At 43.0% G+C, this 144,179-nt stretch overlaps 1 protein-coding gene and 1 long non-coding RNA gene across 5 annotated transcripts in view; one reads left to right on the top strand and one right to left on the bottom strand.

Moving 5' to 3' along the window:
* LOC121143438 overlaps positions 1-10,640 on the bottom strand; it is a 26,181-nt gene extending 15,541 nt beyond the window's left edge. Inside the window, exon 1 of the long non-coding RNA XR_005880623.1 lies at positions 10,285-10,640. This is a non-coding gene — a long non-coding RNA (uncharacterized LOC121143438). The remainder of the gene's footprint in view (positions 1-10,284) is intronic.
* Positions 10,641-25,870: 15,230 nt separating this feature from the next.
* Positions 25,871-105,147, top strand: E2f3 (E2F transcription factor 3). 4 transcript variants are annotated; one of them, XM_021225038.2, is made up of 7 exons: positions 25,871-26,602; positions 91,010-91,121; positions 92,671-92,872; positions 94,299-94,457; positions 98,569-98,683; positions 100,549-100,684; positions 101,612-105,147. In XM_021225038.2, exons 1-7 carry the CDS (start codon positions 26,231-26,233, stop codon positions 101,872-101,874), a joined length of 1,359 nt encoding a protein of 452 aa, XP_021080697.1. In that variant the 5' UTR covers positions 25,871-26,230; the 3' UTR covers positions 101,875-105,147. The 4 variants fall into 4 exon arrangements, with proteins under 4 accessions (XP_021080697.1, XP_021080696.1, XP_040611700.1 ...); XM_021225037.2 differs by having other exon boundaries at positions 25,872-26,602; positions 92,653-92,872; XM_040755766.1 differs by lacking the exon at positions 25,871-26,602 and adding an exon at positions 27,490-27,767 and having other exon boundaries at positions 92,653-92,872.
* The last annotated feature ends 39,032 nt before the right edge of the window (positions 105,148-144,179 follow it).

Here is a 144,179-nt window from a genome sequence, read left to right as displayed (position 1 = left end):
CTTCAAAAATATTTTACAAGTTGTAGAAATGTGTAGAAAGACAGAAAACTATCATGAAAAAATTATCTATAATCTCACCACCTGGAGATGGTCCTTGTCGATATTTGATAATTTCTCCTTATCTTTTTATACAGTTCTTAATTATTTAGATTTTTAAATATATTTTAGATCATGGTGCGTACATTTATTATTTTAAAATGTGAACATTTTCCTACATATGAAAAAGAGTTTACAATATTATCTTAATGGATTTATACCATCCTTGTGGTTTTCTAGTATTTATTCACTTTGCTATTGATAATCATTAACTTTATTTCTAATGTTTTATTATTACAAATTATCCTGTAATATATACATAAACCGTTGTTTATGTACATAAACCTTTGTCCATTTCCTGTGCTTATGTATGTGCTCAGGCTTGAACTCAGGGTCCCATATACAACAGGCAAGCACTCTACTACTGACCTACAGCCCCATCTATAATCCACATTTTGAATGGTTTCATTAAAATAAATGCTTAGACATGTAAAGATTGGGTCAAAGGTCACAAATATTTCCAGGATTTATGAAACTAGCCCCCCAAGTTCTAGACCATTCATCTTATGAAAGTCTGAGATCTAAGTTTCCCTCCCTTTGAGTTTGGGCTGATGTAAGGTAACTTCAACCAATAAAGTAGATAAATCGCTGAACTTCAGTGTCTGAGACCATCACCTTGGAACTCTGAGCTGCCAATAAACAATATTATTAGCCTAGAGCCACTATACTTTAGAAAATTCAGGATGCATGGAGATCCTTTGAGGTACTCTAGGGCACATAACTAAATTTTGCATCAGATCAGCCTAGACCCCATACCTGTGAGTGAATACACCTTCCTTCTGAAGGCCAGCAGCCTAGGTGCTGCAGGTTGTGAAAAGCATCCCTCATATGCCCTGTCCAATTCCCGTCCACAGAGTCTGTACGCATATAAATTGCATGTTTTAAGCCAAGATTCCGAGTAAAGTTTTTCATGCAGCAATAAAATAGTAAGTGGAACGAACATCCGGGGGTTCTTGATACTTCCTGTCAAACTGTTGTCTAAGCAGATTGCAGCCATTTGGCCTCCCACCTAGCATGTATGGGCTCTCCCAACACTGCATTTGATCCACACTGGCACACTTCAGAGTTCAGCCTTTTCTGCCTTCCTATTTTATCATAGGAAATGAATATTCACAGAGATGAGAGGCTAGTGTAATGGATATGCCCATCCCTTGGCTTCCACCATTCCTCTTTATATGATCTGTTTCATTTCCTGCCCTCAACTTTCTATCAGCGGAGTTCTTATATTAGGTATTAAACAAACAGCAACAGGAGAAATGAAGAAGATGGCCATTGATATATATCAAGTAGGCACACTAGACTAGGCATGTTCCTAAACATACCACTCTAAGTACATAGGAGCCCTAAGAGACAGATAAGTAGACTTTCAGCATTCAGTTTTAGAGAGGAGGGAGCAGGGATGCAGCAAGTTAAGCAAGTTGTTCAAGTTTGCACAGCTAGCTAGGAAATGTGGATGACAGAACTTGAACAGAAGCTGTCTGCCTCTAAAACCCATGCCCATGACTCTGCTATATCCCTGTTCTCAAAGGAAGACCTGTTTCTACGGTTAGTTACAGCAAACCAGTTTGTGTGACACATTGAAATAATTCTCTGACCTACATGATACTGGTTATTAGGGAGGTGTTTGAAAGTTGGAGATAAAACACAGTGCTTTCTGAAGTGGTGACTCAAGGAAAACCAGTATTAATCTTCATACCCACAGCTTTTTAAAGAAAAAGTCAACCTAGAAGAAGAACTATAACCAATAAGTCCAAGGTTCTGTGCATACAGAACAGGATCTCATTTATATTCAAAAGAAAAATAATACAACTTCTAGATTCATATGGAAGAACAAATCTGCCTCATAGCAATTCCTTTCCAAAAATCAGGAAAAATTAGGCAGTAAAAGCCGGTTCTCCAAGCATCCCCCAGCAGCAATCAAATGAAGAAAAGGATAAAGCAACACTGTAAACCTCAACAGAGTGGTCCAGGAAGGAAGCAAGATTGTGGAGCTAAGCTGAGTGAGGTATTGGCAGGACCTTGGACTCCACTTCCTTCTCTCTTGAGCTATGCAAATGTAAGCTTTCTCATCAATATTCAAAATCTGAAACGCCATTCTGTGTGGTTGTTCTTATTGTTTCTGTTCTCTGACTGTGGTGATGACAGTGACTCCTGAGGAGAAACTGGAGAAGCTCAGAATAGCAGGAACCAGGGGATGCACTCTTAATTGGAAAGGGGAGTCAAAGCTTATGGAAATGGGGTACCCAGAGGGAATGAACTCAGAGGGCTGGGGTTGTTAACAGTCTATGAGGTTCCTCCTAGTCCCCCTACTAGACTGGTTAGGGTACAGAAAAGTGAGGACCACACAGTAAAAAACGCACAGCATTTGGGAAGGATCAAGCTGGTCCTGGGTAAGGTGGGAAAGTAGTCACGAAGTCACCCACACTCTCTCAGAGCCAACAGGGGCTTTGACAGCTGTCTGAACTTGAGCAAGAAGAAAAGAATCAGCCTTGGCAATGAGGCCATGGTGCCTGCGGGGCTGGGGGTGTAGTGTGGGTGGAAGGAACACAGCCGAACAAAAGACAAACACACACCACAGCCTGCATGAACACTGAGCTCCAGGAGGAGGAGGAGAAATTGCCCTCTCCACCCTCTAAGGACAAAGGAGAGCACTGGTTAATCGGGCTTTTAAGAAAGACAACGTGGACAGGACTTTCTGATCCCCCCTCCCCTGCCCGACTGATTCAAAGCAGTGCGTCAGCACCGATTTTAGGGTCTTTGCATGAAGGCTTCAGATGACAGCCATTTGAGAACCACAGTGTGTGGGGCACTGGGCCCCTTCACGTAGTGACTCATTTAATCCTACAGCTACGGCATGAAACAGACTCTTGTATCATCCCATTTATAGATAAGGAAGCTTGCTCTGCAACACACAGCTCTTGATCCAGAGTTGATCCTCTTATCCTTTGTACACTCCTTTACCTAAAAGGTGATGTCACCTCTCTGCTAAGATGGAGGACCCCTTCTCGTTTACCTGGTTGGTACATAGAACCGACCACAGACTGGCCAGGCTGGGAGAAGCTAAGAACTCTTTCAACACCCCCTCCCATGTCAGAAATACCTGGGAAGACAGGAGGTTAGCTCCTCCTCAGGAGCTCTGCTACCTCATTTCACATCTGAATATCTCATGGAGATTAACCCGACCCTTACTAAATGCTAACATCTCTCTTCTAGGTAAATGAAAGTGCTACACCAACAGGTTTAGCTTCCCAGACTGTAGACAACACCCATACATAAAACACCCACACAGGCACACACAGCTCGCTGCCGTGTTTTAACACAGACATAATTATGACTCACAAATAAGCATGGCTGGAGCATAAAGCACTCAACCAGAAGTTACATAAGCATGGATGACATCCATCTTCTACCCAGGCAGCGTTAACATGATGTGCTATGGACTGCAGACCAAATTAACAGGAGACAGAGTAGGCCATTTGTTGTAATGAATTCCTGTAGGTAGGGATCTGCCTTCTAATCGCTAGCCCACGGTGGGGAGTGCAGTAATCCACCCATCAGCAATAAATCCAACAACAAGTCCAAATGTTGCTTCCAGAGAGACTCTTGGCCCATAAGCCAGTGTCTCTAGAAACTGCCTGTCTGGATTTCACATCTGATATTTTGGAGTAGATTATCTGTCAGTCACACCATTCCCACCAGTGAGTGATGATCCATTATTTATAACTTCAAGAATATAACTAAACTCCACCAAACCTTCAAATCAAGCATAGAAAAGATGTGCAAAACCAAGAGCCTCTGACTCAGATGCACGGGGTGGGGTGGGGAGCATGATGTGCCCCCAGCCGGGGGGATGTAAGCATGGTTAAGTGAACATTTTCTCCTCCCCACTAAGTACTTCATACTGTGTTTGCTCCTTGGTCTTTCTCCTTGGTCTCTTCATCTAAATGTTTGATGCACTGATATAAAGGGAAAAAAATGAGAACAGAAGAGCTAGAAGAAATTCACACTGCTCTGCCTCAAAAGTTCTATGATTGGCAGCTATTATTTTACATTATTATTATTAATGCTTTATTTATGGCACACCCACCTGCCCACATATCTAAAGATTTTAATTGTGAAGTGAGTAAGATAAAGAATACCAAAGACCCCAAACGAGGACAGTGACTGAAGGCCAAATAAGTGTGGGTAAAAGTGTGTGTACCTGTCTAAGGAATGTCACTTGTGTTGGAAAGTGGTTTCATTCCTTGAAAGACCCTGGGGCTGTCCCTGAGAGTGAGTTCAGAGCAAGTCGGTCGGCACTACTGTGATTTGGGGGCATCACTGTATAAGGGTTTGGGAGTGTGCACATGTTTAGGGGACAGAAAGAAAGAAATACATTGGTGGAGAAATTAGGAAAAGTGTCATGAGAAGAAGGAACATGGAAAACCTCACATAAGCCAGGAAATCAGAGTCCCAAGCCTAGTTAAATGCATCCAAACAGTAGGAATCTTGAATTCTTTAACTTCTTTTGAAAAATCCTTTTTAGATCCTACACATCCCCTTTCATTCACCAATTTCTGCCTAACTACATTCTTTCTTAGGGGTACTTTTCTTTCTCTCTTAGAACAGTCGCTGGGTGATTCAGTCTACAGCCATTGCCCTATAATGCACTGGCTATGTTTCACTTAGTGACAGGAACTATACAGTGTGGTCCCATAGGATTAGATTTATGAGCTGGGGAGATGGCTCAGAGGACAAGTGCTTTGCTTTGCAAATGTAAGGACCTGAGTTCAGATTCCCAGAACACACATAAGACTGGATGCAATAGCCCATGTTTGTAATCCCAGCACTCCTATAGCAAGATTGAAGGTAGAGATAGGAGAATCCTCAGAACCTTGTGGGCCAGCTGGGCTGATGGTTACAGCAGAACAACAAGGCTGTTTAAAAACAAGGAAGAAGGTGAGTACCTAAACATGAGGTTGTCCTCTGACTTCCACAAGCACCCTACGGCATACATAAGCCCACATTTACACATATGAACACACACACAAACAAACACATACATTCACACTCATACACACAGAAAGAAAATGTTACATTTGTCTAGTGATATAAACATCTTAGCTTATGTAAGTATATTGTACAATGTTCAAACAATGACAAAATTGTCTAATGATGCATTCCTCATGTGTGACCCTGTGAATAACCATGTATTTACATATTTCAACTACATCCTAGCTATATGGCTTTATTTCCTTTTCTTTTTCTTTTTTTTTGTTTTGTTTTTTTGTTTTTTACGAGACAGGGTTTCTCTGTATTGTTTTGGAGGCTATCGGTCCAGCCCGGCCTCGAACTCACAGAGATCCGCCTGCCTCTGCCTCCCGAGTGCTGGGATTAAAGGCGTGCGCCACCACCGCCCGGCTGGTTTTATTTTCTTTTATCTTGGCAATGGGGCTTCACACATGGTCTACAAGCATTCTACCGTGGAGCTACAATTTCAACCCTTAATATTTTTTAATTTATACTTATTTCATGTATGTGTGAGGTATGTGTATATATGTGCCCACATGTCGTGGTATCTGAGTGGACATCAGAGGAATGTCCACTCAGGAATCAGATGTGTCCTTCTATCATATGGGTCTCACAAGTCAAATTCAGGTTTTCAGGCTTGGTGGAGAGCACCTTTGCCAACTGAGCCATTTTGCCAGGCTCCCAGTCCTTTCTTTGCTTTGCTCTTTCTTTTTTAGTTTTGTGTGTATGTACACAAATATGCAGGTGCACATATGTAGAGGCCAGAGGTATCCGATCACCTGAAGCTGGGGTTACAGGTGACTATGAGTGGCCTGATGTGGGTGCTGAGAACTGGGGTCTCTGCAATAGAAGCAAGTGTTTTTAGTTTGAGACAAGTGACCCAGGATGATCTCTGCTGCCCTGGCTGATCTCCCTTCTTTAGCCTTCCAAATAGCTGGAATTATAACCTTAACTTCCAGTCTTGTTTCTATCAACATGTTAGGAAGTGTCAGATCCATCCTTCTTGCCTAGGCCTCTTTCCCTACATCTTAAGGTGGTTTTTCTTAAGACTACCTGCTATATCATCCAGGTAGCTCCAGTCCCAAATGTTCCGTCTTCTCTTCAGTCTGCTACTCTCAGCTAAATGTGCCATCTTCTAACAATTACATTGGCTAGAAACCTGTGAGTCATCGTCCAGCATCTTCCCTCAATCCTTACATGCAATCTCTAGGACTTAACATTTCCAAGTTCATCTTGAACATTTCTAGATTTATCACCATTTCCAGCCCAAATACCAGCCTTATGAGCTCTCTCCTTCACCCCTGTACCCATCTCTTGATGATCACTCCCCACTTTGAGATCACTCTTTCCTGGTCCCTGGAGTTTCCTGGGGATGCAGCTCACCATGTCACTATCCTGCCCACATTTAGTCCTGTCAGTTACTGAACAGCTTTCCAACTGCCGATCCAGTCTGCATAGCTCTCTCCAGCTAGGCTCCAAGAGGCTGACCAATGGGCTTCCTCTCCCACTTGTCACCACAGGTCTGGGAGGAGTACCAGCCAGGTAAGGAGAGTAAAGCTAGAGTGTTTCTTCCGGGGCCCTGCCTTGCTCAGTTGCCATGGGATGACTGTAACACTAACTTTAAACCATGCCCCGTCAGGAAGCATCTCCACACAGCTTACTGGCACCTCTCTTTAACTTTCTATCAGCTGAGCTCCTACAACTCATTTCACACCTGGTGATGGTGATGGGTTCTGATTCTTACTAGGTTTATGAGAATACACTATCTCATGTGTTTTCCCTAAACTATCTATATGGTCCTCGACTTATCCCTGTTGGAAGTGCCACCCATTTTCCTCTAAGAGCCTCACTATTCGGGCACAGAAATGGAGTCCTAATTGTCAATGTCACCTTGCATCAAGAATGGTGCTTGGCATTTAATAAACATTCAGTAGTAACTGAATAAACAAATGTTTAATCCAATTGCAATTACCAACTCTAGCCCATTTATGTCTCAGATTCCAGAAAGTAGTGGTAGCTCATGGACTAAATGGCTTTGATTCAAGAGAAAATGCAAGATGTTTTGAAAACTAGAAGTGGGGGTTTAGTTCTCAAGAAGGGGGTTCACCATCAGTTAAGATTAAAGGAAAGAGACAGTGAACTGAATGTTCTTAGTAAATTAAGGAGGAAGGAGGTTATTCCTCAGAATGTGAAGAAAAGTTGCAATGGATCTGAAAAATAAAGGTATAGGAAAAAAATAACTGGTCAAGTAGCAGAGGGAGGTAAGTCAACTCAGTATTTGTGTTTGCACATACTTCTTATAATGCCAGGACAGCAATTCTATGTTAGAGATGCAGGAACAGAATATGAATAAGCATTAAGCGCTGTAGTGATGAATGAATTACAATTTCTATCCTCAAAAAGTTCATAGCAGAGTGGAGAAGATAAGCACAGATGCAAATACAAATTTCACCACTGTTAAGTACCATGGTAATGGTATGTGGAGAGTCCCAGCAGGCATGGGAAACATCATACAGCTCAGTCTTGAAGGAAGGATGCAGAAGAAGTCCAGAAAGGAAATCAGTTCATCTGTCTGGAAAGAGTCAGAGAGACATAAAAGTGCAACCATGGTTGGCATCAATATAATGAACAATGAAGATCAAGGGTAAAATGTTCAGGATTTGAGAGCAGTTATGAGTGTTTATTGTGCCTGCATGGGTTCCCAAGTCTGGATCTCAGCACTCCCATAAAAGCTAGGTATGGTCCCACTGAGAAGAACAGAGACAGGAAGATCATTGAAGCTTGCTATATGCTAGCCTAGATCAAAATCATGAGATCTAGGTTTAGTGAGAGACTCTGCCTCAAAGCAGCATATCAGAGAGTGATAAAGGAGGGCTTCTAAAACCTTTCTCTGGCTTCTGCATGTACACACATAGACACATGCACACACACACACACACACACACACAAACACCATCGTCATAACACCATCGTCATGTAATACACTTCACACATATACTTCACATCCACTCACACACATCATCATCATGTACATACACTATACACATATACTTCACACATACACACACACACACACACACAAAAGGTTAGCATTCACACATATACAAATACTATGCCAAGAATTAAAGAACAATGCCAAAAATTAAACCACAATGCCTGTTGAAAACTGTTATTGTTTTTTATAATCAGTGGTTTTCCTACAGAAGTTAATGTTCAAACATATTTATAAATAATTACAGACACAAAAAGAAATTTACAGAATGAAAATAGAAATCTGCTTTCACACTATTACCAACCCTCCTCCATTCCTCATAATAATCACACCCAGGCAAAATTCCCAAATTTTCCTTTAGTGTGGGATACTATTTTAATGTATCAATCTCTGTAATTTTGTCTTTCCTTTTTGGCAACAACAACAACAAAATCCTTGCCGTGTTTTAACTCTCATAGTCATGTTCCTGCCATATACATACCCTGTTAGAGAGAGCAGGGTTATGAAGCACTGGGTCAGGGACATTGGCCACTCATAGCCAATACTTTGGGTTTCAAAGACCTGAGCTTCAGTCAGTCACCAAGTCATGGTGTTGTGAATCAAGATCAAAGCCTTGGAATGCTTGGAGCTAAAAGTCTATGTCATAGACAGTAGTTTAGAAGTACAACAGACGAAAAACCCGATTTCTGTGTCTCAGAGATGAGACAAGAGGTGGAGTGATGGGTGAGATGGTGTGGAAGATGGCATAGAAGGTGCCTGTGTCACTTATGATAAGGGATCAGACTGGAAGTGACCACAGTGGGAGGAGAGAGTGTCGCCTTTCTTCTTTGAAGCACTGGCAGGTTACCAACTACAAAAGCAATATTCATAGGGATTTCAGCAGCCATTGGAACAAGTAGAAGCATGGGACACCTCAGGAGTTCTTCAGGGGCTCTGGTGAGGGCTTCCTATGAAAACAGTGAGTTGAAAGGCATCGGTTTTCTAAGAGGCAAAATGCCTATAGGCCTCCAAGATGGAAATCAGAGCCAGGGCAAGTAAGCAAGTGGTGGTACAAGCAGGCAAGCCCTAGCATCCATATTAAACATACACTGGCTTTGGTAGACCACAGCCCAGGTCATAGTTGCACATGTGTGTAGAGTGTTGTGTAACACTTGTTGGCTCACGCTGCATCAACTGTTATTTAACTATGTGCAGATTGGAGCTAAGACATCTAATCACACGTTCACAAGTGATGGGGGGTTATGCACGTTTGTCTGCCTCTTATGAGTCAATGTAGGTGAGCATGTTATATGAGCTCTAATGTGGATATCAAGGATAAAAGGATTGGAAAACATTGCATGGAATACTTCTCCATTTGATGGCAGTTATCCCTATTTCTGTGTTCTGTGTTCTTCAAGGCATAGCATCGCTTAGGGATATGCCCTGCAGACAGCAGAATCATTGCACAATAGTGTCAACAGAAATGGATTTATCATTACTACCTGAGCTTACAGAATTTCTAAAAGAGCCAGAAACAAGTTTGATGTCCACACAGAAACAATGTCACCAGGGAAACATTTAACTACACAGGAACCTATCTAAAGCAGGGAAACCTCTTAGTACCCCTTGAGCATTGACTACCAGATAGCAGTGTCACTGTGATAGTGACTCCAGAGAATGATAAATTCCATCCCAGGCCCCTGGTAACCCCCTGGATGGCAGCATCCATAGTTCATGCCACCTTCCAGGTTTCTGGGGGAAAACTTGCAAGGTAATCTACAAAGTTCAGCTTTAGCTACCTAACTTCTGAGATACACTACAGAAGGGTCTGGAGTGAGCTTATACAACTGATAGATTCTGCTACAAGCAAACATTCTTTCTATTCAATAAAGTGCTGTCCTCTAACTGATTGGGGGAAAGTGATCCATAAACAACCTTATTTTTCCTGAATCGGCCTTTGTGTAATTTGTCCTAAGATTTATGCAGGGCTTAGCCTATGAGTGCAAATTGAGTGGAATTGAGTGGCTCCAGCTGTGAGGAAAACAAAATGTAGAACTGGAAGGAAGCTGGTAAAGATTTTAACACTACCAAACCACAGGAGTCCACCATCTGTTGATGCAAAGTAACAATGGAAGATGCCCATGTTAGCGCCCCTCCCCCATCACTGCTTCTCGGAGTTCAGTTCTCCCCACCGCACTTAAACTCACATGACCACTAGGACCAGTCTGATTCAGCTCCGCTCCATATAATTCTTACAGGATGATATGTGCCCAGTCAAATATGATGGCATTGCTCTAGCAGTGGGAACTTCACCCAAACCAAGACACTGGGTAACTTCACTGGGAGTTTTGGTGTGACTCGGCGCTGGAATTCATAAGGTAGCTGTGATGGTTTGAATGTAAAGTGTAACCTCGTAAGTTCATGTGTTTCAGTGCTTGACCTCACATAGCGGTGCTATTATAAAAGATGGTGGAACCTTTAGGAGGTGGAGCCTCACTGGAGGGAGTGAATCACTGAGGGTGGGCCTGAGGTTTTACAGCCCAGCCCCGCTTCCTGACCAACTGCCTCATACTGCTGTTGTCATGGTTTCCATGCTATAATGGACCGCATTCCTTCTTAAGAACACTGAGCCCCAAAATAGCTTTCTTCCCTTAAGTTCCTTTTTGTCAGGTCACAATAATGAGAACCCTAACTAATGCGGTGGCTCTGTTATTTGCTGTATAGAAGGAACCAGTAATCAATGCATAAGAAATAAAGCCAACCAAATGAAGGAAGTCCTGGTCCTAGACAAGTTCTGCAATAGTTAAGCTTCTAATTCCATAATTCTTGAGACTCAGCCATGTTATGGTCTTGTCTCAACTCACTCTATATGATTGGGTTTAAGATACTATCAGTTAAAGGAGGTACCATCATGATAACTCTGTAAAAATACTTGTGATTAATGTGATGTGATACAAATTGCTACCCCACATTCCCTTGATATTGAAAGAGAGCTGATAAGATAGCTCATGGGGTAAAAGTGCTCGACCCACAAGCCTGACGACCAGAATTCAAACGCATATAAAAAGCTGGACATGATGGTGCATGTCTGTAATTATAGCACTTCTATGGAGATATAAGGCATAGACAGGAGAATCACCCAGAAACCCATGGACCAGCTGGCCTGGAGTGTATACCATGGCAGAAACGGCAGACACCCTGCCTTAACCTTAAAAGTGGAAAGAGAGAACGGAGCCCAAGTGTTTGTCCTCTGACACACACACATGTACCCTGGCATGTATGTGCCCACACTCAGACACACACCAGACACAAGTACATACAGTAATGATAAATAAGCAAATTAAATTGAAAAATTTTAAAGAAGAAACATAACACAAATTTTAAAGCCAGCAACATAGATTGTTATTCTAAGCATATTCAAGCTGGCTTGCTTTGACTTACAATAACTAATATACTATGGGTTTACATATGTAGATATGATGCATAGAAAATTTCCAACCTGGGAATGGCATAGTGTGAAAAAAAACATGGCAGTAAGTACTTCTGAAAGAAAAAAATCCACAGAAGAATTATTAAGTGCATAAATTACCCTGAATGTAATTGTGATGCTAGGGTTCTCATTTACTCTGCTATTACATGAAGCACTTTAGTGAACCATCTCATCCTGAGATGAGGAGCTAATGACAGAAGCAGAAGCTCCAAGCCGGTCAACGAAGATATTTTCCTATAATTATCAAAGCAAATTTTGAATCTGAGTTCATATGCATGAGCATCTCCTCCCAAATAAGAAATCCCTCAACATCCTGATATAATTAAAAATGTTGGTAACAAGTAATGATGTATGAATGATTCAAATGAAAGAAAACTTAAATGCTATAAGCAAGAAAAGTTTTCATTAGTAACAAAGAAATTTGAAAACTAAATTTTACTTTCATTAATGCAGGTAAGGGAAGGACATTGCCTTGAAAGCTACAGACATTTCCTGATGGCTAAAGCTAGAACTCCCCATAGAAGGAAATGGATGGAGCTCTAGGGGGATTCACTATGGACAGCCCCCCCCAACCTGCTTTCATTTAAAGCAGGCTTGTGGTCTGGCTTCTGCTGGAATGTGTGCTGTGGACTCATGCAGCTTGCCAGATGGCAGTGGGAAGTCCATTAGTTATGCATCACGCATCCTGACATCCTGATCAAAACTGAAAGAAATTATGCTGAGATTGAGGAGAGATGTTCCAGAGGGAAGCGGAGATTAAAATCCTCTGTATTTCCACAGAAATTTGCACATAATCATTGTCTGTAAATAAACTCTCTCCTAAGATATATAACCCAAGTCTGGAGACAGAACCCAAGGAATTCTAGTGGTTTAGATCATAGCACACACCTTTCCATGGTATTCATTAAAGAATGCCAAGATGACCCTTTCAAGGTCATCTAGAAAAGTCCAAGGAGCTGAGACTAAGATGACACATTTCAACTGTTTGCCTTTCAGAGGAGGCCCATCCATCCTTTCATAGGTTCTAGAGGGTACTAGGAAATTAGTCACAAGAGAAGTTCATTAGAAGCTTTTCCAGGGAGCCGGCTTGAGGAAAAGAAGTGGGAAATGAATTCTATACACATTTCTGATGACAAAGATACTAGGTAGCACTTTGAAAAGGGCCCAGGGTTCAAATTCTAAGAACTATCATTAACTGATAAAAAGCTTCCAGTCTTCACAATGCATTATAGAGCTATTCACTGCTCAACAAAATTACGAAGTTGTATAGTGATCATATATGATCAGTTTTCTGCTAAATAGAAAACACATTAAATAAGGCCTTATTGTAATACATTCTCCTGGAAAAATAAAACCAACTCTCTTCTTGAAGGAACAGCAACCTCTGAAAGCTTGTGTTTGGAAACCAAGCCTCCAGACCTTTCTTAAACTGTCACTTGACCAGGAGCAAACGAGGGAAGCAGGCATCATAATAATGTGTGGATGTAGAAGTCAGAGGGTATGACATTCATGACCAGGCTTGGTTACACAGTAAGTTCGAGGCTAGCCTGGGCTACATGAGACACAGACTCAACAAATAAAAGCAAATTTAAAAAACTAAACAGGGAGTTGGGTGTGGTGACATACCTGTAATGTCAGCATTTGGGAGGTGGAGACAGGAAGATATGTGCGTACAGAATAAGTTCAGGGTCACCCTGGCCCACACCAGACCTTGTCTTAAAAATGCAGAAAAATCTCACCAAAAGCCAAAATCAGTGCTGAGGGAAAGCTTGAGAAAACCACAAACAGGCAGTTGTGGTAAAAGGAAGAGCGTGCAGAGATCTAAGGTGAACACTGACTTCAAGGTGTGAAAGGGCTACAACCACCCCCCAACATCCCCACCACTCTTGCCACCCATGAGACGTCCACTCTTATGCTCAGTGGATCCTGGGAACAGTGTCCTAAGCCTGCCTCTGAATGTTTCCTGAGGACATCAGGCCTTGAGTGCCTCTCCCCAGACCTATGAATTGAAATTTCTGTACCAGGAAGGGGTATATGGCTGGCAACAGATTTTCTGTGAGAGCTCACCGCAACTGTTTATCTGTGTTCACCAAGATTATATTAGAACAGAGAATCCAAAGATAAAACAAAACAGAACCACTGATTTTTTTTTAACGATTATAGCGTGAGTGAATTTCCTCATACACAAAGAAGTTTTCCATAGTTTCATTCATTCATTCACTCAACAGATACAGTGTACCTGCTTCAGCATATTGAGAAACAAAGCTACCACCAACATTGCAACATCAGCTACAAAATCCCCTGGCTTTTTTAAATTTAAATTAGAAAAAAATCTTATTTTACATATCAATCCTAGTTCCCTCTCCCTCCCATTCTTCCATGCTCCCCACCCATCCCACCCCACTCCCCATAAACTCCCCAGGGAGAGTGAGGCCTTCCATGGGAGCTCATCAAAGTCTGTCACATCAATTGGGACATGGCCTCGGCCCTTCGCGTGTATTTAGGCTGAGAGAATATCCCTCCATGGGAGAATGGGCTCCCAAAGTCCATTCACACACTAGGAATAAATACTGGTTCCACCGCAAGAAGCCCCAAAGACTGCCCTGACCTCCTAACTTTCACCCAAGCTCAGGGGCCCTGGTTCGGTCCAACGCTGGCTTCCCAGCTGTCTGACTGGGTGGGGTCCATGAGCTCCCACTTGCTCAGGTCAGCTGTTTCTGTGGGTTTCTCCAGAATGGTCTTGACCCCTTTGCTCATCACTCCTCCCTCTCTACACTGGATTCAGCTCAGTGCTTAGCTGTTGATCTCTGCTTCTGCTTCCATCAGCTACTAGATGAAGGCTCTAGGATGACATTTAAGGTAGTCATCAGTCTCATTATAGGGGAAAGTCATTTAAGGTTGCCCCTCCCCTATTGCTTAGATTCTTAGTTGGGGTAATCCTTGTGGATTTTTGGACATTTTCCTAGTGTCAGATTTCTCTTTAAAAGCTACAATGGCTCCCTCTATTATGGTATCTCTTTTCTTGCTCTCCTCTATTCATCCCCCAACTCGACCTTCCTGATCCCTCATGTTCTCCTCTCCCCTCCTCTTCTCCTTTCCTTTTTCTCCTCCCTCTCTGCCCCTCCCCCATGTTCCCAATTTATTCAGGAGCTCTTGTCCATTTCCCCTTCTCCAGGAAACTCTGTATGTCTGTCTCTCTTAGGGTCCTCCTTGTTTCTTAGCTTCTCTGAAGGCTGGTTGTGGTGGCCTTTTTCTTTTTTTTAAAAGGGTTTTATTCTTTAATTGAACCAGATGTTCTTCCAGTAATTCCATGCATTCCTTTGTACCCCACCCCCTTCCTCCCAGCCTGTGTGCATTGAGGAAAGCCTATTTGTTCTCAAACACAGATTCTAACCATGTTCATCTGAAGCACATTAGCCCCTGCATGTTTCTGCCCTTGGTTCTCCACAGGGCACACTTGGAGCACGTCTGCCAAGCACGTGTTGGCCTCATTCCCTTCTGTTTTCTCTTTGGTATGATGTGTAGGAAGTCTGTCTTTGGTCAGGAAGTTTACATACCTAGGGAAGATGTGATTGGGTTGGGCAAGGTTGGCATAATCAATCACCTGACAAATTTTTATGTAGGAAAATAGGAACCTGCTCTCTTCCTCAAGAAGTGAACCAAAAGCCTTCCTGTGAAGGACATCTGGGAAGGGAGAAGGAGTTTCAAAGGTGGTAGAAAAATTAACTCTTGAAGTAGTCATGGCTACCTCGGAGTGAAGACTTTTCCTGGAAGGCTCCCTTCCTCCCTTCCTCTTTTTCCTGGAAGGCTCTCTTCCTCTTTCTCCTCTTTCCCTCCTCCTCTCCCTCTTCACCCATCCCCAAACAGGACTGTTGGGAACCTACATAAGTAAGCTTTTTTCTGTTCCTCATGATTGCCTCATGACTTTGGGCACAGCAAAGACAAGGGCCACTCTACATAAAAGCAATCAGTAGGAAGACGGCTCATGAGCATCCTCTCCACACCATTCCTTCTCTTTCTCCCTCACTCTTGGTACTCATCAACACATATCCCCCCTTTTCCTGTTCCTGGCATCCTGTGTGCCCCGTTCATTTAATATAGGGTATGAGAATGCCAAACTCAAGTCCCCCCAGCCCACCTCTGTTCAACAACAGGGCACAAACAGCTATTCCCCTGCTGGTGGCCTTCTTCCTCCCTGTTCCTGAAGCTGCCTGGTTAGAAACAGACGGTGACCTTTCCAGGTGAAGAAAGACCACCATTCAATAAGTCTAGCAGTCTCTCCCACTGGTTTGGGTCATGATCTCAAAAGATGCAAGCCCAAATGTCAAATTATGAATGCTGAAAGCCTGACTGTGGAAAAGCTGAACATCCCCCCTCCCTTTGGTGAAAAAAAAAAAGTCTAGAAAGATAAATTCTGGAGAGGGATTAGTGCATTTCCTGCTGTGAAAACACAAAAGTGTTTCTTTGTAACAGCTGATTAATAACCAGAATTTAAAATAGGCAGCATATACTTAAAACAGTTTTGGAGTACAGCTTTCCTCAAATACTGGCAAATGTAGCTGTTTGAAGATCTTAAAAGTGAGAAACACAAGACATCTCTGCGGCCAAATTATTCACTTGTGTATCACTTCTGTGCCTTCTCACAAAGCGCATGTTTGTGTAAAACACAGCACACACCAACAACAGAGCCCTCAGTGGCCTTCTGAGCCAAAGACACTTGAGAATATATGGGTTCCCCAGGGAATATAAAAAGTACACTGGATGCTGCAAGAGTTAGCGATTTAACTATTGAAGAGGTTTCAATTCTATTCTTCTTAGGGCGTGGATGTAAAATGTTTCCTATAGTCTCATGTGTTCAAACTCTTGGTCTCTTGGGGGGCACTGTTCTGGAAGATTGTGGAACCTTTAGAAAGTGGAGGTTTGCTAGAGGAGTGAGTCATTTGGGGTTTGAAATTTTATTGCATTTATTAATTTACTTCACTGTCTTAGTTACCATACGGTTAGAACTTTTATAAAAGAAAGACTTTTGTACAGTTTTAGAGGGTTTGTCCATGGTTTTCATGGTGGCATGCAGACAGGCATAGTGCTGGAGCAGTAGCTGAGAGTGTTACATCCTGATTCACAGGCACAGGCAGCAGAGGGTCAGAGAAACAGAGAGACAGAGAGACAGACAGACTCGGCCTGGAGTGAGCTTTTGAAATCAACAAAGCCCGCCACTGTGACACACCTCCTCCAAAGAGGCCACACCTACTTCAATAAGGCCACACCTCTGAATCCTTCCCAAACAGTTCTGCTAACCAGAGACCACGTATTCAAACACATAAGCCTATGTGGCCCATTCTGACTAAAAAGCCATGTGTATATATGTGTGTGTATTTGTGCATGTAGAAGTCAGAGGACAGTCTTTGGGAGTTGGTTCTCTCCTTTCCCCATGTGGGGCCGAGGGATTGAACTCAGTTTGGTAGGCTGGGCAGCCATAACCAGCAGAGTCATCTTGCCCAGCTCACTTCCTACTCACTCTCTACTTCTTTTTTTTTTTTTTTTTTTTTTTTTTGGTTTTACGAGACAGGGTTTCTCTGTATTGTTTTGGAGACTGTCGGTCCAGCCTGGCCTCGAACTCACAGAGATCCGCCTGCCTCTGCCTCCCGAGTGCTGGGATTAAAGGCGTGTGCCACCACCGCCTGGCTCACTCTCTACTTCTTGACTGCAGACCCATTGTGACCAGCTGCCTCATGTGCCAGCAGTCATAATTTCTCCACTACAAAGGACTGTATCTCTTCTCAAACTGTGAGTTACAGTAGACTCTTCCCCTCGAGTTGCTTCTCAGCAGGTGTTTGGTCACAGCAAAATAGAAAAGTAACTCATGTACCACTAGTGAAAGACTAAGTACTGTGTTCTTCACAAGTTAAAATGGTGATACTTACAAAACTGTCCCTCCTGATTCTTTTTTTTTTAAAGTACTTTCATATATATGTATATATCAGTATAATTATATATATTTTAAGTATATAAACTATATATTTATACTCTTGTTAAATAAAAAATTCTAGAACTTGACTGCTTGTATTTTAACGACTGAGATAGGAGATACCTTGCAAATATGAATTTGATGATTTGATGGACTTTGCAAAATGAAATAGATTTCAATTGTGTCCCCACACTGGAATGGTAGATTTAGAAGTAGGTACAAACAAGGTTTCCTATTTTTAGAAGGCAAAGTCATGTTGCTATGTAGCTCAGACTGGCCTCAAATTGACAATCCTCTGCTTTAGCCTTCTGGTGGAATTACTGGTGTGTACCACCATGCCCAGCCATAATATGTTATTTCCAATGTGTTATCAATAAAGTTTATTTTCCCCTCTTATCCTAATGCATCAGGAGAAAATTCAGAAGGACGGATTGGTCACTTTATTTGGCACTGAGGCTGTAAACTAGAGTGTAAAAACACATCATACATGCCTGCTTTGCATTCTCTCTAGCAGAAGAAATACCAGGAGTTTCCAAGAAATTAAGTCTGAATTTGCCTTAGTAAGTCAGTGAAGTCACTGACAGATTCAAAATCAATGTGGGGCAGGATGACCTGTGTATAAGTAAGATGTAGTGAATGTCTAAATCCAAAAGAATGCAGAAATGTGGCCCAGAAGACAGGTTGCTTTAAGAAGCAATGCTTGTATAGTGTCTATTGAACCACTGGAATTTCCAAAAGGACATTGTAGTGAACAGCCATTCCCCAATCTAGCTGCAACCCCAGCCCAACTCTACGATGTCTTCCTTCTTCCTTCTTTCCTTCTTTCCTTCCTTCCCCTCTCCCCTCCTCCTCCTCCTCCTCCTCCTCCTCCTCCTCCTCCTCCTCCTCCTTCTTCTTCAAGACAGTGTTTCTCTGTGTAGCCCTGGCTGTTCTGGTTCTTACTCTGCAGACCAGGCTGGCCTTCAACTTAGAGATACTCCTGCTTCTGTCTATTTTCTAAGTGCTGTAATTAATGTGCTACCACCACCTGGCCCCTATAATGCTTTTTTTCCATTGGCCAAATTTTCCTTTAATTTTCTATTTTCCCCTTCTCCTCACCACACTATGTCAAATTGCCAGCATCAGCTTTTAAAATTTGCTACGCTGTGTGTGTTATCGTTGCATCACTGCCTATAATGGAAGTGTAAATTGTATAAAAACTTCTACAGACTTCTAATCCATTCCATGCATTTTTCATGAATTAGAGTCTATGAAAAAACATTATACAACTTTGACTTTGCATATAAGTACAATGTGTGCGCAGAAAAATGTTTGAGCTTTCTCCATGACTGTAGAACTGTCGTTTTGTACATCTGCATTTGTGAAAGACACAGTTTCTTGATAGTACCTCATTGGGCTATCATTCTTGAACTCATTGGGTATGAGTTCAAGAAGTTCAAGGTTATTCGTTCCTACATGAGACCCTGTTTTAAAAAGAAAGAAAAAGAATCATCTCCACTCAACCCCACAAATAAAGAAAAAATAAATGATAATACACAGCTAGATTGTGGATAATTAATTACATGGAGATTCTCCATCAGAGCTGGCTGGCTTTCAATTCTGGAGCCTTGTTTGGAGGTGAATATCTTCGTCTTTTGGGGTATGGCTGTCCACTATAATGTAGATACATGGAGTTTTATTCTTCCTTATGAATGGCCAGTCTTAGTTTGGCTTATTTCTAGTCAGCCTTTCTTAAATTATCTCGTCTACCTTTTGCCTCTGGGCTTTTACCTTCCTCCAATTCTGTATATTTTTGCTTTCCTTCTTCTTCCATGCCTGACTGTGTGGTTGTAGGGCTGTGTGGCTGGCTCCCGGAATCCTCCCTATTGCACCTTTTCTCGTTCTTCCTCTTCTCTTCTGTTTATTTTCTCTGCCTGGTAGCCCCACCTAGTTCTCTCTCCTGCCTAGATATTGACCATTTGGCTCTTTATTAGACCAATTAAGTGTTTCAGACAGGTAAAGTAACACAGCTTCATAGAGCTGAACAAATGCAACATTAAACAAATATTCTATAGCATGAGCAAATGTAATACATCTTCAACTATATTCCATAACACTGGTCCCTTCTTAACAGCATCCTGACTGACATGAAGTAATCAACTTCCCTTCAGTATAGCCTTCTACCTAAGACCAGGCCTATGCCAATGGAGCTGGCTAACCACGTACATACACTGCCATAAACCAAAATACATCTTTCCTCTGTTTAGTTGTTTTTCTCTGGCATTTCAGTGAAAGCAGACTAAACAACGTGGAAGTATACATCAGGTTCATGGTTACTTCTGGCGAGAGGGAGAGTTGTACTCACGATGGAACACAAGAATCAGATCTCGGGGGCTTAGGCAAAGCTCTTCTTGTACACCTGGGTGAAAATGACCAAGGTGTCCTTTTATTATGACCCACTGAGGTATACATTTATTTTGATGTTTTTCTTCAAGTATCTTATATATCATGATGAAATCATGTTCTAGAAAGTCGAGGAAGCACACCCCTTTGGGATGGTCCCTTTCCTCCCCACCTCAGCACATTTTGTCTGAATCACACGATTTGTTAGCTGAGCAAGAACTTAGGTAAATGGTGACTTCCTTTCACACTGCAATATGAGTAGAATCATGCTTGCAGTGGAGGCAGCTGAATCACAGATGCTATACATAAGGGGGTTTTCTATGTTATACTAACCCCCTCACCCCCAAAAAATCAATTTATAATACAAAGATTGCTGCTAGGTCACTAATGTCTGTATTTAGTGTTTATCAAAGTGTGTTCTGTGGGCTGCTTGTATCAAAATTAATCTGCTTACAATGAAGATTCTTGGATCCTAACCCAGGCACTAGAGTCATAAGATGTGACTGAGGACAGCACAGTATGCCAGAAGCTCATCCTGGATATATTTAAAGAAGCCCTGCCCAGCTCTTCTTACCCAAAGAGCTGAAAGGTTGGTGAATCTATACCTATCTACAATGATGCAATGGACAGTTTTCTAGGCTATGCACTTAGACATTTTGTTATCAGTGTCTAATGTGGTAATGCCTTAAGTACATATACTCTTCTTTTTCTTCCAAACCAGGAAGCTGAAACAGAATGTTAGTTGTGGGCAACTAATTGAACTGCCGAATAAAAAGCCCTTAAACTATAAAACTAGTCTTTTGCAGATGCTAAAATTTAATACTGTATATACTAAATCTGATGTGGCAATTAAATTGTGTGAGGCATAATTTAAACTTTTGCTGTGCTAATGAGTGGTTTCCTTAATCACCTAAAACTATGATTTTTCCATCCGAGGAGTCAATATTTAAATTTCATACAACTGTTGAATTCATAATGGTTTTTTTGTGAGTGGTTTACAGGTGCTGACAAAACTGTATTTCTAAATTGACAATGGACACTTTTGGAGAATATTGTGTTCATTTTATATGGCTGTAGATAACATGTTTACATTGTATTCAGAGGTATGCATATATATACATATATACAAACAAATGTTTAAGTGTGTACAGGAAGGGGAATCCAGAGCTCCTATTCACTGGCAGGTAGGAGAAGCATGAGGGAGATTACAAACACTAAAGCATTTAGGTACTGGAGCAAGAATAAGAAGAGATAGCTCAGTGGTTAAGAGTGTTTGCTGCTCTTGCAGACACCTGTAGTTAGACTCACAGCACCCATGTCAGGTGGCTCACAACTGCCCGCAACTCCAGATCCAAGGGATCCAATACCTCTCCCTACTTCCCAGGTACCTGAACTTGAGGCCATGTATGTTTGAAATCTCTTTCGTTAAGCAGAGTATACCTGAAGATTCCTCACCAGAGTCTATAGCCCAGACCACAGTTAAGATCTCTGATGTTCAACAGGGAACGAAGTGAAGAATTGAGAGGTTTGAAATGCTAGGCAGGCAGGACAGCAGGCTGGATTTGTTTCCTAGGCTGTCACACAAATCACCACAAAGTGGACAGCTCAACAGAAATGTATTCTAGCACAGGGCTGGAGGTCAAAAGTCCAAACTCAAGGTGTTGGTAGGGCCCTGCTCTGTCCAGGGTTAGAGATTCTCCCCCTTGCCTCTCAGCTTCTAGTGGCTGTCACATGTGTCTTGACTGCAGTTGCTTGCTGCAACCTGTCCCCATTTTCACAGGGCTTTGTCCTCCTCCTTTCTGGGTGTGTGTTCCAAGGATACTTGCTGCTGGATTTGGGGGCACCCCAGGATAACCCCGAATGACCATATCTTGAGATATCTTTCATCTTTCCCCTGTGTTAGTTCTGGGAATGAAACTTAGATGGTAGGTCTTAGCAGCAAGCACACTAGACCCACTGAAGCATCTCTTCGGCCATAATCTTTTCAAGATAAAAGAAAAGTTGAAAACTATGTAGCTAGGAGGTAGCAAACACCACCCTAGTTACATCTGCAAAGACTGCCTTTCTAGAGACAGTGTCACAGTCATAGTCCCAATGATTAAAAGGCAGGCCTATCTTTTGAGGGTCCACTCAATCAATCATGTAGGCCAATCCCAAGACAACTAGCAGGTTGTCAGAGTAAAAGGAAGGGAATGGTGGATGGCAAAGCAGTCTGGCTCTAGCACCGCAACAAACCATGCTCAAGAGGAGGTGTAGAGGTGCCGAAGCTGCCACTGACAGATGAGCGGGTGGAAGTGGGGTGAACGGCAGAGCTGACTTTATACATTACCCCCAGTTTCTGAGTCAGGACCCTATACTCCATACTCACCAGGCCATGACTGTGCTTTCAGTGGGGGCGGGGGGAGAAACCAAACCAAACCAAACCATAAGTTGTACCAGCAGGAGGACATTAGGAGCTCTCAGGAGATTGGAAGCTGGGAGTCAGGTTGGCTACAAAGAATAACAGAGCATGCTCATATGAATTGGTAGACTCCTAAGTGGCTGTCACTTACTGGACAGCTGCTGTGCCCCCAGCACTCTGCACATGTGTCACTGCCTCTTTTCAGCACCGCCTCGTAGCATGAGTTCCAGAATATGAGCTTCCGTTTACCGAATGAGGAAGCAGGCCAGCCATGATGGAAGTTAGGACAGGTGAAACGGCTCACCAGGAAAACAGTTCTTGGCATAGAAGCCTGGTGAGCTGAGTGTGATCCCCATAAAGTTGGAGAGTGAGAATTAAGTCCACACAGTTGTCTGTGGCATGCACACACCCCAAGGACAGCCATATACACCATTGACTCCCAACACAATAATAAAAATAAAAATGTGTTGTATGTAGCAGGGGGAGATCAGAGAACAACTTTTGTGAGCCAAATTTTTCTTCCAGACATGGGTTCTGAAGTTGTAGCTTTTGGCAACAAATGTACTTTGAACAGCCGAGTCATCTTTTGACCCTTATTTTCTTTTTAAACAAGGAGGGTGGGGTGACTAACTGGAGGTGACAGAGCTAGAATTCAAACCCAGACTATACTGTTTCCTAAGTGCAAATCTACTAAAATATGATAACTCTCCACCAAAGACTTGTGGATTCTAGGGTCTGAACTCAGGTCCTGATGATTTGCCAACCAAGTTCTTTCCACAGTTCCCAAGGCTATGTCCTACTATCTTAATGTTGCCACTTACAGGGAGCTCAAGTTCCCAAAGTCTGGGATATGGTATCGTCTCTAATGCCAGATGCAGCTCTTTAATGATTATATGTTACAACACTCTTCCCCCATAGCATCCCTACCTCCACCAAAGGCAAGTACCAGTAGTATTATTCAGCTGGCAGTATCCTGGCTTACAGTATTAACTTTCTCCATAGTGACCCACAATGCAAAGCAACAGTGATGAAATAAGATTTAAGAAGCTGTATCATTCCTCCAGCTCAATCAGGCATTTATACCTTTTGAATTCCACTTTATCAAGTCTACAAATACAGCCAGTTCTAGCAGTGTCCACAAATCTTCAAACATAGAGTTAGGGTTGGGGTTGAACACCAAACCAAAGTATTTCCATACCTAGAATAGAGTTTAGCTGCACTTTTAATTTCAGAGAAAGTAATAGGATGAAAGTATTAGAAAATCCTAATATGAACTGACCCAAATTGTTAAGTTTCTTATAGGGTTTGAATGTCAGCTTGGGTGTCAGCCAGACTTGTCTGGTCCATGCTTGGAAAGAGGAGTGTGGATTGAGGAAAGGAATGGCAAGAGACAAGAGATAGAGACAGGAGAGCATCTGGTGAATGAATACCAGGATCAGCCCCAAGTTTATTATTCAAAGTTCTTATACATCCCAATACAAAGGGGGGGGGGAGGCAAATGACTTCCTTACCAAGACACAAAAAAACAAGCAAGTAGAATTGCCTACTCAGTACCCCAAACATCAAGTAATCACACCCTAAACCAAATATCCTGTTGTTAAGGTAAGAAATCCATTAGTTACACCTTAGGTCAAATATTCTGTTGTCAATGCAAGACATACAATAGCCAAACCTTAGGTCAAACATTCTGTTGTTTAACCTTGAAAGAGCAATAGTGGGTTTGAACTCTCTTACCTTAAGATGAAGCAGAGCTGCTTTTATGGGCCCTGACACTTGGGTAAATTAAAAATAACAAGACAATAGTCAGGTGTAATGCAATTGTCATCACCTAGTGAATACACTACCAAATACCCTATATTTTAAAAATGTGGCTGAGGTAGAACAATGTATCTCAGTATATCTCAACAGCTGTTTTGTGCAGTTCTCAGCTGCTAAATAAAGACCTGGTCTTTCTATCTACATTCTCCCTCATCTTCCTCCTCAGGCTTAAGCACTCTTCATTGTGTGTGTGTGTGTGAGAGAGAGAGAGAGAGAGAGAGAGAGAGAGAGAGAGAGAGAGAGAGAGAGAGAGAGAGAGAGAGAGCACACCTGTGTATGCATGTGCATATGAAGGCCAGAGGTCAACCTCAAATGTCTTCCTCAATAGCTCTCTGCCTTACTTTTCAGGATAGGGAAGCACACTGGATCTGGAATTTACCAATTGGCTTCCCTGGCTGACCAGCAAGCCCCAAAGAGCTTCTGGTCTCCATCTGCCAGCTCTGGGATTAGTGATACACGCTGTCATGCTTAGCTTTTTAATGTGAGTCTTAGGGATCAAACTCAGGTCCTCTTGCTTATGTGCAGGTGAGCATTTTACTAACTGAGCCACCTCTTCAGCCCCACAATCTTCATTTTAAAGATCCATGAGCATTTGCTTCAATACAGAAGCCAGATCGACAGCCATTTCATTTTTCCTGATGACATTTTCTGATTTACATATATATGCATACATTTCCCCTCTCTTTTAAAATACGTTGGGTTAGGTTTGGGTTATAGTGTTTGCTGTTAGCTGGAGGACTTCCTGGAATCTGAAGATATAAAGAGCTGAATGCCTTGGCAGGCAGCTTTCTCTGGCAGTCCCACGTCACCATAAAAGCCTGTTCTTCGGATTACTGCATGCGGATTAGAAACCCAGGGATCAGTTCTAAGTTAGCCCTGATTAATTCCCCTGGGTGTTTCTGGGCCAGAGAGGGTGTCTGTTAGACTCAAACCTGTGAGTTTGTACGCATTCACTGTACAAAAAGTTAATTTTTACTTAAACCCAATTCGGGCTAATCACGAAGCTACCAGGAATGATCTGGAATATGAACTAAAGTGTTCCTGCAGTCGCGTCAGCTGAACCTTCTACCCCCACGATTCTGTCTGCCCACATGCTTCTGTCTATCATCCTTGGCCTCCGGATCCGCTCTCGCGCCATTGGTTGGATTTCAGGAAGGAAGAAACCCAGGATTTAAAGGGCTCAGTTTTCCACCTGCCAGGCCGGGTCCAACTTGCTTTTGACACGTTATTTGGGAGAACCTATAGCAGTTCTTCATTTACTACACTCACTGGTTAAAGGAAAAGGAGTTTCCGAGGGTGTCACCTTGACAATCTCCAAAAACGAAACTTGCGCTCAAGATTAGATCGACACTGAGTCTGCGAGGCAGAGTCCCTGCCCAGGTCATCAGAGCCAACCCTTCGGGAGGGAACAAGGGAGGGGCCTGGAGTAGGTGTGGCTTTCCGTGGGAGAGTAGGATTTTGCCCCACCTCCTAGGAAGCCTGCTCTGCTTCCAGCCAATCAGGCTGGGATATGCAAATAGAGCCCGGGTCACCCCGGTAACCATGATGTATGTCAGCCAATGGAAACCAGCCAGTGGCGACCTCGCTCCTGGATTGGTATTGAAGTATGGCGACAGGGATCCAATGGACTGTGGGAACAGTCCTCGGCGGGTTGAGGGGCGGAGATATGCAAATGTGGTTTGAAAAGCCGGCGGGAAATCTGAGTTTCGCGGGAGGACCTTGGCGCGTAAACCGTATCCCTTCATTCATTGTCAGCAGCAGCTTCCTGGAGCCATTTTTCAGCTGCCGGCCGCAGCACCCGGGCTGCCGCCGCCGCCTCGCAATCCGTTGCATCGGCTGCCCCCGACGCCTCCATCTCCCCTCGGGGCCTGATATCCGTGCGGCCGGGACCCTCCTCTCTCCAGACCCCCGATTATTTTTGGCCCCGGGACCTGTGCGGTGCGGAAAAATAAAAAGAAAAGAGAGAGAGAGGGTTCGGAAGCGCCGGGAGGGGAGGCGAGAAGGAGAGACTTGGAAACTCCGACTGCAAATAATAAAGAAATTGAAAGCAATACGTTAATATATCGTAACACTAAAAAAGAGCAGGAGCGAGAGATGAGAAAGGGGATCCAGCCCGCCCTGGAGCAGTACCTGGTGACCGCCGGGGGTGGGGAGGGGGCGGCTGTCGTCGCCGCCGCCGCTGCAGCCTCCATGGACAAAAGGGCACTGCTAGCCAGCCCCGGCTTCGCCGCCGCCGCCGCCCCGGGAACGTACATCCAGATCCTCACTACGAACCCTTCCACCACGTCCTGTGCCACCTCCCTCCAAAGCAGCACCCTGGCCGCCGGCCCCCTTCTCCCCAGTGTCCCCGGCGCGGAGCCGGCCGCCGGCAGCCTCATCTACACCACGCCACAAGGACCCTCCAGCAGAGCCGGGCTGCTGCAGCAGCCACCAGCACCAGGACGAGGCGGCGGCGGCGGCCCTCCGGTAATACCCTCCCTCCGCAACGTCCCTGGCCCAGGTGGGAGGCGGGCTCCCGGGAGCGGTGGCTGCGAGAGCGCGAGGCTGAGCATCGTGGGCCTCGTAGCTGTCCCTCCAGCGTGTGCTTATTGTTAGACTTGGGGTGCTTCCCTGCGGGCGTTGGGAGGACCTGGGGACCTGGGCAGGCGCGCGGGACAGTGGGGAGTCCCTCTTTGCGAACCACATCTAACACTCCAAAACTTTTCGCGCCCCCCCTTCTTTTCCTGCACTTTTCCCTACCCCCACTCTCCCCTCCCCTGCAACTCGAAGCTTCCTCTTTCTCGGGCGTAGGAAGGGGTCACGCCCCGGATGGAGAAGGGGGTGGGGGAGGGTGTAGTGCACTGGAGAGTGGGGGACCCCAGGGGATGTACACCGGGGACCCGAGGCGTGCCTGCCTCCCCTTCGGCCTCTGCTGCCCCTGGGCGGCCGGGGGTCCTACAGGCGTGCTCCGAGCGTAGGGGCTCCAGTGCCTAGCACCTTTGGGGACCTAGCTCCCGGCAACAAAGGGGATCTGGGAGGTGGAGGGGTATCTCGGTGGGGGAGGTGGAGCTGAGAGCCCCGGGTGGGCCAGGGCTCGCGCTGTCTGCGACAAGGGGCCGGCAGGCGGGTGCTCCGGCCTGGGCGCATCTCCGCGGTGGCAGCGGCGGCGCCCGCGTGGCCGGAGCGCCGGGGCCTTGCTCACCGGGCCCCGGGCCTGCCCTTGACCCGCCTCTCCCCTTGCCCCTTCCTTCCCCGCCCTGTCCCCCTCCCCGCCCCCCGGCGACGGAGGGCGGGGGCAGCCAGGTTCCCGTCCCGCCGCCAGGATCTGTCCCTTCTCTCCGGGACCCGCCGGTGACGTTTCGCACACGTGCGCGGAGGACGCGCCTGTGACTGGGGAGGAGGTGGCGGCGGGAGGGGGCGCTGGAGGGGGAGAGGGGGCACCCACTTCCTCCTGCTCGCCGGCTCCCAGGCCTGGGACCGTCCCGGCGCCCTCGCACCCAGCACCGCCACCCTCCCTCTCCCGTCCCCACCCCCCCACGGCGCCCGCCCTCGCCCGGCGCCGCCGCTCCGCTCGGCCTCGGGCCCCCTCTCCAGCCGGCCCCCCACCTCCCCCGGAGCCAGGCTGCTTTCGGAAATGCCCTTACAGCAGCAGGTTAGTGACCCGGTCGGCGCGGGGTCCGAGCCACCCCCGCGGGGACCCGGGATCCCCGGGGGCCCCGAGCCGGAGGATAAGCGACCGAGCGGGGTTTTGGAGTGGGAACGGGGGGTTGGGTGCTTGAGGGAAATGAGTAAGCAAGAAAAATCTAACTAAGTAAATCCCCGGCCTCGCTTCTAGGAGCCCCGGGGCGGGAGTGGCCGCCCCCGGGGTGGGTATACTGTTTACGTGTGTTTCTTTTGGGGGGTGGATGGATGGGCAATTGAAACCCAGATGAGGGCTTCATGCCCGTGGCCGAGTTGAGCTGCCTTCTGTCTTGCTTCCCTTGTGCTGAAGGGGGAGGGGGCGGGTCAGAGGGTAGGGTGTCTGTGGGGTTCCCAGGCCACCCGCCACCCCCTCCCTTTGTCCCTGTAATTTATAAAGCGCCTTTGAGAGATGATTTAGGTCAGTATGCGGCTTCCCTTTTTGTTGCTATTAGAAAGAAGTGTGGCCCCGAGGTCTCCCCTTCTTCCTTTCTCTCCTGCATGCCTTCCTCCATGCCTCCTGTCTTCACCCTCGTGTTGAGGCTTGGCACAGATCAGGCTAGAACCCACCCGGACTTAGCTATCTGTGGTTGCATGATAATACCAGTCGAGGACCTCACCTAGATGTAGGTCTAGATGTGTTTTGTTTTGCACAATCAGTATTTCTCTGGGGTCTTTTAAGAAGAAAGTCTGTGCACATATATAGGACTTTGAGAGATGGGGTGGGTAGATAAATAATTAATTTTTAAAAATTCCTTTTCTGTTCATAATTTTGCCCTGGGTTGGATCTTTAGTGCTTTCCAGCCTAGAGATACTTATTGGGGATGTGTGATACAGTCCCAGTCAAAGAGGCTCATCCTTTAGTGACTAGGGTCTGCCAGCAGGGGGGAAGCCAAGTACAGTACCTGCTTACACATACAGTATCCAGTGTGCTAGATTCTTGGGCACAGAATATTTCATGCTCTCATTAGCAGTAAATAATTTTGCCGACTTGATTACACATGCTTGACCATACAATAAGCCTATTTCCCCCTACACAATCGGTTCCTATATCATAAATAACCTGGAACAACTGGCTATTGACATGCTTCTTGGATTAGATTCAGGGTTGCAGGGAACGTTATTTTTGATAATAGGAAATTGTGAGACTACTAGATTGCTCTTTAAAAAAAACTTAGACTATTTGTTGGACCAGGTCACCAAGACTGTCTAACCAGATTTATGTGTAGTTCACTGTAGTTAAGTATTTAAAATACAAAAATATTGCCTTCATCGTCTTCCAAGTTATTTCTAAACTATTAGCTTTCTTGCCATAAAGTTATTCCAGGAGTATAGATTGTTTTGAATTTGGGTACTCAAATAATGTTTCATTATAGGGATATAAATGCTTCTTATACATATTCAGAAGTCATTTTATGTAAGATTGTAATGTATGCTGAATCACTGGTTAATCTACGATTTCAGTGCTGTATCTTCTGGGAGGGGTATGAAGTTTATCTCCCAAGTGTATACAAAGTCCTCGGTATTGCAAGCAATGTTTGATTTTTTTTTTCTTATCAGTATTTCAGTAGGCTTTCAGTTCAGTTTTGAAATTTATTTTATTTTATTTTTGAGGCAGGGTCTCTTGTAACCTTGAACTCCTGATCTTGACTCGAGTGCCTACGTTCTGAGATTAAAGACATGTACCACCCTGTGTTTTGGAATTGTATTGATGTTTTCCCCTAAGCATGAAGGTTGGGAAGGTATGTCAAATGAACCAAAATAGTATCATTCAAACATTTTATATTCAAGAAGAGATGGGGGTTTCTTCAGGTATCACAGTTCTAAGACCCACCTGGGTCTACTTTCAAGTTCCAAATCCAGAACATTTGAGAACTTGACAGAGCAAGTGTCTTGCCTTCTCATTAGCTGTAGCTTCCTGTCTTCATTTACAAGCTGTCTGCTGTTTGGACAAATAACTTAATCTGTCAGAATTGTTCATTATTCTATAAAATAGGATGGTAGTAATTCTAACTGAGGATTTTAAAAAGCAATATGAAAATGCATGAACAATACTTAAGCACAAGGCCTGGCAAATAGTAGCTATTGCATAAAATTAGTCTTCATAAATCAAGTATTTTTATAACTCAGGAACCGCATACATAGCTGTCCCTTTGTTTACCTATATGAGCAGAATGATCATAAGTTTTCTAAAGTGGTATGTAATTTCAAGAAAATTGACAATCTGTCAATGCAAGAGGCAGTAGCCTATCACTTCAGATTGACTTTAATTCAGTCATAGCAACCTGCTGGTTGTACATTGCAAAGGAGCCCTCCATGCCTAATAAATCTCATCTGAGAATGGAGGACTATAGATGCTGTTTCAGCAGGGTTTTTTTCCTGAACAAGTTTGAAAGAAGAAAAATGTGGGTTCCTGTGGTTCTGCATACAATAATCTTGCTTCTACTGAGATGTATGGTGGATGCCAACTTGAAGCTGGGAGAGAATTTTTAGTCACTACATACCCCAAAATGGAAGTTTTAATATAATGCAATGCCCAGACGTGGGCAGGACAAATAGCTCCACTATAATCAGTACAGAGGGCGCCACCCTAATCATCCCTGGGAACAAAGCACCCTTAACTGAGCTAAAGCATCCAAGCATGAGAACAGGAAAGGATTTTTTTAATGTGGATTTTTCTAAAAATCACCACCTTGTATAATACTTGGAGGGAGGACAGAGTGTGTGGAGTTTAACGGCGTGGGGTGTAAAGTTAACTTGGGAAAAGAATATCTGTCTACCCAGGACTTAGGAATAAATACTAACACCTGGAGAGTGAAAAGACTGGCAGGGGGAGAGGGGTATTTTGTGTCTTAGAAATAAAAAGCAGTTTCCCCTTAACTTTTCTCTACTGTCATCTCCAGTGAGACCAGACACACACACACACACACACACACACACACACACACCGCTTTAGTCCCTTTCCAATTGGCAATTTTCTCCAACTTACCCTGATTCATATAAATAGTCCATATGACTGGGTATAAACATTGCCCCAAATCAGCCAACTCCAATTCTTTTCACCCATCTATTTTTTAGTAGTATTTTAATCAGGATGGGTGAAGACCATTTACTTAATATATGAGTACCCCAAGATCTGTGAAGGTAACTGAAATAGTGCAAGAAGGAAAGATTCCTGTTTCCACCCCACCTTGCTGAAAGGAACATTCCTGAATTCTTTGAGGTACATTTTCTTGGTTGTTATAGTGTTTCATGGACTGTTTACAGTTGCTAAAGAGCCCCTGCCCAGTGATAGTTCACAGGACTATGAAGACTAGATAAATGGGAAACCACAGATGTGTAGGGCCTTCCCCCTCTCCATCCTGTCTGCCTTCTAAGAATGCCTGGGAAAACACTCTCACACAGAGAAGGGGTATACTACAGAAGGTGCCAGAAAGCAACCACTCAGGAGACTGGCAAGGTGGGGGTAGGGTTAATACAGTGGGATTATTTAGGTGGTTTTCCAGTAGGGGGATGTTTAGTTTATTTCTTCTCATACTTTTCCCTTAGATGTTCACCTCAAATATTTAAGTTGTGAGAATGTGTTTCTACCCTGTAATGTAAGACAGGAGCTGTGTTAGCTTGAGGATGAAGCCAGTGAGAAGATAGCTGATTGAATCCAGAAGATAAAACAAGAATGAGTGGCTTCCGTTTGCTTTCTCTGCGGCAGCCCAACTGTTAGGAGCCATTTATAATGTCCACGCAGCATTCTTATAACTTGATGCCAGTATTTCAGGTCAGCATATTCACTACTTGATAAGTGTGATGGTTTGGGAGTCATAGTGTGGGAGCTTATAAAAACGGAGCTCTTATTATCCAACCTGGTTTCCTTTGTAGGTGATACAATTAAAGGCCCACTACAGTTACATTACTCAGTCAAGGTCACAAGGCAGCAGGGGGCAGGCCAGAACGGAAACTGAAGATTCTTGCCTTAACAGCTCTTTTTGTGAGGAGAGGGTTAACTGTCTTAGATGCCCTACATGGGAGACTTAGGTGTGTGGACAGCTTTTAAGTTACCATCAGAAGTGTTACTCTGGGGTTTCATGAAGAAGTGCACTTTGAACCACCAGTTCTGAAGTCACAACTTATTCCCAGAGACGCTAAGAAATCAAGGCTGCTGTAGACACTCAGTGAAACGGACTTTTAAATGGAGAGGAATGACAGGTTTTCCTAAATAGTGGTAGCAGTATTTTTTTAAAGCTTGATCTGTTGTTTGAAATTCAAATTATTATTCTTTAGGCATGACATTTCTAGTACCCGGAGGGAGATGATTTTACTTAATTAACAACATCCTAAAGGGATCTTTGAAACTTTCTTGGGAGAGGGACATCACAGCAAGTGTCCTGAACCATCCACATCCTAAGTGACAGACATGGTTTCGCAAGGTTCCCTGGGCCTTTGCATTGTACCATTGACCAAGAGGCTCTTCCTCTGTGGTTAGCTCCAGGAAGATTTCTGATGTGTCAAAGCGGCCGATCAGTTAACTCTTTCAGAGGAAGTTGTCTAAAGCAAAAGCTCATTTTCTTAAAATGACCTTATTTTACTTGTGGAATCGAGAAAGCTTAAAAATAGAATTGCTTCAAGCTCTGAAGCCGGAAAGTGAAACATAATCCAACATGGTTGCAGCTCACAGCCTGCCCTGGGACAGGGGTATCTGTTTATCTGTAATCCGCAAGCCAGGAAGGTCCCCTGTGTGCGTAAGGGCTGACTTCCTGTGAGCCATGAGTAGCAATTGATGAGAGCCCCGTTATCAGTGAAGCTGAGTTCCTCTGGAAGCACATTTGATGGCTGGAGGAGGTGAATGCCCTTGGCCTTCCCTGCCAGCTCTTGCCAGTCTGCCCTGGAGAACCCTGTAGTTCTTCTAGAATGCTTTTGAGTGATTGCTGAGAACAGCTCCATCCTGCTCTAGTCTCAGGATCTGTTGTGTGTGGCTCTGAACTCCTGGCTGTAGGCAGTGAACACAGACAGGGTCTGTATGTTTCACTCCTTCCTATGGTGGGACTTTGGGGAAACATAACCAGAGCAGCATCCTCAAGTCTTAACCATCACCTTTGCCATGCCACATTCGGCCTTTCTTTGCAAAGATGGTGGCTTGAGTACAAAAGCCATGCTCTCCTACTAAAAGGTAGTGTGTGAGAGACAGGTATAAAGTTAAATGGAGGCTGGAGTGCCTGGGTTCCTTTTCTGTCTCCACCTGCTAGCTGTATGGTACCTTCCTCGATTTGCTCATCTTTCTGGAGTGGGGGAGTCCTCACAAGGGGGGAGAAGAAACGAGTTGATGTCTGGGAGGTGCTTGAGCCAGTGCCCCACAGAGGTGTGATAGGCTTGCCAGGCCCTTTGTGGCCATCTCTTGCACTGTATTGTGTGTCTTGGTTTTTTCATTACCCATTAGTGTTCATTCCAAACCATTTGCCCCTCTAAGAATGATGGTTCCTGGGAGGGGGAGGAGTGTATCCTACAGTGGATGTTGCCTAGTGCTGTCACTGGGCCCCTGGTCTTTGTTAACCTCTTTCTAAGCTGCCCATTGACTTGGGAGGAGAAAGAGAAGAATAAGTTTCTTATTGTCATAGTACAATCAGCAGTACTAAATGTTATGAATAAAACCTTTATTTCTCTGATGGAACATGTTGGTGAAATGGCACGAGGAATGCTAATTGCGCTGTTAATATAATTTCATGTCTGTGCAGAAAGCCATGATCTAAGACTAGTTCAGAAACTGGAGTATCGTGGATACTGAGCTTGAACTAGCTTAAGATTTCCTTGGGTCTGTAAGTGAGGATGGGAATGTGTCTTGCTCACCAGAGAGGCCTCTTACCTTCCCACTAAGCCATTTCTTCTCATTGCTCTGTGTTTGGTTTTGGTTTTGAGATGGTCTTATGTAGCCCAAACTGGCCTCCAGTTCTTTATCTAGCTGTGACTGGTCTCGATTCTTGATCCTCACCAGCGCTGAGATCACAGATATGTGCTGCCACACTCTGCGTTGTTCATTTCACATTCTTCCTGTTCCCTCGGCTCCCTTTGCCTCTTTCATAGCGGGTTAGACTTGCAGCCTTGAAAAGTGACTTCTAACCAAGTGACTTGCAGCTGTTTCCCTGACTTTTCCTACCTTATTTTCCCTGGCTTGCTACGTGGAGACCCCCTGTGGGTGTTTTGGGTGGACACAGGTTGCTCTCTGAAGCACTGGTTACCCTGATCTTTTCTCCTTTTGTTGCCCTGCTCCTTTCTCATCGGTCCTTCCAGCCCACCTGAAGAAAATTTATGCAGAATCCCCCGCCTTCCCAAGCCTTGAACCACTTCCCCAGGTGATTTCTGCTTTCTCCTGGAACATCACAGTCTCCCTTATATCTGACTTGTTCTTGGTTTCAGCTTTCACAAACAAGCCTTCCTGCCCAGAGATCAGGGTAGCTGGTTCTGCATGCACTCAGCGTTTTGGGTGTGGAATGAACTGTTTGAGAAGAGGCATTTTCATTAGATGCCTCCAATGGGCTTGGCACCCCGTTAGCTCTGTTGGGGATACGAGAGAAGGATATGGCAGGGGATCTGCCCACTCTTGAATGTACAGTCTGTTTGGGGAGACAAGCTTTAAGTACAAGTCGATCTGCAAGCACGACTAAACAAGAGTAACTCATCTAGTCCTTTGTACAATGCAGACGAGAAGTATCCGTGGAACGAATGAGAGTCGCTATACTTCACTGGACTTTCAGATCCAGAGGCCATGGTTTCTGCACTGCTGGTCTCAGAGCACATCCATGTATACCTTAAAATGTTCTTGGGTGAATTCTGGCATGGTGGCATACACCTTGAAAACCAGCATTTGGGAAGTAGAAGCAGGACGGTAAATGCCTGGGCAATATATTAAGTTCAAGGCCACCCAGTCTACATGAGACCTCATCTTTAAATTAAAGAAAGGTACCTGGACCCTATCCTGACTGACAGTGTCTGAGGACAAGATACAGATGTGGCTTTGCTTTAATGCCCCAGACAATGTGAAAACATGCTGGACCCTCGGGCCAGGTGGAGAGAAGAAGCTTAGCTTCTTTAATGCCCCAGACAGCTTTCATATGTGCTGCCTGTTGAACATTCTTGACTAGACTGAGGAGACTTGAACCCATGGTAGGGAAGCAGGAAGTTGGTTAGCATGAGGGCCACCAGATAGGACTGCTCAGTATGGGGGATAATGACAGTTGGATATGTAAAGTAGAATGGCTGAGTTTCAGGTCAGTCTGGGCTAAGGTGACTCTGTCTCAAAAAAAAGAAAAGAATTGGTCTAGAATATGGGTTGTTGCTTTCATGAACAATTGAGGTAAGGGACACATTGGAGGTAGGGGTAAGTCAGACAGAGCTGTGCTTACAGAGAGAAGAGTGACTAGGGCCGTCACCTTCGGTTGTGGATGGCAGAGGCCAAGGTTCTCATGTGTGCTGCCAGATAGCCGACTAGTCTAAAATCTACCCGTTTTTAAATGTTGGTTTGATTGCAAAGGAAAATGTGCGGGCCAAGCAAAATAGGTCTCTAGGCCAGATTTGACTCTGTAGTCGATGGTCTGTGGGATAATAATAGCCAGTGTTTATGGAGTGCCAGTGGGCATCGAGGGCAGTAGACCAAGTGCCTTCCTCGTCTTAGCATAGTGTCTGTATGGCAACCTATGAAGTGGGCGTTATTCCCATCCTTGTTCCATGCAGGAGGAAGCAGGCTGCCAGGGGTTAAGGGGCTGGCCTAGGGCCCTGATAATAAGTGGAACAACCAAAATTAAACCCATGGAGCCTGGCCCCAGACTCTCAGCTTATTTCCTCTTTATCCCCTGGCCTGGCATTGGGTTAAGTACATAGCAGGAAACCAAAATACCTGTCCAAAGGAAATAAGTTAGTGTTTTACCTACGCAGCTTGACTAATCTTTATCAAGTGCTTGGGACAGGAGGTGTTTTATTTAAGACAGTCATTTATTGCTTAAGCTAACCTTCACCTAACTGTGGTAGAGGGTGACTCTGACCCTTGCCCCCACCTCCCAAATGCTGAGATTGCAGGAGAACACCCTACCTGGCAAGTGGGGGGGGGTGTTCTTTTTTAATACAGTGACATTAGCACATAAATAATGAGATGGTTTTAGGAATGACACTCAGGTCTGAACACAATCTGTGCTGTTGCCATAGTTTTAAGGAAATGTTATACTTTGCTTTTAATAATTTTGTGTAGGAAACCATTTTATGATGTGGAATTTTCCACTTGTGGAGACACGTTGGCACTCAAAGTTTCAGGGGTCTCAAAGTCTTTCATAGTCTCAGATTAGGGATGTTCAACGTGTAGTGAGTTTTGCCTGAAGCATTGGATTCAGGGAAAGATTTCCAGGTTCCATCCCTATCCTTAGTTGGAAGCATGATGCCTGATCTTGTGAAATATTTAGGCAGTCAAGAATACAAGGTAAGGTTCTCCAGCAGGCTAGGGTCTTTTATAGAATATACGATGCTTTAGTCCATCATCCATCGCAGATAAGAGTAAACCTGAAGACCTTTGTTTGTGCCTACTGTGTCAGTACCTGCTTCTGGATTTCTAGGTCATCGCAAAGCAAACCATCCAAAGATATGTTCCAAGAAACCCACAGGGTGTCGGGCGTGGCAGCACATGTCTGAATCCCAGCTCTGAAGAGGCAGAAATCCCTGGAGTTGATCCTTGGAGCTCATTGTCCTGGTGAGCGTCAGGCTCTGAGAGATCTTGTTTCAATTACAGCGGACATGGGTATGGTGCCCCTGTCTTGATCCTAGCACTCAAAAGGGAGAGCATATCTCTGAATTCCAGGCCAGCCAGAGCTACTCAGTGAGACCCTGTCTGAAAGGAGAGGGAGAGGAGAAGAAGAAATAAAATGGAGAGTGGTCGAGGAAGACACCCGATCGCCAGACTTTGGCTTCTACATGCATCCAGTCACACAAATACACCCCCATAAATACGCAGGTCACACATAAAACCCCAAGGTGTTACAAGGACTTTGCCAAATGACTGAGGATCTAAGTTTAGGAGAGCAAACTGGGAGAGTTTGCTGTGTCCAGGCACCAACTCCAGCTGCCTTGAGTGGTTTAGCCATTTATAAGGTCATGTAATTACGTCTGAAACCAGTGTGGCCCCTTCATAATTTGCTATGTTCTTTTGATTTTACTAATAAGGAAAACAAATAATCTCAAAACTTTTATGCTGTGTCAAATTGCAATTTTTAAATGATGAGAGTGTTTTGGATGATAGATCCAAGTAGATTCTAAATGTATAATTAATTTTTTTAAATATATAACCATGTTGAAGCCTGTTTGCAGCACTACTTAATTTGTTTTTGCTCTATTGGGTAGCAGAGTGTGTAACAATCACCCTGATGATGCCATAAGGTTTCCAGCAGTTCTGCCCTGCATGTTAGCATCTCAGACACCCTGATTCTGAGAATAGTCTTTAACGTGAGTTTTCAGCCCTGGAGACCCATGACACAGCAGTGGGGTATGGTAGGAGCGTGGGACTTGGCGATGTGACTCTAGAAACATGTCTTCCCACCCACCAGCATGTGACCTTTCACCAGTTACATCGGTGAGACACATTTACCAAAAATAGTGATCTGGTCTCATTGGCTGGTCAGCAGGATTAAATGAGATAGTGTTGATAGGAAACAGGAATTGTACTCCAGGGCACTTCCCACTTCCCAAGGTAGGAAGTGTTCAGTTTTGGCCTAACCTTCCAGGAAAACTGCCTTTTGGTGTGTGTGTGTGTGTGTGTGTGTGTCCTGGTACTCTGGGGGGTAGGAGTCAAGAGGTGATTAATTTGTCTTTTTGGCCCTCTAGGCCTTAGTAGACAGGAATGGCGGTCTCTAATGATGAGCATAATGTACAAGGTAGTGAGGAAAAGAGCAGTGTGTTTCTCAAGTCACCTGAACTTAGGGGCCAGGGAGGACCCCAAAGCAGTCTTGGAGAGGTTTGAAATAAAGTGGGCTCTTATTCCTGTTAACATCTTGGCGAGGTACTTTTTTTGTTGACGAAGATAGTTCTGTGCATTTTGGATACTTAGTTTGTCTGGCCTCCTTGCTCTTAAATGCCTATAGCATCCTGGCAGATGTCACAGTCACCATTGGCTCCAGACATTGCTAAACGTCTTAGGAGCAAAACCACAACTGATTGAGAATCACTGGACTAGACCTTGAAGAACAGGAAGATACAGTGATCATATGTGGATCTCTTCTATATATGCTATAAAACTTTTTGTAGACGAACTCAGGTGTTGTTCCTCTGGTGTCATCTCCCCTTTTAGAAGTTTAAGACATGGTCACTTGTTGGCCTGAAACTTGCTAAGTAGGCTACCTTGGCTGTCTGTTAATCCTCAGGGATCCACTTGTCTGCCTTCCTAGAGCTAGGGTAACAAGCATTCACTACCACACTTAGCTTTCTTAATTTGGGTTCTGGGACTTGAACTCTATTCCTCAGCCTTGTATGGCGAGACTTTACCAACTGAATTACCTCCTGGCCTCACGTGTGTGTGTTGTGTGTGTGTGTGTGTGTGTACATGTAATTTTAATATTTTTAAGTGTGTGTGTATATATACATATGTGTATATATATATATACATACAATGTAGCTTTAATATTTTTAAATGGCATAGATTTGCAAGTAAGTTCTTCCTCATCCTGAATTTTCACTTTGAAATGCCCAGCCGCCCTGTGGTACGCGGCTATAGCCTACTGCTCCCATTCCTGGTAGATGATGTTTGTGTGGCTGACTGAAGGTCTATCTTGTCTCTTTTGTGACCAGCATAATATTAATTTGCTGGAACTCGGAAAAGAAAGGCTCAAAGTCTGCAGTTTGGAGAAATAACTTACATTTATCGTTGGCATAAGTGGACAATTAAGAGAGGCCTGCTTAGGTCAACTGCTCCACTTGGTGTTTAAGCCCAGCTCTGCCACTCACAGTTTGATAGTTTGGGCATATACCTTCCCTCTACAGCCTATTTCCTCCCCTGTTCCATGTGAAAAATCCTAGTTCCTGCGTCCCTTTGCCCTATGAGGATGCAAGCAGTTATTGTTACGTTCAGGCTGCGGCTTTGCCTGTAGCTGGACACTCTGAAATCCTTGTCTTCATCCTCTATATTGTAGTTGTTATTCAGTGGGCTTCCCCTTCAGGCCAGCTGAGCAGTTAGCAGCTATCCCCTTTACAGCTCTAATTTCTGTAGCAACTCTTTGTGCTTACCTTCCCAGGTGGCAGTGTCAGCCATTGGGTGCAGGAGTTATTTAACTTTATTGGCAGGTATGGCAGCGTGACCAGTGTGTCATCTTCCTTGTCCTCATGTGGCCTTGTAACTAATGAACAATTTGCCCTGCGATAAATACCCATTTCTGTTATTGTTTCTGATGCGTCTCATAAGTTGTGGCTGATGATGAGGGGTCATGAACAAGCACTTTGGAACTTGTTGAGAATGTTTTCATGCAGGACCCCAGGACCCAATGAGTCAAAAACTTGGGTGTTGGGGGCCAGCAGACTATTTCATTTACTGGTGTGTGAGTCAGTGCTTTGAGAGGGGCTGGCCTGGGGAGAACACAAGGCTTTGACTGGTATCAAGCACGCTTGTGTGGAGATTGAAGCATCAGAGTTTACAAATGTGGGTATGTCAAGGTAATTCAATATGGCGACACGTGATCCAACTGTGCTTGGGTTTTTTGTTTGTTTGTTTGTTTGTTTTTGTTTTTTTTGTTGTTTTTGTTTTTTTGAGACAGGGTTTCTCTGTATTGTTTTGGAGGCTGTCCTGGAACTCACTTTGTAGACCAGGCTGGCCTCGAACTCACAGAGATCCGACTGCCTCTGCCTCCTGAGTGCTGGGATTAAAGGCGTGCACCACCAACGCCCGGCTCCAACCATGCTTTAAGTGGGATGACTGGAATGGTTTCCCATAACAGACATTCTTGGTCTTTCATTGGCTTTTCATCAGTAAACATAAAAGTACTTCCTTTGTCTGGAGACTTCCCCCCTCTCCCATCTGGAAGTAGTTTAATGTAGCCTAGGCTATTCTTCAGCGCAATACATAGTCAGTGATGACCTTGAACCGATGCTTTCGTCTCCTAAATGACCATTACAGGCCTATGCCCGGCCATCGGATCACTTGTAGGATGTTTGTTTGACTGTTGTTTTTCTTACTTTAATTTCTGAACTGTCCTTTTATCTGGCCCCATTGAAATCTTTATATGTGTAATCAAATTGCCAGCCAAGCTAACAAAGCTTATTTGGAAATGGAATGGTGGCTCTCCTTACATGTTGGGTAGTTTGGGTATTTAAAAATATTGTGAGGAGTAATGAAACGGTAGACCATGGGAAAGCGTCCAGCAGGGAACTGGGCTCACAGTAGCCTCAGGATAAATGTCCATGCAATTTCTGTCCCATCCCAGTTCATTAGAAAAACCAAGGTATTAAATAAACACCACACTAACCTTGTATGAAAACTTTGGGAATCAGCTTACATATTTCATTACCATTGTATAAGTTAAAATGAGAATCATAGAACCTAAATTTTTTGATTTAAGACATTTGCTTTATAAATAAGAAAAAAGGGTTGGAAATATAGCCTAGCTTGTACAGGCCCTCGTGCCCAACCCCAGTACCATAAAAGGGGGAAAGGGTTTTTTTTGTTTGTTTGTTTTTGATTTTTTTAAAGCAATGTTCCTTGTTTTTATTTTAAATGATGATGGGTTTTTTCTTTTTTAAAGAAAAGGTCAAATCTGATTGACAAAAATACTTTACTTTGTTCTAGCCTCAAACAGGACTAAACCTGTCCATTCAGTAGCCACCATTTAATTTACAAGCACGTATTACCTCCATATTAGGAGGGGTATTTGGTACAGTCTTGACCTTGCAGAGGAAAGATGATAAGTGTCTTTCATGATCCAGGTGTGTCTCGTTTCTCTAAAAATGGTCTCTCTGCCAGTGGCATTTCCTCTTTTTCTGCCCACCTTGCGCTCAGATAACTTCTGGTCACAGCAGTAGTTTGAAGTTTGCCATTTGTGGTTGGCTTTCCTACGGGGGCCACGAAAGAAAGGCAGGGCAGGTGGTATTCATTTCTCGCTTCCTGTCTGGTTGCAGCATGTGGGGATCTGCTTTTCTCCTTGGCTTTTCAGTTTGCCTTTCAGTGTAGAAAAGGTGACCTGCCATTCACGACAGGCTAGTTCGATTCAGCACTGTCACTGTTCCTGAAGCCAGCCCTGTGGGCTGAACTTGAACTCTCTTCTCTTGACCTGCAGAGTAAAGATATAAAGATAGAGCAATATTGTCTTAGTATCATTGAGTTTCATAAATACTTGTCAGAACTTAGTGTGAGCTCTTGAGTATTCATTTTTATTTTTAATTACATTCATTTAGTTATTGTGTGTTGTGTGTGGAGGGGTTTTTGGAGAAAAACTTGGAGGACATGGTTCTCTTATGGTGGATTTGAGGGATGAAACTCAGGCTGCCATGCTTGGTGGTAGTCACTTTACCAGCTGAACCATCTGACTGGCTGGAGTCTCTATTTCATTTCTTCTGTTATGTGAGTCATGGTATGAAAATGCCATCACTTGACTGTCCTTTTAAGAAAGGCGGTCTCCTGTGGTCTTTGTGCCTGAGAATGATTCCCCTTTGGAAGAGGTGCTGATCCCACCTTACAGACTTAGACATGTTTATTGTTCTGGAAGGTTGCTTTGTGTTAATTGGGGTTCCAAAATCTGATAAACGTAGCATACATACTTAACTAATTTACCTGGGGTAGTAATACTACCACGTGGATGGTTTCATGCTTATCAGAGGAAGAATAAAAGTTGAATGGTGCCATTAGTATTGTCCTGTTGTGATAGCCCCTTTCTGGAGTAGGCCTTGGAGTTGGAAGTATTGCCAGTTGTCCAAGGAACCTACGGATACTACTTAGTTTTAGAACATTTATTTATTTTTAATAAGAAAGTAGAAAGTGGAGTGGAAATTTAAAATACCCCTAGTTCTGCTTCTTTCCCATAGGGAAACATAATAAAAGGTTGGCCTATCCATCTCATGTCCATTTGCAAATATATATATTTTATATAAAAGTACAACTGTTTTTAAAATACAAAAGGAATGTAGACTGGCTTGCAAATTTTACTCTACATGACTAGACATTTTCTCTTATCAGTGTATACTGATGTCTGTTATTCTTTATGATGACCACTCATGGGAAATACCAGAAGGTATTTAGTTATTGCCACTTGATTTCTGTTATTTTTGATTCTAGCTGTTACATTTTAAATAGTGCTACACTGGATAGCCACAAAAGCCCTTCGTCAACTGCTACTAAGGACACTATCATTCATTGCATCCAGCACAAACTAGCCCTGTGACACACTCCCACTGCTGTCACTGCTATTGTGTCCTGTGAAATGTGTCATCAGATGATACTGCCATTGCTCAGCATTACTGATTATACTTAGAGGGCAGAACACTAAGTGTGGTCTTTTTATGCAGTCAAAAGACTTGGTCACTATGTAAGTAGGACTGTACTTAAATTATTGATAAAACATAATTATAGGGCAGACAGTAACTCAGTAAAGTGCATATGCACAATGTGAGGAACTTAATTGGATCCCCAGCACCCACAAAAAAAACCTCAAGTGTGAGATCATAAAGTTGAGATGGGAAATTCCTTGGGCACACTGGCCTGCCAACCTGGCATACCCAGGGAGCCCCTGGTCCCAGTGAAAGACCCTGTCTAAAAAACAAGGTAGAGAAATCCTGAAGTTGGTCTCTGGCTTTCATATGTACCTCACACGTGAAGATGTTCACACACACACACACACACACACACACACACACACACACACTAGGGTAAATGTGTAAGTCAGTAAGCATCAATTTTCATTATCAAATATTGAGTGTGTCCACAGGTGTGCAGCTGTCTCTGCTGTTGTGTGACTGGCAACATAGGTTTGTTTATATCGGTGTCACAACTGTCACAGGAGTAGTGCATTGCGCTGACATGTTAGGACAGCCACCATGTCAGTAGATTGGAACTTTCAGCTCTGTTACAGGCTTAGGCTATCAGTGTTTGTAAGTGGTATGCACATATGTATTTTTTTTGTGTGTACTAATGTGTGTTTCTGTATGTCTTGGGATCACAGGGCACATGCATTATCATTATCCTCTCCCGTATGGCCTTCATGTTGTTTTGTTGAGATACCTGGTGTTTTTCACGCTGCTCTAACACCTCCCTCCCCTACTCCCCAGCTCTTAGAGTAGTGAGTCTGTGGTGTGGAAGACAGGCTCCCATATTCCTGACTTCCCGGTCTAGAAATTCAAACAAGGATACTTTTAAATGCATCTTCACTCATCACATGCAGTTTCTTCTTGTCTGTACCCTCGAAACATTACGGTAGAGCACTGGTTTCCAACCTAGGGGTCAAATGACCTTTCCACAGGGGTCGCCTGAGACCATTGGAAAACAAAGATATTTATATTACGGTTCATAACAGTAGCAAAATTATAGTTATGAAGGAGCAACAAAAATAATGTTATGGTTGGGGGTCACCACTACATGAGGGGCTGTATTAAAGGGTAGCAGCATTAGGAAGGTTGAGAACCGCTGTATTAAAGTAACAACTGCCTTAACATTGCATGAAGTAACAGGAGAGTGACCAAAGTGCATAGGGAGGTTATGTGGAAGAGAGAAGCCAGTACAGGGCTGTAAAGGACTTAGCATCTCTGGATGTGGGACCACAGCAAGGTGGTGGTTTTTGAACTAATCCCCATGGAAACCAAAGAATACCCACACAACAAAGGTAATAACATCCTACACATTCTGGGGCCAGAGGAGATGTCTACACAACCCTGGGAGTTGTCTTCCTTTTCAAAAACAGTGCAGTGTTGTTAGCTGCCAGAGAAGTGACAGATCTGTGGGAGATCCAAAAGTACCGAAAGTACTGCCTTCCTGAAGAGGAGCCTTTAAACCAGGGTGACGTGTGTGTCTGTGTGTGTGTGTGTGTCTGTGTCTGTGTGTGTGTGTCTGTGTGTGTGTGTGTGTGTGAGAGAGAGAGAGAGAGAGACCTTGTCTGCATAGTTCACATTCAAGAACTATGAATTCGGTTTATTTTAGAAGTACCCTCATAATGGTCTAAGTAAGTTTAAGATCATGTTAGGCCACATTCATAGCTGTCTGGCTTCAGTTTGGGCATGAGGGAAACCTCCCCTCTCACCAGATAGGGTGGCCCCTGGAGTCCTCTTCTCTCTGGTGTTTTCCTCTAGCTCTTCTTGGGTGAAGATCAGGAAAGTAATTTTTCTTTGGGGACTTTTGAAGTCGACTCCCTAACAAGGCCCAGTGAGCTCCCATCAGGCTTAGAAGTGATCCTATTTATTAGTGGTGCTGTATTGATTATATATAAAATGGACCCAGAGGCCCATTGTAGTAGCACTTTCTCCTCAGGATCACCAGCCAGCAAATAATGACATGGAGGCTTCTTATTAATTATAAAAGCTTGACCTTAGCTTAGGCTTGTTCCTAAACAGTTCTTATGACTTGACCCATGTTTTTTAGTCTGTGTTCTTCCATGAAGCTTGTTATCTCCATACTGCCCATCGTACTTCCTCTACGTTTGACTGGTGACCCTGCCTTTCTTCCTAGGGTTCTGTCTCTGTCCAGAATTCCTGTCTATCCTCTCCTGCTTAGCTTATTGGTCATTCAGGTTTTTATTACACCAATCACAACAGTACATCTTCACACAGTGTACAAATGTCACACATCAGCCTGTGACCATGTATCTGTTTGAATTATAATTTAAGGTATCTTGTAGAATAGCTGCTGAAGCTGTGCCCTAGAATGGAAATGGTGGCACGTTTAGTGGGCTTTTCTAATTTAGTTGGTGTGGTGGGGAGGTGTTTAGTAAGTTTGTCTTTTTTTTTTCTTCCAGAAATTGTGTGTGTGTGTGTGTGTGTGTGTGTGTGTGTGTGTGTGCACGCGTGCGTGCACGTGCGCGCAGGTGCTCTTGTGCAATGGTATGTGTGTGGAAGCCAGAGGACAGTCTTGGGTGTTGATCTTCACTTGTGTAGTGTTTGAGATGAGTCTCTTCCAAGAGCTCCTGGTTATTCTCTTGCTTTGCCTCCTATAGCAAGCTTTCTTGTCACACTGTCTTTGGATCACTAGCCTCCAAATAACAACATGGAGACTGATTAATTATGAAAGCTGGGCCTTTAGCTTAAGCTTCTTTCTAACTAGCTCTTATAACTTAACTAACCCATATTTTTTAAAATCTACGTTCTGCCACGTGGTTCAGTTACCTCTTAGAACAGCATGCTCAACCTGTTCTGAATCTGTTGGCAACATCCACACTTAGTTTCCCCTTCTCTTCCTCTCAATCCCCAGAAATCCCACCTATCCTTTCCTGCCTAACTATTGGCCATTCAGCTTATTGCACCAATCACAGCAATGTATCTTCACACAGTGTACAACACCCTCCATCTCACCATAGGGCTTTGGGATTATAGAGACATGCTTCCAGGTGCAGGTTCAGGTTTACATGGGGATTTGAAACTCAGTTCCTAGCAGTGGCAGAGCTAGCACTTTTGCCCACTGAGCCCTCTCTATAGCCAAAGTCCTTTAATGTGTATTTTACCAACATTTAAATGTAGGCATTTAAATCAGTCTCGTAAGCATTTATAAAAACATGGTTTTGCTTTGTTGCTTATTAATCCATATTATATGGTTTTGTCTTACACCATAGAAGGCACTAGGAGCTAGGGATGCAGTTCATGGTAGAGCGCCTAGGGGCCTGGCATGTTCAGAACCTTAGATCCCATCCCAGCACTAACAAGAGTGGCTCTAGTCAAAACCTTCTTGTGTTTACTGTATGACTATGATACTAATTTTTTGAAAGCCTACATGGTTTCCTAGTCTGAGGACGTGAGTGTTGTTAGCATGTCTATTATGTCTGTAGTCAAGGCTGGGATGTCTATGCCATTCTCAACCTCCCCTTGCGCAGTGTCTGTCAGATCGCCATCTAGATTCATACTGGCATTATGGCCCTGGGTCAGCCTTCCAGGGCTGCACCCATAGTGACCACTGGGGCCTATGCTTCTAGAGTCCTGACCTGAGCTCAGCCAGGTAGTTCTTGTATCTTCCCAGGGGCTTTACTAATACTTATATGTCTTCTTTCCCATCCCCCTGCCCCCAGCACAACTGCCCTGGCATCCTGGCTTTTTCCATTCTTGACAAATGATCTGTCCACTGTAACTGTAGCTAAGCTGTGCTGATATCCATTGAAATTAGACCTAGAATCTAAATGTGGCTTCATGGAATGATGGGCAAGACATTTTTCTCTTCAGAGAGTCTGGGTTATTGGCATTCAAACCACCTACCAGTAGCTTCTGAACTGAGATGTTGAAGGAAGAAATGGAGAAATATGTCTGGAGCTTTTTTGGAATTACAGTTCCATGCGAGGCACAGTGTTGGGTTTTGTTGTTGCAATGTGATGAAGTAGAGAACAGTGTTCCCTGCCTGCATTCCCTAAACGCAGGAGTGACTTCAGCTTGGTGACATCTCTTAATGTAATAGGAATCCCAAATCTTCTGGTGTCTCCTTCTTAAAGCCTCTCCAACCCCCCAGTGAGGCTAAGATTTAATGTCTTACCAATACTTTACCGACTTAGCCAGACTCTTTGTGGTCATTTCTCCTAACAGTTTCAGACAGTAATATGGTTCTTGAAGACTTTTCTGTGCAGCACAGGTCCACATATGTGACTCTATTTGTCCTACAAGACTGTGGATGATGAACTGAGATACTGGGAGGCCACTTGGGGAAGAAGGGTCTACTGGGTTGTAGGCAGTGGTGAGGTTTGCTGTGTAGACAGGTAGGATACAGGACCCAGATGTAGACCTGTGGATTCAGAGATTTAATGCCACCTTCCACTTGGTCTGTCCCCAAAGCAACAGGAAGTTTTCATGTTCACGGTGGTCACTTTATTCTACTACTGAGCTCTAGAACCTGCCTTCAAGGGCTCATGAATTCCTCTGTTCTTAGTGATGGTGTGAAGCACTTGGAAATCTTAATTTGAAGTTGAGGTGAGAAAAGGCATGAAGGCTAAAAATAGACTCTCACCCAATCTCCAAAGAGAAGGCGGGCTTCAGAGTCGCTTTGGTCTCATGTGCCATGGGAGCTGGGGCAAGTCACTTCACTTTTCTAGCTGTGTACTGTCTGTATTATGGGACAGTTAATGACCTACCTCTTAAGGTGAAGAGATGTTGGACTGAAGAAGATGTGAGTAGATCCACAATAGGCTGAGGGATGGCTCAGCCAGTAAAGCACTTGCCTTACAAGGGCAAGCATGTGGAGTTGAGCCCCAGAACCTACACAGAAAAGTCAAGCATGCTGGGGCTTACAGGGTCTAATGTATTTAGTAAGCTCTGGGCCAAAGGGAGACCCTGTCTCAAAGAAAGTGGTAACAATGGTACCTCAGGTGGTCCTTTAACCTCCACAAGCATGCACACACATGCACAAGAGCATACAAGCACGTGATGAACACATACAGTTTTGTGTTGGTTTGGTTTGGCTTTTTTTTTTTTTAAAGAAAGGATCTATAAATTTGGCTCTTGCTGTGGGTAAGCAAGCAAATGACTGAGGTCAAAGAAGTCTCCCTTATCCCTTTACTAGAACACAGCTTTGATGTAAAGGGTAGGTGCCTCTTTATTTAAATATTCTATGAATATACTTAGAATAATTTTAGCCAAACAGGTTTGATACAAAGTTTGTTATTATCTCGCAATGATAGTTTAATTATTTTGAGAATTCTCATTTTTATTCGTATGATGTTTTGCCTGCCTCTGTGTATGTGTGTACCACATGTGCCTGGCACAGAGGCCAGAAGAAGCTGTCAAATTTCCTGGAACTGGCATTGAGGGTGATTGTGAGCTGCCATGTCAGTGCTGGGAACTGAACCCAGGTCCTTTGGAAGAGCAGCCAATGCTCTTAACCATTAAGTTATGTCTTGAACCCTCTACAGTGATTTTTGTTTGTTTGTTTGTTTATTTATTTATTTGTTTGTTTTTTAAACTCTAGGACTTTGGCAACATTTGATTGCTAAAGCAGATACAAGGTATCAGTGGTCAACTGGGAATGGTTTTACCCTTTCGGATGAATTGATGTTGTCTGTAGACATTTTTGATTGCCATAACTGGGTGTGGGAGATGCTGCTGGTGGGTTCAGGAATATATTTAGACAATCGAACATAGACAGGACAATTCCTCCTTACAATAGAGTTACCTAGCCTCAAATGTCAATACAGTAGTTGTAGCCACAGTTTGACATTCTGAATTTTTAACAGCTCTTGGTCAACCAAATTAAAGAAATTAAAGAAATACAAGAGAAATAACCTCTCTTCATAAGTTAAATTCCATACTGTTAATGAGAAGCATGATAAAGTGCTGCTTCTGTCTGTAGCCCATCCAGCTCATCCAGGTATAAACACTGTATGAGCTACCCACCCATTAGTTACTGAGTCATCCTATTTAGCAGATTGATTGCTTTCATAGCATTTGTGTTCAAGAAACCTAAATTTGATAAGGGCCTCAAGCACAAAACTAGTAATTGTGGCAACTCTGATTTGCCAAAAGAGAAAGCTGTGAAGTGTTTCCTTCTGGAGAAAAGGTGGGGTCTCGGCTTACAAAGAACTAGTGTGCTGAGATTGCTGCGACTGACAGTAAGAACCAATCTGCCTGTAAAATGGTGAGCGAGGGAAAGGGGAGGCTGGCTTTGCTGTCACGCATCAGACTGCTGCAGTTACAGTCACAGTGCTTGATGGTGCTCAGATTAGATGGAGAGGACATTAGGTTTATGGGTAGGAGACACAAGCAGAAAGTGTGTTCTGGGTGACGTCGTGTCATGCCAGAAAGCACTGTGCTTGTATGATAACCTCTGGAAGGGATCCAATGAAACGAGTAAAGGATGGAGGTGGGTACTTGTATTTTGCTGTAGTATTTGTGCTTGTACTTGCGTTGTGATGCTAGTGGTTGATGTCTGGTGTCTCCTTAATCGCACCATATTATTACTTCTATTTTATTTATTTATTATTTTTGAGACAAGACCTCCCCAAACCTGAAACTCAACAATTCAGGTAGGCTTACTGGCCAGCAAGTCCTAAGACCCCCCCTGTTTCTGTCTCCTCAATGCTGGGGTCACAGGTGCATGCCACCACACCCCACTTACCACCCCCACTTAACATCTCCAGGCATAACTTTATCTTGGATATTGTACTTTATATAGTGTTAAATAATACATCTCAAGTAATTACTTGCCATAAGGAAGGAAATAATTTCTGAAAGCAATTTACAAAATGTGTTTTATGCTTCCATTCATTTGCCTCACAATCTAGCTCAAATAAACTGATGTGGGTGACTTCCTGGGGAGACATGCACAAATGTCTATGTCCTCCAGACAAGCAAAGACATCAAACCAAAGAAGCAGTGCCACCAAAATCTAGTTTGGCCAACCAGTTTGAGTTGATGGAAAGGAGTGAAAGGTTACTTCCAGGAACCCAGGTCACTTGGGCAGCTGCATCACTGCCAAGCCCACCCCAGCCTGGGTGATGACTCACAGTAGCTGCATCCATGAACTCCCTGTACAGCTTGCAGGCAAGAACTCCCTCTTCTCTCAGGTCATAGCCTACATGACCTCAGAGAGGGACCCTCCTGAGCCTTACAAGTTTCTAATATTTCATGAACCCTCCCACCTTCTTCATAATGGAATGTTTCATTCAGGAGGGAATAGCTACCCAATAACCTGGAGCTAGTGATGTCCTTGGTGACACCCAGGAAAGCCGTGTTTCATCTGCGCCCCCATTCCAGAGGCAAAGCTGGGCAGGAAAGAGAGGATCCTTTTCATTTCATCGTTGACTTCCGGAGATCGCCTAAAGATCCAGTGAGGCAATGAGAGGATTTAAACTCATATGTTGCTCATGGGTAGATTTTATTTTAGTGTTGAGGACCAGTAGAAAAGGTAGAGGGAGGCATAGAGGTTTTCTTTGGAAAATATACTCCCCTCCAAAAAAGAGAAACCCACAAAGACAATTCGCAGAAATCTGCTGAAATGAGTATAGAGACACAATGTTCTTCAAGTCTCATCAGTGTAAAGACACCCCTACCCACCTTGTGGGAGGAAAGCAGCTGTCACAGACTGCCACCAACATCTTTACGTGTGATTTCCAACAAGTCCATTGGTGGGGGAGATGGCTCAGTGGGTAAATGCTTGAGTTTGGATCTCCAAACCCCACATGTCTACCCACATGTCTATAATCCCATTAGAGACCTGTGAGTCTCAACAGCTTAGTGGCTGTCAGTCTCCCCAGGCTCATTGAGAGACCCCGTTTCAAAATGTAAAGAAGCACCGAAGAGATGGCTTTGTGATTAAGAGCACTGGCTGCTATTCCAGAGGACCTGGGTTTGACTCCTAGTGCGGATGTGGCTGTTTACAGCCATCTGTAACTCCAGTACCAGAGCATCTGATGCCTTTTTCTGGCCTCTTCAGGCATCAGGTATACGCATGGTCCTCATGCATACAGGCAGGCAAAATAACCGTGTATATTAAAAATTTAAAAGACAGTAATAAGGTGGACAGCTTGCTTCTTCCAAGCCTGACAGCCCAAGTTTGGTTCTTGGGATCCACATGATGGAAGAAAACAAATCTTGGGAGTTCACACACACACAGTACACAGAGAGAATAGGTAAATGTTAATATGTATGTAAAAAGTTGAAGAGCAATTGAAGAAGACACCTGACATTGACATGTGGCCTCCGCATGCACCCATATGCGTACACTAGACACGAAATGAGTCCACTGAAGAAGCTTGCTGGCTTCTGTGACCTTGAAGATGTTCCTGACCCTGTGCTGTGTGGTCTGCTGACCTAACACTCCCTCTGCTTCCACATCATGCCTCCACGGCTCGCTTCTTTTTCCAGCCAGCTCTGTGTAAGCTGAGATTGCAAGCTGACATCAGGTGCACGTGGTATCCACTGCCTGGTGGTCTCCCCAGTAGCTTCCTAATGTCCCTGGCCACCACAGCACCCTATAAGTCAGGACAGTTGATGCCTCAGGAACAGCTTCTCACCCTGGGGGAATGGAAGATGTTGGGTAAATGAGCGGTACTTGGGGGTGCATTTTGGAGTGTTTCCTGGAGAGCCTTAGCAGAAGTAAGCCATTGTTCCTTCTCTCTACAGCCTTGTCCATTTACCCCTAGGTGTTCGCCTGCTTTCTGGAGCCTGAATGTCCAAGGACATGGTGTCACCGGGTTGATGTCCTCTTGGCGGTCGGACTGCCCTCTCCCCAGAGCATCTGTGTGTTGTGTATGCACAGGTGCCTTTACTAAACCCTTTCTTTTCCATAAAGAGCAATCTCATAGCCTTATGACCTGTCCTGTAGACCTTACGTTGTAACTTCATCTCTTTAAAGGGACTGTCTCCAAATGCAGTACCATTTTGAGGTACAGGACTTTGAACTTCAGCATATGGATTCTGGGAGAGGGTTTAATGTAATTAATTTGGCTTTGAGATTGGAGTTGGCGTCACCAAACTTTTTCGACTTTTATTTGAAATTGACCTGTGGTAGAGGTTTTCAGATGAGTTTGAACTAGGAGGAAAGATGATCCCACTCAGTAGTCATCTTCTCTTACATTTTTTGAGTGTCCTGAACAAGTTCCCTTTTACTCTGAATGCTCTGGTCTGGGGAGGCCTGGAAGGAGGGCTATTGGAGAGGTGTATCACCTTCAGAAGAAGACAGTGACACGAGCACGCATCTCCAGAACACAGTCATTGGAAACAGGCCATGTGACGCCGTGAACTTAGAATTGTAGAGGGAGCTTTGCCTCCATGGGGTTATGCTTATAAAGGAACGGTTAGGGTATGTGGTGGTGTTTGAATTTGATTTCTGGAACAACTGGCCCAGAAATCGTCAGCTACGCCAGTGAAGTGTGAAGGGTGAGTGATGGAGAGAACAGGAAGTGGCAGGAGAAAAACTGAGCAGACTCTGTCCTCCCCTCTTACCATTCACCCGCCTCTGCCCCCCCCATGCTCCCAATTTACTCAGGAGATCTTGTCCCCCATTCCTAGGTGGATCCTTGATTGTCTCTTAGAGTTGCCTTTGTTGCTTGGGTTCTCTGGGGTTGTGGACTATATGCTGGATGTCCTTTGTTTTATGTCTAATATCCACTTATGAGTGAGTATATACATCTATCAATCACTAATTAAGAAAATGCCTTACAGCTGGATCTTATGGGGGCATTTTCATATGCCTTTAGCTTGTGTCAAGTTGGCATAAAAGTAGCCAGGACCTATGTAGAGAGTCAAGAGGATCAAAAACGTGAGATGTCTTATTTGCTGGGTATTGACACGACATTTTAACTATTTCCTGTTATGTTTTAACATGAAAACCTTAAATAAAATGGAATCAGATCTTAGGGTCTCAAGGGATTCCAAAGGCTAGGTTTTAATCAGGTCATCATTGGGCAGAATGCTCCCTAGGTCTGTCCATGTAGCCCAGCATGGCATTAGGCTTGCAATAATACTGCAATCTCAGCTTCCGGTCTGTTGGAATTGTAGGTGTGCCCCACTGTGCTGGATATGTAGATACTTTGATGTTTACTCTTCCTTTCATTATGAATATAAGTAATAAACCACACAGAATTAAGGAGACTAGTGACTTTACCTGTGCAAGTCCTGGCTGCCTTCTCAGGTCACATTTCACAGACTGTGGATGTCTGGGAAATGTATGTGTGCATTCGTCATGGTTTTGTGATTTTAAAACTATAGGAGTTCTTTGGACCTCCTGCTGGCCCTTTACATTTAACAGGCATGTTACTGTGTCTCATGTATCTTTTCGTTGCTTTGAATAGCCGTGTTTCCATACAGAGCATTTCCTTAGTGTGTTTTATTTTTCAGTGTGTGAAAACATTAGGCCTACTGTTTGCTAGATGGCCAGAAGGGAGAAGACTGGACCATAACTCAGCTGGCACAGGGAGTGCCTAACCTGCAGGAAGCTCTGGGTTCAATCCTCAGCACCATATAAACCAGACTTGGTGGGGCATATCTTGGGCTCAAGTAGGATCAGAAGTTTGAGGCCAGCTTGGGGTAAATGAGACACAAATCTGGGGTAGATCTGTGTAGAAAAGTAACCCTGGCTCCTCACTGCTGTGGGCTCATCCTTCCCCTTTGAAGCCTCTCTCGTATCTGTCGGTTGCCGAGTGGATCTGAATGAATCTGAATGAGTTGGGTGGAGAGGGCCGCTCAGCTTATCTGGACTGTCGGAGGATATCCAGGCTTTGATGAAGGAGCAGAAGGATCTAGGACAGCTGGTCAAAACAAGCTTGTCCTGCCTTGTGGGAGGGACAGAGCTTTCCCGATGATCTTTTGGTTAAGACCTTAATTAAAAACAGCCTCGGTCCACTTGTGGCAAGAATTTATTAAAGGAAAATAACCACAATCGAGTCAATGTTGTCTTCTCAAACAGAGCGCCCACGTGGGAGTCAAGGCTTAAACTCTGGTGAACTAACTCAAGCAGCCAAGACACCGTGAACTGGTTACTTAACAATTCGTGGTGCATGTAATTAGGGGGAGGATTGATCTCTGAGATCTAAGAGTCTCTGAGCTTGAAGACACTATGATTTGTGGCTTAATTAGAAACTGTGCTATCATGGTGCCAGAAGGAAGATGTATAGTACTTAATTTCCCCTGTGCCACCTCAATCTTAGGCTCACTAAGTGCCTCGATGTACCTGAGGAACCTTTGTCATTCCTGGAAGTCTCTTGCCTGTTCCTTGTAAACTATAGAGAAAAACACAGATTTCTTCTCCAGTGCCTTAAGGTGTGTTTGGGACCAGAAGGGTTGCAGGTATCTGAGGCTCCCCCACTCTGGGATCAGAAGGGTTGCAGGTATCTGAGGCTTCCCCGCTCTGGCAGCCCATTCGCTGCTGCATGCTTCCACGATGCTTGCTTGTAGAACCCTTGGTGCGCATGAGCACAGGGATTGCACTGTGGGCGACAGTGAACCTCATGCACATCTGTAGAAAGGAAGCTTGACAGATGCAAGGGTGGGAAGCCTGGAGAGTGATCTGCTGCGGGCTCTGGCGTCGGAGAAGAAGGGACAGTAACGCAGTGCCAGAGCCGGAACCCCTGGCACCGGTTGTAGATGGGTGTGGCTTTGAACTGAACAAGGTCCCTCTGGATTTATTTGTTCCACCCTGCAGCTGTTCTTTGAAGTCTTAAAGTGGTGTGCCCATTTTACAGAGGAGGAGCTCGAGACCTAGGGTAGTTAGAACATGCCCAGAAATGTGGAAAACAAATGGCAGCCAACCTGGACTCCTTGTTTTGGGGCTTTAGTGTTGCTACTTGGTGTTTTGTTGATAGTGAGGTCAGGACACTTAAGAATTACAAAAGGCAGCACTAGGGAACCAGAGAAACCCTATGTGTGTTTGTTTTTCAAGTCAGGGTCTTCGTTTTGTTTGTTGTTATTCGAGACTTGGTTTCTGTCTATAACTCTGGCTGTCCTGCAGCTCGCTCTGTAGACCAGGCTGGCCTTAAACTCAGAGATTCACCTGCCTCTACCTACCGAGTGTTGTGTTTCAGGGTGTCCATCATGCCTGTCATGAGACCCCCATCTTCAAACAAGCAAAGAAACAAACAAAACCTATAACAACAACACAAGATAATAAAAGGGCAAGAACATTACTAGCCAGCTTGTTCTTTTAAAAAGGGGTAGGGGTGTGTGTGTGGGGGGGTGATCATTATGAAAATTAATTCAGTGACATGGGAAATGAGAATGAGCTCTGTTGAGTATATACTGTAGTCTTTCCCGGTCCCTTCCAACGTCCTCAAAGAAAAAGGGAACTTTTCCAACTAAGAGGAATGCTTGAGTTTTAGCATACTTGAGATAGCAACTCCAGGCTCTATCTCTTTATTAGCTGACTTCCCACAGTAGGAGCTCTCTTTCCCTCCCATAAAAGTCCCTGTCCAGGCAGCAGTAATGCATGTTAATCCCAGCAGAGGCAGATGGGTCTCTATAAGAGGCCAGTCAGAGCTGCATTGTGAGTTTCAGGCAAGAATAGGATCATAAAGACGAAGGAAATAGCGACACTGCTCATGGTTTAAGTTGTTCAGTTCCAGTGGTGTTCTGAAAAGGAGAGTCATAGGAGAGCATAGGGTGTACTTACACAGTGGGAAAACCTGTCAGACCCTTCACAACTAAAGGTTGGTCTGTGGGACTAGAGAGATGGGTCAGTGGGTAAGAGTGCTTGCTGTGCCAGCCTGAGGATCTGAGCTTGAACCCAGAGCACCCACATAAAATGCCAAGCATGTCCAAATGTGCCTGTAAACTCAGCTTGGTTCTACTGGCCTCCGTGGAGAACCATGTACGCATGTGCGCATCACCAAGTGGTTGCTCTGTGTGCCCTGCTGCGAAGTGCCGAGAAGGCTCAGTTGAACCAAGCCTCCGTGGTTTGTTATAAAGCATCAGGCAATAGCAGCTCCTTCAGTTGCTGTCACTTTGACACGGTTTAATAGCTTGTGACAAGATACCAGCCTCAGAAGTGGTGTTTGCTTTTTGACGCAGAAGGAAGCCACTCTTACTTTTGATCCTCTGCAGGGCATGGAAACTGGCCTAAGTCAAGGTTGGAAATACAATGAAAGGACACAGTCATCGAAAGAAAACATTAGAATTGGGGTTCTTAAAGAAAGGTAGTTTGTTCTATGATATTGATAGATTGTTCTGCTCAAGTTGAGTAAATGCTTTTTTTTTTTCTGTTTTGTTTTTTGTTTTTCAAGACAGGGTTTCTCTGTATTGTTTAGGAGCCTGTCCTGGAACTTGCACGGTAGACCAGGCTTGGTCTCGAACTCACAGAGATCCGCCTGCCTCTGCCTCCCAAGTGCTGGGATTAAAGGCGTGTGCCACCACCGCCCGGCAGTAAATGCTATTTTCATTCAGCAGAGAGGAATGGGAAAGTTTGGAGCAAAAGCCTCTGATGTCCTGTTCCAGTCTGAGCACAGTTGGGGAAGAAAAACTAAAGCTACTCTTTCCATAGCCTGGCGGAGAAGTGGCCGGGGAGTTTCCTGTCCTTTCCCCCCCTGTACTGATTGGGTAACAGGTCCAGCAGAAAAGCCTCGCTCAGGGCCAGCCAGAGCTTTCTGTCATCCCACCCTTCCCTCCATGTGCACCCAAGTGTACTTGGTTGTAAGATTTATTTAATGACATGTGTGACTCTGAGACTATTCATGATAGTGAATACCACTGATGTGTTTGGCTAGGTAACATGATCGTTTTTATTCACTTTCAGTTAACTTTAGCTTCCAGTGTGGTGTGATGGGAAAGGGCACCACTCTTGGATCCAAAGGCTGGAGTTCAAGTTTCAGCCTTGACATTAGCTGTTGCCTGAGTAGATCTGTGGGCTCTGTGTTCTTTATCCATGAAATGGGAATGCTAATGCTCACAGTTCCTCTTATGCAGTGATGAAGGGCTTTGTAAACTTGAAATCGACAAGCAAGCCAGGGAGGAAAGTATCAATCCTGGTTTTTGTAGTCCATCAAAAACACTACACACGTTTCTGCTTGTTGTTTGTGATGGGTTCTCACATTGTTCAGATTACCTCTCAACTCCCCTAGACTTTGGAGACAGGCCCTGAACTCCTGTCCTACTGTCTCTAGCTTCCAAGCACCTAGATTACGGCATGCCTCATCAGGCACTCTCCTTTTTATATTTTACCCAGTTTTTTTTTTTCTTTGTGGGATTCTGTATGTTGGAAGTTAGGGTATTTCTCTAACTAGTGAATAAACTTCAATTGCCCCTTCCATATAATTCATCATTCCCTTGGCAAATGCAGTTTTGTTTTACTTTGCTTTGTTAGGTTTGAAATGGGGTCTCTCTGCAGCCCTGGCTGTCCTGGAACTTTGTATGTAGACCCTGAAACTCATTCTGTAGATCAGGCTGGCTTCAAACTCAGATCTACTTGCCTCTACCTCCCAGCTGCTGGGATTAAAGACGTGCACCTGGCATGTAGGAAGTTTGCCATGTAGGAACTGTACTTGGTAGACGAAAAGGTTGGCCTCAGTTATGCTGTGAAGATCCCAGCACAGTCCTTAACAGAGCTGATGGGTTGGTAATGGTTTGTGATGGTCACCACCTTAAAACAAGTCTCCTTGTGGCGTTGGCTGCAGAGTAGAAGCTGGTAATTACACTCCAGTTTTCTATGGATGTCACCAGTTTGGGTAACATGGACACCAGAGGGAGTTTCTAGTGAATCAATAGCAGTGGATACTTTCCAGCTGTCTCTTTTTCTCTGTTTTGGAGGCCCCAGTCTGAGTGGCTGACTGTTACTCACATAGGCAAGTTACTTGTTTACAAGCAAAAACTAACTTCATATCAGACTGTCATTTTAATTGAGCTAGTGTTTGTCATTAGGAGATTCCCCTACACAACACACGAATTGACTTGATTTGGGGGTTTCCCTCATTAATGTTGGGAATAAGAGGGATTCAGAAGTTGATAGTATGAGTTTTTATGAAGCATTCAAAATATGAGGTTTTGTGAAATATTCAAAACCTATCTAAAATTCTGACCAAACATTTTTCCTTCTAATTTTTCTAACAAAAATGAAACTCCAGCTGTATAAATAATGATTTTGTTTGAAACTATTTCTTCCCTTGCTTTTAGAGCCATCGAGGGAATTAAATTATAAATAAGTCTTAGCAAAGAACAACTGTCACTGGACAGAGTACAAAGTTGTCCGTACTTGGCCCTTGTCTCGGGGCACAGAGGCAGTGATGAGCTGGTGGATAAAGCCAGCTCTTTGAGGAGGCAGAGAGGGTTTATGCAGATGTTTTTTATTGTGCCTTCATTTTGTTAACTTGCTGCTCAGTTCTTTTAGATGATGTAAGCATAATATTTGTATGTATATGGTGGGTGTTCTGCCTGCCTGTATGTCTGCACCATGTGCGCAGTGCCCATGGAAGCCAGAAGAGGTCAGTACAGTATTTTAGGTTTTTTGTTTGTTTGTTTTTTTTGTTGTTGTTGTTTTTTGTTTTTGTGAGAGGGCATGTCAGGGCTGGGAATCGAACCAAGATCCTCTGGAGGAGCCTCCAGTACTCTTATCCACTGAGCTTGCTTTCCTTCCCTTTTTCTTTCTTTTTTTGTGATTCACATATTTTAACTGTCTAAAAAATGATATTTTCCATGTATTCATTTGCTACTATGTGTGTACAGCATATGAGTTGGTTTGGTGAAGGTTTTAGCATGCCCTGCATGTCCATCTGGAGGCCAGAGGTTGACCTCAGCTGTTTCTCTGTGTCTCCCTGATTTTGAGACATGGTCACTCAACCTGGAGCTCAGCACCCGGCATCTATCTCTGTCTCCTGATGCCGGGGTTACAGGCACACATGGCCATGCCCTGCGCTTCACACTCCGGACCTCCTGCTTACATAGCAAGCACTTACCCTCACTAAGCTCTAAAATGATGTTTTTCTGCAAGAGTTTATTAGATCACTTTTTAATACAATGGTTCTTTTGAACCCATGGTCTCCATCCCCATGTGTTTTTTTTTTTTTTGAGGGGGGGAGATAATCTATGTTTTAGACATAAAGTGCAGTTGGTAGAGCACTTGTTTGGCATGCGTGAGGTTCTGGGTTTCATCTTAGCAATATAAACCAAGTGTGCTGATGCTTGGTACCCCCACTAAGGCAGGGATGGATGCAGGAGGAACCAGAAGTTCAAGGCCAGCCTGGCCTGAGTGAGACCCTATCTCAAAACAAAAAGAGATAGCTCACATGCATTTATCTCCCCGACTTCATCCTATTTAGTACTTGTGGTAGGAATGCCTGTGTACAGCCATCATTATTAACCTTTTTCTTGCTGTAGGTCTGTATTTTAGTTATGAGCAAGGGCATGTTAGGCTAGCCAGGATAGAACAGGAAACCTTGTCAAAGTACCATGTGCTTTCTGGGTCTCTGGGTTGCTCAGAACTTGTTAGATCAGGCTGGTCTTAAACTCACTCCACCTGCCTCTTCTCTTGAGTGCTGGGACTAAAGTTGTGTGCCACCATGCCTTCAGTCCCAGCACATTATCGACCCTTGTCACATTTTGAAATCAGCTTTTCTTCTAGGGAGATTATGCTCTTATCTGTTATCTTGTCTATATACTATCTATTACGCTCTTCATTCCACAAATACCTAACCAGTGCATATCTTTGACAGGTGTGTTACTTCCAAGAAATTGTTTCAATTATTTAACACAATTACTCAGAAAAAAATAGAGTATCTTAGATTAGAGGTGTCAACATCATTATACCCTGAACATATTTTCTAGAGTTCCAAAGGAAACACCGATGTTAAATTTTTCATGAGAGAAACGTAGTCATCAGTCTAGAGAAACAGGAAGGAATGTGGCCTGAACAAGGAGAGTAATTGGAGGGCTCACAGTCAGCACCCAGAGCTTGGTCCCTTTCTTACCTTTCTAGCTTGTTGAGGAAGTCGGTGACACCTGTAGAAAAAAAGGCCCTTCTCTCTCCTCTCTGTTTTCTTTCCATGCTGGTCTTCAGGGCTGGTAGTCCTAAGAGCGACTTGTTCTTGTTAGAAGTGAAGGCCGCACGCTGAAACATAAGGCTGCTCAAACTCTGCGTTCCAGACTGACTTGTGCCCACTTCTGCCAGGAATAAACTCAGTGGGCATTTTGAAGGGGAAACGTGCGTGCGGATGGTTATGTGAAGGGCAGTGATCTGCCCTGGAGGACAGGAAGGTCCCGCCACGCAGATGGACAGGACCTGCCTTGGTGAGAGTGAGTGTCTTGGAGGACCTGCGCTGTGTTTGTTTTTATTTTACTGTGGCAGTGTCTATGGAGCATGCAGGTTGAACTTTTGTTTTTTATTTGTGTATGTATGTATTTGTTTGTGTATGCGTATACAGGCATGTGGAGGTCAGGTCCACATTGGGTATCCTCCCCAGTCTTTCTCCATCTATCTTTTGAGACAGGGTCTGTCACTGAACATGTAAGTGACCATTGGGCTCAAGGGACTCCTCTGCCTCTGCCCCCACCCCCAAACACTGAATTTCAGGTAAATGACCCTGCTCCTGGCTTTTACATGAGGTCTTGGGACCAAACTCAGGTTCTCTCTTTTTTTTTTTTTTAATTTTTGTTTGTTTGTTTTTTTACGAGACAGGAGACAGGGTTTCTCTGTATTGCTTTGGAGGCTGTCGGACCAGCCCAGCCTCGAACTCACAGAGATCCGCCTGTCTCTGCCTCCCGCGTGCTGGGATTAAAGGCGTGCGCCACCACCGCCCGGCAAACTCAGGTTCTATTGTCGGCACACTCAGTGTTTTACCGATGGAACCATCTCACCGGTCCCAACCATTTGACATTTTAACTGTTTTAGGTATAAGATCCAGTATCACTGGGTACCTCTATCATCCCTGTCCATTCCCAAAGTGTTTTCACCCTGCCTTCCGCAGACTCCCTGTTCTCTCCAGCCACTCATGACGTCCATTCTATTTTCTACTCTCTGAAGTTGACTGCTCTAGATATCTTGTACAGGTAGAATCAAACATTTGTGTGAGCAGTTTGTTTCATTTAGCACAGTGTTTTCAAGTTTCATCCATGCTTGGCATGGGTCAGAGCCTCATGCTTTTGATAACAATAATGTTCCTTTGTATGTGTGAGCCCGTTTTGCTTACCATTCATGGATTACTGGGCTGTTGGATGGTTCTACTATTTGGATCCCACCGAGAATTGCCTGGGTGTTAGTATGCATGCACCTCTGCTTTCAACTTCTTTGGGTATAGATAGGGTTGAAGAGATGCCTTAGCTGTTAAGAACACTTGCTGCTCTTGCAGAGGATTCAGGTTCGGTTCCCAGTACCTGTATCAATTTATTTGGGTGTATCTTGAAAGTAACTCCTGTCATATAGTAACACGGTGTGTTGTTTTATGAAGAACTGTGATAATTTCTGCAGTAACCGTGCCATTTTACCTGGTTCATACAGGTGAAGGCCATGGCAGGAGGTTTATTGAGCCCTTTATCTAATCTGCCTCGTCTTCATTGGTCACTGCATCTCCCAGGATTGTTCCTGCCCCCAGTGAGCCCTCCTCCCCTGACCTGCTGGCTTCCTTGGGTTGTGTTATTGTTGATCCGGTTGGTTGATCGGTCTGTGAGGTGCTGGAAGGCTCTGGCTCCGCTGCAGTGCACCTGTGCTCCTCTGTTGGGGAGCAGCATGGTTTGTGCTAACCCTAACCCTCCACAGTCTGCCATGCACCCTCTCATTCTCTTGGAAACCATCGACAATGAAAAATTCATCCCCTTCTGCCAACCCAAGGGAGCGGCTCCTCGCATGTCAGATATTGTTTTACCAATTATCTTGGTGACTCAGACAGATGCTTTTTCATTTCTCAAAGCAAAGTTTAGAATAGTGTGAGATTCATATTTTGTGATACTTTCTGTCATCCCAGCAAGAGGAAGTGTTCTGAGGAAGCTTAGGATTATTTGAAATGCTTTTGCCCTTTCCATTAGATGGCAGTTGTATGTGTCCTACACCTGGACATGATTCCTCACATGGAGCCCTGCACACAAAGCCTTGCCTGAGCTGGGGATGTCTCCAATCTTTGTTTCTGGACATGATTCCTCACATGGAGCCCTGCACACAAAGCCTTGCCTGAGCTGGGGATGTCTCCAATCTTTGTTTCTGGACATGATTCCTCACATGGAGCCCTGCACACAAAGCCTTGCCTGAGCTGGGGATGTCTCCAATCTTTGTTTCTGGACATGATTCCTCACATGGAGCCCTGCACACAAAGCCTTGCCTGAGCACGGGATGTCTCCAATCTTGGTTTCTTTGTTTTTTTCTTGGAAGACTTTAGGGGCAGCAGGTGGTTTGTGGGTGCCATTATCTTCTTGGTAGATAAAGAGACTGTCAACACAGAAATTCAGATCTACCCAAAAGTCTTGTGGAGTGCCACTTGGGGGTACCATGTGGGAGCCGAGCATCTATCTGCCTTCCTTTCTGTGACCAACCTCCACAGACATTTCCCCAGGTCTAGGGCTACACTCTTGACACTTTGTTTTGTTGTTTTTCTACTGAATCATGGTGTTGGGTCCCAGGAACCCACAGTGTCAAATGTCCTGAATTCTTTTCCATACCTTACTCTTTACAAAACACATAATCTGAAGTCTTCAGTTAGGGACCATTTCTAATAATAATATGTTTAACAAAATTAATTGTAGTACATGATACTATGTGAATTCTGGTAGGGCTGTCCTTTACAAGTTATGTAACGTGTCTGCTGCTTGCATGGCTTCCGCATACTACTAGTGCTTTCATTTATTTGGTGTGACTCTCCTGTCACTCTCTCTGCCATTTGTTGACTTTAGAATGGCAGGGTGCTCTCTCAGCTCAGTCACAAGCCTTGGAGGTAAAACTTACATGTCAGTGTCCCCCAGTGCCTTAGACTTTTTTTTTTTTCCAAAGCAGGGTTTCTCTGTGTAGCTTTGGAGTCAGTCCTGGAACTCACTCTGTAGACCAGGCAAGCCTTGAACTCACAAAGATCAACGTGCTTCTGCCTCTCAAGTGCTGGGATCAAAGGAGTGCACTACCACTGCTCCGCTGCCTTAGACGCATTTAAGACATCACAACACGACAAACATACTGTTTTAAGTAGATGTTAGCAAGTTCATTTTGGTTGAAACATTTTCTCTGTGACACGGGCTCATCTGCACTCATTCACTTGGGCAGTCCTCCTGTCCCCACTATACCTGGGCTAATATCGGAGTCACTGTACTCAGCTAACTAGTTAATAAAGTAAGGTTGATTCGGGTCCTTGAGAATAACATTTCTGTGTAGCTACAGATGAATGGTGTGTTTGCTACTGAGCTAATTCCTCCTGGAAAGAGTACCTAGTGCCCAATATGATCCCGCAAATGCCTTAGCTGTCACCTTAGTTGTGTTGCTGGTGTTTTGCTGTTCCACCTGTGTGCATTCTTCGTTATACAGCTGTTCTCAGAAAATGGTGCAGAAAGCCAGCCCCGGCCTTGCAGTTTTGCCCAGCTCGTTGGTAAGCTCAGTTAGAAGTAAGCAGGGTCCCTGGAAATTAAATACTATGTCAACCACAGCAGAAAACATATTTTCTTGACTGTTTGATGCAAGACTTTGTTATAAGTCCTGGGAAGTCCCCTTGAGTCATGGACGGGTGTGGTGGCATTGAGATGCAGGCCTCTAGAGCCACATAGCTCCAACTCCTTGGTCTGTTTATCCCCAGGCCCAGCACAGCTCTCTAACACAGTAGGTTTTAGAACTGAACTGCCTTGACCTCGATATTCCTAGTCATCTGGGTCTTAAGTGCTTCTCCTTTAGGGTGGAGAGTGGGGGTCAGAGCTCAGTGACTTAACTGCTTTCAGATAAGACTTCTTGGTGAACCAGCATGTCCTCCTTGGAAAGAATGGTGTTTGTCTTTCTTCCTTCTCAGGACAAGACTTTGGGGACCCTAACTATCCATCCTTACCTATAGTTAATTGGTTCTAGGAAACTCCCTGGAATACTAAAATAAACAGTGATGCTATGTGTGCACTTTGCCATACTTAAGACCATATCTAGTGCAGTAGTGCAGTGTAATGCTGTACTATAGTTAATGCTGTGTTGTTTATGGGATGCATAGATTTTTTCCCCTGGATATCTTCAGCCCTTGGTTGGTTGTATGTACAAATACCTACTTTCTCCTTTTTTAAAAAATAAAAATTGTGTGTGTGTGTGTGTGTGTGTGTGTGTGTGTGTGTGTGTGTACACGTGTGCGCAGACTAGAAGAGGATTTTGTGTCTTCGGGCTGGAGTTACAGGTGTGTTAGCTGCCTGATGTGGGTCCTTTGGTGCAAACATTCTTATCCACTGAGCCACCTCTCCAGCCCCATTTGCTCCATTTCTAAGACATGCGTGCATTCTTTTCATTTGTGCATTTGAATTCCATCCTTGCTCTTCCTCTGCATTTGCTGATAAAACCTAGTACATCTTGTTATCTTGGTTTCATACAACCAGAGAGTTTGTTTTCATTCTTGGAGGGAGTATAGCATGATCATTAAAAATTGTTATTAGAAAGACTTGGGTATAATGGTCATTACAGATTCAGTGTTCTAAGGTTCAAGTCTCCACTTTGCAATATTCGGTGTCCAGAGCCCCCACGGTTACACATAGCCCTTTTTGCAGTTTCCTAAACAGCAGGAAGTTTACCACATATGACTTGGAGAGGATGAAGTTGTTGAGTTTCCTTAACAGTCTGACTTAAAACAGAAGGACTATGTGTATTAACCACACTTGTTTTCATGGAGTCATTTTACCAAAGGTTTAGGGATTTACCCTTTAAGACACTGAAATATCAACTTGATATGTATGGGAGGTGTGTGAAACACCACAGATTATGCTCAATGTTGGGATCATCGCTGAACATGATGTAAAATACCTGTTTGTGGACTGGGAATTAGAGTGAGCTTTGTAAACATTGCCGTATTATTTTCGATTATGTATAAGGCAGACAGCTCAACATCGAAAGAGAACCTAAGAAATTCAAAGCAAAAACTACATGTTAACCAACAGCAGGTTTGTGAAGTGCCGTGTTTTGTAATGGGACACAGCCACCCGAGACCCAGAGGTGGTCCTTCTGTGAATTGTCTTTCTGGTTAATATCAGGATGTGATAAGTTAGATTGGCATATCAGCTTGTGTCTTGTCAGGGAACATAGGTAGGTCTTCAGAGCCTGAGGACTGAAGAATTTCCATTGTCCTATTTAATGCCAGAGTGGAGGGAGAGTCCCCAGCCAGGGCCTGGTGCTCTACAGCTAGTGATAGATGTGGGGGAAGGGTACAATTTATCTTACAAAGTTTCTTGCCCAAAGGACAAAAGGGTTAAGCAATACGGTGTTATTAGAGATGTGTTTGCACACAGTTGGACGCATGCATGCACAAACATGAGGGAGAAAAAACAGGTAAGTCTTGCTATTTTTGCCTTTTGTCAGACAGCTCACCCTTGGTACAGGAATGTAGTCATAACCTCCAAGCAACTGTGTTCCCTGCTTCGGACTCTGGAACTCTAAACTTGAGCAGCACTTGGCAGTTTACCACTGTGCATGCTGACTCCGAGGCAGCCTTCTGGGGTTTCCCTCCTCTGCAGTGACAGTGACTCCCCCCACCTCACCCCCAAGGAAAGGTACATGGTGAATTAGAAAATAGATTTTCATTATGCCATCTTGTGCAGGCTTTGCTGTACAAGTAATAATTCGGCATCTAAGGGAATTGTCTGTCCGTCTGTCTGTCTCTGTGTGTGTGTGTGTGTGTGTGTGTGTGTGTGTGTGTGTGTGTGTGTGTGTGTGTAGGGGTGTGATTACAAGCACATTCCTCCTTTGTAAGCTGTCACCCACAGTCACCGTAGTACTTTGATAAGATTTATTTTAGTCTGTGTGTCTGTCTGTCTATCTGTCTCTATGTACTCATGTGCATGTGCTCATGCATGTGGTTGCCCTTGGAGGTCAAAGTACAGTGTCAGACCTGGATCTGGGGTTACAGGTGGTTGTGAGTCACCTATATGAGGCCAGAAGAGGACATCTCATCCACTGGAAGTGGAGTTAGAGCAGTTGTGAGCAACCCTGTGTGTCCTGGAAACTGAGCCTGGGTCTTCTGGAAGAGCAACCAGTGCCCCTAACAACTGAGCCATCTTTCTGTCCCTGTATTTTATTCTTGGTAGTAGATGCGGTTTTCAAGTGATGAGAGTAAGTCATAAGAATTAAGAAGCCTGAAATCCAAATTTTAGGTGTCAACACTGCCTTTGGTGTTGAGTAAATGAGGACCAGAAAGGAAGAGGCCGTGTACTAAAGCAACAGCAAGGCCCAGGCTCGCTCTGTCCTTAGGGTCTTCCTGATTCCACGTGGAAAGGATTTCTACTCAGCTGGCCCCATTCTTTCTGCAGCTGGCTTATAGGAGCAGTGGATAGTGAAAGCTGGTTCTTAATGGGCTCCTTATCGCTTTGAGTATCTGGAGTGCTCACAGCGCACAGCCTAGGAGCCTCTCCAAAGAAGCAAGAATCCACTCTTGAAGGTGTGCGAGCTTGTGCAAGCAGCCATGCTGCCTTGAGTACTGACGTAAACCCTCCTGCTGGGTTCAGTGCTGAGAGTCAGTGGAGGCTTGCACACATCCTCACCCCTCTTGCAGGACCAACACCTCTGGCGATGCAAGCCTGGTGCTTCACCAAATCTGAGGCAAAGTCAAATACTTGTCTGTATTTTATACACCTATGTAGCAGCAGCTGACCAGATAGTTTTTCTGTTATACTTTATAGGCGAGCTTAAAATAAGATATGTAGCAGGGCATAGTGGTTCATACGGAAATTTCAGTAATTGGGAGACTGCAGAAAAAGAGATCACAAGGAAGGAAGGAATACATTTATTTATAGGTCTAGGAATGTAGCTCAGTGGTGGGGGGCTGGGTCCAGCAAGCACTCGGCTCTGGGTTTCATCCCCAGCATGGCAGCAACACAAATTTAGAGAAAATGTGAAAACCAACCTGTCTCCAGACAGACATAGAGACCCTGAACAACTCTGGGTACTGTAAATAGGGTATCTGAAAGTATCACCCTCAGCTGAATTAGTCAAATGGCAAGTTTGAGAAGCGGGGGAAGGGCAGATCAGATTCCTTGTCTGATCCAGGGAAGTTTATATTTGAAGTCTTTAATTAGGTGGTCCTGTTGTTTTTTATTTAAAAAAAAAAAACCTGGGAGTGTCTCAGTAAGAAACCCATGCAGACATTAGAGCTCACTTAAAAGCATGGACTGCAAAGAAATATAAATTCATTTTCTTAATTGGAAGATAATATTTATAGAAATTGAATGATCCCATAAAGCTAAAAGCCTGGCTGCTTTCATCTTCAGAGTTCTGCGGTAGTGGTACATCTCTGAAAAGCCCATATCCTCGGTGGACTTTGCCACGGGAGTCCTGCCATCTCTGAGGGCAGAACCTTTGGCTTAGCCTAGTCGCCTCGTTCCTATTTACCAAGTTCATTTTTGTTTTTAAACCTTAGGCTTTACTGAACATATACCTGTAAGAAAAGATGTTCTTGTGTGCTGAAATTTTTCCTTGTATGTATGAGTATGTGTGTAGACCAGAAGTTAGCTTCTGGTGTCCTTCCTCGGGAGACGTTCACCTTGTGTTTTTAGACAGGGTCTCAACATTGTCCAGGAGGTCACCCATTAAGCTAGGTTGGCTGGCCATTGAGCCCCAGAGATCCACCTGTCCATCTCCTTGGGCTGGGATTATGGTGGAAAGTCATCATGTTCTCTTCTCTCCCGCTCCTCCTCCTCCTCGTTCCCCTCTGCCTCCCCAGCTCCTCAGTCCTGCCCTGCATTTCTGCAATTTTTAGTGTAGGTTCTCGGATCAAACTCCACACCTAATACTAGCACAGAAAGCACTTTGTCAATTGCTCAATATCCCCAGCTGTTCTCGGTTTAATATAATCGGGGCTTTACAGTAATTGTTAGAAAGAAACCGCCATGGGAAGTTACACTTTGACAATCTTGCTGTCCAATCTGTTTCTATTGCAGCTGTTCTCTAGTGCCTTGTACAGGCCAACAGTGCTATCATAAATTCTTCCAAGGTTTATGAGAGTCAAAGATTGTGGGTTTGTTTCTTGAGGCAGAGTCTCATGTATCCTTGACTGATCTAGAGCTTGATTTGTAGATCAGGCTGGCTTTGAACTCAGAGATCTGCTTGCCTCTGCCTATGCCTTGAGTGCTGGGATTAAAGGTGAGCCATCAAGCCTAGCCCAAAGATTTATACCTTTTGATCTGTTTTTAGTTCTTGCTCGTGTGTGTGTGTGTGTGTGTGTGTGTGTGTGTGTGTGTGTGTGTGTGTGTGTGTGTGCAGGTAGGTCACGGTGTGCATTGTGGAGGTCAGAGGACAACTCGCAGAAGTCAGTTCTTCCTTTGTACCATGGGAGATCAGAGGACTGACCTCAGGTGCCTTTTCCCACTGGACTGTCCACCATCTCTCTGGCCCTCTGATATGTTTGTTTCTCTGTCATCTTAGAACAGATGGCAAGTAGATGGTCTACATTGAACAACACTGAGTTTTCCAGGTCCATTGTCAACATCGCTTCCTATGTGTACAGATTTGTGTGTGTGTATCTTGGGGCAGGTGTGTATGTTCATAGGTATGTCTAATGGTGTTGATATCCCTGGCTACTTATTTATTGTTTATTTATTTTGATGGTGTTGGAATAGTGGAGTACAGCCTTGTCCATATTGGGCAAGTACTCTGGCACTCAGCTACCTGCCCGGCCCTGGTTTTTACTTCTTTGAGACTAAGTTGCCAGTGCTGGCCTTGAACTCAGTAGCCCAAGCTATCCTTGAATTTGCAATCCTCCTGCCTCAGCCTCTCTGGTATCTAGGGTTACAGACTTTCTATGTGAGCCCAGCTTGATCTCCTTTCTAAAAACTGCTTTAGTTTGCACTGATGGTAGCCCAGGACAGTGGCACCAGTGGAGTAGCTTACCGTACATTCTGGATTCTTGCCATTCTCATAAAAAATGTACAGTATCCATATGGCTTAAATTTGCATAGCTAAAAATTTCAAGAGGTTGAACATCATTTCATTTAAAGGCCATTTGTGTTTCTCTTCTCACTCTCCCTCAGATTTCTTTTCTTTACTTGGTCTTTTTCTCTTTGATATTCAAGTTATCTTCTTTTTTCCTTTTTTTTTTTTTTTAATGGTTTTTCAAGACAGGATTTCTCTGTGTAACAGTCCTGGCTGTCCTGGAACTCACTTTGTAGACCTAACTGGTCTTGAGCTCACTGAAATCTGACTGCCTCTGCCTCTCAAGTGCAGGAATTAAAGGCATGTGCCACTACTTCCCTGGTTTGAGGGTTTTTATAGACAAGAAAGATTGGTTTTTAATTCTTATACAACCTCCAAGAATTGCCACAGTTAGTTACTCCCCTTATCTTTGAGGGTTTGTTGTTGTTTGCTTGTTTGTTTTGGGTTGTTGTTGCCTGATAGAGAAGTAGTGTCTATTTGTGTAATGCATGCATGCACACATTCCTCTCTCCTCCCTGGTGCTGATTTGCAGATGCTCACTGCCACGAGTTTTACATGGGTATTGGGGATTTGAACTCAGATCTTGTTGCCTGAACAGCAAGCACTTTACCAGCTGAGCCATCTCACTGGACCCAGTGAGCGAATTTCCTCTTTCCCTTTTGACTTCTAAATTCCAGTGTCTCCCAATTTCTGTGCTATTATTCATTCTGTGTTTAAACATATGACATATGACAACACTCTAAAAATAATGCCCCTGTAGTGGCATCTTGCTTTGCCAGTGAACTTGGAGTGAGGGGCCACATCCTAGGGGCTTGACTGCAATTTCACTGGCAAAGCAAGATGCCACTACATGCCACTGCCCATGGCTCATGTCACCATGATAAAAGTTTTTAAAATGAAAAGTCCTCAGTATCCCCATGTAAAACCAGAAACTGTGGGGGGTGGGGGTAGGTCGTTTTGTAGCTAAAGGCAATTCTTCCCTGCTCTCCTTCAAGGGCAATAATGCTTACTCATGAGCATAATGAATGAACGAAGTGAGTCCACTTTGTGTTCCAGCCTAGGGGGATGATGAAATATTGCCTTGGATCAAATCCCAAGATAGACCTGAAGACAAGCTCATTTCTTTCTAAGTGTTTCAGTCTTTATCGCCAAGCCTGAAGCTAAGCAGAAATCTCTCTTGTTGCCTAAGAACCATGCCCTTTTTGAGTCTTTAATGTGTCCCAAAGCAATATCTGCATTCTTTGGAAGTTGCCACAAAAGCACCCATCTTTGACCTGTTACCACCATTTTTTAGGGCAAATGTCAGAGTTCCGGGGATGGCGCTCAGTTGGTTGAGTGCTTGCTTAGAGTGCATGAAGCTTCCGAGTGTTTGCTACCACACCTGGAATCCCAGCCCTTGAGGGAGGAGCAGAAGTTTAAAGTCATCCTTGCTACCCAGCAAGTTCAGAGTCAGCTTGAGCTAAGTAAGATCACTGTCTAAAAAGAAAAAAGGGGGAAAAACCCCTGCCCAGCTAGGCTTGGCCAGTTAAAGGGATGTACAATGATGAAAGTACAGGATAGAAACTTATTCCATGTGGTACACTGGAAGGGGAACGCTGACTTTATTACTCACCTCCTCCACCCCTAAATTCATCTTGAAGGTCCTGACATTAAAATTTGTCTTTAATAGAGGACATGAAGTATACACAAGGAGTGGTCCATCGTCTCAGCTCCAGGCCTGCAGGTGGTCTGATGCTTAGTTCTTGATTTGTTCCTTGCTGTCATCCCCATAGTGGATTCCTACCAAATAATTGATTCTGGTGCAGCCCTGTTCCTGTGGCTTACTGCCCTGGTCTGGATGGGAGGCTCTTCACTGTTCTTTGAGGATTAGCTCTTCTGGAATTCAAGATGACTGAAGAGAAAAGGTTAAAGCCCAAGGCTAATCTCCAGGCTCTTCCGGCAGAAGTGAAGGAAGACAGCAGCAGAATGGAAGCAGAGATGCCCGGCTTTGATCCTGCTCAGAGGTTGGACATCTTGTTGCCTTGTAGACCCAAGTGTGGAGCCAGACATGTGCAGAACTGCAGAGTCTTGGGGCCTCCTTAGAAGAAGTTCTACTTAATTTTGTAGCAACAGATGCCAGTCTTCGGTGCTGCCTTCTGGGTGGGTGGGATTGGCCTTTCTTGGCAGGTAGCAGTGTGGGGACTTAGGAAATGATACCTGTATTTGACCCTGCTGTGCTTAGAATGGGAAATTTCTTCAGGAATTTTCCAGAGCTCTCACAGAGTCACTATTGCTTTGGACTTCATTGCATCCAAAATCCTGCTGACCAGGCCAGTGCTTCCCAGTGTCATGTAATTAAAAACCAGAAGAACAGGTTTCCAGAATATGCTAGGAAGTTTTGTGGCACTGAAAACAACATACCCCCAACAAAAGCAGCATTGTTCCTCCTCATCCCTCTGCTCCTTTGCCTTTAAAAATAATTTGACACCAGAACGGAATACATATTTACCTGTGGTGGCTGTGATCCAAGAACATGGACCTCTCCTCCACAGCAGTAATTTCTGAACCTTGCCATGTACACTGTTCAACCTAGGGCAGCTTTGCAAGACAGAATTCCCTAAATACCTTTGAGAAACCTTACTGCTACCCCAACCACATCTGTGTGAATAAATTCCTGTCTCAAGGGTTAGACCTGAGAATCGATTTTCAAAAATTCCCCTAGTGTGCATATTTGAGAACTGAGTCTTCACTAAAGTCATGTAGTTTCTTATAACAGGCACCAAAGATCATGATCACATGCAAGAAAGAGATCTTAAGATGGCTCAGTGAGGAAAGGCACTTGCCACCAAGGCTGGGGAACTGAGTTCGATCGACACTCGGGACCCACATGATGAAAAGGTTGTCCTCTTTGGACACCATGGTATATGCACGCAAGCATGCACACTCACAACAAATAGAGAAACAAATAAATAAACGTAATACGGTTTTTTAAAAGGGAGTCCTGAGTATAGTCAAAACAAGGAATTGGTCATTTATGTAGCAGTTTGCACGGAACTTAATTCCTGGGGTGTTTGCCCATCCTGAAAACTCAAGCTGTAATGTTGTCTGCCTCCTTCTGTATTTCTTTGTAATGGTCTTGCTCATTTGTTTTGTTGGCTGAAAGCATAGTAATAAAATGCCAGAGGCCACCTGTGCCAAGGAGGTCAGGTTTGGACTTTCCTATTTGGCTCTGTTTTGATGTTGTTAGCAGATTGATTCGAACCACTTTCTGGAGACTTTGACCTATGCAGGGTTGTGCTGCCTTTGAGAGCAGTGGGATTTTCTAGATTCTCTCCTGATGTTTACCCTGTTAACTGCTCCCTTATCCATAGCAACAGTTGAGAATCCCTCTTAGGAAATCCATGACTTGCTCTATTTGCTCTCCTGTGTACTTTCCCTGTAGAGAGTCTTTCATAGCTTGCCAGAAGGAAGGGAAGACTGGGATTAAGAACATAACTGCTCATCATAAAGGGAGTTCTGAAGCTGGCCCTGGGGCAAGGGTGCCCCAGTGACTGACAGGAATGCTATATTGTCAAAAAGGGTTGTGATGGGGTGGAAATGGAAATTCTCTCATCCCTTTTACACAGGCACTTCTAGAACCAAACCCTTAAGGACTAGGAGGGAGCACTCTATGTAGCAAGGGCCAGTGCTAGCACGCAAGTCACAAAGGGCTCAGTGGGCTTCCGTTTTCATTTAGGATTCTAGAATAGCTTCTCATACATTTTCCTTTATGTTCTGGACCCTTATTGAAGGATGCTTCAACAAAGGAGGGGTGCTCCTGAGGCTAGGGAGCTGACTTAGTGAGTAAAGCATTTATCACATATCACAAGGCTCTCTCTGCGTCCAACATCACCCATCCCCAACATCCTGTAACCCTTGCACTGGGAGACGGAGGCAGGGGTAGCCTAGCAAGTCTCCACTCAGCCAAGCCAGTCTGGTGGATGTGCCAACACCAAGTACAGTGAGGAACCCTTTCTCACACGGTAAGATGGAAAGCATTTGAGAAGACACTGATGTGCACACACCTGTTCAAAAGGCGCCAAGCTTGGGAACCTCACTAGTGTGAGGCTTCAGATGTTTCTACAAATGAAACTCAGATTCACTGAATCTATAGCTTGTCTAAGGTTTCTTTTATTCAGGCTCTCAGGGTAAATCATAAGAAGTTATATTTGGCTGACTTGCAAAAAAGTTGTATCCTGATGCAATGGAAGTTGTATCTTTTTAACACATGTATTTTTTTAATTCACCTTTATAAATGGCTGAGAATACACCTCTAGGTTGGGCGTTGGTGGCACACGCCTTTAATCCCAGCACTAGGGAGGTCTCTGCAAGCGGATCTCTGTGAGTTCAAGGCCAGCCTGGTCTACAGCGTGAGTGCCAGGATAGGCTCCAAAGCTATACAGAGAAACCCTGTCTCGAAAAAACAAACAAAAAACCACACCTCCTAAACTGTGATGTGACTCAAGAAGTCCTTTCTCTTTCTCTTGTTCTATACTAACAACAGCCCCCATGCATGTATTTTAGTGAGCAATGAAAGGTGTGAATACATGTAGATTGGAGGAAGGGAGAGGTTAGTGTTGGTCCACTAGAGGAAAAACCAGACCATAGTCATTTCAGGATCAAACCATGTGTTCAAAAACTATCAGACTGGGGAATTGTATGGTTTGGGTGTGCAAGTAACCTTCTCAGACCCATAAGCCTTGACTCAATAGTAGAAATCCTGGGTTTTTGGTTTTTGTTTTTTTTATCCTACATGTACGTGCTGCTTTGCAGCTGGGTGGTTATTTTGTTCCTGGGGTTCTATGGAGTTCACTTGGGGTCACTTATCAGGAGGAGCAATGTGTTTGAGATCTGTGAGTTAAGTTGCCTACAGGTGAGCTTTCCCAGTGGAGGAGGAGAGGCAGTAGAGGGTGTGACACAAATGGCCTTCCAAGATGAATGGGTCCCCCCACGCTCCATCCCCTTGAGTTAATATGGAAATAGTCTACAAAGAGACTCTGTTCCCAGACTTGTCATGTTCACCCAGAAAGGGATTTGCTAACCTTTTCCACTCATGACCCCACTGTTCGGGTATGTGATATGGCAGGTACACAAATCAAACATTAGTAAAGATGAAAGCAAACTTGCACACTAATGAGATGGATATGCTTGTCTTCTACAGTCCAGTCCAGAGATATCTGAAGTTCTTGTTTACATCAATGCACAGGTGATACTTAAGAGGGACGATGGTGGGGAAATATTAAAAAGTCCTTGGTTTCTGTAAAAAGTCCATGTTTCTGTAGGCACAGACAGCTTTGTGTAGACAGTAAAAAATACATTTCCTAACCCTATTAGTCTCACATCTAAGTCAAGGTGTACAGGCAGGGTCCACTTGTGTTTTATGGCGTGATAGCACTTTGTACTGTGTGTTCAAAACCAAGGCTGGGACCTGCAAGGGCCTTAGCTGGTAAAGGTGCCCACCCTCATGCCTGATGACCTAATTCAGTCTCCAGAACCCACACAGCAGAAAAAGAATGGACACCTATCAGTTGTTCTCTGACCTCCACTAACACGCATGCAATAAAACGTGAAAAAATAAAAGCCAACCAAGGCTTTTGAGCAGTGTCAAAAACATACCCATTCTCCCTTAAGTTTTGTAAATGGAAGTTTCTATCACCCACAGTTCTGCAACTGTTTAGTACCAAATAAACACACAGAGGCTTATATTAGTATAAACTGTTTGGTTGATGGCTCAAGCTTCTTATTAGCTAGCTCTCTCTTAATTATTAACCCATTTCTATTAGTCTGTATATTTCCACATAGTCTTGGCTTAACGGTAATGCCTAGACCTTTTGCCTCCGTGGCAGCTACATGGTGTCTCTGGCTGGCAACTCACTCTCTGCGTCTCTCTTCCCAGCATTCTCCTACTCTGGTAGCCCCACCTATACTTCCTGCCTGGCTACAACCTGCCTGGCCATTGGCTGAAACAGCTTTATTCTTCAACCAATAAGAAAAACATAGTCACAGCATTCGGAAGGGCATCCCCCCACCCCCCACCCCCGTCAGATTTTAATTCGGTTTTGCTCACTGTATCTTTAGAAACTCTTGCTAGTGCCCAGTTTTCACTACCCCTTCATTTAGATATGTGACCCCATTGGGGGGTCATGAATGGGCAAAGACGCTTGCTGCCAAGACTGACACCTGGCTTTGATCCCCTAGGTCACACAAGATAGAAGGAAAGAACTGACCACTACAAGTTGTTGTCTGATCTCCACAGGCATGCTATGGTGTATATGCACACACACAAACATAAATATATAAATATAAAAATAGAAGCTTTTAACTAGTATTTTCTTAGTTCTTTGTTTGGCCTCCTAACTAATAGATGCCTAGGAAATAGCATCTAATGCTTAGAATTATTATAAAATACATAAATAAGCCAGAAGTAGTTATAAGGTAAATGGATTGGAAAATAAACTCAAAGGAGATAGAATCTCAGAGTGGACACCTAGCTCTATGTGCCACTGTGGCACATGGGTGAGTTTATGTCCTTTGTCAGCTAAATTCCTACTTGAATAAATGGTTGGTTTCCCTGTGATAATGGAGCTACTGAGTAAAGCAAGAATCCTTGATATCTGTGGTTTTTTATTGATTTTATCATTAATAAAAGTTATTCATGTGTTATCCTTTTCCCATGCAACACACTTTCTCTGAGCTCATTTTAATAAAGAGCGTTTTGTTTTGTTTTGTTTCTTCGTGTTCAGTGACTTCAGAATCACTGGGCTTGAATATTTTCAGAGCTACAGCTCTCCTCTCCTCTTCCAGCCCACATTCCTTACTACTTTTTTTCTTAGTGTGTTTTCAAGATCCTTTTATGTGCATCTGAAAAATGAGCCTGATTTCATATGTATTCATTAGGAGTCCCTGCCAGAGGCCTTTCTGTTTGATTTTGCTTCAAAACCTAAAAGTGGTAGCTCCTTATAGAGTAGAAAAATGCTAACAGGGGCCTTGTTGTGCACCTATTGTGGGTAAGTGAGAGACTTCTCAATATGGTCTCTCAAAACATTTGCCCACATTAGTGTAATAGGGAGTAAAAGTCTTGCTCAGACAGCAGCTTCATAAAACTAACTGCTGAATGAGAATGGAGGAGCTGCATTAGGGATCCATACATATATTCTACCCTGCTTGCCCACCCCCACCCACAGTGGAGGTGCCTAAGCACAGATGGGTGACCCTGACACTCATCCAGCTAGGCCTCTGCCTCCTACTTAGGCTATTGTAGTTCCCGTCAGTGTGGGAATCTGCGGGTGGGGCTCCCTGAAGTGCCTGGAGATCTCTTGTCTTTGATGTTGCTTACAGGAAGGGCCCATTCTGATCTTAGAGATAGGCAATGCATGTAGTGTGACTTAACTTGTTTCCCATGGGTTCTGTTCTGCCCTTTACACAGTGACATTGCTCAGAAGTGTGTAGACCTGTTGGTGAAACTGGTGTGACAGGGGAGCTAAACTATTAGTTCTTGTATGTGGATAAGATGTTTTTGATGTTCTGTATTCCAGAAATGTTTCCCTGGGAATAGCTGGGGGACTCCATGCGCTGTTGTGAAGGATATTCCATCATAGGCCCCTCTTTGGTGACTTGAAGATGATTTAATCACTTCAAAAGACCTTCAGCACAATGTGATGCACACTTTTAATCCCAGCACTTGAGAGGCTGAGGCAGGTGAACCTCTGAATTTCAAAGACCAGGCTATATAGGGTACATAGTTGAGACCCTGTCTCAAAAAAAAAATTACCTAATCCTATGTTTATCTTATGAAGTTGGGTCTCAGCAAAACTTTCCACGGGTACTTGTTCTTTAGTGATATAGCCAGAAGGCACATCAAGAGGAAGGAAGTCGCAAGGCTTATCTGGACTTTATTATTATTATTATTGCTATTATTTCATGTATATGAATGTTCTACATGTGTTCCTGGTGCCTGAGGAGGTCAGATGAGGGTGTTGGATTCCCTGGAACTAGAATTATAGATGGTTGTGAGTCACCATGTGGTTGCTTGGAATTGAACCTGGGTTCTCTACCAAAGCAATAAATGTGATAAACCACTGAGCTATTTCTCCAATCTGCAGAATGTATCTGAAGAGATTTAATTGATCTAGAAATTCAGTGTGGAAAAATGCTTCTGTCACTGAGTGAAGGGATTGCTTCAAAGTTGTCCTGTTCCTGTAAACAAGGTAGATAACTCCTGAGGATTGACACATACATACAAGTGTATATCTGTATGTGAGTTTGTACAAATGAATGCAGTTGCCAGAGTAAGCCAGAGGTATCCGACCACCTGAAGCAGTTAGAAACTGTTGTGAGTTCTGATGTGGGTTCTGAAAACTCATGGAAGAGCAGTAAGTGTTCTTAACTCTTGAGCCATCTCTATAGCCCTGATGGTTGTCTTTTTGTTTTGTTTTGGTTTTTGGTTTTTTGAGACAGGGTTTCTCTGTATTGCTTTGGAAACTGTCCTGGAACTCACTCTGTAGATCAGGCTGGCCTCAAACTCACAGAGATCTGCCTCCCGAGTGCTGGGATTAAAGGCACGCACCACCAACGCCCGGCCTGATGATTGTCTTTTAAGGAGATTTACAATCAAGGGGGGAGACACTGCATGTGTACCCATCTGGTCACTGCTAATGCTTTTCCCTCTTGTGTAGGTTTCCACTTGGCATCATGTCCTTGAAGGGCTTTAATATTTCTTCTTTGAAGAATCTTTTCTGCAGGCACTGTTGGGGATCAAAACCAGGCCTTTGTTCGTTATGGGCCAGCTCTCTACAATTGGGCTATATCCCCAACCTTCTTTTTACCTCCAAGAAAGTCCTTTCTCTTTGAACTGTGAAGGATATTTTTGCTAGGTATGAAAATTGAGTTTGCTAGTGTCTTTTCTTTCAATACTTAAAAAGCTGTCGTTCTACTTTCTGGATGTATTGTTGCAAATGAAAACTGTTCTGTCATTTTTGTTCTTTTCCTGTTTTAAAAAAATGTATTTTCTCTATCACCAGTTTTAAGCAGTATGATTATACTGTCTTTAATTTTTTAATATTTATTTATTGTGTATGTGTATACATGCAGCACAGCATGCACATGGAGAGTAGTGGGCAACTTATACAACAGTCGGTTATCTCTTCCCACTACTGTGTAAGTTCTGCGATCAACTCAGGTCATCAGACTTGGTAGTAGCCCCTATTCTGTGTGATAGGATTTTGGGTCGGTGGGTACATGATTAATTGGTTGATTTAGAGGACCAGTCTCAGGCTGACCTTGAACTCAGTTTTGACCGGATTTTCCTGCCTCTGGTCCCAAGCACTGGCACTATAGGAGTCCAGCTAGGCCTTTTTAAGAACCTAGTAATTTTTCAGCTGGATACTAGTCATTGTTGGGTCCTGGACATTTTTGTAGTTCTGTAAATATTCTTAAGCCTTGTTCCAAGATGCAGCCACTGGTTTCATGTTTGAGGTTGTACTTTGTTAGGTGTGAGCTGAGCAACATTTACTGGAGGGCTACTTTTCCTCCTGAATGAGGTGGCAAATCCCCATCTCAGTTCCCTACTGTGTATCCATGACTTCTGAGGCATGTTCTGACTGCCTTGTAGAAACAGACACAGTTTATGACACTACAGGAATTCCAACCACCATGTATGTTCTTTATTTCTGTAGGTCTTGGGTTTTTGTTTTGTTTTTGTTTTTTGCATCCTTGCGTTTTCTTATATGTTCTCTGGAGCTAACTCTGCTCCATTGAATCGATAGGAGGATGTTTCCCTGGATCTCCAAGAGGGTTGTGTGGTCTTGCTCACTGTCTCCCTAGTCCCTTCCTCCTGGTTCGCTGTCCAGATTCTGGCTGTTTTGATGCCCTTACCCCTCCTTCAGCTCCATCATCTCAGCTCAAGAACTTGCCTGGATCCAGCTGTGCTGCTTGCCCCTTCCTCTACAGTAACCTGGAAATCTCTAACCTCCAAATACAGAAATTGGAGGCCTGAGTTTATATGGAATGAAGGTAGAGTGAGCAGAGCCAGACAAGCAGAGGTTCCCATCCTTTGCCTGCCTTCCTTACTGTTGAAGCAGATGCACTGTATATCCCAATTGTCCTCAGACCCATGCTCTTTAGATCACCCTCTAGCCTCAGCTGCTCCCTAAATAGCTTTGTCAACCCCCAAATAAGAAACTGTATATGGTTTTCCATATGCCTATAAACTTGTTTGCAGCCGTGAATGGCTAAAGACATCCAAGGGCATTTTCTCATTGTTAACTAGCTGCAGTTATGTCCCATGGTTCAGGTAGGTAGCTTAGCATCGCTTTTCTTTTCAGTACACACAGTTTTAGCCCTCAGCTGAGATACTAAAGCCATTGCCCAGTCATCCTATTACCCAAAAAGATGACTGGGTGAGCGATAGATACAGAATTCATTACTAAAAATACAAATCACTGCTGGATGTGGTAGTGCATACCTTTAATCTCAGTACTCCAGGGGCAAAGGCAGGCAAGGCAGGTCTCTGGATTCAAAGACAGGCTAGTCTATATAGTGATTTACTGACTAGCCAGGCCTATAGAGTAAGGCCCCATATCAAAAACAAAACAAGATACACACTGGGATATAGCTCAGTGGGCAAAGCACTTGTTCCACAAATGTGGACACCTGAGTTCAAATTCCCAGAACCCATGTAAAGCCAGAGATAGTCATGCATCTGTAATGCCAGCATTTCTAAGGCAAAATGGGAAGAAGAGACAGAATCTCTAGGGGATCATGGGCCAACTAGCCTGGTATATGCAGTAACAAACAACAAGAGACCCCGTCTCAAACAAAGCAGAAGGCAAGGACTAACCCAAGGTTGCCTGTGACTGCCATACACACAGCATGGCACTCGTGGTGGCCACACAACATGAAGACATACATTGTACACACACAAAAAGATTTAAAAAGAAAATAGTAAGTTACAAAAAGGAGTTTATCCCTGTAGTCCTGAAAATGGCTGTATTCCAAATGTGGCCCCTTGCCTAGTTTATAAATAAATTTTTATGGGGATACAGCCCAGCCCATTCTTTGATACCCTCTCTGTGGCTACGCCAGAGCCTAGCATACTCATTTGCCCTTTACAGAAAATGCTTTTGAACTCCTGTTTTATTTCACTGGTGTTGAATCAAGATACACAAATCACAGGGCCAAAAGTTAGGACTCAGAAAGAAAAGAAGAATAAACTAAACTATACTGAGTAGAAGATTCCAGAACACTTGCTGTGAGACCTCTGCACAGCAGGATCAGCCTAAACTTCATCACCACTCACCACCGAACATATTTGACATGTTTTTGCTGAAACTTTAAAGTAGAAAGTTGGGTGTCCATAGAGGATGTGTTCCCTTGTATGGGTGGTATTTACATATTTAAGGTTAGCAGTCATTTTAAAGACACAACACATCGCAAATCAGATGAGGGCATTGAAAACCCTTTCTCCCCCGTGCCTGGAAAAGACTTGTTATGTTTAGACTTGGAACAGAACACAATGTTGTTTGTATGCAGTATTTCCATCCAGACCACTCTGCTGGGGAGACCCCTGGACTCAGACATAGAGGCTATTTATGGCAGCAAATTATCTACAAATTATTATAAATAGTGCCTGTTTGCCATTATGTAAGTTACCTTAGGTTTAGTTGGTTTACTAGTAAGGTCCTTCTTATATTCCAGCTTGTATGGATATGGAATTAATCTAGTTTTGCCTTGGTTTTGTTGTGCAAGTGTTTGTTTATGACCATGTGTATGTGCCTGAGTGTCTATATGTGCCAAGCACATGTTCGAGAGGTCAGAAGATAGTGTCAGATCCCTGGAACTGGAGTTACAGGCAGTTGTGAACTGCCATGCTGGTGCTGGGAACTGAACCCTGGTTCTCTGCAAGAGCAGTAAGCACTGTTAACTTCCAGGACATCTCTCTGGACCCTGGTGTTTGTTTTTAAGAGTTCTCATGTAGCCCAGGCTAGCCTTGACTCAAGATCCTCAGGCCTCAGAACTGGGATTACAGACCTATGACCTCTTTGTTAGTGTTACTATTGTGATGAAACACCATGACTAGAAGAAAGTTGGGGAGGGAAGGGTTTATTTTGTTTATGAAATTTCCACATCATCATTCATCATCAAAGGAAGTCAGGGCAGGAATCTGGAAGCTGAAACTTTGCAGAGGCCATGGGAGAGTGCTGCTGACTGGCTTCTGACTTGATCACCTTGTTTTCCTATAGAACCCAGAACCACCAGACTATTGATGGCCAGCACCATGTCCCTCCCCCATCAGTCACTATTTTCTCAGTTGAGATTCCCTCAGATAACTTTAGCTTGAGCTAAATTGGCATTAAAACCAGCCAGAATAACATTTACAGTAATCAGTAGACAAGCAAGCCTAGAAGTAGAAGCTTCCAAAGAGGTCACCTGAAGATGAAGCTTGGCAGTAGAGCACTTCCTTAGAATGCATGAAAGCCTGAGCTCAGTTCCCACCACCATTAGAAAAATAAAGGTAGGGCCAGCATGATGGTTCTGGGGTAAAGCATTTGCCACCAAACCTGATGATATCAGTTCAGTACCTGGGACCCACATAATGGAAGTAGAGATCTCCATCTTAAAAATTGCCTTCTGACTTTTATATACATGTTGTAACACACACACACACACACACAAATGTTTAAAACAACAACAAAAACCCAAAGTTTTGGGGCTGGAGAGATGTCTCAATAGTTAAGAATACTTGCTACTCTTGCAGAGGACCTAGGTTCAGTTCCCAGCACACATAAGGCAGCTTATAACCATCTGTCATTACAGTTCTAGAGGATTCAGTTCCCTCTTCTGGCCTCCAAGGATGCCTGTGGTGCACATACCCACATGCAGGCAAAACAGCTATACACATAAAAATAAACGAATTTTAAGGTTTAAAATTAAATAAAAAAATAGCAAAATCAAAAAGAACAAGGCTCAGATGGACTATAGGTTTCTCAGGATTGAATTCTTTCCTTAGCCAGACTGTCAAGTACCAGGGTAAAACACGTTTTTATCCTTGTTAAGAAGTGAAATTTACTGTTCAGATGTGTTCCGGGAACGCAATTGATTAATAATGCGACAAGGGTGCTGACTCAGTTGTAAGCAGAACCAGTTCGGATTTATTGAAACAGAAGAGGAATTCATTGAAAGAATATTAGATAACTCACAGGGTGGTTGAGAAGATGAAAACCAAGCTTCAGTGGGAGCAAGGAAACCTTGACAGCTAGAGCTGTAGACAAGATGTGAAACCTCACAGTCCCCACAGGAGGGCTCAGTTCCTCAGAGGCTAGCCTCCTGGGTCTCTATAACCACCACCGTGGTACTGTGCTCCTGCGACTGGTAGCACCACCATGATTATGATCAGCATCTCATATTTCCCAGAGTTCAAGTCCAGGGTGGGTCTGTGCTTTGTTCCTGCCTAAGTTCAGGGCTTAAATTTTTTTCTACTTGTAACTCCTTTGACCAAGAAATTTACTGGTAATAAATTATTTTTAACAGTATTTTGTTTGCATACAGTTGTTCTACCTATTAGGGACAAAGGCAATTTTCATACTAATAAAACGTGCTCTTTTGTTTTAAAATGAACAACGAGATCTTGAACTAGGAAAAATATAACTCAGTGGTAGAGCCCTTGCCTGGCCTGCTCAGGCTCTGGATTCACTTCCCCAATATTGGTTGTTGTCTTGGCAGAACAACACAGAAACTAGAGCATATTTAACCCTTTTCGCAGTCAGTTGATATTTTTGCTTTATAATCTCCAGTGCTGAGACCATCACTTCACATAAATGCATAATTAAATGGCAGAAGTGTGTTTAGTGCCATTTCAGAAATGGCTGAAAATCCTGTCTTCTTCCCAAGTTTTTAATGAAACTAAAGGCAACAACTCAAATAGTTTTTGGTTTTTGTTTTGTTTTTCAAATCAGGCATTCTAAAACTGTGCACTCCAAAGATACACTAATTTGATTCTCTTGTATGCTAGGGAATGGTAGTAGGGAACTACTAAAAAGCCTTTGTTTTCCATAATTACCCCACAGTGTTTCTGTCAGCAGAAAACTTTGTGTATATAGTGGAAGCACAGTAATTTGTAACCTACGAAGATTTCAGATCTGAGTTGTGTTTCACGCCGTGTTCATCCATGTTTTCTGGAGTGACAGCATGTGCAGTACAAACCTTGTATTGTGTGTTCAGAACCAAGGCTGCAGTAAAGTTGTGTGATGCAACCCGGTGGAACACTCCACTTAGGATCAATTCACTTGTTTAATTTCGGGTTAAGTTTTGGTGGCTGCACATTCAAAAATCTTTTGCTCTTATCAAATTTTTTGTGACTATCACATTTAGTTATATGACCCCATGTGGGGTCACAAACTACACCTTAAGAAGCTAGTCCTGGCTGTGGTTCCAGGGGAGCTAGAGACAGAGGAGTGGGTATTTTCAGCCTCTGTAGCAGATGCCATGCACACTGACAAAACAGTGTGTTCTTTACTAGGAGACAAGGTTTCCATATTAGCAGATAAAATAATGTCTACCTGAGGCTTCAGAACTAGACAGTGAGGGAAGATTGCAGAACAACAGCCATGCTGGCAACTGGGAAACAGTCACCCTAGGGTCTAGACAGCAGGTGGGCAGAAAGAAGAGTGGGGAGTTGGCAAACTGTCTGGAACGCAGTATTAGGGAAGTGGAGATACAGTGAAGGCAAGAAAGAACACACCAGCAATAAATCATACATTGTGAGAGCTTTTCCTGACAAGTTGCAAAGAGCATCTACTCACCTCAGATAGGGTGTCATCAACAGTTCAATGACATGTTCATCCAAACATGTCAACCTGTGAACCACTAACTTCACCTGGGGTTACCTTCAGGACAGTTTATAGGAGGCTAAACCAACCAAGGGGTCTCTCCTGGTAATAGTTAACTGAAAGGAAACACAAACTCTGTGTTATATCTGATTTTAATGTAAACTAAATTTTTGTAATCATGACATCTATAAGTGACCTATTTATCCAAGAGTATAGTTTGCGCCATTGGAAGATAACAGCTGAGGATAAATCAAGTGGCTACATAAGCATATTACATAGGGAAGGTCACCAGCAGCAGTGATGACATTGGTTCTCCTGGGAAGGCAGCCACTTTGAGTGCTCTGAAATGGTAGACTTTAAGATGTCTATTGATGTTTACATTATCCTAACTTGTTTTTAACAACAATGTAGCAGGGCTGGAGAGATTGCTTAGCAGTTAAGAACACTTGTTACTCTTACCAAGGAGACCTGGCTTTGATTCCTAGCATCCACAAGGAGGCTCACAATTTCCTGTAACTCTAGTTCCAGGGGATCCACACCCTCTTTCCTCTGTGAGCATTGCATGCACGTGGTGCACACTCATACATGTAGGCAAAACTCCTGTGCACACATACTAAAAGTAAATAATGTGTAAACCTGGTAAAGAGATGTCCCATTGGTTAAGAATGCATTTTCTTAGAGGACCTGAGTTTGTTTCTCAGCAGCCATGTTGGGTAGTTTACAACCATAGTTAACTCCAGCTGCTGGGATGCCTCATGCCTCTGGCCTGTGTGGGCACCTGCACTCAGATGCACATATTCCCATACATCTATGCACACATTAAATTGGTTCTGAAATAAATGCTAAGAAGAAATAAAACCGTGGCCAGTAACATCAAGATTAATGCTTTCTAAAAACTATTTGGTATGTAGCTGGCCTAGGGGGGCTCACACTTAATCCTGTATTTGGAAAGCAAAGGCTGGTGGATCTCTGTGAATTCAAGACCACCTGGTTTATAAAGTGAGTTCCACGACAGGCTCCAAAGCTACACAGAGAGAAGCCAATCTTGAAAACAAAAACAAAAACAAGCTATTTGATATGGTATGTATCCTTCTGTGGCTGATTTCTCTGCATAACCCCCCCAATTCTCTTTATTCTGCAATTTACTCATTGCCTGACATTACATAAATAGTAGTAGCTCACTGCATTTTTTTTTCTTCAAGACTTTGTCATTTATGGTAGACATAACTGGGAAAATACAAGTATTTGAGAAACTGACATTTGTTTTGAGACAGTGTCTCATTAAAGTAGCCTTGGCTGCCTTGGAATTCACTGTGTAGACCAGGCTGGTCTCAAACTTACTGAGATCTCTTGCCTCTGTATCCTGAGTGATGGGATCAAAAGACATATGTCACCATGCCTAAACTGCTGTTTTTATTACACCGATGCCAGGAACGAAATACCTGTTCAGTTTGTACCATGGAATTGCTAGTTTGAATGTTGTAAGTTTAATGTATATGTGGGTAATGGACCCTTTTTAAAATACAGTAAAATGTTACAAGAATAAACATGAAGGTGTTGCCTCGTTTCATTTTATTTACCAGAAATAACCACCATTAACATTTGATGGTTTGTTTGTTTGCTTGTTTTAATGATGGGCTCCTATGTAGTCCAGGCTAGCTTCATACTCACCATCTTCCTGCTCCCCCTCCTAGGTGCTAGGATTACAGGTGTGCACCATCATGCTTCACTTGCTCTGGATTTTTCTATGCTTCACCCCACCATGCATATATGGGCAAATTTTGTTCAAGTACACTCCCCCCAACCCATGTGATCTCTTTCTGCAACTATAATTTCCATAGTATTTTTTTTTTTCTGGAAGGCTTTCCATGTGATACGCGGTAGTTAACTTCCAGCCAGTGCACAGACACACTCTTGTACACACACATATCACCTTCATGTTGGCAATACTGAAGCTTTGTGATTTCTCTACCAAGGGATTGGAGAATTGATTCCTTGTCTTACTCAGTATAAACAAGTAAGTTTAGTGACAAGTGTGTCCTTCACCTTGCCCTGGGGATCCTAAACCACTAAGATTTGAACTTCTAAGCTGAGCCTGTTAGTGCATGCCTTTATTCCCAAATGTGCAGATCTCTGTAAGTTTGAGGCCTGTATAGTATGTTCCAGGCTATATAGTGAGATCTCATCTAAAAAAAATAAAACTTCTGAACCATGTATTGTTGTCATATGAAATCATGCTGTGGCAACCCCCACAAATCATCAGTCAATGTTGCTTACAATATATACAGATCACATTCACTAGTTAGCTAAGTACTGAAAGAGTGTTTATCTCCATCAATATTTATGGAGAAATTATTATATAGTGTTGAATGTTCATTCAAAGCTATATGCACTGCCAGGTATCACACTTCAAGACATGTTGTTGATAAAATAGGTTTTGCTATTGTTTGTGAAAAGAGAAAAGTAAAAGGTGTTACACTGTGGTGGTGTATATCTATATATTGCATATACTTAGATGTATTTCCATAGAGCATCTGAAAAGTTGTTATCCAAGTGACTTAGCAGTACTTATTTTTGAGAAAGGGAATTGGGGATCTGGAGTAGAAGAAAATCTTGCTATTCACATATACTTGTTCATGATGACTAAAGTGCAGTGTGCATTTATTTTGTAAAGAAGAGATTTGCTTTTTATGAATGAAGTAACATTTAAATTATTATAAAGGTAATATCAAAGGACTGGAGAGGTGGTTCAGTAGGTAAGAGCTCTTACTACTCTCCCAGAGGAATGTGGTTCCTAGCACCCACATTGTTTGGCTTCCTGTTACTCCAGCTCCAGGGCCTTCAACGCCCTCTTCTAGCCTCCAAGGACACCTGCACACACATTTGTGTACAAATGCAAGCAAATAAATCAATGAACTATTTATAAAGAAATTGCAAATTTTTTAAATTATTCATTTCATTTCTCTTAAAATTATATATAAGTAAGGCATTGGAGAAGTAGCTCAGAGTTAAGACTTCTTGTTCCTCTTGAAGGAGACTGGAGTTCAATTTCCAGCACCCATAGCAGGTGGCTCACAACTGCCTGTAACTCCAGAAGATCCAGTGTCCTCTTCTGGCTTCTGTGGGCACCAACACACATACACAGAAATAAAAACTAAAATTTACTATGACTCTTCAAATGTTTTTATAAGGCAATTTCCCCTGGGGTCTTGAGAATGTTACTAGGTGCTTTAAACTCCAGTTTGCTTATGTCACATAGAAGATAATAGCAACTGCCATATGGAGTGATCCTGAAGTGACATAGCATAATTAAGTACAAAGTAGTTAACATGGTGTGCTATAAGCACTCAGATTTTACAGAGTAATTATACCAAGGTCTATGTCATGGCTCTTGCTAGCCTTAGGCTGCCATGATCTCATCTACCTAAAGTTAAAGGGCTCAGTCCCCAAGACATGCTACTTCCGGTGCCAGCCCCAAGTCCCAGGTTGTTTTACCTATGCTTTTGACTGACCAACTAAATTGTCATGGGCCTTTTAGAAGCTTCATGATATAGGCATGATTGGTTTAATTATTGGCCACTGATAACCAGCTCAACCCTTTCCCTGTCTGAAGATTGAAGTTGAGGCTAAAATCCCTGTTATGGTCAGAGACTGGCAGTTCTCCATCGGTCCATGTCTTACATGCTGTTTCCCAGCTGCTGGGATGTTAGTCGTGGCACTCTGGAGACCTTAGGAGGTAGGACCTAAGTAGAGGAGTGAGTCGCCAGGGTTAGGTCTTTGAAAGTATACTTGTCCCTAGTCCTGGCCACTCTGCTTCCCCGTTTGTTATGATGTTAGCCTCCTCCACACTCCAAATGGCATATACTCCACCATGCCTTGTTCTCTGTGATGGACTAAAATTCCTAAAACCATGAGCTGAAATAAACGTTTCCTCTCTTACTATTTCTGTCAAGTATGTTGTCACAGCAACCCAAAAGTACTGTAAGCCCCAGTCCTCTGGTGACCTCCATCCTTCAGCTCATTAACACCAATGACAGGTCACTAGAAAATCCATAGAGTTTTGTTGTTGTGTGTCAGGACACAAATGGAGACCACATTCATGTCTCATATCAGTTTTCACCAAGATGCTCACTGTGAGCAAGCAAAAACGATGGCAGAAGCCTTTCATCTGCATGTCAGAGCTCTCCTACATTACTTAATCCAGCTTTTTGTTTCACTAAGTATATATGACTGAATTTGCTATGTGCTATCACAAGTCAAAATTCTTAGCCTTTGCCCACAAGGGTCCAGTTACTGTAGGCATGTTCAAATTGGGGACTTACAGGAAACATGCGGTCCATTCAAATCTAATTCAGCCCTCCCATTCATGAAAAGGGATAGAATAACCCAACAGAAATACCTGTTAAGAAGTTGGAACCATATAGTGATCATTTTCTGTGGCACATTGTGTCTTCAACAGGGATGGCAGATAGGGGCCAGCTAGGTGGGGATGGGATGATTGATGGAGCTATTAATGGCCTCCCCTTGTTTTTTTGGTAGTGTAGGTCTCTAAGCCTCAGGATCAGTTTCCTTAAGAGACAGACATCACAGGCCTTTTGCTGTGTCACCTAGCATTTAGTAGATCATCTGCTATTTAGAATTGGTTTACTTTGTTGATGCTTAGTAACCAGAATCACATATGGAAACTAGTTCTGGTGACTGAAGTTTGACTAAAGTCTCTTAACAACATACCTCTGGGAATTCCCTGGCCTGTGACTTTGTGCTTCTTTGGACCATTGCTTCAAAGCAAAATAAAATGACCTAGATGATGAGGCAAAATTCACATATACCTGGACTGATGGCCAGAGAATAGATCTTGAATTAAGGATAGCATAGATTTGGGGCCCAGGAGCTCTGCACCCCAAACTTCCAGCTTTGGCTTTGGAAGAGGAGACTGTTGTCTTAACTCTTTGGGTTGCTTTTTACAGAGATGCAGGACTGAAACAAAGTGGCTTCCTTTCAGGTGGTGTAGCTTCAAAGTACAGCTTTCTATCTGTAACAGCTTCCCAATAGTCACAAGAAGTCATACACTTGAGGGCACATGCACACACACAAGCACACACACCTCCCTTACCATTCTGCATTCTTAGGACCCTGCCCCTCTTCTAGTGAGATTTGCACACTGGAGCACGCATACACCTTACCATTCTACAGCCTACCAGGACCCTGCAGCTGTCTTTTGCATCCCAGCCCATCGTGGCTTCACTGGTGCTTATAACACAGTCTCAGTTTCAACCCAAGGGGCTTTCAATGAAAAGATTTCATTGGCTAAAAAAAAAAGTCTGAAGAAGACTAGCTTTTGATCCTGATACATGCGCCAAGTCAGTCAGTCTCCTTTCTATCCCTGTCTTCAAGTCTACAACTCGTTGCTTGTAGTTCCAGAGTTGTCCCTTTCTTGTCCAGCTCTGGCCTTATGCCCTGCAACCTGATTGCTGTGAGGGTGGGCCAGGGGGCAGCACAGCAACTAGACAAACCCAGGTGTGTTCAAATGCACTCAGGCTCTGAGAGGGAAAGGCTGGTTATCCAGAGAGGGAAAATGTTGACCAGGAAAACCAAAAAGTACACAACACGCATGGATTAGACAGGGGAGTTGGGAGCAGCAAATGAAGTCAGGAAAGCAAGTTGCTGAATTGTCCAATAGAAAGATAATGTGTGCATACATGCAAGCTACATGATAGTATTTTATAAAGCCAAAATGTCTTTTTAGCATAATCAGTATCAAAATTAGTGAGGTGTTGGACTGGACGAGATAGCTTCATTGGTAACAAAGCTTGTCATGGCTCTGGTAACCTGAGTGTATTGTAATACCAGCACAAGCGAGATGGACACAAGCAGATTCATGGAACTCACTGGCTAACTAGACTAGCCTAATACACAAATTCCATACCAATAAAAGAGTCTATCTTTAAAAACAAAACAATATGGATAGCACCTGAGGAACAATAACTGAGGTTGTCCTCTGACCTCCATACACAAAAAACTCCCAGGCTATTTTACTTTTTTATGTATTTGCAATCCAGGGTGTATGTAGAGTGTGTAGATTGGGGTAACCTGGTGGCCAATGGCTACTAATGTGGACCAGGTTAGCCAGAAACTTCATTAACAAGCCAGATAACCATCATCTTCCAGTCCATTGCCTGTTTCCCATATCATAGACTATAGCTGGGTTCTATAGCTGGCAACTCCTCACTGTGCCCTTCTCCTTCCCATCATCCTTAGTTTTGTTGTCCCATCTATACTTCCTGCCTGGCTACTGGCCAGTCAGCATTTTATTAAACCAATTTGACCGACAGTTATTTACAGTGTACAAGAGTGTACCACAGCATTTCCCCTTTTTTGTCTAATTAAGAGAATGGTTTTAACTTTAACATAAGATTATATACAACAACAACAACAACAAAACAGTTATCAAATAAGAATTACAGTTACAGTTTCCAGCCAGCTTTTCTAGCTTAAATTATCCTGTTTCTTTTTACCTATGCTTTGCCTCTAGGCTTTTTATCTTTCTTTCCTTCTTACTCTGTAGGTGACTGAGTGGCTGATACCCCCGGCATCATTCTCCTTTTCTTGATCCTAGCTCTTCCCCTCTACCCCCCCTCCCCCAGCCTAGATTTCTCCTATTTATTCTCTCTGCCTGGCAGCTCCACCTATACCTTTCCTGCCTAGCTATTAACTATTCAGCTCTTTAATAGACCAATCAGGTGGTTTAGGCAGGCAAAGTAACTCAGCTTTACAGAATTAAAGGCAACATAGAAGAATGCAACATGTCTTTGCATCATTAAACAAATATTCCATGGCATAAGCGAATGTAACACATCTTAAACCAGTATTCCACAGTAGGCAGTTAACTAACCTGAAGTTGCAAATCTCACTAGAAGAAACTACCTTAAAGGGAGCTGGGTACACATTGTCCAGTTGGGTGTCTAGTTAGAGACAGCTTGCTTTAAGCACCCATCTCTCCAGCACTTAGTCTTCTGTCTTGTCTTCTGTCTCTGCACCCTGGGAAGGAAGACATTCTCATCCATCTTGCTTACAGGGGTTCCTAACTGTAGTTCTCAATGTGTAGAAGATGTTAGACAGATATTAAGTGAAGTGAAAGATAAAAGTGTGTGTGATGCCTTCTCACTTGGTCAGATTTAATGAAAAGTACTATTGGTTGTAGCTCTTGATTTGCAATGTTTATTTTTCTGATGAAGGGCCATTTGTAGCCTGTAGCTAGTTGTGATCCTCTAAATCACTCATTTGATGAACATATATAGAGTGATTGAAAACCTACAGACCTAGGCTCTTTGCCAAGCTCTAGGATACAAAGATAAAGGAGAAGTGTCTGTCTTAAAGGAAATGAGAGGTGGATAAGTAACCAATAACTGTTAGGATATAAGTAAACAGTGTCTGAGGAACACAAAGACAAGTGTCCAACCAAGTCAGATTGGGAAACACGAATATGAGCTTATGTTCCATAACGCATGAGATGTTCTTAGGAGCCAGCTCTGTGCTTGGCACATAAGTTAGTCAGTAAATAAATGATTAGGCCATGGCTGAAAAGTCTCTTTGTTTGCCCATCCAAATGTGGGTATGTGATCACTGCAGGGGAAGGGAGTTTGCATGACAGGTTGGCCTTCTGAGTAAGACCCCAACTGTGAGGCATGAGAAGCCACAGGATGGGATAGAGGAGGAGAAGGAGGGCACAAACAGGACCAGTGGATGACAGTTATCTATCTCACTTTCCGATTGCAGGCAAAGCGAAGGCTGGAGCTGGGTGAGAGTGGCCATCAGTACCTCTCAGATGGTCTAAAAACCCCCAAGGGCAAAGGAAGAGCTGCACTGCGGAGTCCTGATAGTCCAAAAAGTAAGGATGTTTTTATCTGTTTCCCTATGCTCCTTGGTGTGGGACTCCCAACTTGCAAAGCTTGTGGCTGGAAGAATGCCAAGGTGTGAATAATTTTGGCATGTTTTCTTTATTTCTTTCTGTGCCTATCCAAAAAAGTAAATACAGTGTCTCCTGGCACCTAGCAAAAAGCGATAGTCACTCCAGTACCTGAATGCATTTGCATTTTGAACTAGTCATGTTTAATTTTCACTCCCTTTAATGGACGTGACTTAAGAGAGCAGGAAGGGTGGAGACAGACGTGGTGGGTTAAGTGATGGGACTGCCAGCCTCATTCTCTAGCTCATCGCACAGTAGCTTAGGAACTAAGAAGGTTTAGTCAGTGGAGTCCTTGCCTAGCATGATGAGACCTGGGTTCAATCCCCAGAATCACATAAACTGAGTGGTAACACACACCTATACTCCCAGCATTTGGGAATTGGAAGTGGAAGGATCATGAGTTCAAGGTTATCCTCAACTACATGAGTTCAAAGCCAACCTGTGATACAAGATACCTTATCTTAGGAAGGAGGAAAAAAGGAAAGGACAGAAGTAGTTGCACCCAATAAATCACAGAATTTCGGCCTCCATGAATACTGTGATGTCATTTGAGAGAGAAAGGAATATATCACAAATGCCCGACTATTTCCTATTTCTGCACTTAATGCAAAAGTTAAGTTAGACTTGGTTCTTCTTTCCCTGTAGCTTCACAATTACATATCCACAGAGTATGTATAAGGGCTGAACCTCACCCTGAGCTCCAACAGGAGAATAACACAATACTAAATGATGACATTTCATTTAAGAGGGGAGAGAACTTGAACTTTTTGAGGTATTGCTTATCAAAATAAGGCAGACTCACAGGTGATAACTCCCTAGTGCCTGAACGGCCAGTGAAGTCAAATCTGTTTGAGACCCCTTTTTACAGGACGAAGTGATGACCTGGTTCTGTTAGGTTTTTTTTTTTTTCCCCTTTCTTTCTTTCTTTTCTTTTTTTTTTTTTTTTTTTTTTTTGGTTTTTTTTTTTTGGTTTTTCGAGACAGGGTTTCTCTGTATTGTTTTGGAGCGCCTGTCCTGGAACTTGCTCAGTAGACCAGGTTGGTCTCGAACTCACAGAAATCCCCCTGCCTCTGCCTCCCGAGTGCTGGGATTAAAGGTGTGCACCACCAACGCCTAGCTAGCTTAGGCTTCTTAAGTGAGATTCCCCGAAGACACAGCACTGTTTCATCCATTCAGCAGATACTTTTGAACACCTATGTGTGAGGTATTTCATGAGACTCAGAAAATAGGGTAAGGAAATGTTATCACCCAACATAGGAAGTCTTTATTGTCTCTTCCTTTTCTGATAAAGCAGTCTCATAGCTTTTATAACTCACCCCAGACAACACCAGCTTTGCTTCAGGTACTAATCTGGCTGCCTTGGGAAAGAGGGCTTGCTTAGCTGCGAAGAAACCCTTCATTTCTTTACCTTTCCCCCTGTCCCCCACCCGTTCGGTTTTTGTTTTTCTTTAAGCTCCAAAATCTCCCTCAGAAAAAACGCGGTATGATACGTCACTCGGTCTGCTCACCAAGAAGTTCATTCAGCTCCTGAGCCAGTCACCTGATGGGGTCCTGGATCTGAACAAGGCAGCAGAGGTGCTCAAAGTGCAGAAGAGGAGGATTTACGACATCACCAACGTGCTGGAAGGCATCCACCTCATTAAGAAGAAGTCTAAGAACAACGTCCAGTGGATGTGAGTAGGAGCCCACTGTCGCCCCGGCACCAGGGAGCCTTTGTGGCTGCCTCGGTTTCTCCTAATTTCAGCTTCCACATTCAGATCCAAACATCTCCTCCCTTCCTCTCCTACTTACTCCTCCCTCCCTCCTTCCCATCCTCTCTCCCAGCTTCCTGTTCCCCCCTCAGTTTTATGTAGGAAGTCAGGGCTGAGGATGGAGTTCAGTTGGTAGAGTGCTTGTCTAGAAGGATGAAGCCTGGAGTCAATCTCCGGCTCCACATAAATTGAGTGTGGTGTCCAATACCGGCAACCAGAGTTCAAGATCGTCTTCTAGTATGTAGAGAGTTCAAGGCCAGCCCAGGATACATGAAGCCCTATCACACACACAAAATAAAAGTCTTTTATTTGGTCATCTGTGGATGAATATGAGCTAACATGGTCACAGCATAGATTCACCCCTGTTCTAATAGATTAACACACTTTCTCTGTCAATGAAGGCAAGACTGCAGTGTCTGGGTTTCTGCTGCAGAGACATGTGTCCCAGTATGTCTAATTCTGCATAATAATGTCATCTGTGAATCCTGGACAGAGCCAGGCATTTTATAAGTACAGTGCTGAACTATGAAATCATACTAAAAAGATCAAAACTGTTCGAGATATTTGAAAAACATATAATTTAAGGATTGGCACAATGGCTCAGCCAGTAAAGGTTGCCTCAAAAGTCTGACAACCTAGATTCAATCCCTGAAACATAGGTACGTTAAGATAGGAGAGAATCAACTCTGCAGAGTTGTCCCCAGCCTCCATACTCTCTACGTGGTGTGGTGTATCCATGTAATTGGAATAAATGAAAAGAAACTGTCTAAAACCAGTTGAGTGCTAAGGATGTAACTTAGTGTTAGAGCACTTGCCTAGCCTGCATTAAAGAAAGCCCTGAGTTCAATCCCCAGTGTTTAAAAAAAAAATTGAGGGGTTTTCTAGAATGAACAGTGTGTGTCTGGAATTGTGGACAGCTCAGAGACTCTCTTTAACCTATGCCTTAGAGAAACCTGACGGCTGCTAGTCTTTGTTCTTGCAGATGTCTGACACACCTGTTTGGTTTGCCCCCAGGGATATGTGGATTAGGTGGTGGTGTGGTGGTGGCGGTGGTAACCAGGTGGCTGACTTTTTGTCCTCAGAATTGAAGACATCTGAACAGACTTTTTTTTCCTTCTTAAGAAAAGGACCCTGAAAATTACTGTTTTCACCTGATTTCTTTAGTGTGTGAAAGGTGCATGACCATACTTATGACAAATGTGTTTATGAAGCTCTACTCTGACACGTGGCTAACAATCAACATGCCCTTCCATGACATGCGGGAGGGAAATTGTTAACCCCACTGATTTTTTTTTTCCACCCTTTAGCTCCTGTTAAGCTCCATAAAGAATCTGTGTTTGGGTTCCAGGGGCTGCAGTCTGTCTGAGGATGGGGGCATGCTGGCCCAGTGTCAAGGCCTGTCCAAAGAAGTGACCGAGCTCAGTCAGGAAGAGAAGAAATTAGATGAGCTGATCCAAAGCTGTACCCTGGACCTCAAACTGTTAACCGAGGATTCAGAGAATCAAAGATATCCTTTGTGCCTCTGGTGGTTAGAGCCCTCTGTACTGTGTCCAGAGTCTACAGACTAACTTGTTCATGGGGTAGATTAATGTTATTCTGGCATCATGCAAACAACTAGTGTGTGTGTGTGTGTGTGTGTGTGTGTGTGTGTGTGTGTGCGTGTGCGTGCGTGTTTGTCCACTTAGCTTTGTCTCAAAGGCCAGTGTCTTTGATAAGGTACCTGTGGACTATATGATATCCTTATTGGTGTTGAAAGCCAGGTGACAACTGGCTTTTTTAGAACATTTTATTCATGTGTGGTTGGAACATACAGATACTCTCACATTGTAAGAACCCACTATAACGGAAGGTGTCAATATTAATATTATTAATATTAATGACTACACTAGGCAGGTTTGTCTTTGGCTTCCCAGATTTTTGGTGGGTGTGAGCTGTCACTGTTGGGGTTCTCGCTTTCTATTTTCTTTTCATCAGACCTTGTAGCAATTGGAATTTTCTGAATCTATCGGATTGGGCTATGGTTGAGAATAGAAAAGTATATTGTAGCTGGGTGTGGTGGCAGCGGAGGGACTGAGTCCGGAGTTCACAGCCACCCTGGCTTCAATAGCAAGACCCTGTCTTGGAGAAAAACAGCAGAAAAGTTGTGATATCAATATTTGAAAGACAAAGAATTATCAGGAGTTCAAAGCCAGCCTGAGCACCATCAAAAGTTTATAGTTAGTCTGAGGTGTATGGGATCCTGTCTCAAACAAGGCAGAGAGATCTAAGTATCCAAGGTTGTCCATGTCTACCTAGACAGTTTGAGGCCAGCCTGGTCTACATGAGATCTTGCCTTTAATGCCAGCATTTGGGAGACAGAAGCAGATGAAGTTTAGAACAGCCCTGTCTGAATAACCAGCTAAAACTACATAGTGAGTATATCCTGTCCCTTTTCTCAAAAAATTAAATAAAATTTTAAGACTAAAAAGAGCTTGGTGTGGTATTGCCCTCCAGCATTCAGAAGGCAGAGGCAGGCAGGCAGATCTTTGTGAGTTTGAGGCCAACCTGTTCTACATAGCAAGGTGCAGGCCATCTGGGACTGCACAATGAAGACTCTGTCTTTAAATAAATGAATGAATAGGATGGTTCAATAGGTAAAGGAACTTGTCTCCAAGCCTGAAGACCTGAGTTCAATCCCTGGTAGAAGAAGAGAACTGATTCTTGCAAGTTGTCCTGTCCTCAGAACGCAACAGTCACATGCACTGTGGCACACATACCCACTCATTCACATACTAAATGAACAGATAGAAGCACAGTTTGTAAAAGAAATCATTAGTAGGTCTATTTAATTCATTGTTTAGCTGGAACTCCATCATTTTAAAGCCATGTTACACGTGATTGACGGTTGTTCTGAACATGTGGCTTACAGCCTTGTCATTCCTTTTGACTTTCTCTGAGGTCTTTTCTACAAAAAAAAAGTTCCCTTGAAGGGGACCACTAACCCAAGAACAGATTTGGGAAGGAGCCACATCAGAAGCACTTCTAACTTTGTAAGATTAGAAAATACACTTAGGAAATTTATCTCAGTCTTCCATTCAGTTCTCAGTCTGCAACAGCTTGTTCACAGATGTGTGGAAATTTTCCTTCCTACAGCTCGTTGGATAATTGTAGATGAGTTTTATTTTAGTAACCTCTTGTCACATAGCTTTTTGATAGTGGGCTCTGTATTCTCAACAAAACAAACAAACAAAACAAAACAAAAAAAAACACAGGACCATCCAGTGTTCCCAAAAGGCCTCTTTGGCTTTCTTGATAAGCTAATGATGACCTAAAGCCTAGGATCTTCTAAGAGCATCATACTTACTCCTGTCTTAACTGTTGAGATTTGGAAAAGACAGTCTGTGGTACAGGTAAACGTGAGTGTCTGTCTGTCTGTCTATGTCTATTCATATTTTAAAACCTGACTAATAGCACACACCTTTAAGTCCAGCACTCAGGAGGCAGAGGAATGCAGGTCTCTTGAGTTTGAGGCCATCCAAGGCCACATAGTGAGAGCCTATGTTTCCCAAATAAATAAATAAATATAAAAGTTCTGACTTCCACAGACATCAGGCATGCACACTGGCACAAACCCATATATAGTCAAATACAAGTCTTTAAAAAAAAAGTAAGGTCACTAATGGGCTAGTAAGATGTCTCTCAATGATTAAAAGTGCTTGCTACACAGTCTGACTGGTGGCCTGAGTTTGATCTGTGAAATCCATGCTAGAAGGAGAGAACCTCATTCAGAAGTTGTCAGCCGACTATCACATTTAATAATAATAAAAAGTATTTTTTTAATTGACTAAAAACACATGTTCCATTACATGTGTTCCTGCATATCCCTTATCAAGAGAAAGCTTTGAGTCTGTTTCTGCTGTAAATGTCTGTCTTCTAGCTGAGTTTGTGTGAATGCTTTTGTCCTATAGTAAGTATCATGCTCTTTCACGATATCCTTTTAGGCGTGACTTCCAGGACACTTAAAGGAATTGTTCAGTACTTAGAAGTAACTACCAAGATGCATGAAATGTTAATTTATTCTCGTCCACTAAGTCACAGTATCTCAAATTCATTCAGTTGCAGAGCACCTGGGAGTTGCTCACCTCCTTGGGAACCTGAAATGTTCATAGTGTTAATACTAACAAGGGTAATTTTTCTAACAGAAATAATGATGCTACGATGTCTAGGCAATATGTAATCACAGCAGCCCAGGTGCACTTGAGTAAACATGATGTCTGGCTGAGCTGTAGATTCCGTCCTTCCTCCAATGTATTTGCTATTTAGTCATTCATTTGGTGGCTGAGCTGTAGATTCCGTCCTTCCTCCAATGTATTTGCTATTTAGTCATTCATTTGGTGGCTGACACTTGCTAATAGCAAGCAGAAGTAGCTGCTGTCTCAAAATTTTTTGATTACTAAATCTTACTATCTTCCTCCCACCCCCCCCCAAATTGGGACCATCTGTCAATCAGTTTAATTGACAGGGCACTTCACTGGAATTCATGGAATATTAGTACACAAGATTGGCAAGATAAAAGTATAGATTTGTTTTTTCCCCTTGAGAATATCAACCAGAAGATCCATGGGGGATCCCATTTGTTTGACAGTGCAAAAGGGAAGACATACCTAATCTTTTAATTCATAAAATAATGGATATTTTTTCTGTATCTGTTTTGCTGTTTTCTTTTTAATTTTTTTAACTTGTTAACTATTTGTGGATTTCACATCATGCATCCCAGTGTCATTCATCTCCCTGACCCCTCGCTTCTACCCTCTGTCCTGACAACTTCCTCCCCCAACACACACACAAAAACAAAATGTAAAAGTGAATCCAAAAAACAAACAAGCAGGAGTTTTAGCAGGGAAGCTGTAATGTAATGTGGCCCAGTTAGTCACACAGTGCATATGCCCTTTAATCCATACATCTTTACTTGTAAGTGTTGCAGTGAGTTGTTGGTCTGGTTCGAGGCTGCTGGGTTCTGCTGCACCCTCGACACTGGGTTCTCGCTGGGCCTTCTCTCAGACATCTTGTTGCCTTGCATCATGGAGATCCTGCAGCGTTGGATCTACAAGTCTGGTACCTTCCCATGCCCCAGCAGTTCATTGCTGAGGTGGATGTTGGCATAGGCTATCTTGTAGTCCTTGTTCTAGGATTGGGGGTAGCTAGGTTGGTCAAGCCACCAGCTTTCTCTCATCACCACCAGCCAGGTGATTTCTCCAGCATTTCTGCAGCTAGCTCACCCGCTGTAACAGACAGCAAGGAGCCAGAACAATTCTGCTGTCACTTCCTCAAGTCCGATTCACCTGCACTCACACCACCAGGGCCAACTCTACTGTCTTGCCCAGGCGAGGTACAGGGCCTCCTCACTAGATTGCTGCGCTTGGTGAGGGTTAGGACAGCTCTTCAGTTCTCATGCCCCCAGGGTCGGCTCTTCTGCCTGTTGCAGATGGTGAGGGGTGGAGAAGAAGGTGTATTTACCTTACTCTTGTCATCCTGTGGCATACCAGGGACGTTGTCAGGAGCGGGGAGCTCGGTTTTGTCATTTTCATGATGGCTATGTCTGTGGCAATTAAATGGAAGATTTCCTTAACACTTCTTACGTTAGCTTATGTTACATATCAAGATATTCGAAAAATTAGTGGCCTTAAAGACCAAACTGTTATAGTTGTGAAAGCCCCTCCAGAAACAAGACTTGAAGTGCCTGATTCAATAGAGGTAAGGAGACAGCAACTCGGTCCATTTGCAGAGAACATTCCAGAACACCTGAACTTGAAGAATCACTGAATGGTGCTTAAAGTCTGCATCCTCCCAAGCACTGGACAGTTCTTTCCCATTTATTTTGATTAACCCAAAATTGAAACAGATTCAACAGTTCCCTGTTTCTTAAATGCCCAAATGTCTGATTTCAATTTAGAAGGGCATTCTGGTCACAATAGTCTTTGATGCCCTGCCTCTCTTTTTTACAATTTGTTGTGTGGTGGTTCTGATCAATTTGAACCACTTGAGAAATTTTATGTTGATTACTTTGTGTACGGACAGTCCCCACCATGAATAGAGCTCCAAGGGTTTTAGAAGTTGCTCCCTGACTTAGCACATTTTAAGATTTCTTAAAAATCATTTGTAGCATGTTTACTTTGAGAAAATTAAATGGGACCTTGGGGTAATCAATAGACAAGAATATTGTAAGAAAGTAGAGCAGGCATTTTTCTAATTGCTTTCAGGTGTTCTTTGATAAAGTCAGCCTAGACTGTAATTATAAGATAAAGGAATATGATAAAAAGAAAATACCTGGCATATTAAAAGATAATACCTAAAATATTAAATTTACAAGGTAAGCTTCTCAGAAATTATAATGTTGTGGCCTCAATGAGGAAGTCCTCTAAATATTCCTATACAGAGCTGGAGAGATGAGATGGCTCGGTGTCTGCAGCACAGGCTACTCTTCCAGAGGATCCAGGTTCTGTTCCCAGCACTTACATAGAAGGTCCCGTAACTGCAGCTACAGGGGGTGCAATGTCTGCTTGTAGACTCTGGCAATCAACTACACACAAGAAGCTACACAACTACACACAGACACAAAAGCATACCTTTAAATACCCTGCTTCAGTTCCTGACAGCCAGGTGGCAGTTTGCAACCATCTATAACACCTCATCAGGCACCAGGCGTGCACATGCATTCATGCAGGCAAAACATGCAAAGGCATAAAATAATAAAAGTAATAAAATTAAAACACAAATCTCGGGCTTGGTGGTTAAGAGCACTGGCTGCTCCTCCAGAGGACCTGGGTTTGTTTCCCAGCACCTACGTGGCAGCTCACAACCATCTGTAATTCTATTCCCAGAGGATCCAATGCCCTTCTCTGACCTCCCAGAGTACCAGCAAGCATGCATGCTGATGCATAGAATACATGTAGGCAAAACACTCACATACATAAAAATAAATGAGTACAAGCAACAAATTATTTTAAAATAAGTAAGTGAAAGTATTTATAAAATCAATATGCTTTATTCTCTTAGTCACTGAAGCTCCTGGCACTTTAGAATGCTGTTTATGAGTTGGTTATTAAAGTTTAACATTAGAATGTTTTACCATGAGGGAGTAGTTTAATGAAAATAGGTTCTTTCAAATGCTCAACAGACATTTAAATAATTTGAGGGAAAATAATATATCTAAAGATACCTAGACTACCCCCCCAAAATGATTTCTTTGCGGCAGCAATCAAACCTTTTTTAAGTGCCACATAAGAGTTGTCTTTGAATAGTTTCTTCGATTATTCAAGTAGTAAACTCTTTGTTAAAAGCAAAACAAAACAACCAGAGGCATTATATAGGATGAGACTGGCCAAAAACTCTGTCCCAGTAAAACTTGATTTACAAAGATAGTTGATGCCTTGGATTTGGTCCTCAGGCTGTAGGAATTTGTTGACCCCTGGCTCTAGAAGAGTGTCATCGCTAGCAAACTAGGAGTGAGGGAGCAAAGGGAGCAATGAATATTGCCCTTCCATTTCAGTTTTAGCAGAGAAATGTTTTGATTTTCATTTCTAAGTGACCTTGAGTTGACCTCTTACTTGTGTTCCTAGAGCCTACAAATCCATTTGGCAAGTACCCAAGGGCCCATTGAGGTTTACTTGTGTCCAGAAGAGACAGAAACACACAGACCCATGAAAACAAACAACCAAGACCACAATGGGAATATCCCTAAGCCCACTTCCAAAGGTAAATATTTCACTATTGTCTTTGAAAAGTAATGTTTAAAAATGAAGGTATCTAGAAGGATCCTCTTTCAGACACTCAACTAAAGTCATAACAAAATGCTTGGGTCCACCCGATCACTGCCATTACGAACGGGAATGAAACTGGCCAGAATAACCAAAGTGTTGGGCAGGATTATTCACTGGGTCACTGCCCAAAGGTGGGCCTGGAATTCATGGACAACACTAGCTGTTCCATCCTTCACCATGTTAAAGGCCCTGTATGTGAAGGTGACATGCTTGCCCTATTGGAGTCAGAAAGAGGCTCCAAGTCCATGTTGAACTTGCTGCTGGGTCCTGGATATTCACCAGTTGGCACATGGGGTGAGCTGCAGCTGTTAAAGCCTGTGCTGTATAGAGGGAATCAAAGAAGAGAAGCTTCTGTTATGAGGACAGTTTTTAAGGTATTATTACTAGTTTATAGACTAAAATAACGATCTTAGTCAAAATGGTCCCTCATCCCTGATAAAGACACTTCAGGCTCTTGTAAGCAGAAAACTGTTGCCCTGGTGTATTGGACAATGGCTAGAGTGAGAATTGAGGCTATAGGCAGTCTTGAGTTATCCACTGTGCTTGACTAGACATCTATCGAAAGTGATGCTTCTGAAATCATTAGGGACGGAAATGAAAAGAGCTTGAAGAGAAAAATCATAGAATCTTGTCCTCGTCTTCCTCCCCAGTGTGATGATCCACAAACAGCCCCCCAAAAATTACAGATGAATAAACTAGGACAAAGCGAGGCGATGCGTTCTTTATGCCTGTTAGCCAATGGTGATCTGTGTCCTCAGGTCACCACATTGAGCTAAGGGGCAGCAACATCCGTATTAATCCAGGAAAGGTGGTTTTTAAAATTTCTCCTAACCATGCCCACCCCCTTTTTTTCCTCTTTCAGACTTGGCCTCTAACAACTCAGGACATAGCGACTGCTCAGTTTCCACAGCAAACCTCTCTCCTCTGGCCTCCCCAGCCAACCTTTTACAGCAGACTGAGGACCAAATTCCTTCCAACCTTGAAGGACCCTTTGTGAACTTACTGCCTCCCCTACTCCAAGAGGACTATCTGCTGAGCCTGGGGGAGGAAGAGGGCATCAGCGACCTCTTTGATGCATATGATTTGGAAAAGCTGCCCCTCGTGGAGGACTTCATGTGTAGTTGATTGTACAAACTGTCCTTATAAACCAATATTTTTTTATCACGGAATCAGAACGTGTATCGCAGTGTTGTCCCTTCCTACCTTCTTCCTCCAAGAGTATCATGAAGTAAACTTCAGAACAAAGCTGACATTTTGATGAATTATTAATTTTTTTTTCCTAAACGCACAGTTGCAGGCTCCCTTGGGAAAGCCCTGCCTGGTCCCAGGCTCCAAAATCTTCCTGATGAGTCAGCAAGTGAGAAGATGTGCAATCAGGTGTCTCTCACCTGTCCTTTTCTCCCCTCTTCCTCTCCTTTCCTTGCGGACTGGCTTGCTGTGCCTAATGGATGGGCTGTTGAATGGGGTCTGGCCACCTGGCCCACTGGAAAACAGCACTCTCCCTTAACAGCATTTCAAGCCGTGCCTTCTCTGCAGAATGCATGTCTTTGTGAGTCTGCTAACATGGAATGGAATTCTGCCACAAATGCAAGCTTGAAGTCATGCAAAGGAATGACACGGATTTCTTCAGCTCTTAGGAATATTTAAATTACTTTCATAATTCAGTGTAAGCTATGGGCCGTGTGTCCCACTAGGAGGCTGCAAGAGCCTCCACAGCCTTTTGGATGAAGAACTTGTTTGTGAGTACTCCTTGCAGATACAGAGACTAGTAGAGTTCTGCTGCTCGAAGCTGTTGTGGATTTTCCTGTCTCCATACCCCACCCACTACCACTTCCCCCATCCTTCGTGTTTGTGAGTTTCCGGTTGATTACTTGCAACTTAGGAGTTCCTTGTGGGTTGTTTTAGAATTTTTATTTTTCTAGCTGCCATTGAAGCATTCCTGTGGCACCCATCAACCATTTCAATTGAATTGTTTACCTTAAAGTGATTTTTGCAAATTCCTATTCCTTTAGCAGAGGGAGAGAACCTCTACTGATCAAAGCATCTAAACCTGTGTGACCTAAGGTCCACCAGCCTCTACAAGAACCATCCTCTGTCTTGCTTCCTTTCCCAGGAGGGGAGCTTGGAGCAAGAACAGCTCTAGAGCTCACTGGCTCGAGTGGCCCGTAGTGAGGACCTCGGGCCAGATGATACAGCTGTCCCATGGAGCAGCAGGCATGGATCCCTCCATCCTTGGGCTTCCCGGGCCCCTGCGACCGGGGAAAGGGCTCTGATGCCACACTCAGGGAGACCACTTCTCAGGATGGGTCAGGTGGAGAGGCCCTAGGGAGAAAGACATCCCATTGTGTGAATGGCATTCTATCAGGGATACTTCCTTAAGTTGGAATGAGGAGCTCCCATTGTGTCAGGGGATAGACTAGTACTGGCCAGAACCCATTCACTCCTCCTACTGTGAGTGGGTGAGTTGAGGTAAGGGAAGGTGGGAGATAGGAAATGCAGCGATAGAATGCCAGGCCAACTCCCTCGTTACTCCTCAGGAATGGTGTCCCAAACTAGAGGCTTTGTGTCACCTACGATCCTTCCAGTTACTTCCAAGAATAGGGTTCCCACTGGTAGGTGGCAGTGGCCATCATGTCCTGGTGTTGAATATGGCATAGTACCTCAAATCCATTCCTTGGATGCTAAGGGCTGTGGAAATATGTTAGTCTTGAAAACTAACCTCCAGCTGAACAATTTGAAATGCTATGCGCCTGGCCCACCGGGGAGGCACGTAGTAGGCACTCAACTCATACACATTTAACCGAGTTGAAAATATCCCTTGGGAAAACATTTTACTAAACCACAAGAACCCTGGCCAGTTTACTCTAGATAGATTTCCACAATATGCAAAGTGGTGGTGGGGGTGGAGACAGAAGACACCGGCACTTTAAACTCTGTGTGTGGGTATGCGTGGTGTATGTTTGGGAAGAAAAATCAAAGGTGCAGACTATCTTCCTCTCTCTTCTTCAGCCTCCAGCCCCGGCCTCCTCCCCTCACACACTCTGGACTTGGTACAGAATAATCCGTGTGGTCCGAGCTGAAGCACTGGGGTGGAGGAGGGAGGGGGAGCTTCGTGTTAAGTGCCTACTGGAAATGCACTGTGGGGTTTTTTCCTGTATGGGAAACCATTTATGCCAAGCTTTCCCCCATGTCCTATATTTATCTCATCTGGTTAGCTGCCTCTGCTTCTGGCTTTGTGTAATTCTCTTTGCCAGCTTTGTAGAGCTGGGTTTCTTTCCCCAAAGTCTAATGACTAAACTCACCTGGCTCTAGGTTGTTGTGTGTTTGGTTGACTTTTCTTGTTGAAACTATTCGTATTGTAATACCATATTTATTGTTTTAAGAAATGAAAGGAATACTAATGAGTAAGTCTTCAAGAGTTCTTTCATGCATAATAAGACTTTTCCAGTTAATGGGCTTAACGGGCGTACGTAGATGAGACATCCATACTATCTTCTGTTTGCATTTTCTTTGCTCATAATATCTGGCACACAAAGTAGGTGAGTACTACAGTATTTTTGTTACTTTAAGTCCTGAGAATGCAGGTTCCCTGGTACCATTAAGTTGCTGCTACTAAAAGCTCACATGCGGAATGGCTGAACGTTACAAGTGTGCAAATGATGACGGCATGAGCCTCAGAGAATTAAACTGTATAAAGGGCAACACATGAGCTGTCAAACAGTGTTAGGCGTGTGTTTGTGTACATAGCAGTTTTATTTAAGTCGATACAGTCCGCTTACATTGCCATTATTTACCAGTTTTGTACAGAGATAGCAATTCATTTGTAAACACTGCCAGAATATTTTCTAGCTGGTTTGTAATTTTTTAAGACTGTTGCCTTGGTTTTTGTTTTTTTTTTTTGTTTTTTGTTGTTGCGCCTGTGACTCTTGTTTGCCTTTTTGTCCTCCATGTAGCTGTCTGTAAATAGAATTGCAGTATTTAAAGCTTTAGCTTTCAGGAAAAACGAAGTAAGAATTCAAGTGTGTGCATGACAAGTTGTGTGTCTGAGAAGGGATCTGAAGGAAGATGCCTTGTGGAGGAAGTAGGGTGGCAGGGTGTGGGAAGGTCTTTCCTACCGGGTACATGCTTTTGTAAAGAGGAAGTGTTTCTCCCAACATTGGGAGTACGCAAACTACTAATCAGTTTAGCTTTGTGTTGTATGCTAGTTAAAAAAAAATAATAATGTAATATAATGTAAAAATAGACAAACAAACAAAAAAAAGCTTTTATGATGGATTTTGTAAATAGATTTGTTACAGGGTGACCTGTTCTAGCTGTGATCTTACCACTTCAAATGGATGTAATTTGAATAAATTTTGTATGGTAAAGGGTCAATAAAATGATTTTTTTAAGAGTTCAGATGGATTTTCTTAGTATTATCTTAATCTCATGTGTGGCATGCGTGTGTGTGTGTGTGTGTGTGTGTGTGGTTATTTTTTAGGCAGATATTATCTGCTCTAGGTTGGACTCAAACTTGCTATGTAGTTGAGTGTAACATGATAAATAAAAGATCCAGAGACAGATATTAGGGTTGAAGCTTCAGTCTGAAGATCAGCAGCTGGACACTAGCTCTTACCTCTACCTCTGCTCAGACCAAAGGGACCGTCCTCACTGCTCCTCAGATTCACTCAGACTGCTATGCTCTCCTCAACATGGCTAGAGACTAACTCTCTGGATGCCAGCTTTGAGACTCGGCTCCTGTCTTATGTACCTCCTTAATCTGGGATTAAAGGTGTGTGATCCCAGGTGCTGAGATCACCTTTGTGTGAGCTGTTTCGTGTAAGTCAGCGTGGCCTTGAACTAATAGAGATAGATCTACCTCTTAATCCTGAGTTCTAGGATTAAAGGTGTGTACTGCCTGATCTCTATATCTTGAGGCTGGCTCCAATAATATATCACCACAGTTGACCTTGGTTTCCAGATTCTTCTGCATCCACCTCCTGAGTGCTGGGATTCTAGGCCCATGGTGTACCACCATGCCTGATTTGCTTTATATGCTGCTGAGATTGACCCCAAAGCCTTGTACATGCTAGGCAAGGACTCTTACCAACTGAGCTACGTTTGTAGCATGACTCCCCTTTTTTTTGATAGGCTCTTACTATGTGGCCCAAGCTTACAGTATGTTTATTCCTTCACTATATATGCCTTAGATATCTTCCTATTTAGCACTTACAGAACAAATTCATGCCCATTAGGACCATATACCCTTCCACTGATTAAGCTGATTCATTACCCAGGCAATTTCCTATTTGTAGAAATGGAGGTGGGGGCGTATACAGTAGCTGCCATATGCCAGGAACTGTTTTAATGTAGTGAAGTACACAACAAAGCTTTTCATTACTGACTTGGATTTGTTTAATGCACAACCATATCTATCTGATTCTTGAAAGAAAGAAACCTGTACTCAGTATGCAGTCCCTTCCTGCTTAAAGCTGTTGACAACTCTAGCCTGTTCTGCTGAGGATTTGCCTTTCTGGATATTTCCTATAATGGAATAAAAAGTATGTAGTCTCCTGTCTGGCTTCTTAGTATAACTCTTCAAGATGTGTCCATTTAGTAGCATGACCAATAGCTCATTCCTTTCTATACCTAAGTAACAGTCTGTTGTATAGATATGCTACAATTTATTTATCTATTAGATGGCTGTTTGCAGCTGTAGACTATTAGAATTCTAGGCACTGTCTTTAATGTGCTTCAGTGGATGTTTTGGGTATTTTCAAAGCATATATGAGTAGCTCATACTGTGTCTTCCACTTTAGAACATAGGTTCTATGAGAAAAGGTAGTCTGTCTAGTTCACTGTCGTGGCCTCAGTTCCTAGAACAGTGCCTGAGTGTACTAAATCCCTGTTGAATACTTGAAGGAGACTTTTATTGTTTTGTTTTTTAAAAAATACCAAGGGCAGCAGCATCAGCTCGGGGTTTTTTTGTTTGTTTGTTTGTTTGTTTGTTTGTTGATGGTGGTGTCTGTGCATGTCCGTGTGCCTTATCTTGAACTTCACTTTCATGTGTTCTCATTTGTGCAGGTTTTTTTACATTTCATTTTTGTTCTATGTAGAGTCATGTTGAACAAGAGCTTAGGACCTGGCTTTTCTGTCATCTAACATGACTGCTATCCCTACCCAAGGATCTGCAGATTGGTCAGCAGGTCATCAAGTCTACAATCAAGCCAGTGCCTGAAGCAGAAAAAAGCAAAGATATTTTCTTTCAGCAGTCTGCTGCTACAAAACTGGCAAATTAAAAAATTTAGACAGATGAATCTGAGCCCAACCACACAGGGTTGAATTACATAGAAACATAGATTAAAGACAAGGATCTGTAAATATTTAAGAACCATGCTTAGTTATTATATAGGAATGGTTTCTATGGTGAGGAAAAGCTGGAAATTAGCGTTAGTAACATTTAGAATAAGCAAACTGGGGCTGTGAAGGCTAAGTAGGTAAAGGTATTTCCTGCCAAACCTGATGACCAGAATTCTATTCCTTTGACCCATACAGTAAAAGGAGAAAACTGACTACTAGGAACTGTCCTCTGACCTCCATGCATATACACACGTCATAAATGAATAGAAGATAGCAAGTAAGACAGCTAACAGAAAAGTATGTATTCACTCATTTAGATAAGTAGTTTGCAAGACAGCTAACAGAAAAGTATGTATTCACTCATTTAGATAAGTAGTTTGGTTTGGTCATACTCTGAACAGGAGGAAGTGATGGTTTAATGCCAGGTACTGTCCTAGGTGCTAGAGTTGACAGGGTGTCGGGGTACAGTTACTTGGCCGAGAGAGAACTTTTCGCTAAGAGAAGCAAACGTGGATCTTTTCACACTCTCTAAAGCCATTTGTGGAAGACGTAGAACAGATGGTTAGAGGCAGAAGCAGAATTGAAGGTTGGATACAGCCCTGTCACTGGGGAGCGCCAGGGAGTGAGGGTGGTTTGGGGCAGTGCCCAGTCTCAGGACTGTGTATCTGAATGTCGGAGGTGTTTAGAGAAGATTGCTCCGATAGGCACAATTCAAACTATTAAATCAACTGGTCTTTTGCAAGGTAGGGTAGCCTCAGCCTATCTCTAGGCTATAACCTCAATGTGAAGGAAATGACATGATTCGGTTGTGAATCAGTGTGGTTTGAATAGGACGTGTCCCTGCATGCTCGTGTGGTTCAGCACTTGCTCGCTAACTGGTGGCACTCCACTAGTAGGTTGTGGAGCCTTAAAACTGATTTTTTAAATTTATCTTTATTATTTAATATGTATATGGGTGGGGGTTATGTAAGTGCACTTCCCTACAGGAGCCTTTGGAAGCCAGAGGCATTAGATTCCCTGGAGCTGGAATTACAGGCATTTAGTTGTGAGCCACTGGCTTGGATGCTGGGAACTGAACATGGGACCTCTCCAGGAGCAATACGTGCTTCTAAATGCCAAGTCATCGCTGCAGCCTGGGTTGTGGAACCCAGAGTCTCACTGGAGGAAGTGAGTCACTGGTGGTGAACCTAGAGAATAGCGCTACATCCTGTCCATTCTAACTGCAAAAGCAGTATGACCAGTGGTTTAAAAGTTCCATGTGGCTGGACGGTATTGGCACATGCCTTTAATTCCCAGCACTCAGGAGGTAGAGGCAGGCAGATCTCTCTGAGTTCACTGTCAGCCTGGTCTACAGACAGAGTTCAGGACAGGTTCCAAAGCTACACAGAGAAAGCCTGTTTTGGGTGGGGTAAGCTCCATGTGTTCCCCATCATGGTGGACCATATCCCCTTGAACTGTAAACCTTCAATTGACGTTTTCTCAGGTATTTGGTCACAGCAATAAGAAAATAGCTGATATAGTCATCCATCAGAACTACAAGAATTCCTGGACTGACTGGTTAGAATTAGTCAGCCTGAAGTCAGATCTGAATAAATGTCTGCATATTGTTTCTATAATCTACAGAAACAGCTTATGGGTGTCAGCAGAAATTCTGCAATTACATAGCAGTTTTCTGGAAGGTTGGTCTCTTCCACCAGTAGAGGAATTGAGTTCTTAGAACCCATCATAATTCTTGGAACCAGAGAAGCATTCAGTGAAGCCTCAAGTTCAGGGATATGGTAGTGTTCTTCAACTTTCTCCCATGCAGCTGCATGAGTGAGAAGATTCAGGCTAAGAAAGGAGGGGTGGTAATTCAAGGAGAGAAGGAAGGAAAAAGCAGGTGACCAGACACCTAAGCACGGAGAAAGATAAGAAACCATAACTTCAAGCCCAGCCAGGAAGTCCAATCCATGGCTAGGGAGTCATCCTGGAGGGTACAGTCAGCCTGTGATGCTGGCTGGAGTTTCTAGACAGAAAAACATGATGTGCCTGACTTTTCCGTTGCAGGCTAGCATTGGAAAAGGCAGCCATCACAGCGCCCCCAGATTGTGGAGTACAACAGCAAGGAGCCATCTCCAGAAGACTTGTTGAGGCTGAGCTTCTCTGGGGACCTAGAAATAAGGAGCAATCACAAGTCAGGAAAGCTGTGGACACCCTGTAGTCATGTCTAAGTGGTAGCCAGACAAAGGTCCTTGTAGAAAGAAAAAATTAAATGTAGACAAACCTCAAAGTTTAGACAGTAGGAGGGTCTGGCTATGAATGATGTGATGGGTCAGGCTGCCCACTGAGCTCTGAGCCCAGGTCTGCTGGATGTCTAGATTCCTCCCATTGGGTGGTTTATTGCTGGATGGAATCTGAAAGCACTAAGCCAGGCAGGCAGAGAACCCCACGCTCTCAAATCTCCCCCGTCGAGTGCAGAACTGTTTCATGCTTCCCTCTCTGACACACTGGAAATGTGTCCCTTCACTTAGACATTTGTATCGAACGCCACTGCGTACACACACCTGGGGAAAGAGAAGACCAGAGAGCAAGTGGGGGTCTGCTTGGGGCAGTAGTGGCTGGGCTGGAGATACAGCTCAGTGGTGCCGTGGTGGCTGCTGCTTGGATGTGGGGTGGACATGCAGTGCAGTGATACAATGTTAGTGTAAGGCCCTGTGATGTGTTTTTCACCAGCCAGATCTCATGTCCACAGACACCTCCCACCTATTCAGTGGGAAGCAAGAGGAGCCACAGGAGGGTCCAGCCCTTTCCCCAGACCTCGCAGATTCCAATGTAAGAGGGCCCCAGAAAGACATGTCTCCAATTTCTATTTCCCTTTTTCCACTGTTATTTTTAATATTTCTTCTATTTTATTTTCACATCTCTGCCATGTCTCTTTCATCTGATTTTGTTTAAATATTTTAGTTTGTTACTAGATATGTTGTAATGGACTTGTGTTTGTATGTGGGCACACACGTGTGTAAGTGCCTGTGGGGGCCGAGAGAGGGCATCAGTTCCCCGGGAATGGAGTTTCAGGCAGTTGTGAGCCACCCAATCTAGGTGCTGGGATTCGAACTTGTGTCTTCTGGAAAAGCAGCAAGTCAGCATGTGTTCTTCAGCACTGAGTCATCTCTCCAGCCCTGTGACTAGATGCTTTTCCTTTATTAGTGCTTTCTTTAATCATTCTCGCCACTGTTTCCCCCTTCTTCCCTCCTTTCTGCTTTTTGTCTGTACCACTTTGCCTCTTTTAACTCGATGCTTTTCCTATGCTATTTTTCCCTCTCTTTGGTGTGTGTGGGGTTTCTCTATCAGATTTGTTCTGGATGTGCTGCTGTTCCTGAGGTTTGCTTTCTTTTGAGTGGTGCTGGGAATTGAGCCCTCCAAGAATGATTGTTCACCCATCTAAAACTAGAAGAGATATCCATCCCCTTAGGTGCACAGATCTTCACCTAGAAACCAGCAAACAAAAACAATGAAAAAGCCAAGTAAGGACCCCCTCCAAAAGCTGCTCTTGAATCACTGAATTGGGAGAATTGAAAAGGTTGAAATGCCAACTAATTGAAAGATCCCTGTCCTGGTTTGTTTTTGTTTCTAAGATAAAGCCAACCAAAACTCACTTTTAGAGGAAATGGTTTGTTTCAGCTTAGGTCTGTGGCAGCTGGTCTTGGTTGTTGGCTACATCCAAATCAAGTTTAACATAAGTCGCTGAGCACTCCTGTGAGGAGTTTTCTTTTCTTTTCTTTTTTCTCAATATATGTTTTTATTTAAATGAGAAACATGAATGCTTCACATGTCAATCCCAGCTCCCTCTCCCACCCCTCCTCCCTTATCTCTCCACCAGCACCTCTCCAGCCCCCCACCCAATCCCCACATCATTCCCCAGGGAGGGTGAGGTCCTCCTTGGGGGGATCTCCAGAGTCTGTCATTTCATCCAGGGTAGGACCTAGGCCCTTCCCCATGTGTCCAGGCTGAGAGAGAGCATCCCTCTACTTGGAATGGGCTCCCCAATTTCATTCGTACGCCATGGTAAATACTGGTCTACTATCCAAGGCCCCAGAGATTTCTGAGGCCTGTGAGTTTTCTTGATCACACTGTCTAAAGCAGGAAGACTGACTCTCATGTAGGTGGCACCTTCTGTTGGCAGCACACATAAAAGGAAATGGAAGAAGGGAGCTTTTTGCTTTTTGTCTGTTTGTCCTCACTCTTGACAAGTTCATCTAGCCCTTTGCTGAAGCATTCCTTCACCAATATTATAATCAACTTCTTGCAGCTAATAATGTGGACTGAAGACCAGCAGCTCTCCAGGAATCCTCTAGGCCCTCAGCACCATATTGGTATTGCTGAGACATGCAGCCTTGAGGGCTGAGCACCTACTGGATTTTCAGGGTGAGACAGCCGTTATTGGACAACTCAGACCATATCCTGTAAGTCAGTCAGTTCAGTTCTGTTAGCTGTGATCTTTAGTGAACCCTGACTCATTCAAGGTTACAGTTCTGCATCAACAGAAACCAGGTGCTGGTTTGAAGGAAAATGGCCTCCAAAGGCCCATAGGGAGTGGCACTATTAGGAGGTGTGGCCTTGTTGGAGGAAGTGGTCACTGGGGACAGGCTTGGAGGTCTCAGATGCTCAAGCTGTGCCCACTGTGGCAGTCTCTCTTCCGGCTGCCTTCCAGTCCAGATGTAGTACTCTCAGCTACTTCTCCAGCACCATGTCTGCCTGCCTGCAATCACTCTTCCCACCATGATGATAATGGACTAAGTCTCTGAAACTTTCAACCAGCCCCAATTAAATACTTTCCTTTATAAGAGTTGCTCTAATCATGGTGTGTCTTCACATCAGTAAAACCAAAACAAAGACACCAGGGCAGAAGTTCAAGGCAGGAACCTGGAGGTGGGAACTGAAGCAAAAAATTATGAGGGAACACTGCTTACTGGCTTCTTCTTCTAGCTTGCTATGCTACTTTTCTTCTAAGATAGATATTTTTAAAAAGTATGTGTATTAATGTTTTACCCGTATGCCCATGGCCACAGAGTCGGAAGAGGGCACTGGACTCCCTGGAACTGGAGTTACCGATGGTTGTGAGCTGCCATGTGGGTGCTGGTACTCAAACCCACATCCTCTGTGAAAGCAGCCACTACTGTTAACCACTGAACCATCTTTCCTGCTCCCTTATCTACTGTTTTATACAATCCAGGCCCACCCTCTTAGCAATTAAGAAAATGCTTTAGGGCTGGAGAGATGGCTCAGCAGTTAAGAGCACTGGCTGCTCTTCTAGATGACCCAGGTTCAAGTCCCAGCACCCACATGCCAGCTCACAACTGTCTATATATAAGTCCAGTTCCAGAGGATCTGACACCCTCACACAGACATTCAGGCAAAAACAATGCACATAAAATAAATAAATAGCAATTTGAAGAAAAGAAAATGCCCGCACAGACATGCCCACAGGCCAGTCTGATGGAGGCAGTTCTTCATCTGATGTCTCTTCTCAAGTGTGTCAAGTTAACAATGATGATGCTGGCTTTTGGAGATGCCACTGTCCCCTATTGCTGTTTGCTGCAGCCATGGTCAACCCCATTGTGAGCCTTGGACTGCATCTTCTTTGAGCTGTTTGCAGACTAAGTTCCAAAGACAGCAGAAAACTGTTGTACTCTGAGCACTGGAGAGAGATTTGGACATAAGGATTCCTCCTTTCACAGAATTATCCCAAGATTCACGTGAAAGGTTGTGACTTCACATACCATAATGACTCTGGTGGCAGGACCATCTACAGAGAGATGAGAACTTGATCCTGAAGCATGCAGGTCCTGGCATCTTGTCCCTGGCAAATAGTTTCCAGTATTTATCTGCACCACCAAGATTGAATGGTTGGGTGTCAAACATGTCATCTTTGGGAAGGCGAAAAAAGGCATGAGCATCGTGGAAGCCATAGAATGTTTGGGGTCCAGGAATGGCAAGACCAGCATGAAGATCGCCATTGCTGACCATGGAAAACTCTAATTCTTCTGACTTTTGGACATCTTACTCACCAGACCATTCCTTCTGTAGCTCAGGAGAGTGTCTCCACCCCATCTGCTCACAGTACCCTCTAATCTCTGCTCTCACTGAAGTTCTTTGTGTTCCATATTTTCTTCATTCCCCTCCAAGTCGATCTGGATTGCAGAGTCAAGTTTATGATCATGAACAAAAACTAAGAATGCATTAAAAAAGATGCAGTGCCATTGTTTTAAGTGACCAATTACACAAGAAAGAATTAAAATAAACAGAAGGATTAAGTTAGCAAGTTAATTTAAGACTTTGATGAGAAATTCAGATGCATGGATAATGAATAGATGTATTCTGAAAGGTAGGGAAATGGCTCAGTTAAAGTGCCCATTGGGAAAGCCTAAGTACCTGAGTTCAGATACCCAGAACCCACATTTAAAAAGGGTGTAATTGTGTTGTATCTCTGCAACTGGCCATTCTAACCAATCTGTGAGCATTAGTGAAAGACACAGTCTCAAAAAGATAAGATAGAGTAATTGAAGAAGACACTACAGAGTAACTTCTAGTCTCCATACACAAACACACACACACACACACACACACACACACACACACACATATACACAAAAGATATTCTAGGCAAAACGTGGAAATGTTGACAACCCATTTTCAGAACACCTCCTTGCTACTCGTAAGTCTATTCAGTAAAAAACATGTCAGCTTACCCTTAAGAATTTGCAAAAGGGGGGTCGGTTGGGGACATGGGAAGATGGGAGGGAGAGGGAACAGAGATTGATATGTAAAATAAGACTGTTTCTAAATTAAATAAAAATATTTTAAAAAAATAGACAAAGACTGGAGACATGACTTGATGGTTATGAGTGTGTACTGCTCTTACTAAAGGCCAAAGTTCAGTCGGGCATTGGTGCCGCATACCTTTAATCCCAGCACTCTGGAGTCAGAGGCAGGTGGATCTCTGTGAATTCCTGCACTACAGAGCGAGTTCCAGGTCAGGTTCCAAAGCAATATAGAGAAACCCTGTCTCAAAAAACAAACAAACAAACAAAAAACTAAAGGCTAGAGTTCTGTAATGAGCGTTCTTCCCACCAGCCTGGTCTCAGTGCCACGTCAGCACCAAATAACACACAGAGACTCTATTAGTTACAGTGCTGTCAGCCAATGTCCAGGGCTTCTCCGTGGCTAGTTCTATCTTAAGTATTAACCCATGACTACTAATATATATTTCTATAAGGACTTATCTTTCCAAGGACACCAAACATGTGCCCTTTCCTCCCGAAATCACATGGCGACTCTTCACTCTTGACTACATTTCCCAGAATTCTCCTCGACTCCTAGTCCCACCTATCTTGCTTCTCTATTGACCAACAGTGTTTTGTTTATACCAATCAGACAAACATATATACAGAACAACTTTCCCCATCAGAGTTCAGTTCCCACCATCCGAGTATATGTGGGTTACATGTGTACACTTTTTAAACAGGAAATTATTCAAGACCATTTGCATATGATTGAGAGATCAAATATGATTCTTTTAATGTAGAAGGAAGAAACAAATTATCTAAAAGCATATAAACCATATACAATGAAACTATACCAGAAAAATCCCCAAATCTAGGGGAAAAAAACAGTTCTTCTAGTACAGGATGATTGCTAGTTAGTTTTCTGTGATCATAACACAGGCTAGAGTTGTCTAGGTAGAGAAACCCACAATTGAGAAAATGCCTCCTTCAGATTGGCCTGTAGACAAGTCTATAGGTCATTTTCTTGTTTAATGACGGGTGTGTGAGGGTCCAACCTACTGGAGGCAGAGCCACCCCTAGACTGGTGATTCTGGGTTGTATGAGAAAGTCTGTTGAGCAAGTCATGGAGAGAAAGCCAGCAAGCAGCATTTCTCTATAGTCTCTGCTTCAGTTTCTGCCATTTTTGAGTTTTTTGCCTTGGTTCCCTCAGTGATAGACTGTGATTGGGACATGTAAACCAAATAAACCCTTTCCTCCCCAAAGTTTTGGGTTTTTGTTTGTTTGTTTGTTTTGTTGTTTGTTTGTTTGTTTGGTGTGGTGTATCATAGCAATAGAAAGAAAACAAGCACACAGTCACACACAGAACCAATGAGAAAAGAACCTCTCCATGCTATGTACCAAGAGCAGAGGCCAACAAAAGAATACAGAGTTACAAGGGGAAAAAAGCCAAGTTACTTAACAAAGGCAAAGTTATTAGAATAACACTTCTCAAAAGAAATTCTAGATGCCAGGAGAGCATGGAGAACTAATGGGCATTGTCTTAGCGTTCTTATTGATGTGAAGTGACACCATGGCCACAGCAACTCTCATAAAGAAAATATTTAACTGGGGTGACTCACTTACAGTTTCAGAGATTCCATCCATTGTCATCAGGACCAGGAGCATGGTGGCGTGCATGCAGACTTGGTGCTGGTAGCTGAGAGTTCTACATTTTGCAGGCAATCAAGAAGTTGACTGACAGTCACACTGAGAGAAGCTTAAGCAAAAGAGACCTCAAAGCCCAGCCCCACAGTGGCACACTTCCTCCAACAAGACCAGATTTCCTAATAGTGGACTCCCTTTGGGGGCCATTTTCTTTCAAACAACCTTAAATATCAAGTCCTGAAACAAAATAATTATCAATCAAAATTATTCAGTAACGCTTTTTATTTTGAAGAAAAGGAAAAACAAATACTAGAAGATGCAACTTTCATACAATATTAATGAAATATAAATTGGTTCAGCCAGTTTGAAAATAAAAATGGAACTTCATCAAAAAAAATAAAAAGCCCAAATAAAAATAAGGTCTCAAGACATGGCTCAGTGGTGAAGAGCACTTGTTATTCATGCACAGGACCCCAGTTTGTTTCCCAGCACCCACACGGCAGCAAGCAACCACCTGTAGCTCCAGTTCCAGATGGTCCGATTCCATCTTTTGGCTACCATGGGCACTGTATATGTGTGGGGCACAGATATATATTCAGGGAAAACACCCATATACATAAAATAAAAATAAATAAATTCTGTCTTTTAAAAAAACTAAAATGCCGGGCGTTGGTGGCACACACCTTTAATCCCAGCACTCGGGAGGCAGAAGCAGGTGGATCTCTGTGAGTTCGAGGCCAGCCTGGTCTACAAAATGAGTTCCAGGACAGTCTCCAGAACAATACAGAGAAACCCTGTCTCGAAAAACAAAAAAAAAAAACAAAAAACAAAAAACAAAAAAACAAACAAACTAAAATGCAAGGGCTGGAGAGATGGGTCAGCAGTTAAGATCATGGGCTACTGTTCCAGAGGACCTGGATTCAATGTCTAGCACCCACATGGCACTGACAATCATTTGTACCCCCATTATATAGGATCTGACACTCCATCTGGCCTCTGCAAACACCAGTTGCACACATGGTGAGGAGACAGGCACACATGTAGGCAAAATGCTCATCACATAAAATATATATTTTTAAAACTAAAAAGAGCACTCAGGAGGCAGAAGCAAGCGGATCTCTGTGAGTTTGAGGCCAGCCTGGTCTGCAGAGCGGGTTCCAGGACAACCTCCAAAGCAATATAGAGAAAACCTGACTGGGAAAAAAACTGAAATGATATTATCATGTGATCCACTTATAAATATAGGCAGAGTTTTTCATTGGGACTACAATCAGCTCTGTTCTGCCATCCACTTCCCAAATAACTATTCAGAGACTTACTATTAATTATAGATGCTTGGTTGATAGCTCAGGCTTAGTAATGACTAGCTCTTACAACTTAAATTAATCCATTTCTAGCCTGGAGACTCGTGGCTTTTACCTCTCCTGCATGCCTTGCTGGCTTTCCATTTGGCTGGCGACTCCTCTGACTGTGTCTGACTGTGCCCTTCTTCTTTCCAGCATTCTCTTTGCTCTGAAAATTCTGCCTACCTATCAGCCAATCAGCTTTTTATTAACAATGAGAGCAATACGTATTTACAGTGTACAAAGATAGCTCCACAACATAAAAGTTTCATAGGTCTATACCCCCAAGCAATCAAAGTCAGAATATAATAATGATACCTGAGCACTCATATATCATGGTCAAGTTATAGTATGATCTTAGATGCCCACCAAACAACCACTGGATAAACACAGTGTCCTATACATATATAATGGAATATTGTCATCCAGCCATAAAGAAATGAAATAATGCCATTTTTCGGAAGCTGGATATAACTGGAAATCATGTTAAGTAAAACAAGCCAGAGTCAAAAAGACAAGTATCATTACATTTACACTTGTGAGAAAAATCTAGATTTTTTTTAAAGATACAAATCTCCAATCAATGGGGATTATTTGGGAAGTGGAAGAGAGCCACCAGAGTAATGAAGGGGAGTGTTTAATCTAAATGCACTATATTCATGTATGAAAATGTCAAAATGAGGGTTCATGAGACTCAGCAGGCAAAGGTGTTTGCTGCCAAGCCTGATTATATGAGGTCAAGCCCCTGGACCCACAAGACAGAAGGAGAGAGCTGGCTTCTGTAATCTATTCTCTGACCTCTGTCTGGCATCTGTGAACATCATGACACTCATGCACATGCACAGTCACCAACACACAAATAAATATAAATAAATAAGATGCAATAGACAAGAAATGTCATGATGAAACCCATTCTCTATAATTAAAATAAGCTGGTTTTGACAAGGGGAATAGAGAAGTTGAAGAAGTAACTTTCCTGTTAGGAGGCTGAAGTGTTGCACAGAATACAGAGACCAGGTACTATGCTCGTAAATCTAGAACTTGAAGAATGAAAAACAAAAGAATTTATTATTGTATTTGCAAAACTTCATCATATTGGATATTCTGAGAATGCTCTTAGGGTGTGTAAAGAACACTAATTGTGAAGCCTCTGGTGCTGGAGAATCAGGGAAATACAATGGAAAACATAACGGACAAAACAGACCTATGTCATGAGGGTCAGTGTCAGCCTTAGAACTATCACTGGAAACCCCTGCATTGCTCCTGCTAGGATGTTTTGGGACGTGGGTACATCACACATCACAGAATAGGTAACATTAGTCCCAGGCTGAAGGGTAGAGATGTGTTTTTTTCTCTACATCAACTACAATAGTTGGCTTTCCTCAGACAAGCACAAAGCACAGGACTTTAAACTTGGGTGTTAAAATAAGCAGACACAGGGTCTGCAGAGTGGGCTCAGCAAGTAAGAGCACTAACTGCTTTCAGAGGACCTAAGCTAGGTTCCCAAAACATCAGTCGGCTTACAACCTCTTGTAATTCCAAATCCAGGGGGAGCGACATTTCTGGTTCCTTGGGACACCTGTACACACATGCACATACCTACACATAGACAGACACATACACGAAAATGTTAAAATAGCAAAGATTCAAAGAAAAATGGTTTTTAAAATATAAGCTAAAAAAATCCAAAAGTATAGTCTAGTTTTTCAACACCGACAAAAACAAATCAAGTAAAAATGATTATAGGCCTGGTGGTGGTAGTGCACATCTTTGATCCCAGCACTGGGGAGACAGAGGCAGGTGGATCTCCGAGTTCCAGGACAGTAAGGCCTACAAAGAGAAACCCAGTCTCAAAAAAAAAAAAAAAGAAAGAAAGAAAGGAAGGAAGGAAGGGAGGGAGGGAGGGAGGGAGGGGGAAGAAGGGGGAGGAAAAGACAGACAGGGGGGAGAAAAAAAGGAAGGAAGGAAGGAGGGAGAGAAGGAAGGAAGGGAGGAAGGAAGGAAAATGATCACAGAATCATAGTGCATGAGTTAAAGACAACTCCATATGCACCAAGGAACTCATTTCATCATGCTCCCTGCTCCTCACCGAACCAAATGCTGAGGATCAAACCCAGAGTCTTATATATGCTGAGCAAGTGCCTGAGCTACATCCTCAATCCACTTTTTCATCAGGAAAAATGTTCTTAGCCTCCTGGTCCAACAGTTTCTGTTGCACATATAATCTCTTAGTTTTCTCAGGCACGCCAATCAGAAATACTAACTACCCTTCCTACTCTGATCTTTGGAACTGTAATTTAGATGTCATGGTCAGTCTATTGATTTTACTTAATCTGAGTTTCTGAACAATCCCTTTCCATACTCTATTTTAAAAATTATTTATCTATTGTGTGTATGTTTGTATAATTTCATATTCACTGGGTGCATGCAGCACCCTGTAAAAGCCTGGAGAGGGAGCTGGATTCATTGGTCTAGAGTTACAGATGGCTGTGATTCACTATGTGGATGCTGGAAACCAAACCTGAGTCCTTTGAAGAGCAGCCAGTGCTCTGAATCTCTGAGCCATCTCTCCATCCCCCTGGCCATGCTCTTCAACAGCTCTGTTCCTGAAATGTGTGGCAGTCATGCTCTCAGCTCCCACATGACAAACTGGGAAAGATGAAAATCGTTATGGAGAAAGTTCTGGAAGATGTCTCAGTGTTTTGCTTGTCTCTAGTAGGCAATAAAAATGGATTTTTCTTATTCAGATAGAGAAAAAATCAAGTTGTCAGTGGCTTCTCAATAGACTATCCCATTTCCTATTTGAAAGACATTGCCTTACAGACTACTTCTCAGCTTCATAATTCTTTAATGGTTTTTCTACATAATTAAATTCAAAAGTCTTATTGATATCATAAATTTTGTTCCAGAATAATCCAGAGTCTTCACAGATTACAATTGTTTTCATATGCCTGTCTCTTTATTTAAAGCCATGTGAAAGTGTTGGTAACAGTTTCACAATAACTAATCAATCTGGAAGATGGAGTGTGTGAGTGTGTGTGTGTGTGTGGGTGGGTGTCTGTGTGTGTGTGTGTGTGTGTGTGTGTGTCTATGTGTGTGTGGTCCTATAAATAGAAGAAGAAAGTGTTTGGCTTCAGTTCACACCCTGGAGAACCAGGAACCAAAGAGTGCTGCACTTTCACAGAAGAGATCTGAAATGCTATCAGTAAACACAAATTAAACTATGCCCAGGAAGACGTTTGTGGTGGTTTGAGTAAGAATGGCCCCATAGGCTTATACATTGGAATGCCTGGTCATTAGGAGTGGCACGCTTGAGAGGGATTAGAGATCTGGCCTTGTTGACGTAGGTGTGGCCTTGTTAGAATAAGTGTGTCCCTCACGAGGGATGGGCATTGGGGTTTCAAAAGCGCAAGCCAGTCCTAGTGTCTTCTCCTTCCTGCTGCCTGTGAATCTGTATGTAGAGCCTCAGCTACTTCTCCAGCACTATGTCTGCCTTCGTGCCACCATGCTTTCGGTCCTGCTAATAATGCACTAAACCTCTGAAACTGTAAGCAAGCCCCAACAAAACACTTTCTTTTATGAGTTCCCATGGTCATGGTATCTTTTCATAGCAACAGAATACTGATTAAGACACTGTTCAACCTTGTGAAAACAGCAGACGTAAGTGTGTGTGTGTGTGTGTGTGTGTGTGTGTGTGTGTGTGTGTGTGTTTAGGAGTAGGAGTAGGAGACAAAATAACACTCAAGATGTTTTTTGAAGGCTTTTGTTGTTGTTCAAGACAGGGTCTCACTATGTAGCTCTGGCTGTCCTGAAATTCACTTTGTAGACCATACTGTCCTTGAACTCACAGATATCCACCTGTCTTCACTTTCCAAGTTCTAGGATTAAAGGTCTTTGCCACAGCATTCAGCCAACTTAAAATGTTTAAAAGAACCACAAGTTACACTCTGTCCTTGACATGAATCCAAAGAATGGATGCTTCTTTAGCCAATAAGGAAGTATCATCACTGTTGACTCACTTTGGTTATTGTTAATGGACTACAATGAGTTCCAGAAAAAAGAGCAGGCTTGGGCTGTGGTGAAGGCCAAAGAAGATGGAAAGTATGGAATTAACCTCTGCATACAGGAGATAAGACTGAAAGGGAAGGCCAAACTTACTTGCAAAAACAGAAAAGACATTGGATGAGACGCCTGGCAATGTCAGATTATTGAGACATAAAACCCTCCTTTTACAAAACATGCACATTTAACAGAAAGAGGGACTTTGTTTTCTTGCTGGGAGTGTGGGAAATTCCCAAAGAAATGGAACAAAACCAAAAGTTGGGCTGAAAACCAAGTCAAGAAGCATGCACATTAGAAAAACAACGAAGGTGTAGGGTTCCATACAACTGGAGTTATAGGAGTTTGGAAACTGCTCTGTGAAGAAGCCAGGAACTGAACTTGGTTGTCTACAAGAGCAGCAAGTCATCGGTATTAACTACTCACCTGGTTGTAGCAACAAAACACCTGACAAAAATAACCTAAGGAAGGAAGGGGGAGTATTTTTGCTCACAGTTCAAATGCAGTTCATCATGGATGGGAAATGATGGCTGCAGGAGCCTAAAGCAGCTGGTCACATTCCATTAGCAGTCAGGAAGCAGAGTGAAATGGATGCTGGTACTTGGGTCACTTCTTTTTATTTAGTCAGTGATTGGAGTAGGTCTTCCCAGCTCAGCTAACTTAATCTAGAAAATCCTTCATAGGGCTGGTAAAATGACTTGGTGGGTGAAAATGCTTGGTGCCAAGATGGAGACCCTGAGTCTTATCTTAGCAACATATACGGTGTTAGGGGAGCAATGACTCCTACAAGTCATTCTCTGACCACTACACACACACACACACACACACACACACACACACACACACACACACGGGGCAGGGGAGAGAGAGAATGTGTGTAAATGTAGAAACGCTTCCACAGGCCAAGAGATCTATCTCCAAGGGAATTAATTAGACATCCCGATATGTTGACAGTCTATATAAACCACAACACCATCATTAATAGAAGAAAACATGAATTACACATAATTAGATATTAGATAATTCAGAAAGAAGTAATAGATATAGAATATAAAATGACTATATATGAAATGATTTAAAAATAAAAGATGGGAGTGATGAGACAGCTCAGTGGGCAATGATGACCGGCAACCTGAGTTCTATCTCCCTGACACACATGCTACAAGATTAGTTGGTCTGCAAGTTGTCTTCTTACCTCCACATATGTGCCATGTCATACATATAACCCCAGCCCCATCACAAATTAATAAATATTTGAAAAAATAAAAGATGGCATTTCAAAAATGTATGAGCAAGAAAAGAGTATCATGATTTACCAGATAAGTTGAGAAAGGATAAAATAAAACACTAGCGTTAAAAAATACAATTACACATGCTAGGTAGGGTGACACATACCTTTAATCTCAGCACTTGGAAGGCAGAGGGAGGTGGATCTCTGAGTTTGAGGTCAGCCTGATCTACAGAGTTCCAGGACAGCCAAGTTACATTGAGAAACCCTGTCTCATCAAGAAAAAAAAAACAATTACAGAGTAAAACAATAACAAAAAACAATTGGTGACTACATCAACAAATTAAAATAGCTAAATAAATAATAAATTGAAAAGAAAATCATCTATATTGTAGCATAGAGAGAACATAAGATGAGAAAGGTGAGCCTATGTTAAAAGATGTGGTGACAGGATTGCCACAATTTTCTGTGTAGAGTGAGGAAACAAATATTGTAGGCATAAATTCTGCTTCTCTGTTTGAATATACTCCTAAAGATTCTACAGATGATGATGGGTATTCATCAATGAATCTTTATTTTTGGGGCTAGAGTGATGGCTCAGCTGACAAAGTGATTATTGTGTAAGCATGAGAACCTGAGTTCAAATCCCTAGCACCCATGTAAATAGCCAGTTTGGTAACAATTTTTGACATACAACTCCCAAAAGGATGATCAATGAAAAAAATCCAAGTTAGAGATTCCCAACAGTGTTAATGTGCTGTTTTGAAGTGATAAATGTACAGGTGCTTATTTTAATATTAAGCATCAAACATTACTTTTATGTTATTTATATTCTTTTTATATGCAATATTATTAACATGTTAAAATATATTTTAAGCCGGGTGTTGGTGGCACACGCCTTTAATCCCCGCACTTGGGAGGCAGAGGCAGGTGTATCTCTGAGTTCAAGGCCAGCCTGGTCTATAAAGAGAGTTCCAGGACAGCCTCCAAACAATACAGAGAAACCCTGTCTAGAAAAACCAATTAAGCCAGATGTGGTGGTGCACACCTTCAATCCCAGCACTCAGGAGACATCAGGAGACAGAGGTAGGTGTATCTCTGAAAATTGGAGGTCAGCCTAGTCTACATAACAGGTTCCAGAACAGCCAGGGTTATGTAGAGAAACCCTTTACATACACACACACACACACACACACACACACACACACACACACACACACACACACAGAGGGGGAGGGAGGGAGGGAGGGAGAGAGGGAGAGAGAGAGAGACATGAGAGAGAGAGAGACATGAGAGAGAGAGAGAGAGAGAGAGAGAGAGAGAGAGAGAGAGATTTTTGAAGACAAGGTCTTGTGCATACCAGACTGGGCTCCAACTTGCTATGTAACTAAGAATGCTTAACCTTGAACTTCTGAGCTATCTCCTGGGAGTATAGACACCCTATTATGGAGTACAGGGAATCAAATTTGGGGCATCATTCTTGCTAGGCAAGCACTCTACCAACTGAGCTACGTCATCAGCCCAAGAATAACTGCCTTGAGGTTAAACACTAAAATAACACAAGGGTGAACATAAAAGAAGAAAGTTCTTACAATTGTTCTTTAGAGGACAAAACAGGATTCCTCATTATACAATGCATTGCAATGTATTTATGGGGAACATAAATGAATTATAGGAAAATAACAAGGCATAGATTAGGGAATGCCTTTTTCTTTCATTGTATGACAATAAAGGGTTCAAATGAAGGCATTAAACAGAAAATTGAGGGCTGTGCAAAGAAATCCTGCCTCAAAAACACAAACAAAAACAAAATTGAGTTAAATTAAGAGAAAGGTAGAGATTTCGAATTCAATATCTTTTTGAAGTTGAGTTAATTCAGACATAATTGCTGCTGGTCCAGACCCAGCTATTTTCTGTTTCCTTCCCATCATAGCACTGTTCTAGACTTTCTTGTTCACAAGTGCCAACAGGGAAGACTGTGAGAACAGCTGATGCTGAGGAACCAGAAACATGCCTGCTGTTGTCCTGGGAGCCCTTCCCCTTTCTCAGTATTAGGGAGAATAATCTAGAAGTATTTCTATCTCCCCTCCCCTCACAAGCTCCTGCCCCAGGAATAAAACCCAGGGCCTCATGCATTCTAAGCATTTTCTCTACTACAGCGCTTCAACCCCAATTTATTACTTCTTTCATTGGAATTATTTTATGTGTATATTGCCTATATGCATTCTCAGTGCCTTGTGATCAAAAGAGGGCATTGGATCTCCTGGAATTGGAATTATGATGGTTGTGAACCACCAGTTGGGTACTGAGAACCAAACGCTTGTCCTCTGCAAAAGCAACGAGTGCCTTTAGCTGCTAAGCTATCTCTCCAGGATCCTGATTTATTGTTTTTTAACTCTAAATGATCTCTACGTGTACCTGACTACTCCATACATCTGTCTTTCCCTTCTCTGCTTCTTTCTTTCCTTGAATTGGTGTGTGCTTCATGTGGATGCACTTATTGAATACTTATAACCACCTTTATGCAAGCCCATGTCTTTCTTGATAGCCAGTGTTAGTATTTTTACCTTAAATCTTGGTATTTCAGTTCTAGCCTTCACAACATGCATGTAGCAAAGCAGAAGATGAAAGAAAACAAACTGATATTCCTGGTCTTTACTTTCTTGAAGTAGCCACTCAATTCAGTTTAAGACTTTTAGACATGTGTCCTCCCTTACTGTGCCTCCCAGTTATTGTGCTACGCAAGGGTGTGTCCTCCCCTCTGATTGTACTTTGCAGGTGTGTGTCATGGTTTGAATGAGATGTTTCCCATTCTCAGGCATTTGAGTGTTTTGTCTCCAGTTGGTGGCACAGTTTGGAGAGGATTAGGAGGTGTGGCCTTGTTGAAAGAAGCATATCACGGGAGGTGGGCTTTCAGAGCTTAAATACTATCACCATTTGTAGTTCAGTCTCTGCTTCATGCTTACGGTAAGATGTGAGCCCTTACTCCATCATCATGGACTCTAACACTCTGGAAAATAAGCTCTTCTGTAAGTTGCTTTGGCCACAGTGTTTTGTCACAGCAGAAAAGAAACTAATACAGTTTCTTTTCCTTTCATTATTTAACTCTTAAGATGGAAAGTGTGTTATTCTACCTGATGGGATTACCAATTTCTTCCTCTCCTATCTCTTCAGGCAATTATTTGGCAGGTCTGAAATAGTACTTGTGATGGTTATCCTTTGCTGTCAGCTTGACTACTTGTGGAATTATCTAAAACCCAGAGCAATTAAAGAGCTTAATACCGATTGTAAGAAAACATACAGCTCTGGATGATAGGAGAGATATAAAAGAGAGAACAGAAAGTCATAAAAAGCCTCCTGATATGGAACAGAAGAAAAACAAATATTTAAGAACTATTGAATTGTCACTGAAATGCCTTGAGAGACCTCTATAGCTTGAGGCTGACTTTGCTTTCTGAATCCTCAGGCAAGCTTTAATAAATCATAAATAATATATCACTATACCCAAGCAGCTGGATGCACCTGTGAGGATTTTTCTTCAATTAATCATTTGAGACAGGAAGACACCCTTAAATGATCTGGAAGAAGGAAGAGCTTGTTCTTTGCATGTTTGCCTTCTCTTTCCCTGGCAAGTTCATTCCCTCACTGGCTTTAGAATCTACTTCTTTAGGTTACTAAAGACCAGCTGAGACATCCAGCCTAGTGAACTGAAAAACTATGGGATTCTTAGACTTTCCAATGAGAGATAGCCATTGTTGGACTAGTTGGGCCACAGTTGTAAACTATTCTAATAAAACACACACACACACACACACACTCACACACACACACACACACACACACACCATTCTGTTCTTCTAGAGAATTCTAACAATTAAGAAACTAATCTTTTGGTGAAATTCTATATCATTTGTGAAAACCCCTGCTTTAGAGTTGCTGTATTTTTTACAAAGTGCAAGGTGATTTGACAGTAGAAAAAATGGAGATCGCCCTATGGTTATTTCCTGCCTTTGCATGTGCTGCCTTCAGCAGTCATACTCCAGAGCTATAGCAGAACACCAAATAAAGATGACATGGAGAGTTTCAACCTTTAGTGTGAGATGTATAGTGAAGTTCTTCTTGCTACTATTTCCAAAAATGTAGCAATTAGTTGCACTGTAACTTCCCACACTTAAGCTATGTGCAGGATTAATAAAGGTGACTTTCCAGGCTGTTCTGGAAAATTCTACCCACAGTCATGTTTGTTGAACTTACACGTAATCAGATACATAATCAGACCCCTTCCTGGTTCTGTATATGCTCAACCAGTCTCTTCTTGCCTTCTCATCTCTACCACTCTACCACCAAATGTAGGGTCACTTTTAGAGTAACGCAACATTTTTGTAGGTCAGAAGAGAAGACTATATACTTGGAGATGGTCAAAGATGAGTAAATCTAGTAAGAAAAAGGTGTCTGAACATATTTAGACAACACACTGGAATACTCAGTTGACTTTCAATTAGCTGCTTTCGAATAGTGAGAGATAGATGACATGTGTGGAGTTTCTTTTTAGAACTGTGAACAGGAATTCTAGCACGGAAAGGCTGTCAGAGTCAGACTGCATGATAATGTTGGTAAAGCTACAAACTGATCATTTCAGAGTCATTAAAAATGGAAGATGTTCATCTTTGCACTAAAAAAAGATCAAGAGTTTTTGACAAGTGTTTTCTCAATTAATTTATACTCTTGTCATAAAGGGTTGCTAACTAAATTAAACTTGCAAAACAAATTAGTAAGGCAATTAGGAAATGAAAAACAAGGGTTTCAGATATATTACATACATAGGAATATGATTAGAGTATGCAAAGCATCAGTAAGGTACCATGTATTTGTTAAAGAGAAACACTAATTCAAAGACTTGTCTAGAATCAAGAAGAATACATAAATGCAATCTATTACATAATTAAGAGTTAAAAGAAACCAACCAAGGATCAGGAAAGGGACTAAAGATCCTAGTTTGAAGACTCCCAAACTGTAATTTTTCTGTAGGTCTTCACAAACAGAACCCAAGCTAAAACTACCAGGAGAAAAAAAACTTGGTTTAACAAACTATTGTTGAGAATTTGTGATAGTTCCATCTATGTTCTAACTTGCCTGAGCTGTGGTACCCACACACTTGAACCAGCTTCACCTTGAATGTTTCTGTGAGGGTGTTTGAAGATGACATCAGCATGTAAGTCAGTGGGTTTTCAATAATGCAGGTTGTTCTTCTTCCAAACATGAGTGAGCCTCATGCAATCAGATGAATAAGGCCCAAATAGAACAAAGACCAACCTTGGAAATAGAAGAAGAAAGTCTAATAATAGACATTCTCTCAACTTAGACTGTAATGCAATTCTTTCCAAGAAACTGGTGTACTTAGTTAGGAAACATCATGTCCAAAAGCAAGTTGAGGACAAAAGGGTTTATTTGGCCTACATTTTTGCATTGTAGTCAATCATTGAAGGAAGCCAGGACAGGAACTCAAACAAGGCAGGAACCTGGAGGTGGGAGCTGACGCAGAGGCCATGGCAGGATGCCGATTACTGGCTTGTTCCCCATGGTTTGCTCAGTTTGTTCTCCTATAGAACCCAGGACCACCAGCCCTGGGATGGCACCACCCACAATGGGCTGTGCCCTCCTCCGTTGATCACTAACTAAGGAAATGCCTTACAGCCTTATCTTATGGAAGCATTTTCTCAATTGAGGTTTCAGTTCCTCTTTTCAAATAACTCTAGCTTGTGTCAAGTTGACATAAAACTAGCCAGGACACTGGGTCATCAGTCAAACAGACCAATTTGAAAATTTTGCACTTACCATCCACCATAGTTACTTGAGATAATCTCTAAATTGAGACACACACACATAAAACAAACAAACAAAACCAAAACCCAAACACACTCACATGCTGAAGGAGTTTTGTTTTCTGGAAAACCTAGCATGGCATCTGTGTAATAGGAGTATTCTTATTGAATACCTTCTTTTGTCTCTAAAGTCTCAGGGTCTCAGATGAACCCTGGTGACACTTGAACCCTACTCTGAGATGCAGTTGATTGAGCATGATCCTTTTCCAAGTATCTGGAACTGGAGCAAATATAAATGTTCTCATTTAGTTTTTATTGATGCGATAAAAAAAAACCCATGACCAAAGCAAACTGGGAATTGAAGACTGTGTCTGGCTTATACTTCAGGTTATAGTTCATCACTGAGGAAAGACAGGGCGGACCTCAAGCAGGAACCTAGAAGCTGTAACTGAAGCAAAGATCATATTTGCTCACTTTTCATGGTGTGTTCTGCTGACTTTCTTGTACAACCCAGGACTACACATCCAGGGGTGGCATGACACACAATGGGATGGCCTCTCCCACATCAATTGGCAATCAAGAAAATATCCTATAGGCATGCTCCTAGTCCTATTTGATGGAAGCAATTTCTCAGTTGAGGTTCTCTTGTCTCAGATAATCTGATTTGTGTTGAGTTGACAATTATTAACCAGTATAAGAAACTAAATGTTTAACTATGAACATGTAACTCTTCAAGGGTGCTGCTGGGCATCTTCCAAAGAAATCAAATACAGAGCAAGTCATGGCAACTAGAGAAGGCTGCCCAAGAGTCAAGAGAAACAAACGGGATCTAGGGAGCATTGAACTTGTGCTTCCTGGAGCCAACTGCACTGTGTCTGTGTCTGTGTCTGAGGTTCTACATCTGATGCATCCTTCATTTGAAGTGTCACTGTCACTTGCAACCTAAGGACTGTAATAAATTCTAGTGTGCTGGACAACCTTCCAGCCACCACTGAATCAGAGACAAAAGGGCAGGGTCAAAGGGGGAAGGCAAAAAAAAAAATAAGGAGGGGTGTAACACACGCACAAAAAAGACCCAGATACTAGCTGGGCGTTGGTGGCACATGCCTTTAATCCCAGCACTTGGGAGGCAGAGGCAGGCGGATCTCTGTGAGTTCGAGGCCAGCCTGGTCTACAAGAGCTAGTTCCAGGACAACCTCCAAAGCCACAGAGAAACCCTGTCTCGAAAAACCAAAAAAAAAAAAAAAGATGCAGATACTGATATTGGGGTTCAAGCTTCAAGCTGAATATCAGAAACGCAAAGCAGCCAAGCCACTAGCTCTTACCTCTACCTCTGCCTAAAAGGGCTAATCCTGTCTCCACAAGGTCTCACAAAGCCTCAAATTGCTGCCTCTACTCAGCGTGACTGGAGAATGAATGCCAGCCCTGAGACCCTGCTCCTGTCTTAAATACCTCTCATGAGTCCTGGGATTAAAGGTATGAACTCTGTTACTCTTTTAGACTGATTAAATCTTGTGTACCCCAGGGTGATCTTGAACTCAGAGAGATCCATCTGCCTTTGTCTCGTGAGTCCTGGCTAAGATGTGTGCTATGGCTAACTAGTATGGCTGCATCACTATTTTGATCTCCAGTGGCTTTAATAAATCATAAACAATATATCACCACAGAGGAATATATAGTTTACATTCTGCTACCCTTCCAAATAGTCAACCCCGCAAAAAAGGCATGGTCTCTTCTGGAAAGAAACTTCTAGTAGTCAAGTGAGCATAGTATAGTAAGTAAAGAGATAGCTAATGCTTCCATATTCAGAAAACAAAACCAGGAAACTGAGATAAATTTGAATTTCAGATAAACATTGGGTAATTTTTTTTACTTCATCTGGCAATCTCTGAAACATGTCATAAAACAACAACAACAACAATTCTTCACCCAAACTGAGGTATCTGAGAAGTCTTGCTTATTTAATTAGTTTGTTAGTTATTTTCTAGAGAAAAAAGTGCTGGTATTGTTTTAAAGGGCATATGATATATGAGAGCTCAGATGGTGAAGAAAAGGTAAGAAAATATTTGAAGAGACAGAGAGAGAAAGAGGAAGGGAGAGAAGGAGGGAGAAAGGGAGGGAGAGAAGGAGGGAGAAAGGGAGGGAGGGAGGGAGGGATGGAGCAGTGGAAGCCCTGAGTGAATGTGTAAGGAGCAGATGAAGTGTTTAGAGAAGTGTAATATTGACAAGGACCCTAATGCCTCAGACTTTTGGGAACTGTCAAAGCTTTCCTCTGGTTCAAATATGAGTATTTGCCAACAGTTGATAAGTGTGTACAAACCCCAGCAATTGTACCTTCCTCCTCCTAGATGACTACAACCTGAAACTGCCCTCCTTCCAAGACTAGCTGACCCCTCCTTCCTCTGCTGCACATAGAAAACATGCTGAGGTTCATAATAAACATATTGAGGTTCTGTGTTCTGTAGTTGGTGCTCCTGCATCATAGTGAGCACAGCACAGTAGTCCCTAACTTTTCTATTAGTGTGTCTGTATGTCTGTCCTTTCGTCACTCTCTTGTTGCCTCAGTCAGGATTCCTTAAGCAAGATGCTGTCTTTGATCCTCATAGGTGCTAGGAAATGAAATTAAAAATGTCAGTACACCCAGTCTTATCCTCAGTTCTGCAGCAGGTCATTTGCAGAAGCCTGCCTTCTTTCCCTAGGCCCTGGGAACTCCACAGAACCTCTCTGAAGACCCAGCCTTCCTCCCTCACTCCATTCCTTTATGTGCCAATACCTGGAAGCACTCTCTACCTAGAAACTTGAAGGTCATTTGGGCATGGGAATCAAGTGAGCAAGCAATCTGTCCTCAACTACAAATTCCCCAGTCTCATCCCCCGGGTAACCACCAACATCAATGGTTTCAATTCCCCAATAAAAAGACACAGACTAACAAATTGGATTAAAAAGTAAAACTAAACAGGATCCATCCTGCTGCAGTATCCAAGAAGCACACCTTAACAACCTCAAGGATAGACATCACTCTAGGGTAAAAGGATGGGAAAAAATATTTGAAGCTAATAGACCCAAGAAGCAAGCAAGACAATGTAGCCATTTTAATATCTGACAAAATAGACTTCAAACCTAAACTAATCAGAAGAGACAGGGAAGGGCACCCCCTATTCATCAAAGGAAAAAATTTCACCAAGAGGGTATCTATTAAAGCATTTAGTTACCAAACACAGTGGCACCCAAGTTCATAGAAGAAACACTATAGCAACCTAAATCACGTATCAACGCACACACAGTGTTACTGGGTGACTTCAGTACCCCACTCTTGTCATCCAGACAAAAACTAAACAGAAAAATGTTGATGCTAACTGACATCATAAACCAAATGGACCTAATAGATAGTTATAGAACATTTCACTCAAACACAAAAAAAATATACCTTCTAAATAGCTCATGGAACTTTCTCCAAAATTAACCACATACTCAGACACAGAGCAATCTCAGTAGATATAAAAAAATTGAAATAACACATTCTATTTGACTGCCACAGATTAAAGCTGGATATCAACAACAGAAACAACAGAAAGTTTACAAGCTCAAGGAAACTGAACAATGTACTACTGAATGAAAAAATGTATCAAACAGAAATTCTAAAAGAAATTAATAACTCTTTAGAATTGAATAAAAACAAAAACACAGCATACCCAAACCTATGTGACACAACTAAGATGGTTCTAAGAGGAAACTTCACAGCACTAAATGCCCATATAAAGAAAGTTGGAGAGATCTCAAGTTATCAACTTAATGGCCCACCTGGAAGCTGTTGTGTGGTATTTTGTTTGTGTTCTGACAAATAAAGCTTGCCTGGAGATCAGAGGGTGGAGCTAGCCACTAGTTAACCATAGAGGTCTGAAGGTCTGTACAGACAGGAGACAGGAAGTGATAAGGCTGGATGGAGAAAGGAAGTGATAAGGCCAGGTATAAACAGGATCTTGGTCCCTTTGGGTTGGAGAATTCAGAGGTAAGAAGTGGCTGCTTCTTTGCTTCTCTGATCATTTAGCATTTACCTCGACATCTGACTCTGGATTTTTATTGATTAAGACCAATTAGGATTTGGCTTCAGAAAGTTCTAGAACAAAAAGAAGTAACACCCCAAAGAGATAGATGGCAAGAAATAATAACCTCAGGTCTGAAATCAATAATTAGAAACAAAAAAAATAATACAAAGAATCAGTGAAATAAAGAATTGGTTCTTTGAGAAAACAAATAAGATTGACAAACCCTTAGTCGAGGTATAGGAAAGCCTTTAAGACATTTTCTTAATTAGTGATCATTGGGGGAGGGCCCAGCCCATTGTGGGTAGTGCCATCCCTACTCTGGTGGTCCTGGATCTTATAATAATGCAGGCTGAACAAGCCATGAAGAACAAGTCAGTAAGCAGCACCCCTCCATGGCCTCTGCATCAGTTCCTGCCTCCAAGTTCTTACACTGTTTGAGTTCCTGTCCTGACTTCCTTGGATGGTGAACAGTGTGACATGGAAGTGTAAGCGAAATAAAACCTCTCCTATGTTGCTGTGGTCATGGTGTTTCATCGCAGCAGTAGAAACTCTAAGACATGGGGTAACTCTAACCAAGTAAGTGAAAGATCTATATAATAAAAGCCTTAAAACATTGAAGAAAGTAATTAAGACATATCAGGAGATAGAAAAATTCCCTATGCTTGTGGATTAGTAGAATTAATATAGTGAAATCGACCATTCTACCAAAAGCAGTCTACAGAGTCAGTGCAATTACCATCAAAATTCCAATACAACTCTTCACAGAAATTAAACAGTTTTCAGCTTCATATGATAACACACAAACACACACACACACACACACACACACACACACCAGGATATCTAAAACAAACCTGAATAATAAAAGAACTGCTAGAGGTAGTATCATCCTCAATCTCAATTGTACTATAGAGCTATAATAACAAAAACAACATGGTATTGGTGTAACAACAAGCATGTTGATCAATAGAATCTAATTGAAAATCTAGCAAAAAGTCCATACACCTAAGGACACCTGGTATTTTGGTAAAGAAGTCAGAAATACACACTGGAAAAAAGACAGGATCTTCAACAAATGGTTCAGGTCAAACTGAATGGCTGCATGTAGAAGAATACAAATAGATTCATACCAATCACCCTACAGAAAACTGTACTCCAAAATGGATCAAGTACCTCAGAATAATACCAGATACACTGAATCTGATAGAAAAGAAAACGGAGAATAACCTTGAACACATTGGCACAGGAAAAGACTTTCTGAACAGAACACTGATAGCACAGGCCCTAAGAACAACAATTAGTAAATGGGACCTCATGCAACTGAAATACTTCTGTAAAACAAAGGACACCATCATTTGGACAAAGTGGTAGTCTACAGAATGGGGAAAGATTTTTACCAACTACATCTGATAGAGGGCTAATACCAAAAATATATAAAGAACTTGAAAAACTAGATACCAAGAAAATAATTGCCAATAGCCCAGGCTATTGATTGTTATCCACAAACTACGGTAATGCCCCATTGCTGAAGACAGCACTTAACAAAATTCCTTGAACACAGAGGAGTTGAGCTGCTGTCTACCTAGAGCTTTTACCCCTGCTGACTAGTGTTCATGGTACTGGATGGTATTCTGCATACTACCAGGGGATAAAGGTAAACACCAACGTAGTTATAAACCCTTTGATTTACAGTGACCTGCCTACAAGATATTAATCATAGTGGTACAAAAGTTGTAAGAGTAATCAAGCACTATATGATTGGGTATAAGGCCTATTCAATGAGACAGAGCCCATACTCAATACATCTTGGATGGACAAGAACCTAAGACTAGATAGGGCATGGACCTATGGGGAAACCAAATACCATTGTTTTGCTAAACGAACACAGCAGTAAAGTCTGTACTCATAGATCAGTGTCTTGCTCAGCCATCATCAGAGAAACTTCCTCCTGCAGTAGATGGGATCAAACATGGAGACCCACAAAATGAGATGTATCCATCAAATCTCTCTCCTTAGGGCAGGTAGAAGAAGAGGTCGAAGACTGCAAGGGCCAGTGGGGATGAAGAGAACTAGGAAATAAGGACCCCTAGACACAGCAGGCCTGAAACGTATATGAACTGACAGAGATTGCGGCAGCATGCACAGGAACTGAAAAGCTCTAGTGCTAATGGGACCTAGTGATGAGAGGGGAAGTAGATATAAGCCCATCCCTAATTCAGAAGCTGTTCACTCACAAAGGAAAATTAGTTTTCTCTAATGGAGTTCCATTAAGTGTATAAACCACTCTCAAGTCCAGGCCCCATACCCAGCCATAGACAGCCAAGATAAAACAAATTCAGTAAGATTTTGGAGTTCTTTTTTCTCATAATGTTTTGTTTGGGTATTTTTTTAACCTTACAGGTCTTTTGCTTATATACTATCTTTTTTTTTTTTTTTTTTTGGTTTTTCGAGACAGGGTTTCTCTGTGGCTTTAGAGGTTGTCCTGGAACTCACTCTGTAGACCAGGCTGGCCTCGAACTCACAGAGATCCGCCTGCCTCTGCCTCCTGAGTGCTGGGATTAAAGGCGTGCGCCACCAACGCCCGGCTATATACTATCATTTCTGACTTTGTGTTTTTCATGGAATTTCTATGTTTGCAAGTGTGTATCTCTACATCTGTATGTTTCTTCTACTTTTTCTTTGTCTTTTTTTCTGTTTGTTTTGTCTTATTCTTCTCTCCTTTTTTGTTGTTGCTTTTGTTGTTTGTTTTTCAAGACAGTGCTTCTCTGTTTAACAGTACTGGCTGTTCTTGAACTCACAGAGATCTGACTGCCGCTGCCTCCCAAGTGCTGGGATTAAAGGCATGCACCACCACCACCTGGTGTCTTCTTCTTCTTCTTCTTCTTCTTCTTCTTCTTCTTCTTCTTCTTCTTCTTCTTCTTCTTCTTCTTCTTCTTCTTCTTCTTCTTCTTCTTCCTCCTCCTCCTCTTCTTCCTAGTTTGTTTTATAATTAAAGATAAAGAAAGGGTATGGATTTGGGTGGGTGGGTGGGGAGATAGGGAGGACCCGGGAGGAGTTGTGGGAAGGGGGACCATAACCAAACTGTATTGTATGAAAAAAATCTGTTTTCAAAAAAAAAACCTGAAAAAAAGTCAGTAAAAATTGAATATGGTGGATCTCTCCAAGACCTTTATCATGAAGGGGTGTTGGATTTTGTCAAAGGCTTTTACAGCATCTAGTGAGATGACCATGTGATTTTTGTTTCTCTGCTTGTTTACATGGTGGATTACATTGATGGATTTTCATATGTTGAACCATCCCTGAATCCCTGGGATGAAGCTTACCTTAACATAATAAAAGCTATATACAGCAAACCAACAGCCAACATCAAACTAAATGGACAGAAACTCAATGCGATTCTTCTAAAATCAGGAACAAGACAAGGCTGTCCACTCTCTCCATACCTTTTCAATATTGTACTTGAAGTTCTAGCTTGAGCAATACGACAACAAAAGGAGATCAAGGGGATACAGATTGGAAAGGAAGAGGTCAAACTTTCACTATTTGCAGATGATATGATAGTTTACATAAATGACCCAAAGAACTCTACCAGGGAACTCCTAGAGCTGATTAACACCTTCAGCAAAGTGCCAGGCTACAAAATCAAATCAAGAAAATCAGTAGCCCTACTATATACAGATGATAAAAGGGCTGAGAAAGAAATCAGAGAAACACCACCCTTTACAATTGCCAAAAACAACATAAAATACCTTGGGGTAATGCCAACCAAACAAGTGAAAGACATGTATCACAAGAACTTTGAGTCTTTAAAGAAAGAAATTAGCTGGGCGATGGTGGTGCACGCCTTTAATCCCAGCACTCGGGAGGCAGAGGCAGGTGGATCTCTGTGAATTCGAGGCCAGGCTGGACTGACAGCCTCCAAAACAATACAGAGAAACCCTGTCTCATAAAACCAAAAAAAAAGAAAGAAAGAAAGAAAGAAAGAAAGAAAGAAAGAAATTAAAGAAGACACCAAAAAATGGAAAGATCTCCCATGCTCTTGGATGGGTAGTATAGTAAAAATGCCAATCTTACTGAAAGCAATGTACAGATTTAATACAATCCCCATTAAAATCCCAGCACAATTCTTCACAGATATTGAAGAACAATTCTCAACAGTATATTGAAAAACAAAAGACCCAGGATAGCCAAAACAACCCTGTTCAACAAGGCAACATCCAGAGGGATCACCATCCCTGACTTCAAGCTCTATTACAGAGCTATAGTCCTGAAAACAGCTTGGTGGTGGCACAAAAATAGACAGATAGACCAATGGAATCTAATTGAATGCCCGACATTAACTCATACATGTATGAGCATCTGATTTTTGACAAAGAAGCTAAAATTATACTATGGAAAACAGAAAGCATCTTCAACAAATGGTGCTGGCATAACTGAAGGCTGACATGTATAAGAATGAAGATAGACCCATGTCTTTCACCATGCACAAAACTTAAATCCAAGTGGATCAAAGACCTCAATATATATCCAGCCACACTGAACCTGTTAGAAGAGAAAGTGGGAGGCACCCTTGAACGAGTTGGTACAGGAGACGGCTTCCTGAACATAACTCCAGTAGCACAGACACTAAGATCCACAATTAATAAATGGGACCTCCTGAAACTGAGAAGCTTCTGTAAGGCAAAGGACACAGTCAGCAAGACAAAAAGGCAACCTATAGATTTGGAAAAGATATTCATCAACCCCACAACTGACAGAGGGCTGATCTCGAAAATTTACAAAGAACTCAAGAAGCAAGTCTCCAAAACACCAAAGGATCCAATCAAAAATGGGGTACAGAACTAAATAGAGAATTCTCAGTAGAGGGGACTAAAATGGCTGATAGATAGTTAAGAAAGTACTCAACATCCCTAGCCATCCGGGAAATGCAAATCAAAACAACTCTGAGATACCATCTTACTCCTGTCAGAATGGCTAAAATAAAAAACTCCAGTGACAGTTTATGCTGGAGAGGATGTGGAGAAAGGGGAACACTCCTTCACTGCTGGTGAAAGTGCTGACTCATACAGCCACTTTGGAAATCAGTATGGAGATTCCTCAGGAAAATGGGAATCAGTCTACCACAAGACCCAGCAATTCCACTCTTAGGCATATACCCAAAGGATGCACATTCATACAATAAGGATGTTTGTTCCACTATGTTCATAGCAGCATTACTTGTAATAGCCAGAACCTGGAAGCAACCTAGAGACCCCTCAACTGAAGAGTGGATAGAGAAAATGTGGTACATTTACACAATGGAGTACCACTCAGCAGAAAAAACAACAACAATGGAATCTTGAAATTTGCAGGCAAATGGATGGCACTTGAAGAAACCGTCCTGAGTGAGGTAACCCAGTCGCAAAAAGAGAAACATGGTACATACTCACTCATTTATGAATTTCAGACATGGATCAGGGGAATGCTAGCATACAATCCCATTGCCAGAGAGTCTGGGAAACAGAGCCTTCATCCATCGACTGATGAAAGCAGAGGCAGATACCCACAGATAAACACTGAACTGAACTCCTGGAATCCAGTTTCAGAAAGGGAGAACTGATGGGTAAAGGAGTTAAAACTGGGCTGGTCTAACCCACAGAAACAGTTGACCTGAACAAGGGGGAGCTCGTGAACCCCAGATTGATGGCTGTATGGAAAGCATGCAACTGACCCAGACCTCCTGGGTGTCAGTGAGGAGGCCTTGGGTAGTATTCATCTCTGGCATACAAATAGACTTTGAGTGCCCATCCCACAATGAGGGATACTCTTTCAATCTGGACTCTAGAAGGAGGGCCTAGACCCGACCCTGGATGACATGACAGACTCTGGAGATCCACCATGGAGAGCCTCACTCTCCCTGGGGATCAGAGTGGAGATTGGGTGGGGGACTGGGGGCCCTGGTGGGGAGGGATGGGAAAGAGGGGAGGGAGAGGGAGCTGGGACTGACATGGGAAACAAACTTGTTTCTAACTTAAATTTTAAAAAAAAGGACCGGCCCGGCGTTGGTGGCGCACGCCTTTAATCCCAGCACTCGGGAGGCAGAGGCAGGCGGATCTCTGTGAGTTCGAGACCAGCCTGGACTACCAAGCGAGTTCCAGGACAACCTCCAAAGCCACAGAGAAACCCTGTCTCGAAAAAAAAAAAAAGAAAAAAAAAGTGTTAAAAAAAGGAAAAAAAATTGAATATAATAGTACCTGCCTTTAATCCCAGCTCTCAAGAGGTAGAGGTAGAAGTGTGCTGATTGCTGTGAGTTTAAAGCCTGGTGTGTATAGTGAACTCCAGGCCAGCCAGGTATACATAGTGAGACCATGTGTCAAATTGAAATCCAACAACAACCCCCATCCCTGAGTAATTGATTGGGAGGGGTGTCAAGGAAATGGTTCAGTAAGTAAAGTCTGAGTTCAGTCCCTGGAACCCAGCATAGCATAAACCAGGTATGATATTATATGCCTATAACTCCAGTATTCCAGAAGTGGAGGCAAGAAAATCCCAAGTTCGATGCCATCCTCAGCTACTACTTGGTGCCAGTCTGAGATTCATGAGACCACGTCTTAAAACTAATTGACAGTATCCTTTATGTCCAGATCTAAGGGTGTGAATGCCTCCACATCTCACTTGTCGCATGGCCTATCTTTTATCTGAGACATTACAAATTGTTTCCTTTGATGAAAAGTTGAAACTACTGATACCCAAGAGTTTCATGTGGGTGGGGAAATACCCTGTTTAACATAGAGTCTTAAAGTACATAGGAGCAAAAACGAAACAACGACATGAAATGAACCCTCACACATCGGATGAAAACCCACTTACATGAAACACATCACTGTGTCAATGCCTGCCATTCCAACACTCAGGCAGCAGAGGTAGGGGACACATGCATTGGAAGGAAGAGGCCACACTGGAAGTTCCAGGCCAGCCTGGTTGCATGCCACAACCCTGCCTCAGAAAACAAACAAACAAAAAATAGGCTGGAGAGGTGGCTCAGATGATAAGAGCATTTGCTGTTGGTGAAGACCTCAGTTCAGTTCCTAGCATCTATACACTGTGACTCAGTTACCAGTAACTCCAGTCCCATGGATGTGACACCCTCTTCTGTCCTCCTGGCACCATATGTACATTCAGACGAAACCTTCATAGACATAAAGTAAAAATAAATATCATGAAACAAGCAAATCAGGTGTGATGGTGTACTCCTTTAATCTCAGAGCTCAGTAGGCAGAACCAGATGGCTCTTTAATTTCAAGGTGAACTTGGTTATATAGCAAGCTCTAGGCCAGCCAGGGATACACAGTGAGACTGTCTAAAACCAAGCCAAAACAAAACAAAAGAGGGCCAGGGGAGGAGGGGAACACAGGCACGAGAGAGGAGAGAGAGAGCCCAATACAACAAATGAGAACTAACAAAAATACACTGTGTTCACAACAGACTAGGACGGCCCTCACTTCACAACAGGACTTAGTGGTCACACTAGAGGAGACAGGGCTTTCTGTAACTGCTGAAAGGCAGTGAATGCTTTTCACCATGGGGCATGAGGTGGGCACTGACTGCATTGACACTGACTGCCATATTTTTGTTGAGGACAGATCAACAGCTATAGTGTGAAAAGCAGTTCTGAAAGGAATGAGGTTCTGGGCAGGTATTGGTAGATCTATTATTTAATAGTTCCTGTGGGTGTCAATGGCAACCTGAGCTACAGCGGTGAGAGTCAGCTAGTAAAAGAATCTGAAAATACTTTGTCCATGGATTATTACAACCCATTGTGAAGACCAAAGGGTAAAATCAGTCTAGAATGCTGTCCGGGTTGCTGGAGTTTTGACTATCTGGATTGTTACATTATGAACTGAATTTGAAAAATAAAGGTAGATTTAATTTGTTAAAATACGAAACAGAGGACCTGTGTGCTGGCTTGGTGGGTAAAGGCATTTGCCACTAAGCCTGATAACTTGAATTCAACTACCAGTCCTCACAAGGCAGGACAGAACTGACTCATACAAGCTATTCTTTAACCTCTACATGCATGCCTTAGCATGTGTGCACACACACAAAAAGTAAATAAATACTTGGGACTAGAGGTGACCCACTGATTAAGAGAATATACTGCTCTTGTAGAGTGTCTGCGTTCCTTTCCAAGCACCTACATCAGGTGGCTCAAAACTGCCTGTCACTCCGGTTCTAGAAGATCCAATGCCCTCTTCTGGCCTCCTTGGGCACTAACTAAACTCACATACACATTCGCAGACACACATAATTAAATAATATAAGTAAGACCAGGCATGGAGGCACACACCTTTAATCTAGGTGCTCAGGTTTGAGGTCAGCCTGGTCTACATAGAAAGTTCCAGGACAGCCAGGATTATATAGAAAGACCCTGTATCAAATGAAGAAATAGGTTCTAAAATTTTAAATACTGGAATTCATTTCATTTAGTGCTATGAAAAATTTTCAGAAGTAACTTGCCCAAGTACATGGACAATGCAATATAAATTGTTATAATTATCACAGCAAATCACATAGTAGAATTTCTTGTTGTGACGTTCGTTGTGGCCTGCTACTACATAACAAGAACCCCAAAATATATTGTTTTAAGACAACAGTAAATATTTAGACACCCACACATTTTCTTCAAGAATTCAGTATCAACTTTTCTAGGTGGTTCTGGCTTGAGCAGCCTGTGAGATGGCTGTTAAAATGTCCGCAAGAGTGATTTTTATCAAATGTGGGCCTGGGGTGGAAAGCTTGGGCTAAAGTTGACATTCTCATATATGGCAAACCTGTGGTACAAGGCCTTGGTTCTTCCCCATGTGGACTTCTTCACAGTGCTCCTTTAGAGTCCTCATGAACATGTCTGATGACTTCTTCAGAGCAAGTGATCCAAGAGAAAATAACATGTATTCCATAATGTTCCTTATAAGGTGTTTTGAATGAGAACAGCCCCATAGGCTCATATATTTGTAAGCTTGGTCCCTACCTGGTGGGCTGTTTAGGAAGGGTTTGGAGGTGTGACTTTGTTAGAGGAAGTGTGTCCCTGGGTGTTGACTTTGAGGTTTCAAAAGCCCACTCCAGCCCCAGTCTCATTGTTTCTCTGCCCTCAACTGGCAGATCAAATGTGAGCGTTCAGCTACTGCTCCAACACAATGCCTTCCTGCCTGCTGCCATGGTTCTCACCATGATGCTCATGGACTAACCCCCTGAAACTATAGCCAGCCCCCACTGGTCTCTTATAAGTTATAAGTTTCCTTGGTCATGGTATCTCTTTAAAGCAATAGAACAATAACTAAGACAGCACCCAAATCATATACTGTTATTTCTTCAATATCCCATAGGTGATTGAAGCCGGACATATTCAACATGGAACACAAAGCTAAGGACCATCTCATCATCTTGGATACTAGCTGTCCCTATGTTCTAGTTTCATTCTGTTGTTGTGATAAAGCACTCTGATACCAGATTAAAGGCAAACACTGTTAATCCCAGCAGTGGCAGGTGGATCTCTGTGAGTTTAAGGCCAGCTTGGTCTACAAAGTGAGTTCCAGGACAGCCAGGACTGTTACACAGAGAAATACTATTTATTAGCTTTACACTTCAAGTCAAAGTTCATCACTGAGGGGAGCCAGGGCAGGAAGCTGAAGGAAATACCATGGAGAAGTACTGCTTGCTGACCTGCTCACTCATGCTCATGCTCAGCTAACTTCCTTATACAAGCCAAGATCACCTGCCTTGATTGGTCCACAGTAGGCTGGGATTTTCTACACCAGTCAGTAATCAAGACAGTCTCTCAGTGAATATTTTATCTTTGGTTTGTTTGAGACAGGGTCCCCCTATGTAGTCTTGACTCACCTGAAATTTGCTATGTAGATTAATCTAGCCTTGAACTCACAAATCCCTGCCTCTGCCACCCAATGCTGTAACATGTTTACCACCATGCCTGTCATTTGAGACCTGTTTTTTCCTGTCAAGTTGACAGTTCATGCTAAATAGGACACATATTTATCAATCTAACCACGTGATACTGAGTCACAGAACCATTTGATATGCACTCTAGTTCTCGCCTCATCTGACTTTGCTCATAGATGAGTTTTGGAGACAAGCATGCCCTCCACACCCTTAAGGCAATCCTTTATTAATATTGTATCTGTCAGGCCACCTCCAGCCAGTGTTAAGTAAGCATCAGGAAATTTGACAACATGATCCTTGACAAGTTCCCTAAGGGTAATAAATATCTCTTGCTGGCGAAGAGCACAGAAGACAGAGTCTCCTGATCTCTACCGACTTCTGCATTTCAGCTCATGTCAATCTCCTTGTTCATGTATTACTTTCTTAGTAGTTCGTCCTTTTCCCATCTCAGAGTCTGTAAATTTGCTGTGCTCTAGAATGTTTTTTCCCTTAGCTCCTCATGCTCTCCACCTGTACCTTACTCCGTAACTCCTACCCTCCCTAACCCCCACCCCTATCTGCTTATCCTAGGCATCTGCTTAAATGTCAACACCCCAGAGAGAATATCACTGCTCTCTTGCAGCTCAAACAGAGCAATGGCCCTTCATAAATGAGGGCCCTGAGCTATGTCTCTCAAAGATGCACTTGAAGAGGAATCTGTTATCCCCAAGGAAAACAGCTCCAGCAGAACTATCGTGGAGGAAGAAGGGAGCTGTTTCCTCTGTTGTGAACAATACTGATGAACAAAGATATTCACTGCTGTGTTGGTTGGCATTTCAGTGTCCGTTGTATCATTGTCCTCAACTCCTTCAAAATTTTTCTTGTGTGAAAATTCTAGTGAGCCAGGCGTTGGTGGCACACACCTTTAATCCCATCACTCAGGAGGCAGGAGCAGGCAGATCTCTATGAGTTCGAGACCAGCCTGGTCTACAGAGCGGGTTCTAGGGCAGGCTCCAAAACAACACAGAGACACCCTGTCTCGAAAAATCAAAAATCTGTTGAGTAAACAAAAGGGTTTTTTTTCTGAAAATGTCAAGGGCAAAATTTTCCCTTGTATTGTCATTTTCATAGCATCTTTCTTTCTGCTCTGATATAGGAATATTTTATTCAGTGTTATGCCAGCAAATGTTGACTAATTCTTCATGGGCAGGGTGAAATCTGATTTGTGGAGCATCAATTTTTATGGTCTCTAAATGTAGGGTTGGGAAATCATGTCTACCTTCAGCCTAGAGAGCATGGGAACCACTCAGGAACACCCTGAAGCTTCTTCCATGCCCACCTCATGGAGTTTCTTCCTCACACACTTACCCACTCTTCTAGCTAAGCTGACTAAATTTTGCATGTGTAAATTCTGTTCAATTCCCTGAAAAACAAAGAGAGTTCAGTCCTCCTTGCTGTGGGATAACCCTTCTTCATGCTATTGATGTTTTATTCCTGTTGGTTAATAAAGAAGCTGATTTGGCCTATAGCAAGGCAGGGTAAAGTCAGGCAGGAAAGCCAAACTGAAAATGCAGGAAGATAGAAGGGTGGAGTCTGGGACAGATGCCAGCAAGCCTCAGGAGCAGTAAGTTGTACTAGAGAACAGGTAACGCTTCAAGACACATGGCAAAACATAGATTAATAAAAATGGGTTAGTTTAAGTTGTAAGAGCTAGTTAGTAATAAGCCTGATGAATGGGTTAAACAGTTTACAATTAATGTAAGTTTTTGTGTGATGATTTGCAACTGTGTCATTGGGACACAAAAGCCCTGCCTCAGTTTATGCTTCTCAGAATATATTTTCATAGGAGAACTTGACTGCTAGCATCCTAGTCTCAAGAAATACACCAAATACTTCTTCCAAACTCCAGGAATTTAAGAAGGTGATGCTTCTTTTCTCTCCTTATGAATGTGCTATCTGTGTTAGTTACCTTTCTGTTGCTGAGACAAAAACACCATAGCCAAGGAAACTGATCCAAGAAAAAGTTTATTTGGGCATCTAATTCCAGAGTGTTAGAGTCCACACATGGGTAAGCATGACAGCAAGCCTCAGGCATGGTGCAGGATGCTGAGAGATCATATCTTGCATAGAACGCATGAAACAAAGGAGGTGAACTGGAAATGGCGCAAGGCTTCTAATCTCAAAGCCTGCCACCTGTGACATATTTTTTTTTTTGCACCAAGGCTGCACCTCCTAAACTACCCCAAACTGCGCTTCCAACTGGACACCAAATA

The sequence above is a fragment of the Mesocricetus auratus genome, unplaced genomic scaffold (genome assembly GCF_017639785.1).
Source record: "Mesocricetus auratus isolate SY011 unplaced genomic scaffold, BCM_Maur_2.0 Super-Scaffold_100013, whole genome shotgun sequence".
Taxonomy (NCBI): Eukaryota; Metazoa; Chordata; class Mammalia; order Rodentia; family Cricetidae; genus Mesocricetus; species Mesocricetus auratus.
The sequence above is the reverse complement of the archived record's forward strand: the minus strand, read 5'-3'. Positions and strand labels throughout refer to the sequence as shown.

Coding starts and splice junctions, on each gene's coding strand:
- E2f3 (XM_021225037.2), top strand. CDS start 26,231: ATGAGAAAGGGGATCCAGCCCGCCCTGGAGCAGTACCTGGTGACCGCC. Junction 26,603..91,009: donor GCGGCGGCGGCGGCCCTCCG/GTAATACCCTCC, acceptor TTCCGATTGCAG/GCAAAGCGAAGGCTGGAGCT. Junction 98,684..100,548: donor AAGTGCCTGATTCAATAGAG/GTAAGGAGACAG, acceptor TTGTGTTCCTAG/AGCCTACAAATCCATTTGGC.